Genomic DNA, 144179 nt, shown 5'->3' with positions numbered 1-144179 from the left:
ACCACATATGCACAAATAATCAAAGAACCTTTGATCAAGGGTCCTCCTGGTTCACCATGCGCACAAGAAACAAGCTTGGGATGGATATTATTCGGTTCCGTGTTAGACAATACGGAAATGAAATCTAATAATGAAATGCTAGTTATGCACCATCGTATAGATGTGGATGAAATGTTGCAAAGGTTGTGGGAGCTGGATCCTGAAACAAACAAAAAATTAAGCATAGAAGAAGAAACATGTGAACGAACATATAAAGATACATATACAAGGACAGCGGAAGGAAGATATGTTGTAAAATTACCTGTAAAACACGAACCCCCACGAGCAATACAAGGTGATACCCGTGATATTTCAATTTTCAGATTTAAGCAATTAGAATCCAAATTTGTCAAATCCCCGGATTTAAAGAGAGAGTATATAAATGTGATTAATGAATATTTAAAGTTAAACCACATGGAGGAAGTTCCCGAAAGCGAAATTAATAACCCATCTATTTACTTACCGCATCATGCAGTTATTAGAGAAGCAAGTGATACAACAAAAGTTAGAGTAGTTTTCAACGCGTCTGCAACAGGTAAAAATAATATATCGCTCAATGACGACTTACTTGTTGGTCCACTGCTACAAGAAGATATGAGATCCTTGATTATGAGATGGCGACTTCGGAAAATTGCCTTTGTCGCAGACATAGAAAAAATGTATAGGCAAATATTAATAAAAACAGAGGACGCTGACTATCAAAGAATTGTATGGAGGAATAGCATTGATGAGCCTATAAAGGATTATCGTTTATTGACAGTTACTTTCGGCACAGCATCGGCACCTTATCTTGCTGTAAAAACTCTTCACCAAATTGCTAACGATGAAGGAGAAGGCTATCCTGCGGCTGTTAATGTAATAAAAAATGATTTTTTTATGGACGATTTACTATCCGGTCAGGATTCGGTAGAAGATGCTACAAAAATAGCGAAACAAATTTCAAATATACTTAGTAGAGGAGGAATGAAATTACAGAAATGGTCATCAAATAATAAGGATTTTTTGAAAAACTTTTCTTCCGATGAACTAAGCTCTCGCCTGAGTATAGATTTTAAGTTTGAAGGAACAGTAAAGACGTTAGGGCTATCATGGAATGTGGTCGATGATACTTTACATTATTATGCTGACTTACCTGCGTCACCGGCAAACATAACCAAAAGAACCATACTCTCGGAGATTCAACGCTTGTTTGATCCTCTCGGTTGGTTAACTCCTGTACTCCTGCCTGCAAAAATAATAATTCAAAAATTGTGGTTGATGAGAATTTCTTGGGATGAAGAAGTAGTACCTGAAATAAAAGAAGATTGGTTAAAGATTAAAGAAAGTTTAAGAAATATAAAAGATATAAAAATAAATAGATGGTTATACAGTCATACTAAAAATATGTCTGATGTTACAGTGCATGGCTTTTGTGATGCATCTTCAAAGGCATATGGCGCAGTAGCTTACCTGAGAGTCAAAGTAGAAAATAATACATATGTTACAGGCATTATAGCTGCGAAGAGTCGCGTTGCACCTGTTAAACCTGTATCCCTGCCTCGTTTAGAATTATGTGGCGCAGTTTTACTTGCCAAATTATTAAACCAAATAAGTGACGCTACACACATACCAACCGATCGGATATATGGTTGGACAGATTCAACCGTAGTTTTGTCCTGGCTTCAAGGAGATCTTTCTCGATGGCAAACCTTTGTACGGAATCGGGTTGCAACTATATTAGAAACTATAGGAAATAAATGGTACCACGTACCTTCTGTAGAAAATCCTGCCGATGTTGCTTCACGTGGAATGTTATTACCTGAACTTAAAAATTGTAAATTATGGTGGGAAGGTCCAAAATGGCTACGAGATGAGCAGCTTTCTTTGAAAAATTCCGTTTATAACACTAACCTAGAAAAAAGGAAAAATATTATAGCAAATACAAAAATAGTAGATGAGGCACATTGGTCAAATAAATTTAAAAATTTTAATAACTTATATGAATTACTGAGAGCAATAGTCTATTGCACACGGTTTCTGAATGTAAGGAAAATTAAAGAAGTTAAGGCTATAACTACAAATGAGCTACATGACAGTTTAAACAAATGTGTAAGATTAGACCAAAGGGAATCTTTTTCAGTAGAAATAGAAGATTTAAAACAAAGGAAAGAAATAAAACACAACAGTTGTATTAAAAATCTTAATCCTTACCTGGACGCTGAAAATATTCTCAGGGTGGGCGGCAGACTCAGGCATGCCCATCTTGTAGAAATCGAGAAACATCCCATGATTTTAAGCAATAAGAGCTGTTTAACTACTTTAATAATAGCTGATGCACACAAAAAGACGCTACACGGTGGTACACAATTGACTATAAATTATATAAGAAGCCGTTTTTGGATTATTAAAATTAAATCACTTGTTTCATCATATATCAATAAGTGCTTTATATGTGCGAGACTTAAAGCAAAACCCAGATTACAAATTATGGGAGACTTACCTGAGATGAGGGTGACTCCGTCACGGCCATTTTTACACTCCGGCGTAGATTTTGCTGGTCCACTGCAAATTTTAACTTCAAGGGGTAGAGGGTCCAAAACCAATAAGGCATACATTTGCATATTTGTATGTATGTCTACCAAAGCAGTTCATTTGGAATTAGTTGGGGATTTAAGCACTGATTCTTTCTTAGGCGCGTTAAAACGTTTTGTAGCTCGAAGGGGAAGATGTAGCCACATTTGGAGCGATCAAGGCACTAATTTTGTAGGTGCCAACAAGGAATTGTTGGAGCTGTTCCAACAGGCTAATTTACAAATACCAGGCCATCTACCAGCTACTTTAGCAGAAGATGGCATACAATGGCACTTCAATCCACCTTACAGTCCAAATTTTGGAGGCTTATGGGAAGCGGGGGTGAAATCCATCAAATATCACTTGCGAAGAATTTTAGATAAGCATCTAACTTTCGAAGAGATGACAACATTACTGTGCCAGATAGAAGCATGCTTAAATTCCAGACCGTTGTGTCCAATCGACAATACAGATACCGATAATTTGAATATTCTTACACCTGGTCACTTTCTCATTGGTGAAGCCCCATTCAATATACCAGAACCAGACTTGAGAGACATAAACCTTAACAGACTTTCACGATGGCAGTATGCACAAAGGTTACTACAAGACTTTTGGAAGAGATGGCAAACAGAATATTTGTCACGTCTACAGCAACGACCCAAATGGCTAAAACGACAAGATGAATTCAAAGTGGGAGATGTGGTCCTGGTCGTGGAAGAACATTTACCTCCTGGTAAATGGGCTTTAGGTCGTATCCTAGAAAAACATTCGGGAGCAGACGGGATATGTCGTGTGTATTCTTTAAAATGCCGCGGAAAATTGATGAAGCGATCAATTTCCAAATTATGCCCATTACCTATAAATAATGACTTGGATTTTTGAATATTAGTTGCCTATTTAAATTATAAAAAAAAAATGTTATTACATAATTAATCTAAATGTAATGTTTAGATAATAACAGATACTGATTGTTGATTTATATAACTTAATTTAAAAATCATTTTGTTTTTGTTTATTTGAAGAATGCATGTTTAAGTTTAGATTCGATGGTATGTAATGCAAAACGTTAAGCAAAAATGTTAGCCAATTAAGATAAAACCTAGTTACCTATAGGTTTTGGTGGGCGGTATGTACGCGCCGCCGCTAGTATGTAGCTTTAGAAATTAGTAACCATATTACTTGTTCAGTGATCTGTGTTAGTAACGAAATAAACGTTATCAAGATTAGACGTGCGTTTTACTTAATCAAGTTTTACCAAGCAAAAGTGAACCTTATTGCCTCAACACCCACCAAAAACATAAATGTAAAATTTGGAGCCGAGTTCAATCGTTGACTTAATTTGCCAAAAAAAGAAATGAGATCTAAATGTGTGCCAAGTTCTGCAGACAGTCCAGAAATTTATTTACAAAGATGTATTAAGTTCTTAGGTTGACTGAAAACTCAATTGTTTTATTTTCCCTTAGAGAACAATGTTTATTCCAAAATATAACTTTTTAAATTTGAATAATATAATTATTTTCACAAAGCAAACAACTAATGACCTATTGAACCCCATAATTTGATGAGGCTAGTTTTACATACTGTTTATATTTTGTGAGGTTCTAAAAACTAGCCTCATTAAATTATGGGGTTCAATAGGTCATTAGTTGTTTGCTTTGTGAAAATAATTATATTATTCAAATTTAAAAAGTTATATTTTGGAATAAACATTGTTCTCTAAGGGAAAATAAAACAATTGAGTTTTCAGTCAACCTAAGAACTTAATACATCTTTGTAAATAAATTTCTGGACTGTCTGCAGAACTTGGCACACATTTAGATCTCATTTCTTTTTTTGGCAAATTAAGTCAACGATTGAACTCGGCTCCAAATTTTACATTTATGTTTTTGGTGGGATATCATTACTTTTTGTACAGAAAATTACTCTGCAAATTTGATTTACTTTATGAATATAATACTTTTTATATACGATTTTTTTTATTTTTTCTTGCGGTTTCTCTGTATGGTTTGTTTAGAATAAAGAATAAGAATAAAATAAATTTTATTAGGCACACCAAATTACCACCACCAACACAAACAAAGAAACAAAAAACAAAATCAAAATACACTCTTAAAATTAAACAAACATAAAAATTAAAACTAATATAATTTGTGTGGCGACTGGCGACCTAAAGGGTAAGGCCGCTCAGCATATGCTATGCCGATGTGGTCAGCATAGCGCTGGTTTTCAGGGCCCCACCAGACAACAAAACGCTTAAGTCTAAAGTGTCTCTCTCTGCTATCGGTTAATTAAACAATTAATTTAGAAAAAAAAATAATTATATATGTTTGCATGTATAGAATATAATATAATACGATTATATTACCCATATTGTGAACTACATATACTTATATAATACATTAAAAAATTCAACTAATACACTAATATACATATATATATATAAATAACCATAGTTTATAAATATAAGAAATTAAAAAATACAACTATATTGCATACTATATAATACGTGTATATACAATGTCTTTCGGCTTTGTTTGCGTTATATACAACGCAACTAAGGTTTTCCGACGAATTCGTTAATCAAATGTTTTTTATATTTATGTTTAAAAGAATTTTTAGACATTGATTCACGTATCGGCGGCGGTAGATTATTCCAACACTTAGTTGCGTTGTATACAAAGCTGCCTCTAAAGGCGGTTGTATGGTATCTGGGCATAACCATCATGTATGTTGATGCTCATGCTGTTGATGTTTAGTATTATTTTATATATTTTCTTATATTTTATGAATATCAGCGCACATTGCCCCGTCATTATCTGCAATTTTTTAAACTCGTTTTCTGTTTAAAAGATTACTTACATGATTTTCTAAACATCCAGCGTGAATTTGTACACACACTATAATACCAAGATGCAAAGATCGTTGTAGAAGAATCGTCGCCTTACTCCATGACGTTACGGTATTGCCATGACGCGATCTTAAAATTTTACTCTTAACGCGCCTAAAGATGTTTCACTCATATTAATATTACGCAAATTAAATCATTTCGACCTTCGACGAAGCCTTCTTCCATTACACCATTTATGGTAATTATTTTTGCATGCTTGTATTGGCTGAACATGTTTGTGCTTTATTAATATAATTGTATCACCATTCACCATTGAATACCATGTTTAAAGTAAAATAAAGATTTTATTTATTTATTGATTTATTTATTTACACTGAAATTAAAACTAAACTAAACAGTAAACACTCATAAATAAAGAATAAATAAATGTGAATATGTAAAATTATATATTATTTTTAACTGTATGAGCAATATTTTTATTACAATTTTATTTTATTTTACGTTTAATAACAGTTTTGAATAAAGAAATCATGCAATCGAAGTAATCCGCCCTAGCGATACTAGCGCGAGTGAGTGTGATGTCAGAGGCGCTTCGAATCTACAGATGTTTCGTCCTAAAATATGGAAACTTCAATAATCTATATCTCAGTCATTTATTGATGGATTTCAAAATTTTTTTCGGCCACTGATTAGTTTTGATCTATTTTTTAAGACTAGTAAGGTGAATATACTATTTTCTATTTTTTTAAACTTTTCCATTTTTCCATACAAACAAAATTAATGTCATTGAAAAAAAAATTAAATACAGATAAATTCAGTATTTTCTGATTTTTTCCTTTGTACACTCACTATTACCTAGCTGATTACAAAATTTGAACTTTCTAGGTCATCTGGAAGTGGGTTAGGTTTTGTATATGTCTATAAGTCAGTCAGTCTTAAAAATTGCGATTTTTGGATATTAATATCTACGTAACTGTTTAATCTGTATTTATGAAATTTAAGGTTCTTGTTTATCTTGAGGTCCTCTTGATATGTACCAAATTTGGTTTATTTAACTTAAATAGTTTTCGAGTTATAAGGGGGTGAAAAGTGGCTCGAAATGGTTCGTGTAAATATACACACGGCAGCTGCTCGCCAGTTCTCTTCGCTTGAACTCGGCTTGACACGCTGCCGCGTGTCTAGATATGAATAATATAACGATAGTCACCCGTCGCTTCTTATATTTTAGTGTAAAATTAAAAAGATGATTTCATTAGAAACTACGAACACTGTCTGTGGTCCAGATTCAACCTATTACTAATAAGATCCTCATGCACATCATGTATTTTTAGCCGACAAAAAAAAGGAGGAGGAGGATTTTTATGTATGTACACCGATTACTCCGAGGTTTCTGAACCGATTTACGTGATTCTTTTTTTTTCGACGCGGGATGGTGTCGAATTGGTCCCATAAAAATTTCATTCGGATAGGCCCAGTAGTTTTTATTTTATGAGCATTTTTGTCTATATTTGTAAATGTTGCAAGTGCAAGTTTGAAGTCGGTTGTTTTTAACGCAGTTATCACTTGTGTCAAGCATTTTATTTTCAATTGACCAGCATTGAAAAATCGTTGGAAAATAAATTATTATCTATCATGTACTCCTGAGCTAGCGCGCAAGAGCAACTTTTATCTCCGCAACTATTTTGTCTCTCCCATCAACTCTATGGGGAGTTGCGTCGCTATATGCGCGCACTTTCTTACTAGCCCATGGAGTTGATGGGAGAGACAAAATAGTTGCGGAGACAAAAGTTGCTCTTGCGCGCTAGCTTGAAAAACCCTATTGCAGTTAATTATAGATTATATAAATCGAAATAAAATCAAAATAATATATTTAATATTTATTGATATTATTATTGATGAAATATAAGTTTATCAAATTACGATACAGAACATAAGAGACTTCGTAAACCTAATACATACCCTTCCTTAATATAACCACGCTTAAGTTTATAAAGAAAACAGCAATCAGCAATCCTTGCATAATTGACGAAAAAAAACAAATGTATTGTAAAACGTGATGGAATATTTAGCAAACAAAGTTTATTATGCACGAGCAAATAGCCTCCGTGTGCGAACACAATGTCGCTAGTCCCGCGGCTAATGAATAAGGGCATTTACAGACCTGACGACTGTCAAATATGTAGAAATTATCTATCGAGAAACTCTATAAAAACTAATGATTGCGGGAGTTAAATAAGACCAATCAATAAAACAACAATATTTTTTTTATTTATAAAAAAAATAATAATTTTATTTAATTTTAGTAACTAATTATTAACATGTTGTATCAAAAATATATTTTATTGTAGATACTTACTGTTATTGCAGCGCGCTTCCAATATCTTAAAAAGATACCTCCAGAGTGACTTAATGTGTGAAAAGTGTATCGTTTAATTTTTAAGATGTGTTGTTCTTTATGAATCCGTATGTCAACTGAAACTCAAACTGAAACATAATAAACACAATCAAAACTTTTTTTACGTATAAAAATACAACATACTTATACGTTGCAACATGTTTTACCGAAAGTGTATCAGTTTTAATAATTATTTCAATAATACCTAAAGTTTCCAAACATTTTCTTCAAAACAAGATACTAAACCTTCTGAGCTTTAGAATAGCGATTGAATATAGAATTTCAATATCTACACTAATGACCGTCTCGTTAACGACCACCATAAAGGAATTCGAAGTACGGAAAAACTGCCGCTCCTAATACTCTTTTCGCAAATAAGGCTGGCTACAAACGTTGCAACATGTCAGCTTGAAGACTTTTTTTGAGTTAGCTTTGATGTGAAACGTTAGTGCAGGCAGGTTTTTGATTGGAGTCTTTATAGTGTATGAAACATTGGATAGGCGTCCAAAATTTTGGTCGAAATTGAAGTTTTGATGATTTGTGATTCGTGAGATTATGTGTATGAATTAATGTAGGCTAATAGAGTTCATTGGGTATTTAACCGACTTCAAAAAAAAGGAGGAGATTATCAATTCGGCCACTATGTTTTTTTTATGTATGTACACCGATTACTCCGAGGTTTCTGAACCGATTTACGTGATTCTTTTTTGTTCGATGCGAGATGGTGTCGAATTGGTCCTATAAAAATTTTATTCGGATAGGCCCAGTAGTTTTTATTTTATGAGCATTTTTGTCTGTATTTGTAAATGTTGCAAGTGCAAGTTTGAAGTTGGTTGTTTTTAACGCAGTTATCACTTGTTTATTTTGAACTTTTCGTTGTTAATTTTATGGAGTTGGATATGAATTTTTGTGATTTTATAACATTGTCTATTAATTAGTGGTTGATATTCAACTCAAGAGTAGCTACAGTATGATTGTATTTAAATAAGAATTAATATAATATTATCGTAGAACAAACACTATGAAAATTGTTATTCATATGAATACCATACAGACAATGTCTAACAATTTTTAAAAGTGTCTATCTCACTAGGTAACGCCTTTTAGTACGTTCATGATATTTTTTTATGAGCAGTGTGAATACTTAAACAAATTTTAACCTTCTTACAAACTATGACAAAGAGAAAAAAAAATATCTTTCATTTATGCTCACAAAGGTAGGTACTCTCTATTGTATAAAGGAACTGATAAAAAAGAGGGTATTGAAATGGCTTTCTATATTTCGTAGAAATAGTATGAACTAAAAGTTACATATTCTCTACAGCTTGGACTCTGTTACAAAACGATTCCCATACAACAGAGAGGCTTTCATACACTGGTTCCATAAACCACATTTTCCTATAAAACCGTGGTATGGTGACATAATTTTCTATGAACCCTACTGCAAAGACTTGCCAGTAAAGTATGAACAAGTATGTAATTATAAAACTAGCTTTATACTTAATTTTACTCAGAAATGTGAAATTAAATTGTTGTGCTTTACGTAATTGGCAACATAAAACCAGGGATACTTGATGTCAAGTGTATAACAAGCCTACTCCGTACTTTGAAAACTTGTACAATTTTTCGTGCCTCATAATAATTTATAAGTTTATGTGAATATTTACTATTTATTACGGTGTTGGTATGTTATGTTAATGAGTACATACTTACTGAAATAATAACTAGTACACAGTACAACAGTCGTATCCTGATTGAATAAGAAACGCATATTAAAATTTAAGTATTTATATTTCTTAAAAACTATTTTTTTACGTGGATAGTGACAAACTACCTGGGTGTCTAACCGAAACATAATATCAGTAAACTGTACTTTTTTCGCTTTAATTTGCTTTAGAAAATATTTAAAAAATACACTATACAAGTTGTAATTACTAAAATATTTATTCAATAATATAATATTATGACAATGCTGTATCATAGCATTTTATTATGTTCAGCTTATACGAAATAATTTTAAAACCATTGGCAAAAATTATATAATGAATAAACTGCGTTTTAAAGACGCCAATTTCTAAATACTAAATCATCCAAATACTCTCTAATCATACTAATATACTCACTTATAAGTCTATAGTACGTATATAAAAAAAACTTCACTCAAGTACGTAGGTTGTTGAAAAATGAAATTTTATGTAGCGTCGTTTCGAGATCAGTCTAACGATACTGTTTGAGTTTCAGTTTTATCAGCCCTCGTTAAAGGGAACTGATTACCTTTTGGGCCGTTCCAGGATTTCTTCTCAAATGGTTTTTACCTTTTGAATGTGCTTTGGTAATATTACACTGTATGGAGTGAGGGATAATGTTACCTTTTGTCCTTGTTTTTAAGTAGGTTAGATGGATGTGGAAATTGCTTTTTGTAAAATGGGTAATTTTAAATTGAAGTTGGTAGAAGTGGGCTATTGTTTGGGTTTTGTAATCAAATAAGAACATTTTTTCAGACTCTAATAGTCTTATTTTATAGTTAAAAATTAAATATAATAAACAGATAATATTGACTAGGTATAGAAACATAAATAGAAGTTTGTATATGATTGATTTTTATTTTATGTTCTTACTCTGCCGTGCTAGTTTTAATTTGAGACTCATAATTTTCAGTAATGCTCTTAATTTACTAGTGAAACTTTGAAAATTAACTGCAGATGCTTCAAGTAAGCGATGATGGTTTTAATCCATCAGAAAAAATACTATTTTTAGTAATTTCGTTAAGGCTATCGATAGATTTCAATATTAATAATGCTAAATTTTGTTGTAAAAGAGAATGAAAATGGAAAAGGGAAGTTTATTTCATAGATTCAATAAAAACAATAACTGTAGGATTTAAACCTCTTAAATAACGATAATATCGTTAATGTGACGATAAAACGCCTTTTCTTCGATTAAGTCGTAAAAACTTGTATTTCACTCTTGGGGTTAAATTGTATCACCGAGTTTAACAATAAATGAGTTTTGGAACTAATAAAATGAATCATTTTTGTCTTCGACGAGTTGGAAACAGTTGTTTTATGTTTTTTCCGGGTTTGGAAATATCCTTAAAAGCTATCGATATTAATTTGAATGGTTTTTATAGATAAATTAAATTGAAGTGTTTATTTTTAGAATGGAAATTAACTTACAAAATCATATTAGGTATTTCTAAAAAATAATTCACTTACACATTAGTGTTCCCATTACTTAGTTACTAGTAGGAAATAGTAATAAAATAAAAAGTAATAATATTAAACTATGTGCACCCTTAATTGGCTCCTTAATTGTAATGTGTATAATTTAAAGTCAGGGCAATTTAAAGTCGTCCACTCACCTACCTGCCGCAGGGGCAATATTGGAACAATCTCGGTTGCACGGTTGTTGGAGCAATTTCAGCTTTTCTCTAAATTGCCCCTGCTTAATAATTATTTACCAATAAAAATTGCTTGCCTATACAGTATATAATGAGTATAAACATCCCAATTAAGGGTGCAATCCCAATATTGCCCCTGCTGCAGGTACGTGAGTAGCCGGCTTAAAAATCAATTTGCAATAAAAATGAGAATTATTTTGCAACCCTAAATACTAAGTCATTGACAAAAGCCTGTGAATGTTGATAAAGCTAGATTTATAACGGATTTTCATCCGCAACCGATATTTTTCATTAAAACATTCGAACATATTGCAGATTTCAAGTTTTATTTGAATTGAGTTTATTTTCCCTGAATTATTACAGAGAAGTGACTCCAATTATCTTGATATGAAAATACGTTTACATAAATACAATCTCAATATTTTATATAGTGACGGAAAATAAAAATAACGAAATAAAAAATATCGGGGAAAACAAATTTAATTACCTACATAAATAGGTGTTTACAATCATATTATTAACAAATAAAAAAAATACATAGTTTAATAGCTTTTATCTAAAGAAGTCCCTAAATATCCTACCAATAGATTACATCGCCTAATCTAAAGGATAGTTCATTATTAGCCGACTTCAAAAAAGGAGGAGGTTATCATTAACCGACTTCAAAAAAAAAGGAGGAGGTTATCAATTCGGCTGGTATGTTTTTTTATGTATGTACACCGATTACTCCGAGGTTTCTGAACCGATTTACGAGATTCTATTTTTGTTCGATGCGGGATGGTGTCGAATTGGTCCCATACAAATTTTTTTCGGATAGGCCCAGTAGTTTTTATTTTATGAGCATTTTTGTCTGTATTTGTAAATGTTGCAAGTGCAAGTTTGAAGTTGGTTGTTTTTAACGCAGTTATCACTTGTTATTAATTAATATGAAACAATTTTAAAATACTTGTTCCTACTGTGTGTAAGTTCTAGACCTTACCTTACCTAAGTACGTACCTATTTATAAGCTTAAAAACCTTTGGAGGTGCTAAAACCTTCACGCCATCACAATTACTATAAGATTTATCAGCTTTATCCATTATCTATTAAAAATAACACCATAGCGTTTCCGAACAATACAATTACTTTAGCCAGAGGATAGCAATTTTGAGGAAATTGAATCGAAGCAAAACTGACTCAGCTGAAACCTAACTGCTTTCAGAGGAATGATGGTTCAATCGGAATAGATTAATTGATAGGTTTTAATTAGTGTACATTCATTTGTATTTTTAAAAAGATTGTCGTCTTTACTTAAAAACTTATAAGTTAATTAGACTTTAGTAGTATGTACTTATACACTTGGCATGCTGTGTTGTTTAGTAAAAGGCCGAAATATTACATTTATTTGGGCTTTGAAAAAATCATTATGATAGACCTGCCCCCCTAGACAAGTGGCTTTCTATTAGCGTAACGTTTGATAGAATAGATTATGAATGTATGAGATTGACGTAAGCTGTCGATACATTTATCTACAGCTTATGTCAATCTCATACATTCATAATCTATTCTATCAAACGTTACGCTAAACGAAAGCCACTTGTCTAACCCCTCTGTCAGAGGGGTTAGACAAGTCAAACTAAGACTGGTCAAACCTCAGAGGGCCTCTGAGGTTTGACCAGTCCAACCTACGAGTGCCTGAGTTTCGGGGTTTGACTATAACATATAGATTACTTTGTATAAAATACTTTCATACCAAATTAAGAGGCTTTACATTGTTACAAAACCTATTAGTATGAAAATACATGCTCCTAAAATAGATGATTTCTTTCAAACATCACTTCATCACTAAACATCACTAAAATACCATTAAAATAAACCATTTAAAAGCGAATGTTCCTTTAGTTTCCTCTCAAGTGCTTGAGTAAAGCGACACTGATCGTTAGAGTGGACGCACTCTGTAAGATTGTATTGCCAATTTTAATTCAATGGAGTTGCTATTGTTATCTTAGATGGCTTTTAGAAGTTAACGAGTTAATATTTTTGTATCAATTGGAGTGCAAAGGTTTATTTCTATTAATAAATTGATATTTTAATATTGGTGAAGTTTTATTTTTAATGTTATTGAGATCGATATTGTTAACACTTTTAAAACTTATGTTAGTGTCTTTTTAAAGAGAATTTACACGCAGATGAACTAGCTTTCCTATATATAATATGTACTATTACATGAGTAGTAAGTTCCTTGAGTATTATTATTGGTTAACGGGAACAATGTTTCGAGATCTCAAACATCTTTGAATAAAAGAAAATAAGATATTTAAGTAAATTAATTATTATGAAATTAATACCTTTAAACATCTACACACTCATTAATAGATAGGGAGGCGAGGTAGCTAAATGACGTAATTCAACGGCGTCGTCGAGACTTATCAAAATCGAAAGAGAAAATAATTTCAAAAAGAAAAGCTTCTATGGTAAAAACCATTTTAGCGGTGGGTTTGGCGTGTACGGATTTTCAAAAATGTAAAAAAAAACAGTTACTTGGGCATTCTCGAGCGCGTCAGATATTCATACTACGTATGCCCCAAGTCCCTCTGATAACAACGGTATACTAATCTGCCGGTTTGCGTGGTGGGGCTAGGCATATAAATTCGTCAAAAATGCACAAAAAAAAAATTACTCGAGCGCGTCAGATTTTCGGAAGGGGTGTTAAGTAGGCCCCAAGGAAGCTCCCCTTAAAAAAACTGACGATTACGACATGACGATAAGTTATGATGAATTTTTGAAAATGCAGAGTCCTTTTGAAATACTCGAGCGCGTCAGATTTTCATAGGGGAGGTTTATCTCGGTATCCTGAAAGCATATTTTCTTAATCTGACAAAAATGTTGGTGGGTTCTCTTAATCTGACCGAAAAAGGTTTGTGGGTTTCTTTTTTTTAATCATCGTTATTTCATATCAATTTTTCTTAACTCCCTCAGTTTTCGAGATATACACAAAAAACCGGGAGTTTGACTTTTTACGATGCTTCAAGTAAAAAAAGTTTTAACTTTGGACAAAAATGAAAAGAGACCTTTTTTTGTAAAATAAAATTACCTTTTTTGTTTATTTAAACTTTTTTTTTGGAAAAAGTAAAGTTCGCGACTTATATGCTGCAACGCGTTTTTCGGAAGATGAAATGGCTCCTCCAGACTTCCGGTCATGCGGAAACCGGCAGATTTTGTATTTTTAGTAAGTTTTAGATTATATTCTTCAAAATAAAAATAAAAACAATCGCGCTCGAGAATGCCGGATTAACGTTTTTTTTTTACAAGTTCGCGACCCTATAACTCGGCGGCGTCAAGGACTTATGGTCAGATTAGTTAAATTTAGTCTTAAAACACTAAAATGAACCCCCAATATCTTAATCTGACGCGCTCGAGTATTTCAGACTATCGATTTTTTTTTACTAATCTGATCGTCTATCCTAGGCGCGCGTCACTACATATAGAGCTAAATAGTTAACAAGGTTGTTCTATTAGGTCTAAGGTATCTCTCATATCTTAAACTGCCACGCTCGAGTATTACAGAAAATTCCCCTCTTCGCCTCCCTATCTATAATAAAACCGATGATTAATGAAAGAAAGCACTTCCTCATACATTGCCATATCTAATATAATCTCAAGTCAAAATGATTCGCGCGAAACCCAAGGATAAATCGCAAACTCAGCGGGAATCAAAGTAAATCCACTAGCAAGATGTAATTCGGTTATAGCAACGCTTGCATTTTGTACGCTTCGTAATTGATTTGCTTTAGCGTAAAACTCAAGTGAACTCCAATTTTCAGTGTATATTCTGTTTCCTAGATACAGTTTTGATAGTAGTTTTAAGTTTCATTCCTGGAAGATAAATATGTGATACAAAATATTCAAATTCAAATCATTATATTTTTACATACATATTAGCAACCTTATGCAAGTATTGCAATATAATAAGTCATATTATATTTAAATTTTAATATTATCATGTACACATTTTACAGTAATCAGATTAAAAAAAAATAATTACATATATCCAAATACAATATGTTTAGTATCATAAACATAGAGATATTAAAATCTATCACTATAAAGTATACAACAAAGTCGCTTTCTGCCGTCTGTATACATAGATCTATAAAATATCGCAACCGAGATTTAGTTGGCATTTTTTTAACAGATAGTGATTCAAAGGAAGAGAAACTACGAAAGCAATAGTTCGTAGTACTTACTACTGATTTATATAATAGAGATGCCAGTGAAATTTTCACACAAGATCGGTCAAAATATCTAAAAAGAGTTGAAAGAAAAACAGACAAAATTTATATACTTACCTTTCTCCACAAAAAATGAACACCAAAAGCAGACAATTCATTGGAAAATATTTGCATTAATATTATATAACTTCAGTGACCTTTAACCATATTTAACTATACTACTACATTTTCAATACAGTGTGAAGGCTAAAATCGATAACCTTTCTCACAATATGTTTGAGGAATTGCCTTGTTTCTCCACTAAGATGTATTTCCCAGTGGTTTTGATCTAAATAGATTATTCTCTTGACATAATTATTATATGTATAAATATTGTTATAGTAAACTTATTCAGATGTAGTAAAATATAAAAATGCTAAAGCATTTTGATAAATATTCCCATTTTATAGTATTTATAGTCGAGGCATATACATATAATGTATACGTAATCTTATCTAGTTTAAAATTGAGATTTTTACAATTTCATCTGATGTAACGTAAATGTACCTGAGTATTGTTGTAATTTTTTTTTTAAAGAGCTTTTTAAAGTAATATAAATAAACCATTTGTTTTTTTTACTGTGCCTACTCATAATTTCGTTACTAAAGTTAAATGAAGTTTATTTTATTTATTTCTACAAAAAAATTAACTATTTCTTGTCTAAGAGTTATCAGTTTATTACTAATACATTTCTTAACAGTTAAGATTAGTAAAAGGCGTTATAAGATTATAAACACAGATGTTCAATAGATTTTAAATCCTGTTACAAGGTTGTATATACTTTTCCACTATAACTTTAAGTTGTAAAAGTATCGCAAATAGAAAACTTTACTACTTATTTCTTTTAAAACTGTGAAGCTGCGTGGAATTCTGAGATATACTGAAGTAGGAAATATTTATTATTGAATTGCTTAAGTTAGCTAATTCGATAAAAAAATTAGAATATATAAAAAATAAATAAAAATATCTTTATTGAGTACAAAAATTAATACAGTACAATAACAGTGTGGCTCTGTCTTCTTAACTAGGAAAATCCTGTGTTAAGGAAGACAGTTCCGTCCCAGAGAACAATATAGGTATTACACATATACACATATACAATAGCATAAAGGTATTACACTAGCTGCGCTCCACGGTTTCATCCGCGTGGCTCAACTTCTGTTGGTCTAAGCGTGATGGCCTTCCTCGATAAATGGGCTATCCAACACCAAAAGAATTCAAATCGGACAATCGAAGTAGTTCTTGAGATTAGCGCGTTCAAACAAACAAACTCTTCAGCTTTATAATACTAGTATAGATGTAGTTATATTATAAGTAGTTCTAGAAAAGTGTAGATCATCTTGTTACAGTAATATTTAGTAAGTAATAAACTTGATCTGTCAAATACTGTATATAAAAAATGCCTTCATTGATGTACAAGACATTTTTCATTAATTACACTCAATAGCAAATCAACATCAGACACTATAATATAAATATGCTAACAATGACAAATTAGAAAGCTACAACAAAAACAGTGTAATAATGTAATAATATTGAGTAAATTTATTTGTTCTTAACATTTGTACACCAATCTGTAGAACATGTGTGCGTATGTGCATTAAGTCTATGTATCCACATCCCGTTGATCTGAAAATAATGATTGTTTAAATCACTCGATGAACCAGCGATTCATATTTTCAGGTTACACATCCATCGTCTGTCATCAGATATTCATAAATGGCATTAACTCAACGTTTTCCATTACACTCTGGTAACAGAATTATGTGCGATAATTAGCAATCTCGTTCAGTGATGGTAAAGGTTTATTCTAGGTTTCTTTTTGTCTGATGCAAACAATATGTATGACAACAAAATATATTATAAACCTATTATTATTTTGTACCTTGGATGTATATTTTTTATCATAGGTTCAAGACTATGTATGGCGACCCTGAATTTTTCTATTTATTTTCGACTAGCTGGATTGCTAGCTGGCCGCACGCGGCTTCGCCTGTTTTGTAATGCTTAACAAATTTTATAATAATACCTTCCTCGAGAACCACTACATCGATTCAAAAAACTGCATTCAAAATCCGTTGGGTAGTTGCAAAGATCTAAGCATACATAGAGACAGCGGGAAGTGACTTTGTTTTATACTAATTAGTTATTATTTTAAGTTAGTATTTGATAATCGCGTTTTGGGCATTAATTAGAATTCGGCACTTGAGCGTAACATAAACATACGAATTTACTTTTTTTGTACGCTTAAAAGGTCAACAAATATTATACATCAATATAAGTTTATCTAGGTTTCAATATATTTGATGTAAATCAATTTGTTTAGCCTAACATCTTGACTTACTTGTATTATAAACACAACACGATAATAATTTAGGTCGCAAGTCCCTGCTACATTTCAATTTAGCTTATAACGCACTACTGGAGAAATACAGTCTTAAATTGTTTGCTGAATTATATATCTCTTGGTCTATATAATTTTATTTTTATTGTTTGAAATGCCTTATTACTAGTAGTACATTCACAGGCCTCAACAAACTTAATGTTTTCGCTCCAACAAAAACACGAGATATATGACACGTTTTCTGGTGTTTTATTGTAGTGATAATTTAATAATTATAAGGATAACGTGAATATTCAAATAAATTCTACTAAGATAACCCCCACATACGTAACAATTATTATAAACTGGCCAGATGCCAGGCTCGGGAATCCATATTAAGGGTTTATTCTATCTTGAAAGCTTTCACCGCGTATAATCCAATTTAACCCGAATGGATTGTAACGTATCTCAGTTATGTCCTAACCCAATATATTATTAGTATAACTAAATAATATAGATGATATTTTCTGTAGTTGTTGATGCAATTAAGTACGAGCCTGAGAATTATTAAATTCCTTTATGACATTTGATTTGATGATATTGTTATCACAGTGCTATTTTTTTCTAAAAATGATTATTTTTTTCTCTATGTATAATCGATATTAAATCCAATATCCAGTTCAATGTAAATACTGTAGCCAATTTAGAATAAGATCTAATGTAAAAATTCAACTAACATGTAACAAAAAGAGCTACTATTGGTACGTATTTAAATAAATAAATGAGCCTATATATTTTTCCAATTCTTTCCGATAAGCCTTTCGTCTAAATTTTACACAATACTTACAGACGTGTTTAATAATTACCACAAACTATTTATGACTTTTAACAGATCAAACATTGCTTAATATACGGGATTTAGGAAACAATTAGGAGTACAGTAACATCAGCTTCATCTGTGTATGTAACTGACTCCTATAATCTCGATTTTGATCCACTTTCGTATCACACAAGGATCGGTGACAATATAATTTCATGAGTTTAAGACGTGAGTTTTTGTTTTTTGAACTACATTCTCACGCGTCCTACTATAAAATACAGATTTAGTTACGCGAGAATAACGTGCGTAGGTCGTGCGAAGGTTTGAGTATGAATTATTTCAATTTTACAAACTCATGAGATTTGCTTGTTCATCTTTTTAGCATTGAATACTTTTTTTCTTACTACACAGATGATTTCTAGTAAATCTTAGTCTGTATTTACTAATACAATACTTACTCGAGGTCTCGGTTCCAACCAACGTCGGGGCCGCGAATAGGTCAAGTGCTAGCATAAAAGAGCAAAGGTAAGAGTTAAACTATGGTTGTTTTTATATGGAACATTTTGCGGCTTTGTATGCAAGTCTTTGATGTTAATAAAAGTTTAAACAACATAGCAAAAAGTAAAATGTCATGAAAACAAAGTGGAAAAAAAAACATACACACAAAGACGGCGTATATTGAAAATAAAGTAAGCTTATTTTCATCAGAGATAGTTTTATATAAAACTGACGTCAATGTTAGCGAGAAATTGGCATGAGCATGCGGCATGAGCTCGAGCATGAGGTATGAGCATGCGGCATGAGCACGAGGCATGAGCAATGAGCATGCGGCATGATCATGAGGTTTCCAGCCTCCAGGTAACAAAAGTACCTACTATGTACATACATTCAAATTTGCGCGTTTTTATCCATTAACAATCTTTAAATTATATTCAACGCCTCCATGCATGTATAACGTTTATTACAAGAACAGTTTACAATTATTTTTTTTTAATTTTAATTTTTTATACTAATATTATAAAGCTGAAGAGTTTCTTTGTTTGTTGCTTTGAACGCGCTAATCTCGGAAACTACTGGTCCGATTAGAAAAATTCTTTCAGTGTTAGATAGTTCATTTATCGAGGAAGGCTATAGGCTATATATCATCACGCCAAGACCAACAGGAGAGACGCGGGTGAAACCGCGGGGCTCAGCTAGTACAACAATATGTGGAACGGGAATTCTTTGACAAATTCACAGCTATCTATTTGTACATCCAACTGCATACTTTGTACCTACTTTTTGTTATTACGCTATCACACTACCAAAGTTACGGCTTACTTGCTTTGTAATTAAATTCTGGAGAATTTACTTTTACAACGTAAACATGACAGTCATCCGGACGAAAGAGTCGCTCGCTTTGTGGATACCACTGTTTGTTTAGATTCAATTAGATGTAGAACATTTTTCCATTGTAAAATGTATTTTGGTATTAATGACGCTTGTATGTTATGTATCAGTACTTGATTTACAATAATACTGTTATGTGTGTGTGATTGTTAAAATAAATCTATACTTAATATTATAAAGCTGAAGAGTTATTTGTTTGTTTGAATGCACTAATCTCAGGAACGAGATCCGATTTGAAAAATTATTTCGGTGTTAGATAGCTCATTTACCGAGGAAGGGCTACATATTATCATCGCGCTACGAACAACATTTTTACTAGCTCTACCCCGCGGTTTTAACTGTATTTCTCCGCTCCTGTTGGTCTTAGCGTTATGATATAATATAACCTATAGCCTTTATATGTACATATATTTTCGAACACGTAGATCCTGAGATAAGCGCGTTCAAACAAACAAACTCATCAGCTCTATGATATTAGTAGGTTTAGATTATTATTATACTTCACATCAATATGCACGTTTTAATTTTATAGAGACATTTCAGTAAATTATGCCACATCAATGTATAACAATTTTTTCTCCTCAAGGAAAATGGAAGCAAAAAAAAGAATCAAAAGAAGAAAATACAGTCTACAGGAAAATTTTCGAATCACTTCCCCGAACAGTTAAATCTCACGAACACAATATAACAAGGGCGTCAAATTTTTACGTTTTACGTCAATGGATCGTGAAAGCAGTTAATTGTAACAAAAGATTTGAAAACAATGAAAAATTAAGGTCAGTGCTAAGCCTCTTTTGTGTGGAAGGCTGTGGTTTAATATTGGCGAATATTCGTACAAAGGCTAATACAACTGCGTTTGCAAATAATAAGTGTCTTTTTAAAGTCTATCTACCATTATAGGACTAAGTTATTAGATAATTAAATAGTCGAAAATAGGCACGAGTAAATAACTGTTTGAAAATATTATAAAGCGAAAAGTTTAGTCATATTTTGTTTGTTTATCACGATCAATCAATAACTAACTATATTAGAAACCTGCATATTAACAGAGTAACCTAATTTTTGTTTCCAGGGCAACCCGAGTGAAGCCGCAAGCAAGCAGCTAGTTGAATAATAGCAATATAAATATTTCGCTCAATACACATAAATAGTCGTACGTCTCTTGTCATAATAAATTCATAATCGACTACTTTATAAAGTGAAGTCCCGTGTCCCCTAATGGGGTAAGGGGCTATGATATATAAAAAAGCTAGATACGTTACTCGTTACTACTTTACTACGTTACCGCTCTCTATTTTGGCAAGAAAAAACTCAGATAAGTGCCCGAGTTTCACTTAGTCACGCACCATTCAGCGTCGTGGCTGGACGTTCTTTTTATATTTTAATCGGCAGTTGTTATTACGAAGTACATGAATGAGACATGTATTGTCTCGTGCGTGAGAGTGAAAGAGAGAACAACTGTATTGGTGATAATGCGTTAGTAAGTAGGTATGTATTAATTATGCTGTTAATTAGTGCAATTATGTTGGCGTATGCCGCGTCTACTAGTATTAGGTCATTGGGTAAGGGGTAGATACATTACGCATACATCAGTTTCACTAGTCGTTTTTCTATAGGGATAAGTAGGTGATCAGCCTGCTGTGTCCTGCCAGACCAAGACATCTTTGTTTTCGTCTCCACCGGGAATCGAACCTAGTACTCGGTTCTCAGCTCACGTCAGCCACTGTGCAAGGCAGACGTTCATAATTGACTACTTTATACTACATACTAATTTTATATTTGAGTACTTTTAAGCCATTACAAGTATAAACGATTCCAAAACCTCTTGAACTGGAAGTCACATGGCTACCTTTTATAAAATTCCGCAATTAGTTTCTTGGTGTAAATAAATAGCTCTATTACGTGACCCTCATATTTATATCTTAATATAGTAACTAACGAGTTTCTTACACATTTTCATTAGATGAGACGTGAGAAAGTCATATAAAGATAATAGTGATAAAGAAATTACAATTCATAACTACGTAGTTAGCAAGAATGAAATTTACGTTAGAATAGAGTTACGGTGCATTTAAATCAAACGAGTGCATTAACCGTGCATTTTACATTTAATCCCACTATGTCAAATTCGTTTAGTGTAATCAGGCGTAGAGCATTACTTCGTTGTTTTTAGTGCGTTCAAAAAGGTTATATGCAATGTTCTAATACTGAACAACACCAATACGAGCTTTCGTTTACACTAATAGATCACGAAAGAATGCTCTTGCTCTATGTTCGTTTGATGTAAATGCACCGTATACATATAATATATTACATTCCATAATACTCGGGTACCATCATAAGGAAGGTACCCGGTCCTTTGGAAGGCTTACGTGGGGACACGGATCCAACACGCAGAGGCCCTTTAGAGAACTTTACTGTGTTGTGGGACACCAGCCGCAGCCTGCCCATGACTGCACTATAGAGATACAGTCCTAGGCAGTCCGCGGCCGATGTAGGACTATTTCGAGATATGGAAAACAAAATAAATTGGGCTATGGAGTGGGATGTTAAATGGGCCGATATTTGGGGACTATTGGAAACTATGGCACCTGCCTTTCTACTAAAAGAAAGTATACAGTACAAAACAGTAAGTATAGTAAAGTATATTACATTATTATTAACGTTATAACGCAACATGATTTATTTGTATAATATTATGTACCCATTGTTGTTAATATCTATGTAATGGGCTATGTACTTATAAAATAGTCTCTACATGGTTCTAAAATAAGCTTGCGTTGTTTTATTTTCTCTAGGTTTTCATTAATAGTTTTGTTGTTAAGATTTTGTTTAAAGCTTACACTAAAGTCTCATAAAAGGCCTTTATATTTCAATTTATGAATAATACTTTTACATGGATATTGGTTTATTAAAGTATATTGTAGTAATGTCTATTTTAAATATTCCTTATAATAGAGTTTAGTTTCGAGGCTCATCAGGGATAGACGTGTTTTTTGTGTTCATTTTAAAATAATAAATAGTCTCACAGTATAATAGTCCTACATATCTTGTAATAAGTCTCAAAATAGTGTAAAAGTGCCGATCTGTGTTACGTCATTCTAAAATAACTTTAAAATTAAATTCAGTGAATTTTGCGGTGCGCAGCTCCACTTCACCTCACGAGGGAAAGAGACGGACTCTTATTTTTGAAAATATTCCGTCGCAGATTTGAAGCGACGCGACAAAAGTAAGGAATTTGCGTAACCGATATTCTATTTTTAGAATTGAAACAAATTTTAATTTTAATAATATGGCTTGCAACTGCGGAGCATGTAATAAAATAATAAAAATTAACCAACACAGTATTAAATGTTCTAAATGCTCTCATAACTTTCACACAGTATGTGCAAATATAGCAGATTTTAAAAAAATTAACGAAGAGTCGAAATTAAATTGGACCTGTTCTTTATGTCCTCCAATAAATTCGAATATCGACATAATTAATTCACAATCCAAGCCGAAAAACTCAAGCTACATACAAAGTTCAAACAATACTTGTACTGCATCTGCTTCGTCCAGCCCATCTGATAACACAAACGACGTGTCAATCAGTGCTATCGTTCACGAAATGAGGCTTATCAGAGAAACCGTTGGTGAAATTAAATCACAAATGCTGACCCTTACTGAACATATTGAAAAGTGCAACCTTCGACTCGACGAGTACGATACTAAGCTGGATCATCACGAAAAAAGAATAATTACATTAGACAATATCATAACTGAACTCAAAGATCGCTTGAACTCAAACGCACAGGCTCAACTTCGCAACGAAGTAGAAATAATAGGCATCCCAGAAGCTCCAAACGAAAACCCCGCTCACACATTCCGCGTCATCACTCAAAAATTAGGTTTTCCCATTGAAGAATCTGATTTGGACTTTACAACCCGCGTAGGCCCCGCGCGCAAGTACTCACAAAATAAAGGCCCTACTGAAAATAACTCTTCCCAATCGTCTCGGCCTTTAGTTGTCCGATTTTTGAGCCGCAATAAACGAGATGAATTTCTTAAAACTGGTAAAATGAAGCAGCGCTCCATCAACGCTCTAGACTTGGGACTCGCAACAGAACTCAAAAACATAGAACTATACTTCAACGAACGTCTAACCCAAGAAAACAGATATTTATTTCGTACCGCTCGGCAACAATCAAAAGTATGTGGTTATAAGTACTGTTGGACTAAAAACGGCGTGGTTTACATCCGCAAACAAGAAGGGAACTCTGCAATCCCTATCAAGAAACAGGAGGATCTCCACCAGATACTTAATTCACGTAAATCCTCGTCAAACTCCTAATCCCATTCTCATATTATTATTATGTTTTTTGCTAAGATATAATGTAAGATGTAATTTATTTCCTTTATGTCTAGAAACACACGTAAAATGTACCTTAGTGATAAATTTCCTATTAAGTACTAAGCTACAAGATAATTATATTTTTAATTTTTCATATCTTAAGTTTATCCTTAACTATAATTTAATTGATATTAAGATAAATCTTACTATAAGCAAGTCTTGCGACTCAACAATAAGTTTGTTTAAAAATCTGTTGAATAATACAACAACAATTATAACTTCTATTTGTTTAATGATTCTACTTATTTGTGTGAACAAAAAGACAAAACTTACAATGTTTAAAATATTTATAATTTTGTTTATAATTTCTGTTTATAAGAATTCTAATTTATGTTATCTTTATATCTTCTTTGTTAAAAGATTTATACTAATCTTTGTCTTAACTAGATTAATAATATTATGTAAACACACTTACCAATACAATACACTACAACACACAACTCACATAACTCACTCACACACTTACCTTCTATCATACACATCAATACTTTGCACTCATATTGTGTATACTTATAAAAGATTTTTCCAACATGTAAATTTACTCAAACTCATTAAGGGCATGACAAATTATTATTTAAAGAAAAAACAATCTGCTACAAGTTCATCTCTTCAGCATGTCGTTAATTAACATAAGTAATGAATTAGATGAAACTATATCTATTGAATGACATGCCTACAAGTCTATAGAAGAATTTAATGATTCCAACTTAAAATCAAATGCAAGCGGATTTTCGGTGCTATCATTAAACATTAGAAGTATTCAACGGAATTTCGATGATTTCGTTTTAAACCTGAGTAGATTCCATAATAAATTTGACGCTATAATCTTAACTGAATGTTGGCTTTCCGAAAATATTATAATTGATAGTTTACCCGGTTACAATTCATTTCGCTCTTTCAACCAGATAAATAAATCAGGTGGTGTAGTTATATTCGTTAAAGTTTGTCACAACTCAGTTACGGAAAATTCCTCACTTACAAACGCCGATAGCTTAAAATTAAATATTAACCATAACATTTCACTCCTGGGAATTTACCGCACTCCATCCATTCCGGTTAACGACTCATTTCTATCTTCGTTAGATAATTTGCTTCATACCTTAAGCGAAAAACCTATAGCGATAGTAGCTGGTGATCTTAATATTGATATATTCAACCCAACATGTCAGCAGTCCTTAGATTACCTATGTCTCATGTCTTCTTATTGTTTTCTTCCTACTATCACAAAACCCACACGAGGGGAAGCGTGTCTCGACCACATATTCATCAAGGCGTCCGGTAAACTATGTGGTTCCATCTGTCAATCGACTATAACCGATCATGATATTGTTATTGGCCAAGTTGTGAAGACAAAGATAACACAAAATCAACCTCGATGGCGAACAAAAATTGATACAGACGCTCTTATAAACTCTTTAAAAATGATTGATTGGAAGGAAACTCTCTCTTCTACTCACGTTGATGAGGCATCTTCCTCTTTTTATGCATTACTAACAAAAAACATAGTAAAGTACTCCGTTAAAGTTAAAATAAGTCGTAAATGCACAAATCTAAAGCCTTGGATCACTCCAGGCTTAATTCGCTGCATCAAACATCGTGACAAACTGCATAAAGATACTAAGACATTCCCCAACGATCAAATCCGCCAACTCATATTTAAAAGATATAGAAACTTCTGTAATAAAATTCTCCGTAATGTCAAAATACAATACAACAGCACTCTCATAGAACAAAACAAATCTAACACAAAATTGCTTTGGAAAACCATTAAAAACATAAGTTATCCCACTAATCAGACCAATTCTTCGTTAGAACTTCTCGAAATTAACAATGATGTAAACAGCTCTCTTCACAACTGTAATAAATATTTCACTTCGGTTGGAAAAACTTTATCTGAGAAGATTCTAAAAAACCTAAATATATCTCAAGAAGCTCTCATAAACTCTTACAAAACAGTTAACTCAGCATCCCAATCCTTCTTCCTCTCCCCCACCGACGAAACAGAAGTACACAAAATCATAACCAACATGAATAGTGATAGTTCTCCCGGCATAGATAATATCACAGTCCGAACAATAAAAGCCATTCTCCCTCATATCATCAAACCTCTAACACACATATATAATCTAAGTTTAGAATCAGGAGTGTTCCCAAACTGCTGGAAAACAGCAGTCGTGATACCGATTTATAAAAGTGGAATCAAAAATCACCCGGAAAACTACAGACCCATAGCCCTATTAAACATTCTTGGAAAAGTACTTGAAAAAATTGTAAACTACAGACTGACATCTTATTTAGACAAATTCCAACTTCTTTCAGATAATCAATTCGGATTTAGAAAAAACAAATCTACAGAACATGCTATCTCCCTACTTACCAATCTTATATCTTCACATGTAGAAAATAAAGAATGTTGCATAGCCGTATTCTTAGACCTGGCTAAAGCATTCGACACAATATCACTTGGACTTCTCACAAAGAAACTGGAGCAAATTGGAGTTAGAGACACATCGTTAAACTGGTTTAAGAGCTACTTAACTGATCGCAAACAATGCATAAAAATTAATAATAATCTTAGTTCTGAACTTAAAATAGAATTCGGTGTTCCACAGGGAAGTGTTCTCGGCCCCACACTCTTTATCATTTACATTAATGATATACTCAAAATTACTTTGGAAAATGCCCATATAATTGCTTACGCTGACGACACTGCTGTTCTTTTTCATGGTAAAGATTGGGAACATGCACAGAATATTACAGAACTTGGACTTTTAACCATAGTAGAAGCACTGAATAAAAATTTGCTCACCTTAAATTCCAAAAAAACTAAATTCTTGTCTTTTTCAAAATCCACCCGCCCCAATCCTTTACTAAACCAGACTATTAAACTACATTCTTGCACCAACCTAAACACAACTCACTCTACATGCAATTGTACTAACATCGAGTACATTCCGTTTATAAAGTACTTAGGCGTTACTTTAGACAGCAATTTAAACTATAGTCAACATATAACAGAGGTATCAGTAAAAATAAGAAAACTCATATTCATTATGAAGAAACTCCGCAACTGTACCCCCATTACCATTTTAAGACAAGTTTACATATCTCTCTGTCAATCCGTAATAAATTACAGCATTTCGATCTGGGGAAGCGCCGCCAAATCTCACCTTCTGCAGTTGGAGAGAGCTCAACGCGCACTAATTAAAGTAACTCTGAAAAAGCCTTTCCGCTTCCCAACGAACGAACTGTATCGGGAGTTCAAAGTTCATCGAGTTCGTCAACTATACGTACTATCAGCAGTTAACCTAACGCATAAATCTGTTTCTTCACGCCCCGATTACGAGGAACTACTAAGGAAAAGAAAATTTAGAATCCCACTTCCTGCATATAACTCAAAAATAGCTAGACGAAGTCCATCGTACTCACTTATCCATACCTACAATAATGTCTGTAAAACGAAATCACTGAAATATTGTAACATGCACAAATGCAACAAAATAATGAAATCTTGGCTTCATGAACTATCCTACAGCGATACCGAAGACCTGGTTTAAACATAATAACTTAAACTAATACAATAAGGATAAATTTTATTCTGGCTAGTTTTAAGAATATAAAAGGTACTCATTTACTGTAATATAAGATTAAAGTATTGATCACACTCACAAACATAAACACACTCACTACCACTCTCACACACTACCACACACACACACTTCCACACACACACACACTTCCACACACACACAATACTCACCCTCACACACAACCCTATTACTCCTAACTCCACATTTGTTAGATAAATACGTTTTTTTCCTATTCTAATGACGATGTGTTCCTATGTAATTCAACATAAATGTATACCGTTTCTGAGATCCAAGACACAGGCAACAGCCTAGTTTGGATCTCCAGTAACACTGTATGTTCTACACTTTTGGTTAATAAAGATTTTTATTATTTTTATTATTATTATTAATTTAGTCAAGGAAAACGAAAGTTTTAACCCACCTACGTACTTCTAAAAAACTAAGTCAAATATAAAACGGAAAATCAAAGTGTTCTTAACAAGCTACCCACGTCATTCTCAGCCTTTGAATCTTTATTCCAACCGTGTCGTTTCCTACAATATGGCCTTTTATCTTAAAATTCTAAACCCAAGATAATATTTTTTTTGGTGGAATTATTTTCTTGAAATCTTGCATTTTGTGTGTCTTTTGAAAAATTTGACATTAATCGAACTCGTCACTATGTATAAGATCATACAAATAACACTCGTAAACAAGTCTATAGTATACCTACTCATAAAACCTACTTACTTATATTATAGAAAAAAAAAACAACTTATACAATTATGAATACTTTCGAAAAATATGCGATACCAAAAGCAGACCTGCTAGCACTTAAATAAAAGTGAACGTGGATTTTGTTTGTCTATCTTTCACGTCGCAACGGAGCGATTTTATGATACAAATTTTGTGTCTGTAGCACTATAAAGACTCTATGTTACTAGCCAGACTACTTACCGAGGTCTAACGCTGGCGAAGCCTTAAGCTAGTAAACTCGATCAGAAACATGGTAATATTTTATTATATTAAAGATTAGCCGTTTTTATAACAATTGTGATAATAAATAACTTCAATACTATGGACATATCAAACGCATTGAAACAGAACACCCATCCTTCACATTCAATGAATCGGGAGTAATAAATTAAAAATTCTTTCCAATACCTTTGCTTGTGAACAATTGTGGAATCGATGATGATAGATAGGCCGCGGTTTTATTTTTAGTGAAAGCCTTTTTTAATAAATGTTTGCGTTTGTATAAATAGTTTGTTTTGTGTCCGTAAAAATGGCTATTACATCGGGTGAACCTAAGTGTGTAAATAGTAGTTTTTAAATCGTAATTTACTTCAAAATGATCGTCAATTATTCATAACAGTGATGAGTGATCGTTTTTCTTAAAAACAACTTATTTGCACAAATATTGACCGTACTTTGTAAGATATTGGCTCTATAACTTGTTAACACTTTTTAATGTATATCTGTCATTTTAACCTATAGATTAGCCATATCCAGAAACTCAAGAACCAGTCTTTCAAGCAACCAATCTTTATTAGTGACATTATTTCATTGAGAAAATCCACCGTTATAATCCTAAAACAGATTCTACAGAGCTCCATATAATAGAATTAGGCGGTAAACCCAGTACTTAAGGCGCTAAAGTTTCTAACCGCTACATTAACGAGGTGTTATAATATTAATATGATCATCAAGCTCGCATATTTCTTTATAATTAACATGTAGGGCTAAGTGCGGGTTTGATATATTTTCGTTTTATAGCATTTAATAAATTTATTAATGAAAAATTCTTTAAAAGTTAGAATAAAATACGTCACCAGGCAGGATTCGAACCCGCGTCTTTCTGCAATTCCGAGGCGACCCCTAGCCATCTATCGGCTAAGCGTTACCTAAAATTTTCATCAAAATTTCATTTATGTGTGCGGGTTGGTAAATTTTACCTACCTACACTTGAAATAATTACTGTACTATGTACTTATAGAATAAAGATGTTTGTCTATTTGAACTATTGATTACTGGAACGATATCAAAGACTTTTTCACCGATCTTTTTGTACATGATCCTTGAAAGCTTTTGAAGGCTACATAATATGTACTACGGAAGCGCTAGTAATTAATATAATATTATGTAATACTAAATAGTATTATAATAAATACTACAGCTGTGAAATATTTGTCGTATTTGCATGTGTTTCTCTCTGTCGGAAACACCTTTGAAACTATTTGCTGCAGAACGTAGTATGTAGATTATGGCCTAGAATTAAATCGGTTTTTGTGATGTACTTACCAGTATAATTTAAATAAAATATTATCGTAAAAATTTACGCATATTATTATAACTTGTATGAGAATATGCGAGTTAAAATTTACTCAGTTTTTTTTATTTATCTGTGTAAAAGTTGTACACAGATAAATAAAAAAAAACTGAGTAAATTTCAAGTCGTTCAATAAACAAGTCGACTGATAATAGCTTAGATAATAGAGTAGATTTATTTCACTACCTTATTTCTTAAAAAATAGATAAAGAAAACTATAAACTAAATTTGGTACATAATATCGTATGTACCTAAACAAATTTTTCAATATAAAATCATTTCATAAATTCAAAATCAGATGTTTTTTGTATTAATAACTTTACTAATATTATTTAAAATCTCCAATAATGTCTTCAATACTAAAATGCCTAACAACATTTTCATCTTAATGAATTACCAATCTTAAAATATATTACGCGGCTCGAAAATCGCCTCCTTTCACGTGTAAAGTACCCTTAATTAAATCAATGGTTTTCATGAAAACCAATTACGATCTTAATCGGCTAATCACAGGTTTCCATCGGCTTAAAGCGTTTTTGAGAAAACTCTTTGCTTGAAGTATTTTTAGATGTTATCTTTATAAAGTACTTTACGCGGCTTCACCCGCGTGGTTGTAGGAATTTACGTTCTTGGAAGGAGTTATCTCTATGGTTGCATATTTCTTAAATATAAATACCAAATAAATAATTGTGATGAGATTAAAAGACAAACAAAAAAATACACTTTTGCAACTCTATCATTCAGTAAGAGTTCCATCAACATCGGTTCCGCCATTTGCACAAAAATCTGAACTATGCTGTTATTTTTAATCATTTAAATAACCTTATCAGAAATCCATCATAAAATATTATTATATGTATTGAAAATGCCGCCTGTAAAGTCAAGAGCGACTTGACTTCAGACAATTTCATAAAAAATAGGATCTTATCGTCTTAAATATAAACTTCAAAATTCCTTAAATATTCGAGCTACACTTTTGCCTTTTGAGACTACATTTAATTTCAATATCTTGTCTTAAATTATTATATAAATAAACTACGAATAGGAATAATGAATTAGTTTTCATATACAATATGATAATTGAAAGGGGATTAAATAAAACAAATGAGAACTTGGCACTTTAAATTGAAAATTATTTATTCTTAAATATTTTGATAGATAATTTACATTTCTTATACATGACTTAAATATAATATTATTTACATTTAACATTATTGTACTCTTTCAGTATACGTTTGAAGATTGTTTGTGAGGCGTATTATACACGAGGTCTTAAATAAAAAAAGAAGGGTTTCACTCCGGGAGTGACGGCAGAAGTGAAAACGCGCATAGTAGAGAGGGGATAGCTGTCTACTCTCCATCCGTCTGACGCTTTTTCGATCAGGTCACGTGTCCTGACGCGTGTTTAAGATTTTATACCCATTACAGAAAAAGTGCTCAACGCCGCTAAAGAAGTTTTCACTTCAATAAATATTTTAGGACAATTTTCACAGACGCGTAGACGGTACGGTCTGATCCCATACTAAGCTTTCGCTTGTGTTATGGAAACCAGATGGCTGATAAAAATAAATATAGAATTTTAAATAAATACTTATATAGATAATTAACACGCAGACACAGAGCAAACATCTATGTTCATCACACAAATATTTGCCCCGGGTGGGAATCGAACCCACGAAGGCTTGGAAGGTAAAGTCACTACCAACTAAGCCAACCGGTCAAATAATATTATTTATTTAGTAAGACTTTTCAAGTGTTTGAAATTAAAATAATTCTGTTGTAGTCTATTCATAATGTCATAAATAATGTATGTGATAACAATAATTGTTAAATTGTCAAAGAAGTAGTTATGGGTATTAAAAATATTGGGTTTCAGGTAATCCTGTGATAACAAAATGTAACCTTATCTATTGTATCGTAGGGTAGAGTTTTGCGTAGAGCTTTTCCTAATTTTAATAATATAATATTAAATAATTATTTTTTACTATATTAAAATATGGAAAGGATCTAGAGACGCTAAACAACAACAAAATTGTTTCATTTTCAATTACACATACGTGATTATTTAATACAACAACCAATCAAAAGTGCAACAGCCGTTATGTATATATTACGCCTCACGTAAGTTAGCATAAATTTTGAACCAGATTATATAGAAAGCTAAAATACATATTTTATTGTCGTGTGATTATATACAAAATGACTGAGTGACATTTTTATATAGCTACCAATACTGTACAAGGAATTTTTGAATAGATTGAGAACAGAATTACTTTTTTTTAAAGTTGGTTAAATGTTATGTACAATAATTATTGTAGTAGTATTAGTATTATTTACATACAATATTATAAACATTTAATATATTATATTGAATTTCAGTACATACTCAAATATTAATACTACACACACCATTAGAATATAATAATTAATTTAAAAAAAAAACACATTTTCATATAAAAGTACGCAAAACCTAATTATTAAAAAAAATATTTACAAGAAATACAAATTCACAAAAAAGACGATTTATTCATATATCAAAAGCAATAAAAATAACCAGTTTTAAAACTTCTTGATAAAATCACTAATAGCCTATTTAACACTTTCTGACATTTTTAAGCATTACTGGTAATTTTATCTCACAGATAAGCTAAACAGAACATATCCAGATGTTATAAAGGATTAAAGGAAGTTATGAAACTTCAAACATATTATTCATAATTTCTTCAGCGGCTTATAGATAAAACATAAATTATTTTACTTTAATGTTCTATCAAATGTTATAAGTTAGAAATATTTATTTGTATGAACTAAAATATAAAAAATGCATTCGTGTATCCGTTACGATATGAATAACATTTCATAAAAATAATTGAAAAAAAAAATAGTTTGGAAAATCCAAAAGTGCACGCCTCATAATCTCATCCTTTACAATAAAATTGATTATTTATAAAGAGTACACTATAAATATAAAAATAAATAAAATAAAACAGTTGGAAAAGTAAAGAAAGCGGTACCGTAATAATTGAGCTATTTTTCTTGTGGCCCCACCTAGATGTGAAACTGCGCAGGTTTAAGGGACTGACTACCAACTTATTCTTTTAAACCTTGGCTTATAGTATAAAGAATCGAGTTTATAATGGTGAATTTTGAGTACACTATAAATATAAAAAAAATAAAGAATATATATAGATATACTAAAATTATGGAGAACAGTCGAGATTTTTTTTTTGTTTATTTAATAACAATTAAACCACATCGAATCAGACCCTGAAAAATGAAAGGGTTCTATTCCTGAGCATACTCAAGCGTAAGAAAAAAAAAGACTCGATTAGTAAAGTATTTCGGTCGCTATCGTGTTAACAAGAAAATCCTCCGCACATACAGACACACGGACGTCCAAGACAGAACTTTTTTAAACTGTTTTTTAACTAGTTTAAATAACAAAAATGACATCAAAAATATCATGAATGTTAAAAATAGTGTTTTTTCTTAATATGTGTGTGTATGTATTATCTTACAAGTGCAATGTATGATACATAAAGACATTTTAAGTTTGAAAAATCAGATGTTTTGCGCGAAGTGACAGTAGTACCCACCTCAACGCTTCGCTTATGAGGCGTGCAATACTCTACGCATTGAGAAGCTCCGTGGTTTCGGGAAATATTACTACACTAGCTTTCCGCTAGCGGCTGGGTCCGCGTAGTCAAAGAAAAACCCGTATAGTTCCCGTCCCCGTGGCATTGCCGAGATAAAACCTATCCTATGTCCATCCTCAGGTCTCAAGCTATCTCTGTACCAATTTTGAACCGGACAAAAAATTCTAAATTATTGGAATATTCTTGCAAACGATACTGAAATTTCAAATATTATAAAAAAAACGTGTTGTAAAAAGTGTTGTAAATATCTTGAATTATAAGAAATGTAAGCAAAATCTAAGGCGAAACCTAACAAAATATATTGAACACGGCTAGTTCTGTAAAAAAAAATGTAAATAAGGAACTTTACGTAGAACGATTTTAAACTGAATATTTCTGCGTATACTTACGATGAACTACCTACTTTGCTAAGTATATGTCACTTTGATATTATATAAATCGTAACGAATACACCAACACAATAATATTAAACCACCAAAAAACACAAATAAACAAACATTACATAATAATCATCTAAACAATTGTACACAGGTCGTTATCCAATATCCCTAGCCAGTTTACATAGTATACTTAAAGACAGTACTACAACTAAAAGTTCATACAACTGCGTATAGTTCTTCGTCGAGACGTTGTTACCATGCTGCATTGCCGCGGGGGTTTCACCTGCAACAAAATTGTATCTTGTAAAATATAAACGGTTAACGAGGTGCATTTTAAAATGTTCCAGAATTTTCGGTGCGGTAATAACGTTTCTGAGATAGATATTCCTTAACGAGTTGGGATGAAGTGGGAAATAATATTTTCGACGGAATGTTCATCATAAATATAATATTTAATACTAGCTGTGCCCCGCGATTTTACCCACATTGCTACGCTCCTGTGGGCCTTAGCGTGATGAATGATGATACATAGTATATAGAGGATTCGAGCGGTCCCCCCGCGCAGTACGGACGTTATAAGTCGGTCTCTTTAATAAATTATTAAAAGTGTTATAAAAGTTGTGTTTTATCTCTTCAAAATAGTAAATTCACTTTCAATCTATACTCCATTATAAAGTGTGCATAAACAATTACATATATATCCAGCAATAACGGTCTAAAACAAGAATATAATTCAAAAAGTTAACGTTCACAGTGATATTGTGTCAGTGATTCTCGATCAGTTGCCTGTGGCCGCGAGTACGACTCATCTACGCGCTGCAATCTATGATTGGCTGATCCGCACCAGTAGTTGCCATCTTTAATCATATACACCTTAAATTCGAACAGTTTCACAACTGCAGGTTTGGCTTGTTATGTTGGAGTCAAGACTGCCGTATTGACATCTCGTGACGAAACCGGGTTCGATACCAGCGGAGCTCGAAATACAGCGATTTTTATTTTTTTTTTTTATTTTTTATTTTTTTATTTTATTCTTCATAATAATGTCTAAACCTTTAGTATGGGGTTGCTGTGACCAAGAAGAATATGATAAAGATTTTATAAAATGTTCAAGTTGTAAAAAAGTTTTCCACTTTAAATGTATCTGCCCAAGTGATCCTATTGAGGACTATCGTAACCAAGGATCTTACTGGAAATGCCCGCTATGCAGGCCTAAAAAATCTAAAGATGATAGTACTCCCGTGCGTGACAAAACAGGGAAAGCACATATCACAGCAAATATAACTAAACGAAGTAATAAGCGTCCCGCACTCTATTCACCGCCACAGCAATCTATGACTTCCATTTCTCACGACGATCTTCGTGAAGTTGTTAGGGAGGTATTAAAGGCGGAAAACAGTGAAATGCTTCAACAGCTTAAGTCTTCGTTATCCTCTGCCTTTAACGCTGAAGTAAAGTCACTTAAGGCTGAAGTTCAAGATATAAAAGATTCAATAACCTTCATGAATGCCCAATACGAAGCATTTCAAAAAATAAAGGAAGCTGAAAAAGATTCAATGTCGAACTTAATTCTTGAAAACTCGAAATTACAAAAGACTGTCCTAAATTTAAACGAACGAATTGAACAACTGGAACATCAAACAAGGGCTTGTAATTTGGAACTTCAATGCGTTCCAGAGTCACGAAGTGAAAATGTATTTGATATTGTGTCAAGAATTGGAGACGCTATTGGTTGTAAGATACAGGATGACAAGATATCTCGATGTACCCGAACTGCAAAGCAAGACCGTTCTAATCCACGGCCACGGTCGATTATAGCCCAGTTTTCCACCGCCAAAGTGCGCGATAGTTTTCTAGCTGCAGCTATTAATTTTAATAGGAATAAAAACATTGAAGATAAGCTTAATACTAGTCACATTGGCCTAGGTAATGACCGTAAACCTATATACATTGCTGAACATCTATCTCCTCAAACTAAAATCATTCATGCAGCGTCTAGAATAAAGGCCAAAGAAATTGGATACAAATATGTTTGGGTTAGAAATGGCAAAGTTCTCATGAGAAAAAATGATGGTGCTGACTTAAAAATTATTAAAAACTTAGCCTATCTTGATAAACTATCTTAAATTAATTATCTTAATAGCATGATCAAATAGCCTAAATGCAAATATGCTTAACATCTATTACCAAAATACGCGTGGTCTTCGCACCAAGACACATGAAGTATACAGGAATATTTGCATTTACAATTACGACATAATCATCTTCACTGAGACATGGTTAAATGACACTGTGCTGAGTGGTGAGCTTTTTGGGAGTAATTATAATGTATACAGGAGGGATCGCTTCATATCTGGAGCGACAGCTAAGAAAGATGGTGGTGGTGTTCTTGTAGCAGTCAACAAAAATATTATCTCTACTCGCTTAGTTGAATGGGATAGTGATGGTGAAGACCTGTGGATATCTATTAATATAAGGATCGGAAATACAATCTCAAAACTAGTATTATGTGCTGCCTACCTCCCACCGCCTTTAAATAAAAATTGTTTAGCTAAATTTATAAACAATTGTAATAGAGTTTCAGAATTACATGAGTACCCGACTCTTATCGTTGGAGATTTTAATTTGAGTTCGTTTTGGTGTTCTAATTCGAATCAATTTAATGTAACATCTGTATCCCCTCTAGATTCCATGTTAAGAGATTTTTGCAACGTTAATAATTTAATACAGTATAATAATGTTCCTAATGTTCATAATAGACTTCTAGATCTTGTTTTAGCTGATTTTAATACTTGTAATGTAACTGAATGTTTTAATTGTTTAACTAAAATTGATCCATTACATCCACCACTTTTAATCACTACTAATTTTCACAGCTCTTCAAATTTGATGCCCAATAGTAACAGAAAAATATATAACTATCACAAAGGCAATTATGTTGAATTACGAGATTATCTGGCAAATATAAACTGGCAAGAAAAATTTGAGGACTGCGGTGATGTTACTGACATGGTTGATATTTTTAACGAAATTCTTGAAAGATCCATTCAACTTTTCATCCCACTTTTAAAAAGAAGATCTAAACAGCGTCATCCCTGGATAAGCCAGACGTTTCTGAAAAGACTTAATGAAAAACATAAAATCAAACATCGCTATAATAAATACAAAAACCCCATGGATAGAATTGAATTGCAGTTATTAAACAGTAGGTGTAATCGGCTTGCAAGAATTGACTACATGAATTACGTTGCTGGCGTTGAAAAGAATATCAAAACTAACTGTAAGGCTTTTTGGGGCTACATTAAAAATAAACGCAAAAATGCATTAACGTACCCAGCTGTCATGCACGATGAATTTCAAACAGCTGATAACGGTGCAGATATCTGTGACCTTTTTGCAAAATATTTTCATTCAGTTTATGAAACAGAGACCTCGATTTCTTTTACACAACAAGTCCCTACAAATGCCTGTGACAACCTTGGTTCTTTGTTTATTGAACGTAAAAGAATTAGGGAAGCTCTTAAATCGTTAGACAGGTCAAAAGGTGCTGGGCCTGATGGAATTCCTCCTATATTTTTAGTTGAATGTGCAGATCTCCTTTCATTGCCTCTGTGGTTAATTTTTAATGAATCCCTTACTTCCGGAGAATTTCCTATTCAATGGAAGTCCGCCAAGGTTGTTCCGATCTTTAAAAATGGGGATAGTGGCTCAGTTCGTAACTATAGACCAATTTCAATTATATCGACGTTTTCCAAGGTGTTTGAAATTTGCACATTACCTTTCATTCAAAACCACTTTAAAAAATATTTAACGGACAGTCAGCATGGATTCACTAAGGCTCGTTCCACAGTAACTAACCTAGTTCATTTTTCACAAAATATTATTTCTGCCATAGACCGCAAACAGCAAGTCGACGTCATATACACCGATTTTAAAAAGGCGTTTGACATGGTTCCTCACAATATTTTACTTCACAAACTAGCTACAATTGGTTTTTCTGGGTCGCTTTTGAAATGGTTGGGTAGTTATTTGCACTCACGTGCATTCTACGTGGTAGTAAATGGGTTCGATTCTCCGTATTATAGCATCAGATCTGGCGTACCACAAGGCTCGCACTTAGGCCCCGTGTTATTTAATATATTTATTAATGACATTGTTAGCTGTTTCCGTAACTCCACACCATACCTGTTTGCGGACGATCTGAAATTTATGCGTGTAATAACTCGTATTGAGGACACTTTTCTTCTTCAAGAGGACTTTAATAACCTTGTAAATTGGTGTAAATCAAATGGCATGAAGCTGAATATAGGAAAATGCTCATATATAACTTTTTCACGTAAACATGTTGCCATTAACTCAAAATATTATGCCAATAATCAAGAATTAGGGAGAGTGGATAGTATAAAAGATTTGGGCGTTACTTTTGATAAAAAATTTACTTTTCTAGAACACATTGAAAACGTTGTAAAGAGGGCCAACCAGATGCTCGGGTTCGTAATCAGAAACGCAAGATTATTCAAATGTCCTAAGACTAAGATTATCCTTTATAATACCTTTGTACGTAATGTATTAGAATACTGCTCTGTAGTGTGGCGCCCTCACTTTGCTACACATTCACTTCGATTAGAGCGCGTGCAAAAAAGGTTTATATGGCACCTTGCTTACAGTCAAAACATTAGTAAAAGTCTGATTTCGTACTCTAAGCGTTTGGAATATTTTGGAATGGTTTCTTTAGAGAAAAGGCGCGACAATTTTGATATTTTATTTTTATACAAACTAATTAGAAATCATATTGACTGCCCCCAATTGCTTTCTCTGATTGGATTCCGGACGCCTAGTAAATTTCCACGTAAACCGATCCCACTATTATCGGTGCCTATCATGAGGACCACTTTGGGTTCCTTCTCTCCCATACCAAGAATATGTAGAAATTACAATCGAATAGTAAATCATACACTAGATATACATTTTGATAATATTGGAAAATTTAAACAGACGATGTAAGCGATCAACCATGTCAGTGTTTTATTATACTAGGTACCTACCTCTCTTTTATACATGATGTTGTTGTTTATTTATGTTGGAAAATGAATTAATTCTACACTTTATATTAATTATTTACTTTGAATTTTATATAATATTATGTAGTCAATTTTAAGGTAACGTTTTAATTTTATTTGTTTAGATTTCAATTAATTTTATTTCATTTGATTGATATATTGTTATTTAAGTTTTATCAAGTGATTATTTTAAAATGTAATTTATAAGTTAAAATGTATTTAGTTAATCTGTTTATTTTTATTATTATTGTTTTTTTGTAATTTTTGTAGTGCATGCAGTGCTCATTTTTTATTAGTTGTCATCACGTCCCATATTTTTTGTGTATTTTTTATGTAAATATTGATGTACAGCTGCTAATGAGCCTTAATAAAATAAAAAAAAAAAAAAAAAAAAAAAAAAAATAAGCATTCCTCGATATTAATCGGACAAATTAGCACGTTAAAACAAACAAACAACCAAACAACAATTACTATGAACTTCAGCCGGGTTTTCTTGCGTAGCACATAAAGTTCAGTATTTGATAAGAAAGGTGTTATATAAATAATAAAAAACATACACAACTTTTGGCACAATACATTATAATGTAATATTATACATTTATATGTATTTTTGGTTTCGAAAACTTTTTTAGATTTACCTTCGTTTGACACATGTGTATAAAAAGCTTAACTATACGGATTATCCCTATAGTTGAGCTCGCCAAAATATCGTAAATATTATATTTTTATAAGAATACTCAGTAACTACATAGAAAATGATTTTTTTTTATAGTAATAAACTTGATATAATTTCATGTAGAAAATTAACTATATTCTACGAAGTTTTGAGTACTTGAAAGATTTATAAAGTAATTGTAGGTACTTGTTTATTATGTAGAGCAAACTAAATAACTAATTAAATATAAAAACATTACAATTAGTAATGTAGTAGTTAAGAAAATCACCTTTGAAATCGAAGCCAGTTGCAACATAAATCATAAATATTTGACACGGAAAGACTCTAAATACATTTTATAAATAGCTTTTTAAATCAATTTTATTTCAATAACAGTTTCCCCAATCACTTTTTTGGCAACGCTTCATCGCCGCAAGCATTCTAATAAAACTCGTTTATAAACCGAGAAAACAATGAAAAATTTTAAAATTCTGATTTAAATATTTATCCTAAGAAATATCATAAAGATAACTAATTTATGATTCAAGAAAACATTTAAAAATTAAAGACTAATTTATTTTAAACGCAATTTTATTCATTATATTATCATCCTGACGTTTCCAGAAAACATATTACAGACTAGCTTTCCGCCCGCGGCTTCACCCGCGTTTTCAAAGAAAAACCCGTTCCCGTAGGATTTCCGGGATAAATCCTATCCTATGTCCTTTCTCGGGTATCAAAATATCTCTATACCAAATTTCAAGCAAATTGGTTCAGTAGTTAAGGCGTTATTGAGTAACAGACAGACAGACAGAGTTACTTTCGCATTTATAATATTAGTATGGATTTGTAAAGCAAGACGATAATTAAATATGTTAGTTTGAAAATAAAATAAAAATAAAGAAACAAGCAATGACACGAACATGTACGTTATTAATGTTATATCTAAAGAGGTGTAATAATTTCACAATAATAAGATTTTATTTCTTCGTAGAAAAAGCTCTCTGAAAATCTCTTTCTTGGCCAACCTCTGAGTTCGTTAACCTCTTTTCTTGTTTCTTAAATCGGCAAATATCAAATTAATAATTACACTGCATGTCTGATTTTTTAAACTTGAATGTATAAAAGAACAAAGAAGAGAAAAATGGGAATGGAAATCTCTATAGATATTGTTTTACAAATCGGTGGTTAAAACTGTTATGACCATACAAAAGTGCTTCTAGAATAAGTGTCATTGACTAAATAAATGTTTGAGTTTGAAATTTTTTTTAGAGTAAGTATTGCACTAGCAAAGCACTAGCAAACAATCTCTTCGGCTTTATAACATTCGTATAGATTCATATTCTATCCTAGCAAGAACTTAAGTTACATCCTATAAGTACATCATAAGATATAACATTACATAGAAATACTCTGCAAATGTAAATAAAAATCAATATACTAAATCAGTAAGTACTGTCATATAAAGTGTATTCAAAGCAAGCTTACATTAAAAGCTTCATGCAAATATATCAACATATTCCCTTTAATATATTGTGAATGGGGAAACCTGTCCCGGATGTCAACAGCTGACATGTTAAATCTTCAAATTAAATTTGTTTTATTGTAAAAATAAAATGGTTTTAGAAATTTGTATATTTATATGGAGCTTAGAAATTGCATTGAAAAATAGCAACATGCAAAAATTATCCCTTTAAAAGGAATGAAATTTAAAATAAAAAAAATTGAAATCTATAACTTTCTGCACCTAGCTTTTATTTTATCCATTACAATTACAAACAGAGGTGAATGGTTTGTTTGCTTGTTTGAACACGCTAATCTAAGGAACAATTGGACCGATTTGGAAAATAATTTCACAGTTGGATATACACGTTATCCCTGATGACATCATGGTGTAGTTTCCATCTGACACCACCGGTTTATAAGAAAGAGGAGATTTTTTTTGTGTTTGTAACGGATAAATTCATAGCTATAGAACAGTTTGTTTCATCAGCAGAGAGCTATTATTCTTGATAGAGCCTTTTTTCATTATATTGTTGTTTCATTTTTAAGTTTATGAATCTTTAACAGTCTTCAATGATGGTCGATTAATTGAATAATTTTTCATATCTTACAGTTTATTACAAGCAAAGCCAAATACATTATATTCATACAGATTCATTATACATTAAATGGTGTACCAACATACAGTTTAATATTAAACTACTATGTACCATGTGTAATTATTATTTGAAACGATATTGCTTACACTAGAAATTATGAATATACCTGTGTACGATATACTTGCCTTAATTTATAACTATACTAGCTTACCGCCCGCGGCTTCGCCCGCTTTCTCTAAAACGATTTGAGATTTAAACTATCCTATCTCTCAAGTTGGATCGAACTGCACATGGTGTGCGAATTTTATTATAATCGGTTAAGTGGTTTAGGAGTCCATTGAGGACAAACATTGTGACACGAGATTTATATATATTAAGATGATGGGTATATTGTAATAAACAGTCATATTATATTATGTTGAAGATAATCAAAACAATATGTATTTGGCTCCAAAAAGTGGTAATGATTCAGTATATTTTTTTACAAGACACGAAAAAAAATTTGCAGACTAAGTAAGTGTTAATTCATAAATACATTCTTATACATAGTTATATATTTATTCGTTGGTCTAGACATTTAATAAAAAGGTATTCAATATAATAATCTTTACTCTCGTATCTGTATTCTGTACGTGTGTTTTATAAACTGTATAGTCAATAATTATTAACAACATAATATAAGAAAACATATGAAATCATAAAAAATAGAGCTCTATGTAACGTGGTTGTTTCCGTACACTAAAGCATCATCACATAATATACCTACTCGCCTATATGTCGATAGATAGCACTATATAGAGCAGGCTCCAAGAAGATGTTCGTTTGCAAAAATAGCGGACCTAAATCTGACTTCTGATATATATTGTATAGATCCCAGACATCCTATAGACAGATGTTGCCAACCAGTTTTGTGGTCCCCCTCCCCCCACCCCGGTAATTCAATATGGCATACAAAGAAAAAAATAAAAATTTCCAAAACATGTCGTGTGTGGTATCAAATGAAAGAGCTTATTGAGTAGATCACGAATATATATAACATACTATAACATTTCTTACACTTTCTCTAAGATTTTTTAGAAAATTTACGAAAATGCTCCATTTTTGAGTTAACTTTAAACCACTATAGATTGAAAACTCATAAATATATTTTTTAAATTCTTATTTTAAATAATTAACAATAGTCCATTGTTTACGAAAAATATTAGTATAAATAATTCCCTTACGAAATAGCATTTGGTATACTATAAAATAAAAACCTTCGCATACCTAAATGGAGTGGAAAAACATCACATTATTTTTACGAGAGCGTGAGGTATTTTTCTTTATTGTACATACATAAAAAATCTTTTAGCACTTCCCACGCAATACCTACTTATTTGACGAGAAATGGGTGAAATAAATGTGACATATCTAATGTTCATAAAATCTACACGTATCTTTGTACAAACTCGTACATTTATTTAGTCAGCTAGACTTATTGGAGAAGTGATTTATTCGTCATAATAAATCGTTACGGTTTGGAAAGCGGTTTCTACGAAATAATTATTAATATAATTAAAAAACAACGTGTGGCACTCGGGGACTGCCGCGGTAAAGTATTGCATAGCATGCCTTCAAGCCACACCTCCGCCTGTCGGAGTGGGGAGCGTGAGGATTTTTCGTTACGGAATTTCTCGATTCGGTCCCCGCGCTCAAGGCCCGCGATAGAAGCTTTGCAATAGCTTAAAAAATAAAAAATACGTAAACACGATAATTTCATACAATATCGTGTTGTCACCGATCCTTGATAAGTGTACAAAGTTTGAATTAAATCTGTACGTTGAAAGTAGGTCAAAATTGAGCGTAAAGGAGTCGGTTACAAACATACAGGTGAAGCTAATAAAAGCGTGTTAAAAAGCCGGGAAAATTATGCAGTATGTAACTCAGCATTTAACCTAGGCATCATCACTACATAGTATAAAACAAAGTCACTTTCTATGTCCCTTTGTATGCATAAATCTTTAAAACTACGCAACGGATTTTGATGCGGTTTTTTTTAATAGATAGATTAATTCAAGAAGAAGGTTATTTAGTATATAATTTATTAGGTTTTAGACACAGCGGGGGGAGCCGCGGGCGGTTAGCTAGTTAATATATTATAAACTTATATTATAAAGCTGAAGAGTTTGTTTGTTTGAACGCGCTAATCTCAGGTACTGGTCCGATTTGAAAAATTCTTTCGGTGTTAATTAGATAGCCCATTTATCGAGGAAGGCTAGGCTATAATATATCATTACGCTAAGACCAACAGGGACAACCACGCGGGTGAAACCGCGAAGCACAGCTAGTTAATTATAATTCTTCCGTGTAACTAAATTTGATTTCAAAAGCTGGACTTTTTATATACACGTGGATTCAGGAATAATTTAGGTTCATAATTCTATTCATTCATTTGTATGAATGTAAAATGTATGTAAGTTTATAATCCAGCTCATTAGTATGGGTCCCCATGCCCTACAAAGGATTTGGGACGAGATACCATTTTAAAAGGCTTACCCTATTTGCCTACATATACAGCAATCAACCATGTAATGTTTCAGAGAATTTGACACTTTGCTAGTGATGTAATTTTCTAGCGAACTTAGTAGTACCTACCTACTTTGTTATTGTTTAAAAATGCTTTAAAATAATTTGTAATTTTAATGAATTTAAAGTTTCTAAAAATAGAAAGTTATGCATTTTAGGAATACAAAGACGCAATAAATTAATTTACGTCAGATACTCAAATATTACAAAGTCTTTTTAAACAAATAACTTCGTATAACATGTTTTATACGAAAATTATCTAGAAACTTGCTTTTTAATATAAAGATTGTTTTCCAGTGCTTTACAGTTTATATGTACTTTATTTTGCCAGACCTTATATACAGTAAAGTAAGTTTAGATAGGTTATTATTACATGATTTACATGACAGCTGTCAAGTTAACAACGTTTACTAAGAAGAAAGACCTTTTTCTGCTCCTTTCATCCCACGCAAGCCAGGAACACTCAGCCTGTTCGCGACAACTATCCTTGTAGAGTTGAAATATTCAAAGTGGCTAGACAGGTGTATAATTTAAAATAAATAAAATATTAAAATAATATGTAACAGGTATATAATTTAAAACAAATAAAATATTAAATTAATATATGTACCTATTCTGTTTTCAGTTTTCAGTTTAATAAAAACGTTAGTATCAGTAGATATCCATACTAATATTATAAAGCTGAAGAGTTTGTTTGTTTGAACGCGCTTATCTCGGGAACTTACTGGTGCGATTTGAAAAATTCTTTCGGTGTTAGATAGCCCATTTATCGAGGAAGGCTATAGGCTATATATCCTCACGCTAAGACTAATAGGAGCGGAGCAGCGGGTAAAACCGCGGGAAACAGCTAGTAAAGTATAAAGTAGTCGTAGGAATGGGATTGAGTTTTAATCACATTTAAGCGAGTGACACAAAAAAAAATCAGAGATTATTTTATTTAGCACTAAACTCATTTTAACTATACCGAGAGGTATAACTATAGAGAACAATAAATCATAAAAAACATAGTTTACGATCATAAAAAATTGTCCCCACATCAGCATGAGTTTCTACAACTCTGAATTTTAAGCAACCACTTATAGCTTAGGTACATAACACAGTATAATTGACAGTCAGTAACATAATAAACAATATGAATTAGATGCTATTGTATTTAATTTTAAAGAGACATGATACTTACTCTGAACAACATGTACGGTGACGGAGGCAGCCCGCGCGTTCGCTGGCACGCAAGTGTAATTCCCCGCGTGACGAGGTTCAGCTTTGCCGATCACTAGCTCGCTTGTGTGCCTCCCGTTGTGAACGCTTACGCCATCTGTTGAAGAAAAATGCTGTTAATATAATAATACTGTAAATATAATAAACGATGACTCAAAGACAGTGTTGTACGTAAACAACTAGACTCACAATCACGCTCGAAAACTGTCGGAAAACTCTGCCTCTCTCTATTAAGCAGAGTTTGCTAATGAGCGTATACGATAGACTTTGAACATTACTGCTACGAAATAAGGTGCTACTTTGAATGAATTTTTATACTATCCCGTTTATATATGCTAGTGATATTGTTACTGCCTTTAAGACGCTTAATCTAAAAAATACTTGTGATCTTTGGGGAATGTCCGTAAATTTAGTTAATAATATAATAGAAAATATTGCAAAAAATTTAGCTTTCATATTTAATAAGTGTTGTGACTATGGTACATTTCCTAATTTACTAAAGCTTAGTAAAGTTATACCTCTATTTAAGAAGGGCGATCAAGAAGACTGTAACAATAATTATAGACCTATCTCTATTTTACCAACATTAAGTAAGGTATTCGAGAAGTAAATATTAAACCAATTGAGTAGTCATTTTGCATCTAATGATTTACTGCACACCAAACAGTTTGGTTTCACAAAGGGGCGCTCAACCACAGATGCTGGAGTTGCACTTCTAACACATATTTATAAAGCATGGGAAAACTCAAAAAATGCTCTGGGGATATTTTGTGACCTCTCCAAGGCATTTGACTGCGTTGAACATTGTACTTTGTTACGTAAAATTAATCACTATGGAATTACAGGAAAAGCCCAGAACCTCATAGCGTCATACCTGCATGATAGGATACAGACTGTAGTTGTTAATGGAGAACGTTCTAGCGGTGCGTCAATTAACATTGGTGTTCCACAGGGGTCCATTTTAGGTCCCTTCTTGTTCTTGGTATATATCAATGACCTTCCCTATTATTTGCAGGATAGGTCTGAAATAGTTCTGTTTGCAGATGATACCTCATTAATTTTTAATGTGGATAGGCATGACCCAAATGTTGACGAAGTGAACAGTGCTCTTTTACACATATCTGAATGGTTTACTGCCAATAATTCATTATTAAATGCCAAAAAAACCACATGTGTTGAATTTTTACTTCCTAATGTAAAAAAGTTGAACAGAGATATTACCTTGAACGGGGAGGTATTGCATCCTACTGAGTCTACTGTATTTATAGGGTTAACATTGGATGAGAAACTACAGTGGGGAGCCCATGTCAACACCGCTGCAGGTAAGCTCAGTTCAGCTGCATATGCAGTCCGAAAAATAAGGCATCTCACCGATAAAGATACGGCTAGATTGGTTTATTTCAGCTACTTTCATAGCATTATGTCCTATGGAATTCTACTGTGGGACAAGGCTGCAGATATAGAAACTATATTTATCTTACAGAAAAGAGCCATTCGCTCTATACAGGGTGTAATCGTTAAGTGTGCACAGGCGATTAATCCGTAACTATTACAGATATCAAAAAACTTTAAACTGATATCGAAAGTATTTAACCTAATGAGTAAAATGGCCATAATAAATTTTTAAAAATAAAACGAGAAATATCTAAAAAAATAACTTGAAACCCTCCCATACATTTAGTATGAGAAACGAATATCCTATGTACATGGGTTGATCCAAAAGTAATGATAATCAATTAAACAAGGTCATTACAGTTATAATAATTATGAAGTTCTCTAGACAGTCTTCTAACTAGAAAATATACTTCAATATTTTTTTTCCTAAACTTAAAAAAAACTTTGAGTTCATCCACAAAAACCCCTCCACGCGGCCATCACTTCGCTGTCGTCTTAAAATAATTTATTGCTAAGAAAGTGTTTCTTGTGCCGAGGAAATAGATAAAAGTAAATAGGAGCTAGATCTAAAAAATAGGGTAGGTGTTCAAGCATTTGGAATGCCGATTTTTGAATGGCAGCCATCGAAACTGACGCTTTGTGATCTGGTGCGTTGTCTTGGTGAAACAGCGTTCAGGTCCGCAGTTTGCCATGTCTCTTTTCCTTACTAACCTACCGCAATCTTTTAATTTGGTCTGTTTAGTAAGAGCCCAATATAGTGGCTACCTTTTTAAAATATTCTACCATAATTATTCCTTCAGCGTCCCAAAAAACTACCGCTTTAATCTAACCTACTGATTTTCACTTTGAATTTCTTCATCGTCACTTTGTAAGCTCGCATCCAGGACATTGATTGTTTTTTGGTTTCAAACATGGTGAACTCGGGTAACGTCCATGATCACAAAACGTGACAAAAAATTATCCTGATATCATTAAAAATTTAAAAATTTACCCTCTACATGTCGAATCGTTGTTTCTTCTTTTCGTCGGGAAATTAATGTAAATAATTGGAAACGTGGCCTGTTGATAAGATTTTTTTGTGATTACTTAGTGAATACATGAGCAAGCAAAAAACATTTATTTTATATTTTTATGTGCACAGGAAATACCCAATTATCATTACTTTTGGATCAACCTAGTACATTTAATATGAAAGATTTTAGCTTTTTCTTTCTTTTTTTGGTTTTCTGCTTTAATTACTTCGCAAATTTGAAGGGAAGTTCATTTAGAAACTGTAAATAGAGCTCCTCATTGTATTGCACAATGAGGACATCACTTCGAAAATCTGCTATGAATACAAAATGTACGGGAAATAAAATGTATGGGAGCGTTTAATGTAACATTTTTGGATATTTCTCGTTTTATTTTTAAAAATTTATTATGGCTATTTTACTCATTAGGTTAAGTACTTTCGATATCAGTTTAAAGTTTTTTGCTATCTGCAATAGTTACGGAATAATCGCTTGTGCACACTTAACGATTACACCCTGTATATAATTTACGTGCTCGGGACTCACTAAGAGATCATTTTAAGAATACTGGTATCCTTACTGTACCATCACAGTATATATTTAATAATATTTTACATGTTCACAAAAACGCCGACTTATACACAAAAGTAGGAGATACACACGATTATGGCACAAGGAACAGGAATAGAATTGAAATGCCATTTTTCCGATTAGCTAAAGTTAAAAATTCATTTATGGGTCAAGGTATACGCTTATACAATATAATTCCTCTCAATATTAAAGAGTTTAGTAGTTCTAAATTTAAAACTTATATAAAAAATGTACTAGTTCAGAGAGCGTACTACGGTATTCAGGAATATATGGACGATAAAGACCCATGGAGGGTTGTCGCGTAAAAACCACAGGACAGTTCTTTGGCATATTATGATATAATATTATGTATAAGTTAGATATAAGTTACATATTATGTAATATTGACATGATTTTAAAAGAGCAACTATGGAGTTTCTTGCCGATTCTTCTCCATAGATACTGCTTTCCGAATCGGTGGTAAATGTTAAAAATACTTATGTAATGACGATTCGAAAGTGCTACTAAATAGTAGTCTAATTGAATAAATGAATGTTTGAGTTTATTTATTTGAGTTTGAGTTTTTCGTGAGTTAACTTGTATATTATTTCCTTTGCCAATTTCATATAGACATTCTTTAAACCCACGTCATTTATTAAAAACATTATAATAGAACGGTTTTGATAAATAGTACCTATATCTACTTAATCACTACATAGTATAAAACAAAGTCGCTTTCTCTGTCCCTATGTCCCTTTGTATGCTTAAATCTTTAAAATTACGCAATGGATTTTGATGCGGTTTTTTTAATAGATTCAAGAGGAAGATTTTAGTATATAATTTATTAGGTTTAAGACAAAGTGGGCGAAGCCGCGGGCGGTAAGCTAGTTATACATAAAACATATATATCTCATAATATTGTATCAAATATATTTGTATTTTAGTATTAAAAGAATCGAAGACTAAAATATTTTCCTTCGTTGCAATTTATTTCATGAGAGTAAACTTCAATATGCATTCCAATTAAAAAAGTTAATTGCTCAAATATTTTTACTGTGTTTGTGGTGAATAAAGATATATTTTAATAAATTGCCTGAAACCAAGTCTAGATGATGATGAGTTGAGTTTTACATTTATAGTCTACTCGCGGTCCGCCCCGGCTTCGCCCGTGGTACATATTTCGCAATAAAAAGTAACCTTTGTCCTTTCTCGGGTATCAAAATATCTCCATACCAAATTTCATGCAAATTGGTTCAGTAGTTTAGGCGTGATTGAGTAACAGACAGCATTTATAATATTAGTATGGATTAAGTTGATCAATGTATTTTATGCTTTATAGTCTTTAAATTTACAAATATCATGATAATATCATGATTTTTAACATCATAAAATACCATAATAATGATTTTTAATTGAAATCTCACGTAACAAAACGTACCTAACAATGAGAATTTATCTAACATTGTAATTGTTAATTTTTCCTATAGTTTCTTGTAGTTTTTGTTTGAAAAGCAAAACATTTTGTGTAGCTCATTTATCGAATAGTCTTTAAACATCACTCTACAATAGGATCGAAGTGAATAAAATATGTTGCTGTTAATAATTACTACCTGTGCCCCGCGATTTTACCCGCATTGCTCCGCTCATGTTAGACTTAGCATGATGATATAGCCTTCCACGATAAATGGGCTATCTAACACCTAAAAAAATTTCAAATCGGAACAGCACTCCTGATTAGAACGTTCAAACAAACAATCTCTTCAACTTGATAAAATCGTTAAACTTAACTTTAATAAACACTTATAAATAAGGTATCTGTGTGGGTAAAGACAAATCCACTATCTATTTTGATAAGACTATACAATTCAACTAATCCTTAGAAATCAGGCGCAGGCCTTTATGTTATAGTTTGTATTGTTCCCAGCTAATGGTTTGCATTTATGAATCTAAAATAGCTTTACTATATAAACGAATCCTTATTTATCCTGGTAATAAACTATTGGAACCAATGAATTGTTTATAGTTTCTCATATTTTATGGAAAATACTTAAACGACAAAAAAAAAATGCCCATAAAATCTAAAAATAACTGAATTTTACTACATAATTTTACGTGTTAATTTATTCAAGAAGATAATTCAGCCAGTATTCAATAGAGAAAATAACAACCTCGTCATAATTACGACGATTATTGTATTCATAAACTAGATAGGGAGGCGAGGTAGCTAAATGACGTAATTCAACGGCGTCGTCGAGACTTATCAAAATCGAAAGAGAAAATAATTTCGAAAAGAAAAGCTTCTATGGTAAAAACCATTTTAGCGGTGGGTTTGGCGTGTACGGATTTTCAAAAATGTAAAAAAAAACAGTTACTTGGGCATTCTCGAGCGCGTCAGATATTCATACTACGTATGCCCCAAGTCCCTCTGATAACAACGGTATACTAATCTGCCGGTTTGCGTGGTGGGGCTAGGCACATAAATTCGTCAAAAATGCACAAAAAAAAAATTTACTCGAGCGCGTCAGATTTTCGGAAGGGGTGTTAAGTAGGCCCCAAGGAAGCTCCCCTTAAAAAAACTGACGATTACGACATGACGATAAGTTATGATGAATTTTTGAAAATGCAGAAAAAAAGAGTCCTTTTGAAATACTCGAGCGCGTCAGATTTTCATAGGGGAGGTTTATCTCGGTATCCTGAAAGCATATTTTCTTAATCTGACAAAAATGTTGGTGGGTTCTCTTAATCTGACCGAAAAAGGTTTGTGGGTTTCTTTTTTTTAATCATCGTTATTTCATATCAATTTTTCTTAACTCCCTCAGTTTTCGAGATATACACAAAAAACCGGGAGTTTGACTTTTTACGATGCTTCAAGTAAAAAAAGTTTTAACTTTGGACAAAAATGAAAAGAGACCTTTTTTTGTAAAATAAAATTACCTTTTTTGTTTATTTAAACTTTTTTTTTGGAAAAAGTAAAGTTCGCGACTTATATGCTGCAACGCGTTTTTCGGAAGATGAAATGGCTCCTCCAGACTTCCGGTCATGCGGAAACCGGCAGATTTTGTATTTTTAGTAAGTTTTAGATTATATTCTTCAAAATAAAAATAAAAACAATCGCGCTCGAGAATGCCGGATTAACGTTTTTTTTTTACAAGTTCGTGACCCTATAACTCGGCGGCGTCAAGGACTTATGGTCAGATTAGTTAAATTTAGTCTTAAAACACTAAAATCAACCCCCAATATCTTAATCTGACGCGCTCGAGTATTTCAGACTATCGATTTTTTTTTACTAATCTGATCGTCTATCCTAGGCGCGCGTCACTACATATAGAGCTAAATAGTTAACAAGGTTGTTCTATTAGGTCTAAGGTATCTCTCATATCTTAAACTGCCACGCTCGAGTATTACAGAAAATTCCCCTCTTCGCCTCCCTATCTAAACGGGGAAGAAAAATTACATAGCGTAATAGTTTAATTTAAAATTGCCTAAAATAATTAGGGTGTATAGTACCTAATACACCCTAATTATTTTAGAATGCGAGAGAAACCTAATTATTTTAGAATGCGAGTGAAATCGATGGTTAAACCTAGTCTCAATAAATAGTGACCTTTTGTATAGCACCCCGTTGCGCTGCTCAAGCAACAACATGCTATAGCGTTTTCGTCGATTGCTTTGAGGATGAGTTTCGCAAATACTTGGGAAATTGATTTATCATAATAATGCCTTGGTTATTTATACACTATTACCTTAATGGTTGGTATAGTATGGTTTATTTATAAAGATTGGATCGATTTTCGACAGTTATTTTTGCGTTTTCTTAAATAGTAACGTTTGAGAAAATATTAAAAAGATATAACATCTATACATAATATAATAAATCTGTAGAAGGGTCAATTCTGTACATTGAAAATATTGAAAAAATAAATAGCAGGGGGTGTTATTGGATCGATACTAAACCCAAATATGTGATTAAAAAAATTTTTGTCTGTCTGTCTGTCTGTCTGTCTGTCTGTCTGTCTGTCTGTCTGTATGTGAAGACATCACGTGAAAACTAACGGTTCGATTTCGATGAAACTTGGTATAATTATACCTTATTATCCTGGGCGTAAAATAGGATACTTTTTATCCTGGAAAAATACGCAGAAAAAAAAACTTAATTTTTGTGTTTTATCCATAGACGTTGTTTTGTAGAACCGCGAACACACGTTGCGTATTATTATAGGCCTAGCCGTATTTGGGTCCAATAGATATTTATAAGATGTCATTGTCAGAGTTAGGTACTCAAAATGGAGAAATAAACCATCCACGCGAAGACCAGCATCCGCGCGGACGGAGTCGCGGGCGGAAGCTAGTAAATAATATAAATAAACATTAATGAATTCAATTTAAATATTTTAGGAGTTCTAGATAACATACATTTGATTGCATATTTCAATTATTTGAATAAAAAAATATATACGAATAAATTCGTTCACTTATTTAGTGAAGAGTGCGCGTGTAGAGCAAACAATATTATGTCTTTGTATTTGTGAACTTATTGAACTTTCCTTCACAATTTAATAAAATAAATTTCACATTCTATTTACGGATAAATTTCACACAACACCACGTGGACGAGACTACAACAATTTAAAACTATAATGAACTACGATAGAATAAACTACGCAAAAAACATCATCACAATATTATAAGTGTGAAAATTGTGAGGATGGATGGATGTTTGTTACACTTTCACGCAAATACCGCTAAACCGATTACAATGAAATTTGCTAAGTAGGTAGCTAAAGACCCAGCATAAGACATAGGCTTCTTTTTTCCCGGAAATCCCACAGGAACGGGAACTATGACAGTTTTTCTTTGAAAACGCGGGCGAAGCCGCGGAAGTCTATAGTTTGTTATTAAATGCTAATTGGCACTTAGTTGTGCACGAACAAACATTCAATTAAATTGATTTGAGTGAAATTGCGGTAAAATGTCACTGTTTGATACTCAATAAGCTCGATGGTTCTCTGTTTCTAATTGTGTTGTGGGTTCCGTATATACGTAAACAATAATTGATCGTAATTATTTGTACACGCTTCGTATTGTCTAATTTGTTAGACTGGTTATGGATGAATTATAATAGGTTATTGTGGATGTCATATAAATTTTCCATGGTTATAGTTTGGGTAATAAATCTTGAATAGTGTTTGTTGAAACATTTATAATTATTTCTAGTTGCTTCTACAATGGCTAATTAATAAACAAAGCTATACAAATTCTATTTATTTTGTGTAAACAAAAAATTTCGTAAAAAAATGTTAAAACGAAGCTTAAATTAACATGTGTGCACATTAAATAGGTAGGTATGTGTAGTTCTTGAAGTGATAATATTCACTTAAAGAACTGAAGTATAAACATGTTGGTTGTCTTCCTTTATAATACTTTATATATAGTATTATAATACGAAGATTTGTTTTTGAGTAAAAGAATAAAAGAGTGTATTATTTCTGTTTCTGTGTCTAATAGTGTTAAGGAAGAGCGGAACCTCCTGACACAAGCATTTATTTGCTTACTAGGAGTGTTCCAATCACAAATAAGTTAAGGACCTATTGTAAAAGGAAGAAATAAATAATTTGAATTTGAATTATATACTTACCATACTTAAAAATTACACATAAAAGCTTTTCATTTCCGTCACACGTCTATTAAAGTAGAGCGAAAACTAATTTAAATACACGGTCATAGTGAAAACTTTGTGTGACGTCATTTGAAAAGTTTTTAGCCTACCCTTGTGTGATATTTGCAGGAGTTTTCATTAAAATCAGACACCACTTTAATAATAATTGATGTTAAAATTTGAAATAATTTTTATTAAATAGACGAATTTACTAGTTCTTATAAAATATGTTATCATACTATTTTGTCAATTATTTATAATTTTGTTTAACGCCTAATCGTTAATTTTTAAAAATAGTTTAAAAAAATCCAAGATAAGATTGCGATATTTAAGTGTGAATATTTTAAAAAAGAGTGTATTCGTTTCCTACGGATATTTAATGAATAACTGATGATATAAAAATATAATAATTACAAACAAACAGTGTTTTAATTAAGCCAAACATTAAAAGCGCATGTAAGGTGTTATATTTTTAAAAGAATAAATATTTTTATAAGAATTGGATAATTCAATCTTGAACTTATATGTTCCATAACATTTCTATAAATTCTTTCTAAGCTACAATTTTAAGAACAGATATTTGCATTCAATCCTTACACTAGTAGTAACAATTCTTTGAATTCTCGAAGTTTCCAGACTTTTATAGAAAATAAAAGAAATATTATTGTTACGGTGCATTTACATCAAACAAGCGAATGCTCATTTTAACCCCACTACGTCAAATTCTTTAAGGCTAAACACCCTATAGAGCATTCTTTCATTGTTAGTGCGTTCGGAAAGATTCTATGCAATATTTTAATACTGAACAACACTGAATACGAGTTTTCGATTACACTAAAAGAACACGAAAGAATGCTCTTGCTCTAGCTCTAAGTTCGTTTGATGTAAATACATCGTTACACTAGTTGTAACTTCGAATTCTCGAAGGTTCCAGAGTTTTATAGAAAATAAACAAAATATTTCACTGTAACGTGAACAAGAGCATAACACTAGATACACAATACGTAACTTTGCCTTAAGTTTTACATAAACAAACTTCCTGGAATCTCGTTCATTGTTAGTTTTCGGAATAAAGTTTTCTGTGTAGTGGGTATAGAAGTGGGTCATGGTGGGATATCTGTAATCTTTGTTTTATATATAACAATAATATTCAGTTTTTTTTTAAATAACCAGAAAGAAATACTACTTTTAACTGACAAACTGTACGCTTATCAAGGATCGCTTACGATATAATAATTTTATCATTTTTTTAACTATAAGTACCTATTTATGTTTATTCCATACAAATACTTACTCAAGTCATAGTTGATCATCCTGTTCTCAAAATACCAGAACACATAGGATGGTGGTTCTGTGGACCTCTTGACGACGCACACCAGCTTCAGCATGGAACCCTCGTGGATTATTTTCTCGGACTCGCCGACAATTTCTGCGTAGGCCGCTGTTGAAAAAGTTAAGAGTTAGTTGAATATTGAAATATGTTATGCTATGTTTTACTGTATATAATATGTTAGTTTAGTTGGAAATTGAAATATGTTTTACTAGGTTTAACTTTATATTATAACTAGATTTCCACCTGCGGCTTCGCCCGCGTTTTCAAAGGAAAACACGCATAGTTCCCGTTCCCGTGGGATTTCCGGGATGAAACCTATCCTATGTGTTAATACAAGTTACCCTCCATATGTGTGCTAAATTTCATTGTAATCGGTTCAGTAGTCTGTAGTATTTGCGTGAAAGAGTAACAAACACACACACATCCAAACAAACTTTCGCATTTATAATATTAGTAAGATAGAATAGGATAAGATAAGATAGGTTTTATCTTGTGTGTAGGTATATTTTAGGTATATAGTTAAATGGAAAATTGAATATCTATTTATTTATATGTTTAATTGTATCTATACAATTGCTCTAGCAATCATTCTATAGACACTCGCCCCGGTAAGTTTTTTTTCTTTGTAGAGTTACCTAACAGTTATTATTATTATATTGGTAAGCTGTGCATAAGAAAAAAATACAATTTAATTAATCTAATAAAATGTAATATAGATATAAATCATTTAAAATATCGTTAATTGAACGAAAACATAATTTATTAAATGAGTATCAACGCTAAATGCTCATGAATTAATTCTTCGAATCTTCGTTCTTGGAATAATAATCTCATAATTATTATTATACTAATAATTTACGTTTTTATTACATATTAATTGAGCTTGATCAATTGATAATTATGTAATAGAGTGAGATTTATCATTTATTAAACTTCTCAATCGAAAATATCATAAAATTAAGCATGCCCCGAAAAATCTTAGATATTTATTTTAATCTATTAAAGTAAGCAATTTATATAATCATATAAGTAAACCTCTATAATCGCCTAGTCTAGAAATCTCTCTGTTTATTTATAATTTAACATTCTACAGAACAAAACTGAGCCCAGACAGATTGTCTCAAATCTTTGTTTAATTTAAGACAATATTTACATGTACTTATGAGAGCAATACACTTAATATTCTTAACTAGCGGACCGCCCCGGCTTCGGCCGTGGTACCTGTTTACGTTTTTTCTCAATAAGAACCATCCTCGTACTTCAAGGGTCAAATCTGTTCAGCCGTTCTCAAGTTCTCAAGTACCTACAAATTTTGAGATTCATTTTTATATTATAGATATCAAAGATATCAATTTATTTTAATACCATCGCGTTTATATAAATATTGCGTAACTGAAAACTTTCCAAGCGACGGCATCCATTTTAAATCAGTCTTTAGAAAGTATACAAGAATATTTTTAGCTTGGAACAACAAAACTTTTACGAAGGAAAATTTTCATTAAAATAGGCAGTAGGCACTTATAGATACACTTCTGTATTATTTATACGTAATTAACCATGAAAATTCTCTTTTATGTTTCGTATTACTGAATATCAAATAGAAACTTTTGATATAAGGGGAATATAGTATACGAAATAGGGACAAATGATAATATTATGCGAAAGTATGTTTAAAACATACGACACGATATCAGATGCCTCGACACGTAATCTATTAACACATGTCCGACTACGTAAGATTTAATTTTGTTTTATAAACTAAAATATAAATAAATCTCTTCTAATTTGAAAAGTGAACTTTAATAAAAACAGTCTGTTACTTCAATTAAATATTAATTTTCAATATAGATTTATCTCATATGCAATTCTAAGCTTTAGTAGCCCTGTTCTCTGCATTAAGTTTATAAGTAGTAAAATCTTATAATAGCATTTACTTATGGATAAGATGCATTTCAATCTAATTAGAGATCGGAACACGTTATTTTCTTCGCTCTATGGAGCGGCAACGGAATCATACGATAAAGTTACATATTAGACATTATTTTTGTATCGGATTGTATAAAAACTAAAAAGCTCTTAAGAATGTTATTTCATAAGGAAACGAGGACTTGGTATTATTTATTCAAATGGCTCTCATATATTGTAATAGTGACACGCAACTTGACGAATTTCATACAATATGTACTCCAAAATATTACATAATAGAAGTAATATAATAATATAATATCTCAAAAAATAATACTGTAGAAAAAACGTATATATACTTAAGGTATATAATATACTAAATCGTATTCAGCTTCTAATGTATAATGTTTCGCATACATAATTTAAATTTTAAGATGTTTATTTAAAACTAATGTGTAATTAATTACTTATTTAAAAGACATATCAATACAATTCTCGATACTTATAAAACATATTCACTACTCACTATTTTTAAAACTAATTTATTAACCAGTAAATCAACGCAAAAATATAATTTATTTTCCAAACAATACAAAGCATTATTCCGTCTATAAAATGTATTTTTCACTATATCACTTAAAGCAGTCACACATTGTCATGTTACAGACAAACCACAAATTCAATAAAATTGCTGACTTACCAACTAAAACGAGCTTGAAGAAAATGCTCGTCGGCGGATGTGTTGGTACCTGGCACTCGTAGTAACCCGCGTCAGCTGATGTCGCGAAGCGTATGTGCAACGCCCAGTCCTGGTTACAGAAATGTTATGTTAACAGGTACATTTAAGGGTGCTTTTCTACCAATAATGTGCGAGGATAGCGAGGAATTACCATTAAGACGTAAGTATAGCATCTCACTTTATAGTGTCGAGCATGAGAATAATTAATAAAATAAATTCACGAAGAAAAAAAGTATCTTCTATCAAATAATTAGGTACTAATCGAAATATTGTGAAGTTAATAACCGTCTCGAAAAATAGAAACAACTTATTGATTCAAGCCTGTTTCAGTAATCACTTTAGCGGACGATAGGTTATCAACCTTTTTACGCATGCTAAACGATTGATTTTATACCGTCCTGTAGAGAGATTAATCATGAATTTTAAGTACAACATTTTTCATGTGAGCCTTGGTACATAGATTATTTATGTTCCCACGTAGACATTTGTTAAACTTCAATATTATTATATAGAAGTTAACATTGGAAAAGATGAAAAATAAACATAACTTGCATAATGTAAATTTGTGTGGATCAAGGTCATATTTTTATAAAGATCAATTGTGTATTTGTCGCTGGCAAATTGTATAATCTCGCCGTTTACAAAAGCTCGGCATTTTGTAATATGTCGAGAATTCGTAATCAGAAATTTTTCGTTTGGATAAGGGGGTGGGTTAGGTTAGGTTCGTGTTTTTAAAACTACACAGAAATAGGAGCCCCGCGAGGTAGGGCCCCGTCGGCTCGCGACCGTCCTTTTGTAGAATTTTGGAAAAAGTAAATCCTCAGCATTTGTAAACTTCGAAATTATACAATTTGCCTGCGACATATTGATTGTTTTAAGTAAATATGTCTTGTAAAGCTTATTTTCCTCGATATACCTAGAATCTTTCTAATCGCGTATTTATTTGTCCATAAGAGTAAATCGTTAGAGACGATCAATCCAATCCTTTTTAATAGATATTATTGTACAAGATATTATTATGTTGTAGTTACTGATGTTGAAACTAACATTTTAACAAACAACAAGCGGTGTTTTGTCTGGGTTATAATAGTGAAGTGTTTAGGTTCCCACTGGAAAAATATTGTCTGATGAACACTGTTATTCTAGCGTCTGGGTGTTCATAAATACTGTATGAATAGTGAATACTGACAAGCCCAGCGGTTTATCACGCGTACAAAACAAGGACAAAAACATATGCTATTTCAATTATTAGTTTAAATGTTGATTTTTGAAAAAATAAACCTATATTTTGCTTTGAGATTGGAGATTTAAAGAAAAAAAAATTCAAAATAAAAGGCTTGGTAACAATGTAGGTAGCTATTTTAATATAGAAACAATGTTTTTTTTTTAATTCATAGATATGTAATTATGTAGTAGTTTTGGTCAAAGTATAATATTGTGCCTACTACGTGTAGAAAAATAAATTTAGATCATGTTCCTACTTTTTAAAAACAAATAAAGCTTTACTCATAATATTTACTATTTATAAAGAAAAAACATTCTCAATTACATAAAATTACATTATCTCTACCATTTAATCCCGAGATGCTGTCGATAAGTAAAACGAAAACTTATATTGAACTTCACAAAGTAATTACAGTGAATTGAACGAATTTAACGTTAATTGTTTTTACAATTGCCTTCCGTTCAATGCTTGGTATTGGGAATAATCTACAGATTGCCTGAACTACTTTGGAGTTTTAAATGTTCTCATAGGTGTATTGTAATTTTAAAACAGTAACGGTAAAAATTGCAGATACACTTTTTGTAATATTAAGGTTTGTTGGAGTTAAATATAAACTACTAAACGAATATAACTGAGATAAAAAAGCATACGTTAGTTGTTAAAGATGTACATCTTCAAACGTAGAAGAATTGTTAAAAATCGACACAGTAGTTATCTAGTTTATTCGTTACTTACTAAAATACATAATATATTTCCTCTTTATGATATTAGAATAGATAGTTCACCTTCAAATTCATTAGCATAAAGCATTGCGTTACATGATAGAAAGAAACGAAAGCATATCGATCAAACAATAAGAAGCGTATTTAATAAGTTAATAAACGATCCAAAAAATAGTTACAATCTATTGATTCAAGTCTGTTTGTATTATTTTTAGCGGACAATAGGTTATCGACCTTTTACCCTGCGAAGTGGTTTTAGATTTCGCTATCGATTAAGCGATCTGTAACCCAAATAAATTAAGCAATACACTAACTGAAAATACGCGAGTAAACAAATTACTAATAACTATGACTTAGTTTTGTGAATTTAGTGATGAAGTTTAAGTTCAGGTATAGACTCCAAGAACAATACTTAACTACATATAGTTTTTATCTTCTAAGAGTACCTACATTTTTCTAAGAGTTCCATTATCCATACTAATATTATAAATTCGAAAGTAACTCTGTCTGTCTGTCTGTCTGTTACTCAATCACGCCTAAACTACTGAACCAATTTTCATGAAATTTGGTATGGATATATTTTGATACCCAAGAAAGGACATATGCTACTTTTTATCCCGGGAAAATAACGCAATCTCGGAAATCCCACGGGAACGGGAACTAAGCGGGTTTTTCTTTGACTGCGCGGGCGAAGCCGCGGGCGGAAACCTAGTAACCTATAATAAAACTTTATAATTCAATAACATCAAAAGAAAAAAAAAAGCAAAGTACAACAATTATATTTTTCATAAAACGAAACATCACTGGTCGTTATCTTAAAAAAAAATATAATATCTACAATTATCGTCTTCTCAAAGAATAACAAACAACAAAAACATTACTATAATATTTATCTGAAAGTCGCTCATACTTGTACAATAATGTATTTTATATTATGTTTAATGTAACTTTACCGTATTTCTTTGTATTTCATAGTTATAGATAATGTATCTCGAATCTTTTAGCAGATTTTATATTCTAGGTTCTGTCATTTTATTTTATTCTAGCTTTCCGCCCGCGGCTTCGCCCGCGCAGTCAAAGAAAAACCCGCATAGTTCCCCGTGGGATTTCTGTGATAAAACCTATCCTATGCCCTTTCTCGGTTATCAAAATATCTCTATATCAAATTTCATGCAAATTGGTTCAGTAGTTAAGGCGTGATTGAGTAACAGACAGACAGACAGAGTTACTTACGCATTTATTATATTAGTATGGATTTTATCAAAATGTTGTTTATGTATGTACATTATATCAAAGGATTCAATTCAATTAGGCAAGCAGTTCAAATTCTAAGAATTTAATTTCGTTTTCCCCTAAGACATTCCTATCAAGTAGGAATTATCTTACATACAAATAATTTTCTTACCATCGATCGAAACAACAGGAAGGACCTACAGTTAGTGACTATAATCACTTAACAACCAAGAACCAAGAACTTATTTCTAAAATTATTCAATATATATATATATATATTTAATTCGAATCTTCTGAAAATGCCTTAAAACAAATCGAAACGCCAATTCAACATTACAATACTGCAGCCTATATCAAGATGGATTACAGTTCAAAATACCTTAACATGTCTTCCATGAGCTGAGAAGAATCTGCTATCCGCACTATACGTCACTAACCCGACAGACAATAATGAGTAGTCTTTCCTCCTGATCCACGTTACCTGAAAGAATGTTCTCGATTAACTGTGTTTTAAGATAGAGGTTAAATCCTTTGATATATACGAGAAGATTGTAACGACTTCGTTTTTGATAAGGATTTTGTACGGTATTTTCAAAAATAACAGTACCTAACCTTACTACGTCTCTTTACAATATCAGGCGGAGCTACCATAAAGTCTTGAACAGTTTTAATTCCATTATGGAAAAATGACAGAGACAAACTATATAAGTCGTCTAGCGCCATCACTTTCCCACACTTTCAGGAGCCTATACATATTCAAGCTGTATTTATAATATTAAATTGGAAATAACATTGCTAAAGATATCATAGTATTGTCTAGTTATGCCCAATCGTTTTGCATATGAACAGGTATGGCAAGACAGACACAAAATAATCTTCATCATTATAATTTTGCTATAATATCAATTTATGGATATCCATACAAACAGGAACTTAAATTTCATCGTAAATCGTTTGAATTTCAGAACAAATATTTATGTTCAATTTTCCGTAGATAACTGGACTTTACCAAATTGTTTGTTCAAGAAGATCAATGTTATTTTACCCTGTATGAACGTATTAACACAGTGCAAACAAGAAAATCATATAATAACCTTGTATTCCCGGCATTGAGATATACATATGGAGACGACACCGCCTACATCACTTATGTTCCGCTGAACATACGCCATATGGCGTAACTGCACGCTCATTTTTTATTTGTTTAAAAGTGAAACGCATCAAATATGCCTTCGTGCGATATTGCACAAATAATACGGAAACATGCAAAGGAATAACTTTCATCGGTAAGTACCTAACTAGGTAATAATTTTTAAAACTTAGTTAGAGCAAAAAAATGGCGCACAGATTTTGTTCGTGGTGTCTCCTCCATACGTAGAAATATTATCTCAATGATTCCCGGTAACATTGAAAGTTCTATTAAACATCTACATCTACAGTCTACAGATAGTAAATAAAACTCACTCTTATTCTTATGTACACAAAATAAGAAATTCGCTTAAAAGCAAATAAAGAACGGGCAATATATTTCTGTTACAAGACAGATATGACCTTTTGGGAGACTTTAAAGGTTTTCTCTTGAAGCTTATCCAATTTAATGTGTGCTCAGAAAAAGATGTACAAAATGTTTACTTTTGAAATAAATGCTATAATATTTGTTGTTGACTTTGCTATTTTAAATTTATAGAAGAGTCTCTCAATACAAACAAGAGGGCAATGTCTTTTTTAAAACTATATACATACATTAGTGACAATCTTTTAAATAATTTATAGGAATAAGTCTAAACTAAAATATCTAAGTGTGTATGGCGACCAATTTTGAATCACGTAATTTATGCATCAATGTGAAAGCACATAAAATTTTTATAAATTTATGAAGAGTAGAAAATTCTGCAGATACTTCTGGTCTTTCATCGTACGTTTGTTAATAATAGACATCTCTAAATTTAAACACTAAAAATATTTAAAAAAGTTTCAACTACTTACCGTGTTTTCAGTAATATCGCTAACTTCACAATGCAATATAGCTGTAGTTCCTATTTGAGCTATAACTGTTGTACAATTTTCAGTCAAAAATATACCATTTTTACTACTTTTACCACTTAATTTATTCACTGCTGATGCAGTTGAATCTCTATACATTTTCTTTACTTTATTCAATGATTTCGACATTTCTGTTTCATCCATTTCTAACGCTACTTCTTTATCTGATAGTCTGTCGTGTTTGTGATGTTTATCACGTTTAATTTCTCTATTTTCTTCAATTATATTATCTATGTTATCTATATTATCTGTATAATCATTATCTAATAGAGTGGCGGATAGTCGAAGGGGTTTGGGTAGTTTTGGATGTGTAGTGGTATATGCACTTATTGTGTAGGCATTGGTATGACCATCTGTTGTTGAATACATTGCTGGTTCTGTGGTTGTACTCGTTGATGTTGTCCTTCTTCTGTGACCTGTAATGACAAAGTTATTAAAGGTTTTCTATTTAATATGATGAGCGCTATAAAAGAGAGGATTGGGAGCCATCGATCAATTACTGATAGTGACTTGCTTTCTTGCTTTTATGATTATTAAACGCGCCAATCTGTTAAAGTAGTACCACAGTATAAAGAGACTTTGGACGTACAATAGTTTGGCCAGAATGTGTTTAATATATTATTACTAGCTTTCCACCCGTGGCATCGCCCGCGCAGTCAAAGAAAAGCCCGCATAGTTCCCGTTCCCGTGGGATTTCCGGGATAAAACCTATCCTATGTCCTTTCTCGGGTATAAAAATATCTCTATACCCAATTTCATACAAATTGGTTCAGTAGTTAAGGCGTGATTGAGTAACAGACAGACAGACAGAGTTACTTTCGCATTTATAATATTAGTATGGAATTATTATCGTTAAGGTACCAGCAAAGTAATTGGGTCACATTGTAATTTAATTTTAATAAAAATACACTGAATTATATCGCTGGTCGCTCATATTTTCATTTAATATTATTAATTAATATAATAATAATAATACTGCATTTTTTATTCTGTATTTTAATTTTTAGTGTATTTTGTGGTATTTTTTATATCAATTTTGGATATTACTACACATTATAGTTTATTATCATCATGTTGCAAAATTAAACGACGGTGGCTCTTTTTTATGTATATTTTTGCATAAGCAAATTAAATGTCCGAATCATTTAATGTTAGATAGTATTCCAAACAATATTTTTGTCGTTAACATTATTAATACATTTTATTTTCTGTACGATCGTATATTTGTGACTTATTCGAATGGATAAAATTGGTATCCACTGCATTTAAGATTGCATCTACTCACATATTATTATGTGTGTTAAATATTAATTGAAATACCATCAAAATAGTATCCTTTTGTATGTTTTCTTAGTAATGTATCGATAAAAGACTTTAACCCCTATCCTTATTGTTAATTTTGAACTTAAACTTCCATTTTTCATGCCCCGTCAATATCAACTCCAATTAAATGAATGTTTTATCATTAAGTGTATTAAATTTGTATTTTAATTATACGCTTCACGATTCCTTGAGTTGATTGAGTGGTATTCAGTTTTATTCATTAATTTCTACGGGTTCATTATTAACGAAATATAATATTTTTTTATTAATGAGGGTTGAACATTGAAGTGTTTATTCCCAAGGTTTTGCTTGTTGGAAACTATAATTATGATAGCTTAGGAGTATTAGATTTGTGATTTATTTGGGTCATAAAAATTAAGTGTTTTCAGGCCAGGCGGTTATTGTAAGTTAAATTTTTGTGTACTAGCTCTCAGCTTGCGGCTTTGCCTGATTTATCCAACTATATGAAATCTTACTCGAGAATCACTCGAAAAAAAAAACCGCAAAGTTTGTTGCGCAGTTTTAAAGATTTAAGCATACATAGAGAGGGACAAGACAGTGATAAGAATCAATGAACAGGTGGACAAAAATATGGCATGAAAAGGAAAACATGTTCTTTTAACGTTGCTAATTTAAACAAAATAGGCCATAATAAAGACTTGAATAAACTTTTACTTACTACTTATATACTTTCAGAATACAATTATTTTCTTGTTTCCAAAACACTGTTAAAAATAATACTTTATTTTTTCCTTTCGGCAATTATTCATTAATTGCCTCAAATTGGTTTTAATCGACCAATTATAATTGTTTTGTTGAACTCATAATTATTCATATAGTGTTTGATCAATAGTTTTTTGTTCATTCCTTGTTTTTCCATACCTACCTACTACAAATGTTCATGTGTTTTATAGGTACAAAAAATAACACTACACTTAATATTAAAGGTTTAAGTTGTTAATGTGTGTACATATTATTATGAATATACAAAACCAAATATAAGGAGAAAAAAAATTACCCTTTTTATGATGTCTTGTAAAATTACCAAACACACTGCCCAATCTCTGCTGATTTCTAGCCGCGCACAGTTCCAACGAGGTCAAATCGTTCGGATTTTGCGTCACGTAAATGGAAGACTTAGACTCCATAGCACCTGTGTTCACTAACATTTCCGCTTCTAGCAACAGAACGACAGTGGCATAGAGTAGCTTTAGTTCTTTACAGCAATACATTGTTTTGGCACTAGCGACACGTTTGCTGTTCACATAACGCACTTAAGTTTATAGTCATTATTGTTTTTTGAATTGGCTGGGTGTTATCTTGATTTTCGGTGCTTCTGCATTCTGTAACAAATGAGATTTATTTTAGTTTCGTCATACAGATACCTTATTGTTATAATTATCGGTTATATTACAGAGGGAAATTAATTAAAAATATATACACAACATAATATTATGGTGAGTCAACTTGTTTTTTTTTTTTAAGTTTGGAATTAACTTTAACAAAGTAATCCTCACCATCCTTATCCGTATGTATAGACTATAGTGTATACGTATAAGTATAAACGTTTGTATGCCATTCTTTCACGTCGTAACGGAGTGACTTTATCGTATGATTTTGTGTCTGGAGATAGTTAGAAAGCTAGAAAATGACAAGTGTACTTTTAAGCGGAGTGAAAAATATCATTCCCAAGGGAAATTTCCTTTCACCACGCGAGCGAAGCCGCGGGTAGAAAGCTAGTAGTGGTAATGGTTATTATTATTATAAGTAGGTACTATTGGTACATATTAAAATCGCTCGTATGATTATAATATAATTCGCTTTTAAGCCCGCTGTAACTCCCAACTAACCTAACCAACCTAACCTAACCCTACCTAACCCTAAACAAACATACCAAATATTGTTTCACAATTCAACCTCTATTCAAAGACCATAATAAATTCAGCTTGGCCTTATCAAACTATTGACAAGCAAATGATAGTGTTCTGAAGCAATTTACCAGCTATTGTGGTTATGTATTTGAGTATTGTGTGTATTGTATTGAATGTTGACTTTGTGTAATTAGGGTTGGTAATGGTTATTACTTTTATATACATATAATATGTAGACATGTACATATATTTAGGTAATTCACATACCAATCCAAGTTTTGTAATTTACAAAAATATTATATGAAATTTCTTTTTGGAGGATAAACAATCCTATATAGCTGAAACAGAGTTTATAAATATATATATATATATATATATATAATGCAGTCATTTAGGGCCAAATTAGATGCAAATTTTGGAAGATCGAAAAGACTGGTTATCTCCTTACCACGTTAAAACTTGTATTCTAGCAACTTAAAACTTTTTGCAAAATTCACATTAATTGGATGGTCGCAAGTATGAAAATCAGGGGGTATAAGGTCACAAAAATCGATTTAAATTTTTTATGGGTTTTACGCTATTTGTATTTATTATCAATATTGTAGAGAATTCAATGCTCTACAACTTTTCTTATAAACATTTTTTTATAACTTGAACTAGTTTCGTTTTACGTTCTTTTCTAAGTAGTTTAAATACAATGATAATTAAATTACAATTATAATACCTTAATTATTACAACGATAATTATAACCGAACCTCTAATAATTATTCTAAATCAATAACGTATTACGAAACATAATATCGTTCACTTAAAGCCTCGATATAATAACAATTGAGAACAGCTCATGTGCACCGATTATCGACAATTATCGTCATAGCAGTTAGGTAACGGTTTAAATAACGATATATTATCTGTGGTATATGGATACTTTGTGGTGTAGACAAGCCTTTAGTGAAGGTAGTAAATTGACTTAAATATTATATGCTAGTTGTCCCGGCAAACGTTGTTCTGCCTTAACTCTTATCACTGAACGGTATGAAAAATAGATGTTGGCCGATTCTCAGATCTACTCAATAGGCACGCACAATATCATTAGGGCAGTGCCGTTTCTAAGGAGTATGGTAACTCACATTGGGACTTAATAATTTTATCTACACCAATATTATAAAGAGTAAAACTTTGTTGATTGTTTGTTTGTTTGTTTGATTGTAATGAATAGGCCCATAAACTACTGAACCGATTTAAAAAATTCTTTCACCATTCGAAAGCTACATTATCCACGAGTACCTAATATAGGCTATGTTTTATCACGATAAGACCAACAGGAGCGGAGCCTCGCGGGTGAAACCGCGCGGCACAGCTAGTAAGATATAAAGCTGAAGAATTAATTTATTATTTACTATTTAATCGCAGATATTATTGGTTCAAATTGATTTGTTATTGTGTTAGAAAATTCATATATCGGATTTGGCTAAAATCACGCTACAATAAGAGAATTAAGACAAATCTAGAAAAAACGAATTTGTAGAAGATAAGATGTATATTCTATAGAATAAAAAATAAACTAAAGGATTGGTTGAAAAACCAAGGCGAAAAGGAAAATTCGCTACGAATAAATGCTACGCAGCTCTACGCAGCTTATAAACCGGTAACCATAACAGCCTTTTTTATTAGATTGTCGAAAAGTATTAAACTCCTTGAGTGCTAAGGATTCATATATTATATATTTATGATATTTATTTTGACATGAATATTATACCTACATACAATATGTATATACAGGGTGTAATCGTTAAGTGTGCACAGGCGATTTTTCCGTAACTATTACAGATAACAAAAAACTTTAAACTGATATCGAAAGTACTTAACTTAATGAGTAAAATGGCCGTAATAAATTTTTAAAAATAAAACTAAAATAATAATAATATAACTAAAATAATAATATAACTAAAAGAATAATAAATTCTGTATAAAAAATTGTAGCTAAAGCTTATCTAATATATAAAAATCAATGCCACTTTTCGTTGTAATTCCATAACTCGAGAACGGCTGAACCGATTTCGATAATTCTTTTTTTATTATATTCCTTGAAGTACGAGGATGGTTCTTATGTAGAGAAAACGTTAATATGTACCACGGGCGAAGCCGGGGCGGACCGCTAGTAGCTGTATAAAAAATAATTTGAATTGATTTACAATAACTATATACCCCTTTATACCATTTCAGGCCCTAAGTTTAATTTATTCCGTGTCCTTAGCTCTAGATTGTTATTTTTCTTTACCCAATTTAGTGTAGAATCTTTAAGTTAACCCATATAAATCTATCTATATATAAGACCTAGATTTATAGGTTTCTAAAAAACGAAGAAAAACATAATCACTAGTCGGTTGCCACCCGTAGTCCAGAGAAGAAACGGCCGACAAAGCAATTAGCGAATCCAAGCTTGCAAGAAAGGAAATTTATTTTTAAATTGTCTCTGAATTGAACGGTTCATTACTTTCAATGAATTTTAATGTTAACGGAATCTATGAGGCACAGACTACCTGAGTTTTTTGAACGTAGAAACAATAGGGGTCAATCGTGCGTTTGGATTCATTTTATTGTTGCCTAATCGAAGAATTATGATACGAATGAAATTAATGTTTAATTTGAATGGATAAATTGAAAAGGATTCCATTTCTTACAATTAGGAATAACTGGTTTAGACGGGAAATTTGTCTTGAGAAGAATAATAATAATCAGTGCTTTATATTACAGAAGAAAAATGATTACAAAATGCAATAGTAGCTCTAACTGTCTGCCTTTTCTGTAAACCACCGAACCGATTTGGATTAAATTTGGTACACAGATATTGTAGTTTAAGATCTGTGAAAGGATATGAGATAGATTTTATTCTGACAATCCTATGGGTATGGGAACGGGATGCGGATTTTTCTTTGTCATTACGGGCAAAGCTAGTATTTACTATATATTATAAAGGATTGTTGGATTTCACGCATAAACTAATGGACCGATTTTGATGAAATTTGGCACAGACAATCTTTAGACCCTGAGAAAGAACATGCTACCTTTTATTGTGAAATATGTACCACGGGCGAAGCCGGGGCGGACCGCTAGTATTTCATTAAATTATTGACAGTTAGTCAGGTTAGTATTTTATTCTTGCAACTACAATTCAACTATGAAGTATGATATAGCAGTTATAAAACTAACCGCGCTTAGTTCAGCAACAGAAATAAATATAACAAAATGTGTACATCCATTCCCTTTCTTCAGTAATAACGTACCTACCATTTATTTATGAAAGAAATATTTATATATATATATTTACGAAACATGCATTTACAAAGTTAAATAATAATTTAATGCATTAGGTAATTAGTAATTACATTCCCCTAGTGAAAATAACATTTTAAATATAATATGTAGATATTGATTAATATACAAAATTGATACATTTATAAAAACAAAAATAAACGTAACGTTCAGTTGATGGATAGTATTTTGATAGTCATGATAGATTCATCTTAATTAAGTGTTAGTGGAAATATTTTTATCAAAATAACCACGATAACGCTTTCGCAATTTATACGTAGACGTAATTTCAATAACTACGAGCTGTGCCCCGCGGTTTAACCCGCATTGCTCAGCTTCTGTTGGTCTTACCGTGATGATAATTATTATATAGCCTATAGCCTTCGTCAATAAATCATTGAGATATACATAATATGGAGACGACACCGCCTACATCACTTATGTTCCGCTCAACATACGCCATATGGCGTAACTGCACGCTCATTTTTTATTTGTTTTAAAGTGAAACGCATCAAATATGCCTTCGTGTGTGTTACGATATTGCACAAATAATACGGAAAAGTTCAAAGGAATTACTTTCATCGGTAAGTTCCTAACTAGATAATAATTTTTAAAACTTAGAGCAAAAAAATGGCGCACAGATTTTGTTCGTGGTGTCTCCTCCATACGAAGTAATATTATCTCAATGCAATAAATGTCTGCAATGCAATAAAATCTAACAGTTAAATAATTTTTCAAATCGGTACCGTTGTTCTTGAGGTTAGCGCCTTCAAGTAAACAAACTCTTCAGCTTTATTCTTTCAGTACAAATTTGTAATTTCAACATAATATAAGTAAACTAAATTTAATGTTAGTTAAATTTAAACTAGTTAGTCTGTAGATTTAGGCCAACATCTCATTTAGATTTAGACGTAATACATTGCAACACTTTCGGCGCCTTACAAAATAAAGTTATAAAATATTTTCACAAATTTCGCAACGAGGCAAATAGTTGTAATATTTATACACACGCAAGAACCGCCGCAGTACTTAAGTATTCGTTTTTACGACTCATAAAGCGGCTTATGGAACAAATTGATTTAGACCGTTTGAGCATTTTTTGTCGAGCGTTTAATATTTTAAATCTTTGAAGTGGTAATCCGTTAATGAAATTAAAACAGGTGTTGTTTTTGAATTATTTAATTTTGGGTGTTATATTTTATGATTAGATGGGAAACGTCGGTTTCCTTTGAGCTTGATCTTTTCTATTAGGCATATTAATTATTATTTGAGTTTATCTGTTTTGCGTATTTTTGAATAACAAACACATATACAATCTTAGCTTTTTCAGGTTATATTATGTCTAATAGTAATATATTTTGTTGTTTATATTAATTGATGCGTAGTTATTTTGTAAACATAGAATCGGCTCAAATTTTGTATATAGGTGGTTAAATTTTATCCGAGAACTGGCATATAAACTATTTTTATCTACCGGCCAGGCTTATATTTCGAAAAAGCTAAGCTAAAAAGAACTGCATTATTCTTGTTTTATTGATGTAAGATAACGATAATATCTCTTCCGCATAAACTACCTACTTCATTACGCTCACCTTACCTGAAAGAGATTGCTTTGAGCGATAAGGCTGCCTGGTTTTGCATTAGTGCATAGCTTTACCTTAAATATAAGTACGTAGTGTATTACTAATTATAGCGTAGCTAAGGAGAGGACGGATTGTAAATCACAAAATAAATAAATATTATAAAAATAATAACAAATATGCCATTCGTAACAAATAAAAAATGAAGATACCTTTATTTAATTAAAAAAAGACAAGTAAGTTTATCATGGAACCTAAATAAAATAATATTTTACAATATTCATGTTATGAAGTAGTAAATAATTATGTATAGTCAGAATTTGAATGAAATGAAAAAAATAATCAGCAATATTTCTCGTAGGTAACGATTGTACTAAAAAAAAAATTTAATCATTTTGTTCGTTTCTACACGCGTATCTCTAGAACTATCTGTTCGATTTTAACAGTGTTTTTTTGCATTGATAGCTCACTCTAGGAGGATTACTATCTACGTAGCCATGTGCTACGCGAATGAATACAAAGACTGGGTAGGTAAATAATGCCATGGAATTGGGAAGAAAGTGATATTGTTAATAAAGTAGGTATTTTAATATTTCAATTATTATTATATAGATTTTGAGTAAAATCAATGCATATTTTTATGTGCAATGCAAATATAAATAAATAAATATTCAGGACAATTTTCACACACGGCACGATCTGATCCCATACTAAGCTTTCGCTTGTGTTATGGAAACCAGATGGCTGATAAACATACGTATATAATTTTAAATAAATACTTATATAATACTTATATACTTAGATAATTAACAATTTATTAGACACGGAGCAAACATTTATGTTCATCTCACAAATATTTACCCGGGTGGTAATCGAACCCACGACCTCTAGCTTGGAAGGCAGGCCCACTACCAACCAAGCCAACCGGTCAGTCAAATATAGTGCCATGATTTAAGCATACACCTTTTCATTTGATAAAATAGCTCTTCAATTATTATACTCATTTAGAAAATTATTTCACTAATGGAAAGCTACTTATTCCAAAGAAGTAAACAATAATACACCAAAAACAATATAAAAATAAGGTGTTTATCCAAAGAAAGCTCCTGTGCGCAGCTTTAAAATTATTTCGGTGTTAGATTCATCGACGAAGGCTATATTATATCATCACGCTAACACCAACAGGAGCAGAGCCACGCGGATGAAACCGCGGAGCGCAGCTAGTCGTATACATAGCGCCTATTATGATATGAATCAAACCTACGAAATAATACCTTTTGACACATATATACGGGTATCAAAATATTATTCAACATTAATTAAATAAACATTGGAAAAGTTCCAAACGGTATATGGATGTACCTAATTCCCTTGAATAAGCTTTAGGCAAAAACATCCTATTGTCGGTCTCATGTATTATTCAAATACCATAACGTAGTTGGTACTTATTTTTTAGAGATATGACCCATTTCTAGCTGTTATGTTTTGCCACCTTTTATTATTATACTTAATGAAATCTGTTTTTACGACACCTATAAAGTATTTCTATAATATAAACTGGGTATTTTATTTGACCTTTTTCGTGTTTTATACGTCTATTATATTCGGTAGAGTTCGTTAAATCAAGTATTTCTTTTATTTCAAACATTGAAAATCTAGTTTAATATAATGACTATTATTTTAAATCTGTCGCGTATACGGACTTTTCACTTATCCGTCTTAGGGCCGATTTTTCAATGCCCAGATAAACAGCTAGATAGACTTTATTCTTCAGTTAACAAAATATTCAATTTTTCAATAGACGAATAGGACTTATCTATCGAATAACTACGTTATTTGAGGAATAAATCTATCTGCTGCTCCAACGGCCAGATAGCGTGCTATTCGACGATTAGACGTTTGAGTTGACAACTGACGCGTCAAATTTGGGATATTTTCGTATGTAATAACATAGAGCGTAGAATTTTTACAATAAAGCCTCTTTAAATAAAATAATTATCAATTAAAATCATATTGAAATTGATGTTTTTGATAGTACCTACTGATGATCATGCCATTGAAAATTTGCCGGACGCTGCCTTTATGTCGTTTCCATCGTAAAATATATAAATTTTAACACAAATTTAATCAAAACTCTTTACTCGAATCAAAACAATAATCAACAATCATAGAACACGAGATAAACTTAAAATGCACTCCTGACGTGAGTCATAATGACGGTTGTTGACATATTGCAAGTTGACTCTATCCCGCTCTAACCTGACTAATTTAATATGTTTGTTTCGCCACTCCAAGAGCAGAGCTGCCAATATGGAAATATTTGGTCAGATAGTTATTCATCAAATAAATCACGATTGAAAAATAGGCGAGCCGTTATGAGTTAGTTAAGCAATTGAATAAATCTATTCGAGGGGTAGTTATTAGACTGTTTATCTGGGCATTGAAAAATCGGCCCTTAATTAAAGCTATACCATGAATACTAAGAAAGCTAGGAGGGAGCGTATATGATTTCAAATAAGAACTGAATAGTTCGTAGAAACTCGACATACGAAAACAAAAACTGTGGGATCTGTTGACCTCTAAATGACTGACTCGGAATAGCATCATTACTGTCAAGTACGACTGTGGCGCACTTATCACTGTTTTCAAGTGTTTTTTATTAATAGTTGTGCAACCTTGTTCTTGTTTAAATGTGTCAAATAGTTGAAGAAATGTGCGAAGTTTAGGTGTTAAGGAGGGTGATATTCCTACATCGAAAAAGGGAGGATACTCTAGCTGATTACGCGACGTAAGGCTTCGAAAGATATTTTCGTGAACACTGTTAACTTATCAAAAGGATAGATGTGTTATATTATACCAATAGTATTTTATTTAAAATGATAACAGTCGTTAGTAAATCTTCTTCTTTAGGCATAAAACGGATTACAATTAGCTCGCTCTTATAATTACATATAAGAATCGGGCAATTACCCGACTCTCTTGTTGTCATTGAAGCGTGTGCGTATTTATAACTTATTAAAACATATTATAACGAAAACATTTCACTTACGCGATTCAGATAAACGCCTCCCTACAGGTTTATGTTAACTCGTGCAGATTTTAATGCAGGGCTCGTTTCAACATAAATTGGGTCACGCACCTTGACAGAGGCAAGCATTGTGCGGTCGAAAGATTTGTATTTTTAGATTGGTAAGGAATAAACTCTAAGTAGGTACATATGTAAAGGAATGACTTTTAAATGTATTCAGTACTAGCTGCGCCTCGCGGTTTCACCCGCATGTCTCCAATCCTGTTGGTCATAGTGTGATGATAAATAGCCTTCTTTGGCATATTATAATATTATGTAGTTAGATGTAAGTAACATGTAATGTAAAATTATATTGTATATGGACATGACTTTAAAAGAGCAACTATGGAGTTTCTTGCCGGTTCTTCTCCATAGATACTGCTTTTCGAATCGGTGGTAAATTTAAAGAATGTAATGACGATTCAAAAGTGCTTCTGGAAGAAGTCTAATTGAATAAATAAATGTTTGAGTTTGAGTTTTATAGCCTTCCTCAATAAATAAGGCTATCTAACACTGAAAGAATTTTTCAAATTGGACCAGTACTTAGTTATATAACACGTACCTACGTACAAAAATATTTGTAATATTTTAGTTCAGAAGTTTTCACGCCTACGCTTTCTACTGTTCTGACTATAATATTTTAGTTAATCAAAATTTATAATTAATAGAAATACATTCATTTTACGAGCAATATTAAAAATAAAGACGTTTCATCCACAACAATATACAGAAGTATAATTTAAAAATACACGATTTAATAATACAAACTCATGAAATTATTATATTGTCACCGATCCTTGATAAGCAAAATCTAAGCCAAATCTATACTATTATTATTCAGCTGAAGATTTTGTTTGTTTGAATGCGCTAATCTCAGGAACTACTTGTCCTATGTGAAAAATTTTTTCGATGTTAAATAGCCCATTTATCGAGGAAGGCTACTATATATCATCACGCTAAGACTAACAAGAGCGGAACAACGCGGGTAAAACCGCGGTGCACAGCTAGTCCTTGATAAAGTATGAATTGAATCTGTCCGTTTAAACCACCATCGAGTTTAAAGTCAGTTACATGCAAACACACAGTTAAAGCTAATAAAAGTGTGTTAAAAATTAGCACTGCACTTTGCCCTCAATAAATAGACCACGAGTTTAAAATAACCGGTCGATATACTGCAGGGCTGAAGTGCGGTACGAAATGTCCAATTAAAATTGATCTAGTTTTTACGACCTTATGAAGTTTGATGTGACGCCAATCAAAGTGAAGGGTGACACACAAACTGCCTATATGATCATGTGGCCCTGGTACTTTAATAATTTCAAATTGACAAATTTATTTATTAAAAAACTAATGGTGTTTAACTTTAATCAAAATTTAAAACATAAAATACACCAAATAAGCTAGTAAAGAATTGTAAATTTAATTTGGTTTAAGAATATTATGTAATTTACTATGAAAATGCACAGGTACCTAATATAACGAGACGCAACAATACAAGGTTCAAATTGAATTATTGTTTCAGTTAATTATTATATTGTCACAATTAAATCATGTGTATTTTGTCATATACTTCAGGAAATGGAAGGCTAACAAGGGATTTTAAATATAGATAATCCCTTCAGTTTCACTTGGTTTGGTGCGGGGTAAAGACAAAAAATAGCCCATGTCACTCAGGAATAATGAACCTGTCTACTGGTGAAAGATTTTTACCTCCTACCTTAAGCAAATAAGCAGTTCCTGTGAAAAGCACGTTCAAACAAACAAATCTTTTAAGCTTTATGTAAATTGATTATAGCAGGTTCACTTTTCGTTAAGAATATGAAAAGCATGTGAAATTACACTAAAGAGAACGCTTAAACAATAAAGAAGTAATAAAATGCAGAAGAAAAATGCTTACAGCCTTTGATTTATAGGGCATGCGAATAAATGCTTCCCGTAATAGTCCAATACAAGGATTATTATAGACGCTTCATTATAATTAATTGATTAATTATTCGGTCTTTAATCCATTCAAAATCCATATACATATCAATACATACTTACACAGGTGCCGAAATTAATTGTTTTCACAGCCAAATAGCGCATTTTATTCATCATAATTAGGTCAATTTCTAATTTCTGTTTTTTAATAAAATAGTTTTTTTAAGTACATATAGATTAGGAACAAAAAACATGGTCATAATGTAAACGGTTTTTCTTTTTTGGTTCAAAGCTGTGTACGGTATTAATTGGGTTCTAGAATTTACATGTATTATTAGGTAAGAGCTAGATATAAGGTATTGTTCTGCAATCTGTTACTGTACCTATTTATAAAAAAATAAAAAATAAAATAAAATAAAATTAATGATTAATTATAAGTTAGTAGGTAGCAGGAGTGTTAAAATTTTGTATTTAATAAATGAATGCGTAACTTTATTGGTATAAGTAGGTATATTGCGCCCATAGTCAAAAATAATTATTATTCACACTACATAATAATATTATGAACGAGAAAGTCTTTCTTTCTGCTATGCTTACAACTAAACTATTGTATCGATTTGGACACAGCCTAATTTTTTTTAATCCCTCAGGATGTAAATGGGAGATGAAAAATTTTGACTGTCATTTTAGCTTCAGGCGAAACCGCGGAGCGTATCTAGTAACATAAATTGTTGTTGGTATGTGCTACGCATATCGTAATGAGATTTAAGTTGCAGTATAGACTTACACTGTAGAAGAATGTACTTACTAAGGTTACAAAGTATACTACTTATGGTAAATTCAATTAGCTTTTAACATACTTAGAATTCAATTCAATGATACCATTGCACTTTTTTTCTAAACTAGGTGTGCGTCGTGGCTTTACCCACATTGTTCCGCTCCTGTTGGTCTTAGCGTGATGATATAGAGCCTATAGCCTTCCTCAATAAATGGGCTAACTAACTCCGAAATAATTTCTCAAATGGGATTAGTAGTTCCTGAGATTAGCGCGATCAAACAAACTAACAAACAAAGAGAAGATCTGGCTCGTGATCGATTTTTTTCTATACTTTAAAAAAATATATTCATATAAAGCATTTGAATGTCATTAAATACTACATATCGAATTCAAAGATAAAGGAAAGGAAGAAAATTAGTAGACATTAAATATCACTACATATTATAAAACAAAGTCGCTTTTTCTGTCCCTATTACCCTATGTCCCTTTGGATGCTTAAATCTTTAAAACAACGCAATGGATTTTGATGCGGTTTTTTTTTATATATAGAATGATTCATGAGGAAGGTTTTAGTATATAATTTATTAGGTTTAAGATAAAGCGATCGAAGCCGCGGGCTGTAATCTAGCCGACTATATATTTCGAAGCTCGAGATTACAAATAACTTTAAACAACAATTCACAATTATAAAACATTTCAAACAATAGGTACATAGTCCAAACTTATATTTTATTTTTTATTGTTCTGAAAAAATAAAAACCTTTTCAGAGCGGTTCCATTTAGGGCTTATGCACGAGTTGGTACTTTAACGGTGTCTGAGTGAATTTACTTAAAAGGTCAATTGTGAAATTCGTCATGATAATAAAATATTCCTTGTGATTTTTTGTATTATGTTTTTTAGGTATATTAAAGGTTAAGTGGGCTATTCAAGACAGATAGAATGTACTTAAGAAACATTATTATATTTACATGGAAACAAATTTATAAATTACGTGTTATTTAGGATAGTTATTGTACACTATTTTACGCAACAAGGAAACCTCGCAGAGCGGTTTAAACATCTTGATATTACGAAATTGGGATGCATTTATCTTAACACGTTCGCGGACAGTAACGAACACAGGCGTCTATACAGCTAAAAGTGTTACGACAGTACGTCTGTCGACGTATCAGTTTTTACTTGCATAAAATCAGTACGCCACACGCCGTGCGATTTTTCATACTATCATAAAGAACGGCATGTTGTACTGTCTTGACAGGTATAATTACGACTTTTGTACTGTCACTGTATTATTTACAAAAATTCGTCAAAGGAAGGTACTTCCACGCACACATTCATATTTTTATACCCCTCTCCCGCGCACACTACGCCCGTGGGCGCCATGTTTGCATACGGTTAGTCGAGTACTGCGCCGCTGCGGAGATCCCGCGTGTCGCTGCATGTTTTCGCGCGCAATTGTTATTTAGAAAGTGAGTATTTAGTTTCCAACGTAATTTAATTATTTTACTCATACTGGATATACTAATTCAAGTCTAGTTGCTTTTGTAAACAACATATTTATGTTGTGAACACGATTTTGTTTAACTAAATTTGTAACGAATATTTCTGCAGATGGCGTCTCGAGACTCGTTCGAAAAAGAACAAAAACGTCTTCAAGACCTGTTTGAAGCAGCGTCTACCCCTGAATCGAGTCAAGACCCATTTGGGTGACTATGAATCTGATGCTGAGTGCTTACGACGTTTACGCCTATATCCGTTCTGTCATATCATATGATTTTTTAACCATGTGTTGTTACACTACGCCCCTGGGCAATGTATGAAAAAAAGTAGTGTCTCATTAGCTTCAACCTGTAAGATTGTACTGTCCGCGAACGTGTTAAACTAGCTTTCCAACCGCGGCTTCGCCCGCTTTGTCTAAAACCTAATACATTATAACTATAATAAAACCTTCTTCAAGAACCACTCTACCCATTAAAAAAATCCACATCAAAATCCGTTGCGTAGTTTTAAAGATTAAGCATAAACACTACACAGGGACAGAGAAAGCGACCTTGTTTTAAACTATAGCTATGTAGTGATGTTTGAATTATTAAATATTCCAATAAGAATGACACAATTATATTGAATTCCACAATCTAACGATATGCCTTAATATTTAGAGTGTTTTGGCATTATTTTAAAAATAGGGCGCGTTACATAAGATTTGGTAAGTAGTGTCAGAATGGTCTCTGTTACGTAAGCCCTGTTATATAACTCAAGGGTATTTTTATACTGGTGACATTTGAAATGTGTTTTCTTGAACAAAACTATGAATGTAGTATTTAACTTTCTTGTATTTATATGTGAAAAGTGAAAAGAAAAGTAATGGCTTCTTGCAATAGATACAGTAAATATAAAGATTATTATTCTATTAAGAATTATCTTAGTTTATTAAAACTGAACAAAATTCAGATTGATAATTTCAGTGATAAACACAAATTAAAATATCTATTAAAAACAGTATAAATAATTATAACATTATTATTATTTATTTACCAGCATTTGCTCCTTTTCGTGTTCTCATTATTAAGAAGCTTTCTAATTGTGCTGTAACAAAAACTTTTAAAAATTAGCCGAATTTGCTGAGCCGTTATCGAGTTTTTTATTTATACAAGTTTAAAAAACAACACATTTGGCGTTGCATTTTTGTAATAAAATAAAGCATGTATTTAAAAATTAAAATATATTTTTCAAGGATTCATAAAGAATATACAACACGATAAGTAATTTAACCCTAATTGTTCCTTACTTAGACCCAAATATACCCATTGAAATATGTTAAGGCCCTTACAGATTCAGTGTTAATAAGTAAATGGGTATGTGGGTCACTAAATACTAAATGATTGCCCTCCGCAAAACCACAGGGCATTTCGATATTAGAAGGAATTTAACAGAGGCTAAAATGTCTGTAAATACTGGTACATGTAACAGATACGAATATGTACAGGTAAGAATATGTATATAGAAAAATGAATGGAGATGGTTTTTCGTGTTTTAGTAATTAATAAAATTATATTCAATTATTAAGCTCAAAGATTGATATCGCACATAAAACGAAAAATTAACTCAAGACGAAATATTTTGTAAAAATTTGCCTCGCCAACAGGTGATAAAAAGTATATGAAACAATGAGCAATATTACTCTTCATTTTCTTACTTACCTCTAATAAATTTTTGAATTCCTCCAAAATTCGTAAATCTTTGAAGTGAAACTTCTTTAGGCGCGTTGAGAGTAAAATTTTAAGGTCGCGTCATGGCATACCGTCACGTTTTGGAGTAAGGCGACGATTTTAGTATCTTTGAACCTTGCTAAAGTTTAACTTCTGACACGTGTGCTCAGTACACACGCTCTTCTTTTATTGTAAAAATAACAAAAGCAAAGTAAGTCCGCCACTAACATGTAAGCCGTAAAAATATTGAAGCCGATATAAATAATCTGTGGGATATAAAAGCAGTTAGAAATAATCCTTGAGCCATTATAGGATTCACGAACTATCTATAAAGTAAGTATGGTAACTGTATTAATAAAAACAATATAAGTATACCACTATTCGCTGTATAATATACTAGGTGTGCCCCACGAGTTTGCTGCGTACAATACTACAAGCTTATAAAAGTAACCTATATATTTTGAACTTCGATTTTCAACTATTTCCATTAGAATTTTCATCGAAATCGGTGCTGTATTTTAGACAGCCAGACTTTCGCATTTTCCTATGGATTTTAAACATCACAGTAGCTAACGATTTATTTGAACAATGCAATACACAGAATCAAACATAACTCTAACACTAACTATACTCAAAGCATAAAATTACACTACGCAACAAATATCAAGGCCTAAATTACAATCAAAATGCATTAACGCTCAGTAAAATTGTATGTGAAATGGTGGCAAATTGTGGTATTTTATTTACTAAAAGCACTCTATTCCAGGAATTGTAAATTAACTCTAATGGATTTCTAATAAAGATTCGAACGTTCGATAACACGATGCAAGTAGATCTGAATTATTTCTAAGCTGAACTGTAAGTATGAACTTTGTCTAAAGTATCTACTAGTTTATTATTTACATTATACATTATTCATTATATTATCAGTTTTGACGCAGACAATAATTCGGACTACATTAGAAGTTTTCGTTAGAGACAACTGTGTTGTCTATCAGTAGCTGAAAAATTATACTAGCTTATACTAGCTGTGCTCCGCGGTTTTACCCGCATTGCAACGTTCCTGTTTAGCGAGATGATATTATTATATAGCCTATATAATATTGCCTTCCTCGATAAATGGGCTATCTAATACCGAAAGACTTTTTCAAATTGGACCAGCAGTTTCCTGAGATTAGCACGTACAAACAAACAAACTATTCAGTTTTATAATATTAGTATAGATCAGATTGGTAATCGGTACAATTTCTGAAAAAAATTCATAATAATACCTATATTACAGTTTGTTTCCTGCTTTTGATTGGGAACGAATTTTTGACTTGGATGTATGAAAATTTTATGGTAAACGGTTATAGCAACGAGTATTTTACTGTGTAATAAGTATCTAATTTGCTCACTCACATCCTATTAGGTACTATTTTTAACAAGAATCCCTATACTGAAACCAGAGACAACATTGCAAAGCAATAGTATTATACGCTAGAGAGGGAAACACGATTTAATTGCATGCGAGTGAAGAGGACAGACTCTCGAATTTGATTGAACCACAGATTAGCCTGTCAATAGCAGATATATTGTTGTTACATTGCAAATTTCGATGCACTATGATTCTAGATCGTATTGTGAATACGAACCTAATTTACTTGATACTATGTACATCAATTTGGAAATGGTACATTGTTTTGACGTCTTATAATGTTCATAGGCAGAAGTGGCGTTACGTAATTTGATGAGTATGAAAAAAATTTTTTTTTTTTTTCAATTTATTTGCACACGATCTATTTATTCACTGCTCGAATCAGTAAAGGAAAACATGGCGAAGGACACGACGTAATCCATACTAATATTATAAATGCGAAAGTAACTCTGTCTATCTGTCTGTTACTCAATCACGCCTAAACTACTGAACCAATTTTCATGAAATTTGGTATGGAGATATTTTAATACCCGAGAAAGGACATAATATGCTTCATTTTATCCCGGGAAAATGACGCAAACCCGGAAATCCCACGAGAACGGGAACTATGAGGATTTTTCTTTAACTGAGCGGGCGAAGCCGCGGAAAACTAGTATAACATAATATTATGATCGACGTTCGATGTATGATGTTACCGGATTGTACGTGATATCTAGTAGATCCATATGTCATATTTACATTTTCTGTAGCCGTCTGATGTACAACTCTCTAATCACTAACTTAGAAGCGCCCTAACACGGTGTTTGGTTTTCAAAGGAAAATCGTTGTGACTGCGATACCTATAGTGAAATTTATTCTGTGGTACAAGTCAAAGAAAATCGGTATACGTGAAATTTTGAGAAGATTATGCCTGTAACTAATCCAACGTATTTTCTATGGTGGGAACTGAGCGTTTATTTGTATTTATTAATTTTGCATGGATATTGCACAAGTTTGTGAGTGATGTTTGTTACTCTTTCACGCAAATACTTAGGTACTACTGAACCGATTACAATGAAATTTGCTATGTAGGTATCTGAAGACCCACGGTAACAAAGGTTACTTTTTTATATTCAGGAACGGGAACTATGCTGGTTTTTCGTGGGCGAAACTGCGGGCGGAAAGCTAGCATCTTAATAAAAATCAATATATTTTGTACCACCCGCAAATTCCCATAACACAGTCCACCAAACAAACCCCTGATATGTGTTTTAGTAAGATTGGAACTTGCTTTTATCCCACTAATAGCTAACCCCGTTTTATTATTGTCAACACTTTGATACGAAGAACTTGTATTTATTATGAAGTGGTTCATTTTCTGGGTAATTAGATTAGTTAATTAATGCTTATTTTAATATTATTAAGTTTGTTTAACTCAAACATTTCAAATTAAAACATCTATTAAACTACTCAATAAGACTTATTATAGAAGTACTTTTGAATCGTCATAATTACCATTTGCCACCAATTCGGAAAGCAGTCTCTACAGAGAATGTAGATGTAACATAGAGAAAATAAATCAAATATAAGGATCTCTACGTTGTCTTATTGTTTAAGTGTTGTTAGGTACCTAAACAGCGTATTAAAAACAACAAGTTCCACTGAACATAGTAGATACCTACGCGAGATGCGACTTACATGTTAATATTACACGTCTATTTTTCTAACATAAATGGACTATCATCGCATTAGATCTCAACGTAAAAAAAATAATTTAGATGTAAGATACTATCACTGTTTTCTTTTTTTATTTTATTTTTTTCCAATTAATCCTTGTATTGTCATAACATGTAACCGTTTTATTTCGCATGTGGTGTTAGCCTATAAGTAGTTATTACATTTATGTAAGTTATTTTGTAATCTTTTTTTCTGTATTTTTGCATTGATGTAAATAACTGTTGGCTGACCTTAAAAAAAAAATCATATTATAAAATATTTTTTAATTCCAACCAGCTGTTCCTCGGACAATTTCTTATTTTTTATAATATCAGTACGGACACTAAAGAAAGTAACCTGCAAACGTTATAACGTAATAAAATATCGTTTCAGAAACCTACAATAGAAAAGCAGAGAAAGAAAATTGCACCATTTCCCCGAAGAGTGTACCATTCCTTGTGCTTGTAAAGCTGTTATAAATTATTATCCGAGAAATGTTTAACACGGTTTGAAAGTATCGCGGACAGCGGTAAATGGCACGGCTTTACAAAGATAGTTCGCGCTAAATATATTATTGTGTTGAATATTTTTTTACATAAAAAGTAAAGTGTTTAAAGTACGGTTTATCTGTACTAATAGAAACCTATAGCTAATTGTTTCGAGAAACTATCTGTGATAAATAAGCGGGTGTGTACATAATATATGTGTATGACGTGTGTGTATTTTATGTGTGCATTTTATTTTCTTATATCATGCAACAAGTATAACAAATAACAATCTATGATGGTTTCGTAGCACATCTAAAATTAAAATATATAAAAATCTACAGAAATGTTTAATCACGCAATAAGTTTGAAACTAATAAATAAATTGATGTAAAAAAAATGCTTTCAAATTTATTCGAATTTTTGCAATTTATTATATGCATTAACTATAATGAATTACAAAGAGTCATTCATTATAGTTTTCAAATAGGTACTATTGAACCAAAAGCAAGGACCCTAGTTATTCCGGTGTAAACCTTAAAACGTCGAACGTCTATTTTAACTGCACGGTGCTCATTCATTTTTAATTCGCTTTGTTTCAGAAGAGAAACGACTCGAAGTATCTTTCGACTGTGAAAACGGAACTTTTTATGCTGTTCAGTTAGTTACTGTACGATAGTTTTAGCTTTTACCGACTGTGAAAGAAGAAGAGTTAAGTTTCTGGTGTGTATTTTTGTACGTGTTTTGACTTGTGAAGTGTTATTGTAATCATCAATATTGTTTCTTATATTCCTAGTTGTAAAAGTTAAGTTTCGAAGCGTGTAAATTGAAGAAATTATTTATTATTAACTTTATTAATAAAACAAATAATTTAAAGGTACAATATACAGGGAAATCAAGAAACATAATATAATGACAAATCAAGTTTATTAGGCAATAATTTTAGTAAAACCTGATTGGACGTATGTTCATGTTCTTATTTTGAAATATTTTAATATACCTACGCATAATATGTCATTGTTATATAATTGTTATGACTTACATAGATAAAATAAATGAAATTAAACTAAGGAAAAAATTCCCTTTTGATAAGATACTGGTAAGTCAACAAGAAAAACGAGCTTATTGGTACAAAAATTTTGTTTACTTTTGGCATATATTTCTTACTGGCAAGAAATTTCCAGCAAATGTTTTTATGAAATAAATCACAGACATCTTTTGAAATAGGATTTTCTCTTAGAGGTCTTAAGGGCTTGAATAAAAACCAATTTATAATTGGACGGATCTTTCGTTTACTAATTAGCTAAAGAAAAATAGTCAGTCTATTATATCGTGTACTCCTACAGAATAAACAGGCAGACTGACAAAATATCATCAACATATAACTTCAGTTAATACACACAGAAGTATTTGTATGAAAAATTTATTATATATATTTCAACTATATATTATGCATAAATCAACCATATTTAACTGTTGACCATATTTTTACTTAGATGACGTCATGGCTATAATTAAACGTGTCTGTTAAAACAGAAAATTAAACCGATAAATAAATCTTACAGCAATACACAAAGGAAGTACCTATATTATGGAGAATTATAGAGATACATACATTTAAAATTTATACCAACAATAATTATAAGTTAAACTTACATCTATCAAATCTAACAAAAATATAAATCAAGTACTAGTTATTTAGTCATACATACCACATAACAGCAGTTACGATATAATATAACCCTAAAAACCCTAAAAAAAACACTCGCATCCCGTATAACTCACATAAAACTATTGCTCAAAACAATAACGTCGAAAAAATGGAATCTCAATTTTTACACATGTTACGGCAATGTTATTGAAGTTTGAAAATTTTCCAATTTACGACTTTTGAGGCTTATTATTGCTGTCACGTTCACAAACGTGACCCGTGATCACGTTGTAGGGCTTTTTACGATATTTTTTTTTCAGTTTTGGCGGGTAGTTTGCGAAATAGAAAAATTTAGTTGTTTAGTAGTGAAAGTGTGGGATTCGTGTTAAGTGTCTTGTAAAAGCGTGATTGTAGTTATATTATATCAAAATTACTACCTATTATAATAAACTTCACGTTTTGTTGGGCTTTTTCAATTTTTGACTGATAGTATGTGAATTAGAAAATTTGTTGTTTAGTGAAAAGTGTGAAATCATGTCATGATCACTACATAGCATAAAGCAAAGTCGCTTTCTCTGTCACTATGTCCCTATGTATGCTTAAATCTTTAAAACTACGCAACGGATTTCGATGCGGTTTTTTTAATAGATAAATATATTCAAAAGAAAGGTTTTTGCATATACTTTATTAGGTTTTAGACGAAGCCGCGTGCGGAAAGCTAGTAAATAATATTTTTATCACAATGCATCAAAATCAAAATCCGTTGCGCATTTTTAAAGTTCTAAGCATACAGACACACAGTTGGAATTATCTTTGTTTTATACTAGTAATGGTTACTTAATTATAATAATTATTTTGTAATTCACAAATTGTAATTTGGTTAATTCAAATTAGGACATCTAGTTAGCAGTAATGAGTTTACCAATGCATTGCAGCAGTGGTTTATAATTAGTTGGCTTAACTAACGTTACAAAAGAGCGACGTTATTTAGAAAATTATACGAACTAGCTGTGCCGCGTGGTTTCACCCGTGTGGCTCCGCTCCTGTTGGTCTTAGCGACTTAGCGTGATAAGTAGCCTAGCCTTCCTCGTCTAAATGGACTATCTAACACCGAAACAATTTTCCAGTAGTTCCTGAGTTTAGCGCGTTTTAACAAACAAACAAACTCTTCAGCTTTATAATATTAAGTATATAGATAGTATAGATATAACTATACTAATATTATAAACCTGAAGAGTTTGTTTGTTTGTATGTTTGTTTGTATGAACGCGCTAATCTCTGGAACTACTGGTTCGATTTGAAAAAAAAATTCTGTGTTAGATAGCTCATTTATCGAGGAAGGCTTAGTCTATATATCATCACGCTAAGACCAACAGGAGCAGAGCAATGCGGGTGAAACCGTGGAGCACAGCTATTACATAATATTATATAAAGGTGATGTAGTTTTTCTAACACCATTATAAAAACAAAATACAATACCTACTCTTAAAATTAATACGAATTTATCCAGTGTTTAAAGGAGGATACAACTTCAAAGGAATGCCACACTGAAAACCAATTAAAAACCTTATACGCTAAGAAAATCTGGGTTAGCATTCCAACGCTGGAAGGGCTCTCAGATTAAATTAAGTTGCCAGCTTAAGAATTCGTGAATGTGACTACAACTACTTCCAAAATAATATTTTTCACTATAGTGATACAGGGACAAAAGCCTCCGAAGATGGTGCAATTTCATATTTTAAATAATATTATTTAATACTAGCGGTCCGCCCCGGCTTCGCCCGTGGTACATATTCACGTTTTCTCTACATAAGAACCATCCTCAAACTTCAAGGAATATTATAAAAAAAAGAATTAACGAAATCGGTTAAGCCGTTCTCAAGTTATGCGCTTACCAACACATTTTGTGATTCATTTTTATATTATAAGATTTACGCTTGACTATAATTCCATTTTTTTTTAATTTCATTTGTTAAGGGCCTAACCTTAATTAAGGCCTTATATTATAGTTAGCTCACAAGCTACTAGTTTACCACTAATTCCTAACAAAAGGACACAATAAATGAACAGAATAAACCAAACAATACGTAATTTAGAGCCTAAATAAACTGATCGTATTTCAAACAGTTGAGAACAAACAACGAAATTACAAACAAACAGCAAGTTAGAAGGTTCCCACAAACAGTTTTACATACCTAACTTCGTAACAGGAAAGCATTTTAATAATCTACGAACGTATTAAAGCTATATGATATCGTCAAAATATGTATGTATTGTGAATGTAGTTTGAAAGCTGATTCTTAAATAAGCTTATTCTTAAATAGCTATTCGCTATATAGGTACAGATTTTAAACGTGTTATTCTAGAGTACTCTTAACTCTCTTCTTTTTAATTTATTTCTTTTTTAACGTTTATATGCAACCGCGGTACGTCCAGTATAAGGTAAATACATTTTTGTATGTTTATGTACCATAAAGGGTACATTATTTAAAAAAAAAATCGATTTAGAATAATATGTATGTATCACTTTATGTATTTAGAGAGTAAAATTTTTAGTCAGTAAGTATCTAATTCTCATATAAACTTGTGACAAATAACGTCATGTTGTGTATAAATATGTAATGTAAATGAACAAGTTGAAATAATAAAAATAAAAACCTTTATGCCGACTTTATGTAAGTTTTTGGTTAGTCCATTTTAACCGAGTGACCCAATTTTGTTGTTCCCTTCGTTGAAGTAAATTTCGGACAATACAAAAAAGGTTCGGTTGCAATTACATAAACAGATGAAAGTAATACTTTAACACATTTTTCACTTTTAAATGTGTAATGAGTATGATTTTGGTAGCTTTTGGAATAATTCTGTAATAGATTATACGAGGTAAATATACGGTATACCTACACTATAGCCATATAATATGAGATTTTAATTGATAAGTTTATTCATATTTTTTTTAATAAGATAAACAATATACAGGGTTACTTGTAAAACACCGGCAACCTCGCAGGCCAAGATAGCTAACATCATAAGCAACAACATTTGTTCTAGGACTTTTGATAATTTGTTAGATTTTATTTTCATACAAAAATAAATATTCATTTAATTTTCCGTTTGAATATTATAAACTCTACGTCTCCCAAAAATTCTGTAAACAAGAAGCGAACGAGAGGGGGAAGGGGGTGTCGCGTCGGCCATCCGATAATGAATAGAACATAGACTTACAAATGTTAGGAGAGTACAATAAAAGTTTAAAAAATCATTTAAAAATAATTTATTGCGTTATGCCAAATTAGTCGTAGAACAAATGTTGTTACTTATGATATTAGCTATCTTGTCCTGTGAGGTTGCTGGTGTTTTACAAGTAACCCTGTATATTTATATTTTGTTACATTGATTGGTTTTAATTTATAAGTAAGTAGCTTTCCGCCCGCGGCTTCGCCCGCGCAGTCAAAGAAAAACACGCATAGTTCCCGTTCCCGTGGGATTTCCGGGATAACCTTTCCTATGTCCCGGGAAAAAAGTAGCCTATGTCCTTTCTCGGGTGTCAAAATATCTCTATACCAAATTTCATGCAAATTGGTTCAGTAGTTAAGGCGTGATTGAGTAACAGACAGACAGACAGAGTTACTTTCGCCTTTATAATATTAGTATGGATAAGAGGCAGAATATCTACAAAGTGTACTCACTAGCCGCCACGCGCCGCCGCGATTGACGCACACGGCACAGATTTTGTTCGTGGTGTCCTCTCTATACGTAGTAATAATACCTCAATGCTCAAAAATCTAAAACGAAAAGCCTAATCAATAAATCTAACAAAGTCAATTAACAATTAAAGGTACAATAAATCGCATTGGATTTTATCTTCCAAACCCCGCTGCAATGTAAATCTATTCAAATAAAAAGACCAATGAATAATTGCTTCAAAAAACCTCGCTCAGCGAAAAACAGACAAACCGATTTTTACCTGCATTACGCTATTTTGTCGCGGGTCAGCGATTTTTCCCGCTTGTTTTTGATTGAATAATCAAAGCTCACATGAATGTTGGCTGATGCTGATTCATATGTTTCCTTTGCTATTGTACGTCTATTAAGATAATATTGTGGTGAAAGGCTTTGACCTTCTTTATGACCTTTCAAAAACCTTTCAAGAAAGAATTGGGGGAATCAGGCCTGTTTCGTGTTTCCATGACATCTTTGGAATTGGTAAAATCAATCCATTTTCGTCACATTTAAAAAAAAATAATAAGGTTTACGATATATTGTATTGTAAAATAATTCTTAACGTTAATTATTGGTAGTTAAAAGTTATTGAAACTATGCAAATACAATCCTCATCCACACTATGTAGAATTAATGTATGAACGTTTAATGTTTCGTGAAAACGTAAAATAAAATACACATTCCAAAATAAACGAGCTATCAATTTATTATAACTTTAATTTTATAGGTAGGTACATCTGTTTTTAAACTATTAAGGATTAAAATCAATTAATAAAGGTATTGAAATGATTCGGATTATAACCTACATAATATTTCATGAATGGAATAAATTTACTAAACTTAATACGTGAAATTGAAATTTAGTTAATAATCCTAATTACTAATATTATAAATTTGAAAGTTTTTGAGGATAAATGGATGGGTGTTTGTTATTCCTTCACGTAAGAACTTCTGAACCGATTTCAATGAAATTTGGTATGTTTTATGCACTTAGGCTACTTTTTATCCCGGAAATCCCACAGGAACGGGAACTATGCGCGTTTTTCTTTGAAAACGCGGGTGAAGCCGCGGGCAGAGATCTAGTTGAGTTATTTTGATACAAAATTCTCGTAAATTAGGTACATTAGTTTAGGAATAGGTCGTAAACAATTAGGTTTTAATGCATTATATTAATAGGTTGAAATGGCATGTAGGTCATAATTCCTGCACTTTATAATATATGATTGTATATCGTGATAACACATAATTAAGGCTGCAGTTTAAATTATTAAGCAATTATAGAATGGTCTGTATTATGCGAAGTGTTGTTAACCGACTTCAAAAAAAAGGAGGAGGTTATCAATTCGGCCGGTATGTTTTTTTTTATGTATGTACACCGATTACTCCGAGGTTTCTGAACCGATTTACGTGATTCTTTTTTGTTTGATGCGGAATGGTGTCGAATTGGTCCCATAAAAATTTTATTCGGATAGGCCCAGTAGTTTTTATTTTATGAGCAATTTTGTCTATATTTGTAAATGTTGCAAGTGCAAGTTTGAAGTCGGTTGTTTTTAACGCAGTTATGACTTGTTTGATATTCATAATAAATGAGTTAATGAAAATATAAATAAAAAGAAATGAAAAGGCGTAGTCAAATACCACTCGTTACATTATTATTTTATTAAAAAGAGGATGTAATAACTTTTTGTCAATTCCTGTGTTTATCAAAAAGGCAATTAATTTAGAAGAGTCAATAATTATTATAATGCTAGAGTGATATGTGCTATTTATTTATATTTTCATGCCAAGTCAAACCATGCTTCTATTGCTTATAATCGTTATTAATATAAATAATAGGTATATAATAGCTCTCCTTTATGTTCGAATATAGTCTTCGATAGCCCACAACAGATTGCATGATGAATTTTGTATTTTACAGGATGTTTTACATAAGAAAAAGCAAACGGAATATTTAAGCAAGGAAAAACAGCTGGTACAATAATGTAATTTCCTTCAAATAGAATATATTATAGAGGGTTCTTTATCGTAACATATTATATAATAATATGTAGGTATATCATTTAATTTATTCCTCAATGAAGCCGCATGGGCGGGTCAGTAATTACTGATACGAATATATAATTATTATAGACCTTAACAGTCAAACAGGAAAATAAATTTTCGTATATTTTTTAAAGAATATTAACAGAAGCTCTCCTCGGTATCTATTTCTTCTATATTATTTTGATGTACAATGTATATAACACATAATGGTATACATCAGTATACATATTATTATGTTACAGACGTTTTTGCCATTTAATAAATAAAAAAGAGTATTGTACTATGTGGGTAATGATTATTTACATAAGAAAGTACAGTTAGGTAATGCATAATTTGCTATTTTCCTCTAATAACTCAAAGTACCTAAATAAAAAGGGAATTTGTTTAAAACTTTATGGCCTTATTCATCAGAAAGTTGGATAAAACAATTTAACCTCCTATTTATATGAACTATGAAGCAATTGTAACCCGGGTAAATTATTTATTATTTAGGTTCAATAAATCGATTGAAACACTTAGGTAATATTTACTCAGACGGAAAGGCAATAAAACTGTTTTATGTACAAATAACATTATCATAAAATTGTTTGGAAGTACATTATGTATGTAGTTATTCTGTCCTTTGAATGTTATTATTATGTTTTTGTAAATGTTATCCAAACAATCATTATTAGTCGACCAATCTTTCTTTTGATTCGTACAATATGAGATGATTTTATATATTTTACGAATGATTCTTATGACATCAAAATATCTCTTTATCTTTCCCATTAATTCTGTAAAGCTTTCCCATACTTATAAAGAGAGTTAATTTCATGTTCACAAGGTCTTATTTCTAAACATTATATCGTAGTTATTTATTTATTAATAAATATAGCTAGGTACTTTAGATAAAACAAATTCATTTTTCGTTATTTGTCCCTTTGTTAGATTAGATCTTTAATACAACCAAATATATTTTGATGCGTTGTTTTAGCAGATAGAGTGCTGAGTGACACACTTGAATATAATAATTTCATATGAAAGTTTATACTATTTGTAAGTATTTGGCGGTCTTATCACTTAGTAGTGATCTCTTCCAGGCAACCAGGGTAGAAGGTAATCAGCTCAATCAAGTTTAACAGGTAAGTTGACTAAAAATAATCATAAATTTATTTACCAAACGTAATAAAACACAGTTTAAACATAGTAATATTATCATAGTCATAAAGCACCTAGTTTCAGCATTGACTTATTTATTCAGTGTCTCTTTTGTGTCAAATTATTTGATGTTACAACTTACAACGGAAGAAACAAGCGCTTTTAACATTGATTAAAAAAGTTTTTCAACTAAAGGGCCAACTGTGTTTAAACCAAATTCTAGTTTCCAGCATCTTGCATCTTGCAGGTAAAGGCTTGGTATAAGATTATAAATTTTATCGAATTGAAATATTTTTATAACGATTTTTTAGCATATTATTAACATATTTACAAATTCAATGTAGTAATACAATCTGTGCCCGCGGGTTTCATCCTCAGACAAAACAGATAATTACAATTTACAAACCCTTCTATTTTTTTCCAACTAGGTATTTACATTTGATTTTGAAAAGTGGCACATTGGGTCGAGAATCTCCCATTTTTAATACAAATTTCAACCAAATTGGTGCTTTTTCTTTGTCCTGAAAGCGTTACGAATGAAAACACATACTTTGTATTTACAATATTGTAGGTACAGATTAGAATTATAAAAATACTAAAATACATTTACAATTCATTGTTTATAGAACGTGTCATTAAACAATTACGCATTCAGTACAAATAACAGCTCGTTTAAATGGTTTAGAAACTAAATATGGTTGAAATAATATATCGTTAGAGGAAACGTTTTATCTATACTGCATGTACAGACTGAATATACAGGTTGGAATAATACATTTTGCCGCAATAATATATATTAGAACTATTATTCTACTTGCTTATTTTGCGATATCTATAGATTTCTAATTTTTCCTAGTTTGTAATTAAATTTTTCGTTTTATCTGCCTTAGATATATATCTATACTAATATTATAAAGCTGAAGAGTTTGTTTGTTTGAACGCGCTAATCTCAGAAACTACTGGTCCGATTTGAAAAATTCTTTTGGTGTTGGATAGCCCATTTATCAAGGAAGGCTAGGTATATATCATCACGCTAAGACCAACAAGAGCGGAGCACTGCGAGTAAAACCGCGGGGCACAGCTAGTTTTAAATAAATGGCTAAATATGTTGTTAAAACTCGAGAACGGCTCGCCAATTTGGCAAGTCTTATTTATTGTGTGTGTTAAAGCAACAAGGAAGGTTCTTATCTAGAGTAAACGCGAAAAAGGGACAAAATATCAGAACAATGTCTGCCGTAATCTATACTTTAATACTTCTATACTAATATTATAAAGCTGAAGAGTTTGTTTGTTTCTTTCTTTAAGAAAGAAGCACTCAAGAACTACTGGTCCGATTTGAAAAATTATTTTGGTGTTGGATAGCCCATTTATCGAGGAAGGCTATTAATAGGCTATATAACGTCACGCTAACACCAACAGAAGCGGAGCCACCCGGGTGCACCCGCAGCTAGTGTCTTATAAAATACTAGGTTTCCGCCCGCGGCTTCGCCCGCCCGAAGAAAAACCCGCATAGTTCCCGTTCCCGTGGGATTTCCGGGATTGCGTTATTTTCCCGGGATAAAAAGTAGCCTATGTCCTTTCTCGGGTATCAAAATATCTTCATACCAAATTTCATGAAAAATGGTTCAGTAGTTTAGGCGTGATTGAGTAACAGACAGACAGACATAGTTACTTTCGCATTTACAATATTAGTATGGATTGCCAATTTCTTAATCTAGACTTATTTTTATAATCAACAAACAATAAACTATCTGCTATTAAAACGAAGTCTAAAAATAAAATTCGCAACGTTCAATCTATTATATTACTTTACTTATATAAAAGATCTCCTATTTACAATTTGAATAGTATAGCCAAATCAAATACCTTTCAAGACTGGGCAAAAGCAAAGAAACCTCATTCTCAGTTTATCTGCATATTATCCGCATGACTGCTCTAACTGAGAAGGAAAATATCTATAGATAAAATGTACCTTCGTATGTGATTATTTATCTATATTATTGTGTGAATTACCCAGTTCTTTTACAACTATTACTTTGTCGTTCCTCATTTATTTCATGTTTATTTATCAACTATATTTCCTCAAAAATACTTACCTAAAGATTCTATAACTCGTAACTAAACGGGGACCAAATAGCCAAAAGCAATTTTGAAATAAACGCTAACTTTAACTTCGGTGGTAGCACATATTAAGGTCTTATTAATTATTATATAAATAAATATACTTAATATTAATTATTTAATTGACCTAAATGTTCACTTTCACAATAGAAATTAATGAATAACCACATAATACTTAATAGTTGCTACTGCTAACACTAAACAACTATAAGATGAATGCGGGTACTTTAAGATAAAACAACTAAACTACCGTCATATAATTTTTTTTTTATTAAAAAACATCACTGAATCTTTAACCATTTTGCACTTAAATATAAACACTATTTTCGCCAATCCAACTATTTTGTTTATAAAATTGCCTTCAATATGGATAAACAAAACAGAATTAGTAAACAAAAGAGCATTCAATAATAAATGTTTACAAGATGGAGAAAATATATAGTTGTCAAGGCAAATTTAAAGAAGCCAATAACAAATATAAGTTCAAAGAAAATAGGTCGTGAGTAGAAATGTTTTGGCAATGAAACATGAGAAACGAAGTTTTCATATCGATATAAGATTTGTTTTGAATATTTATAATGATATTATCTTTTATTCTTTTAGTATAAAGTTATACATATACACATTACACAGTTTACAGTACGTCTAAATAATTTTAAATACAATAAGTTACATTGTGAGTTTTCTCTCTAAAAGTCTCATAAATAACAAAAACTAGCATTCCGCTTTTGGCTACACCCGCGTTTTCAAAGAAAAACCCCCATAGTTCCCGATTCCGTGGGATTTCCGGAATGAAATCTATGTATTTATCCAAGTTACCCTCTACATATGTGCTAAATTTCATTGTAATCGGTTCAGTAGTATTTGCGTGAAAGAGTAAAAAACACACACACATCCTCACAAACTTTCGCATTTATAATATTATAGTAGGATAGGTAGGCAATACAGTAACAAAAAGGAAAAATGTGTGCGTGTACTAACTAGTGTACACACGTAAGAAGTGTAACTTCTGTGTGACCTTATTTTTCAAAAAATAATTTATTAAGTGTATACAGTATACACTTTACAATTATACCGGCCGAATTGATAACCTCCTCGTTTTTTTTGAAGTCGGTTAAAAATACGTCGAATCACGCGTGGTAGGGATAAGAAAAAGATGGCGCGTAACAGAAAAATGTCACGCGTAACGAAAAAATTTTACACTTAATTTTTTTCCAACCCCGATAGAGAAGTTTCACTTCAATTATTTTCACAGTCATACAAACGATATGCCCTTAAATCATAACTTCAGAGCTACATAAACTGCAGTGGGTACCAGCCACAACAAGGTTTGAGGTTTCTCTTTAATCAATAACGTTGATTCAAATTTCAAATACGGAACCGTTTGAATGTTACGTTTTGATTTGATTTCTTCTTTTGTTTGAGCATGGAAACATGAAGCTACTTTTGTTGGAAATATATTCGTTGTATCACTACATAGTATAAAACTAAGTCGCTTTCTCTGTCCCTATGTCCCTTTGTATGCTTGAATCTTTGAAACTACGCAACGGATTTTGATGCGGTTTTTAATAGATAGAGTGATTGAAGAGGAAGGTTTTAGTATATAATTTATTAGGTTTTAGGCAAAGCGGGCGAAGCCGCGGGCGGAAAGCTAGTTGATTAATAAATTAGTAGGTAGAATTAGGTTTGTAATTTTATATTGTGACGTATTAAGAGTAATAGAACTATATTAAACCAAATCAGATAATGCTCTTTATACGTCTAAAATTTTTCAAACTATCTAGATTCTAGTATCTGCACGCATTTTCGCAGATTTCAAACTAAACAAGGACAATCATAATTCAGGCGGAGATAAATCTAATAAAAAAATCTTTAAATTATAATCGGTTCTGTATGAAATTTGGTGCAGAGATACGCAATAATCTATTGTGTATCCACTAGCTTTCCGCCTGCGGTTTCGCCCGCGTTATTAACCAAAAATTCGCATGGTTCCCGTTCCCGTGGGATTTCTTGGATAAAAAGAAGCCTACGTCTTATTCTGGCTCTTCAGTATGTACCTGATGACATACCAAATTTCATTTATTTATTTATTTATTTATTTAATTATTTATTGCACACACAAAAGAAATAGAGACACATAAAGTACAGATAAGATTAAAATAATGTGTACAAACGGTGGCCTTATCGCTAGATAGCGATCTCTTCCAGGCCACCGTAAGTAATAATATGTAACGAGAGACATCAAAAGGAGGTGGGTGAGCAAAAAATAAGGCGTTAGGGAAAAAGAAAGAATAATTATAAATATTCAATGTATATAATATATATCACATACAACAAATATATAGTAGAAGTATATAGGTAACCAGAGAAAATATAATTATAAATATTTAATAAATATAACATATAGAACAAATACATATATAGTAGTAGGTATATGACAAAAAAGAAAATAAGATAACAGTAAGGAAAAAGAGGAAGAAGCTAAGCAAGAGAAAGATAGTGTGACTTAAGAAGGTGTTTAAAACTCCTTAAGGATTGCGCTTGACGTACTTCTAGTGGAAGTTCATTCCAGAGTTTGGCAGCACGAACAGCAAAGGAATGACCATAAAATTTGGTGTTCGTGACAGGGACACGCAAAAGTAAAGTTTTGGAAGGACGAGGGAAAGGAGAGGTAAAGAAATCAAATTTATCTTTGAGATAGTGAGGAGCTTTAGGATCAAACAGGACGGAGAAAAGAAGATGAAGAATGTGGGAGTTACGTCGGAGGCGGATGGGAAGCCAGTTGAGTTTTTTGCGATAGTCTGACACGTGGTCAAACTTACGCAAGCCAAAGATAAAGCGAATGCAAAAATTCTGAAGGCGTTCAAGTCGACTCAACTGGACTTCGGAAAGATCAAGGTAGGAGGAATCAGCATAATCAAGGTGGGAAAGGAGAAGGGAATGAGCTAGCATTATTTTTGTTGGGATAGGCAGAAAGTTGCGCAGGCGCCGAAGTGAGCCAGCGGAAGCAAACATCCTCCTACTAACCTCCTTCAGATGAACATCCCACGACAGGGTCTGATCCATTAAAATACCCAAGTTTTTAACGTGGGTACTGTAACCGATCTGTATGCCGTCCAACAAAACATCCGGAAGAGTTGCCCAATCAATCCTAGACACGTATGACGCACTCCCAATGATAATTGTCTGTGTTTTAGATGGATTTAGTAAAAGTCCAAAATTCCTGCTCCAGTTTACGATGGTAGACAAATCATTGTTGACCTTACTGATTGCATCGGGCAAGTCTTCCAGAGTCGCTTGGGTGTAGATCTGGACATCGTCGGCATACATGTGGTAGAGAGAAGTTAAAGAGTGAGTTAAAGTATTAATAAAAATTGCAAAGAGAAGTGGGGACAAGACGCAACCTTGAGGCACGCCGGCATTGATATTGCGCCAAGACGATGAAATGTCATCGAGTGCAATTCGCTGCCGGCGCCCGTATAAATAACTACGAAACCAATTACACGCTGATGGCGATAGGTTAAGTGAACGTAGCAAACCCAGCAGTAACTCGAAGTCAACAGAGCCAAAAGCATTGCTGAAGTCAAGTAGCGTAAGTACAGTGAGTTGTTTGTTGTCCATGCCAAGTCTAATGTCATCGGTGATTTTGGTGAGAGCAGTAGTCGTCCCATGACCAGGACGGAAACCGGATTGGAAAGGATTGAATAAATTATGTCTGTTAAGGAAAATACTGAATTGTTGATGCACTAATTTTTCAAGAACTTTTGACAGGAACGGTAAAATAGAAATTGGTCGGAAATCACTGTGGGATGAGGGTTTGGACTTTTTAGGGAGAGGAATAACCTGAGCACTTTTCCAAGCAGAGGGAAAAGTACCCGAGGAGATGGAAGAGTTTAAAATATGAGTTACGATAGGAATGATGAGGTCAAGGATAGGGATGATCATGTTACGACTAATGCCGTCACTACCGACTGCATTAGACGATACTGACATTATGCTCTTCTTAACATCACCATCAGCGAATTGGCTCAGATGGAACGGGGGGAAATCAGGAATTGGTAAAGAAGAAATATATTGGAGAGAGTTTGATTTTGTATTATTATCTAAAATAGGAGAAGAAACGGTGAAATGCTGATTTAGAAGATCTATATTTATGTTATCAGGAAGAGGGTTACTAGGTTTATTACCAATTCCTATGGATTTTAAGAATTTCCAGATTTTACTGGAGTCGCCGTTCTCGACAGATGAGTGAATATGGCGTCGTTGTGCATCTCTACAACATGTATTGCAACGATTCCGAATCTTGACATACTTTTCCTTGTTCAAGTCACTGTTATTCGACTTAAGTTTAGCTTTAGCCTTAGCTTTTAAATTTAACAGTGACTTGAGGTCATCCGTGAGCCAGGGAGCAGGTAAATGTTTAAGTTTGACTGGTCTGAGGGGTGCGTGTTGGTCGTATAGCTGAGTCAGAAGTGAAGTAAACAAATCAACTTTCGAGTCAATTGTATCGGCAGAGAATATAACAGACCAGTCAATCTTACCGGCATCACGGTGAAGACTTTCGATGTCTATCCCAGCAAAATTGCGTCGCATCACGAGTTTGGGTTTAGGTTTGGGAGATCGCAGATTGTAACAGAGGAAAATAAGGTCGTGATGAGAGAATGCACTAGCATCATACTGACCATATTTTAGGACGAGGTTAGGAGAGGAGACAAAGATTAAGTCGAGGAGAGAAGGAGAACAGTTTGGAATGGAGTGAGTAGGTTTTAAGGAAAGAGGATGTAGGTTGTTAGATTCAGTAATAGAAAGGAGAGTCTTGGCTCGGGAATCGTTTTTAAGGAGGCAGGTGTTAAAATCCCCCATAAGGATGGAATGCTCATAGATAGGAATAAATTTTTCGAGGATGGTTTCGAAGGAGTGGAAGTAATTAATGGAGAGGGAAGGACTATAAAACACACCCAAGAGGAGTTTTTTATGGGATAAGGAAACTTCAACAATGAGATGTTCAGCAGCGTCAGGGGGAGGGGGTTGCGGCGATACGCTTACAATATTAAATGGAAGGTGGGACCGTAGATAAATTGCGACGCCTCCCCCACCCCTCCCCGTGCGGTCATTCCGTATCAATTGAAAACCAGGAAGTGAGTAGGCGGAAGAAGGAAGGCAGGGTTTGAGCCAAGACTCGGAAATAAGGATAGCGTGGGCATTAATAGAGTCGAAGGAGGAGAGGAAATCAGGATAGTGTGCAGGCAAACTTTGGGCATTTATATGGATAACATTGAAACTTTTTAAGCTGGGAGGGAGACAAGAGGATAGGAAATTATTTAACGGGATAAAGGAAGAACTGCGAAAACTATCGTCACTACTATCATCTTCGGAAGATAGAGACATATAGTTAAGATCACTAGATGAGTCGTCGTTAACCATTAATTACAAAAGTATACAGTTTATACACCTTACTTACAAACACTGAAAAGATTTAAGAGTAAAATATAATATTATTAGAATGTATTAAATAGATACGTGCTATATATGAATAATAGACAATAAAATAAATATTAAATAATATATGTATATTATAATATATATGTATATACACAACACAAATTAAAGAATATAAGCAAACAAACGCTTATTTTTTCTACACCCCCAGCAAATACAATATAAAACAGGTTATTGCAAAATTACATGAAACGAAACGAAAACATACTATCATAATATCATAAATGACATTTGACATTTGCTGTTGACATATCAGACAATAATTGACATTTGACACTGACAGAATGTCATCGAATGTACAAAAACAATATTTGAAAAACGACACAAAAATTAACAATGATTTAAAATACACAAAAGAGGGTAAAAAAGAGTAATCGGACATACGGTAGGAGATTGTAAAGAAAAAGGATACATAAGACACAACAATAAAGGTGAAATTCGTTTGAGAAGGACATACAATGTAATATTGTAATGTGCATATTAATAAGTTTATTTAATCTTATTACCCATTCTTTTAGGTCTAGAAGCGGCTTTAGTACAGTTATTTGAATCGCTTAACATAGGATCACTTGAGGTCAATTGCACATTATCCACTCGCGCGCACGGAATAGTGCTTAAATCGTTTAGGCAGGTTGCTTGGTACTTATCGCCATCAGAACCAATAATGAACACATTGCCATCCTTGGTCCAACATTTGGGGAGCCCGAACTTCTTCCTAGCGGCCATGAAAGTTTCGTGTCGAGATTTAGTGAGAAATTCAGAGAGAGTGACACCACTGTTTTTGAACTTAGTTTTTGAAAACCAGACAGTATTCTTTGTTGCTACATCTCTGAACTTAACTAATAAAGGACGAGGCTTGACAGCACTAGTACTCACATGACCCATTCTGTGACATCGACTGAAGGAGTCCGCATCAAGGTTCAACGACTGAAGCTTGCTAGATAAAGTCGCTAACACTACTGCTTTTGTGTCTTCATTGTGGTCTTCCTTAACACCGTGCAGAAGAAGAATCTTGCGACGAGACCGCATTTCCTGTATGTCATGTAGCTTGTACAACATCTCCACTTCACTCTGCAGGATTTTCAGCGAAGACAATATAAAGTTTTGGAAGAGTGAAAATTCCGTAGTGATATTAGAGGAGGCAGGTGTGTTGTTAGTTTGCAATTGCTTTTGGAACTCTGCCATCCTGGTGTTAAAATTCTCAGTCATCTGTGCAATGTTTTCTTTCAAGTTCTCCATCTTAATACCAGTAATAAACCAGTGTTTGTGTTTTTTTGCAAATAAAGGGAAATCAAAGTAAGGATGATATGCTGGTAGGTGTAATACTTTACAGACTCATAGATTTATAATGAAAAATTGCTATAAATTATTTTTAAAACTTTTATAAACTTAGAGCTCGAAAAAAAACGTTACTAACTTTTTGAGCGCCTACCCTCTAATTCATTGTAATCGCTTCAGTAGTGTTTGCGCGAAAGACTCAAACATCCATCCATCCATCCTCACTTGATCCTCACATACCTACTGTCATTTATAGTAAGAGTACGTGAGTACCCAGATAGTACAAAATAATGGTGTTTATTATCACTCATAGTAACGGAATAACCCCCAACTGAGTACAGTTAGCGATTCCACCCTGTAGATAACTTTTATTACGTCTGCCTTTCACATATTGGTTTCAAGGATAAAAAACATAATCATGTTAATGTTTCCAGACATTTTCAATTACTTTACGCGACACAACGAGATTACAAGTCTGCGATGGAACATATTTGGATCTATATGTGAAATTGAATTTATACGTTCTACGATTTCGAACGTTCGAGTAAATTTAGGTCTTTCGGCCATGTTGGATAGTAAGTATAGAATTTAACTTGAAACTATTGAATTAGACCTGCTAGAATTTTTATAGGAAAGTAACCTAGCGATCATTTCTCTATGCCCAGTCATACCTATTTTTTTTACTTTACTTTATCGGGAACCAAGGATACCTAGATTCTTCAGCAACAAATACATTAATTACATCACTGCATTAGAATATCGCTTATCACCTATCCGTTTCTATGTGTGCTTTATATCTTAAAACTACATAACAGATTTTCATTCTAATTTCACCAATGGATAGCGTGATTCTCGAGAAAAGTTTCAGTATATTTTTTATTAAGTTTTAGACTACCCGAAGCCGCAGGTGAAAAGTTAGTTTATTATAATATGCGAAGAGGTAAAATATGACATTACATAGGTGTATTAAATGTGATTCATACACAATCTTCAAAGGGAGACATTTACTTGCAAATGAATTATTTTATCGAAGTGCCGCAGTGGATAATAAACTGGTCGTGTACAAAATGTAGGTTTTATTCACTTGAGCTGTAATGTGATAATAGTTTGGTCTTTTTTTATTAATTAAATAAAAATGTAAACTATTTTTTACGTAATGACAATTAATAAGACATCATAGATATTATAAACGCGGAAATTTTCGAGTATACTATGTATGGATAGATGCATGTTTGATACCACAGAACTATCGCGATATTGTTCTGTGTTTGATACCCTTTCACGTAAATACTACTGTTCGGAATAGGAGGAAACTTTACAGGAATATTGGTTTCATTATACATCAGAATAACACATGTTTTTGCACGCAGGTTTGTCCCCAGGTGCTAGCTTCATTATTTCTTTCCTTTATTTATAAAATTATGATAGAGAAAAAGATTTATTATATTGAATTATAAAATAACGGTATATGGCGTATGTAAATTTATTTATTACGACACAAATTCGCAATTTATAAAGATATGTCTGATTCTGATATAATATGTAGGTCAGCCCCTCGGCGAAAACTCACTGATTTTCAATAGATACCTCAAGGGAATTTTAGTATCTATCCATGTATATAAGTCTCATTATAATATTACTAACACTAGAACATAAATTATGAAGAATTTTAACAAATGTCTATTGCTAATCTCTCTACTTATGTACACAGGTATTGTACGTTATTTATAATCTTGACATCTGTGATTTTGTCACACTTTTCAATGAAAACTATACTTATGTATATTTTATATGATATGATGTATCAGATGTTACTTTATAATATTACTTCGGCTTCGCCCGTGATACATATTCACGTTTTCTCTACATAAGAACCATCCTCGAACTTCAAGGAATATTATAAAAAAAGAATTAACGAAATCGGTTAAGCCGTTCTCAAGTTATGCGCTTACCAACACATTTTGGGATTCATTTTTATAAGATACTAGCGGTCCGCCCCGGCTTCGCCCGTGGTACATGTTTACGTTTTCTCTACATAAGAACCATCCTCGTACTTCAAGGAATATAATAAAAAAAGAATTATCGAAATCGGTTCAGCCGTTCTCGAGTTATGGAATTACAACGAAAAGTGGCATTGATTTTTATATATTAGAAGAATAGATAGGTATGTACATTATAACTTATACAGGCTTATTGTATATGTATGTAATTCGTCGAAGAAAATAATATCCGGAAATAAGATAAACACAACAACTTTTTCACTACCTAGCTATTTATTAAATGAAATATAGGTACTCTGTTAAACTATAATTATTATCTATACATATAATAAATCTGTAGAAGGGTCAATTCTGTACATTGAAAATATTGAAAAAATAAATAGCAGGGGGTGCTACTGGATCGATACCAAGCCCAAATATGTGATTAAAAAATTTTTTGTCTGTCTGTCTGTCTGTCTGTCTGTCTGTATGTTCAGGCATCTCGTGAAAACTAACGGTTCGATTTCGATGAAACTTGGTATAATTATACCTTATTATCCTGGGCATCAAAAAGGATACTTTTTATCCCGGAAAAATACGTAGAAAAAAAAATCTTAATTTTTCTTCATTTTTCCGCGCGGACGGAGTCGCGGGCGGAAGCTAGTAGTTAATATTGTTAAAAGATAAAACTAGCATTAAATTTATCTATATATATGTAATTGAGGATATTGTTTACATCTATAGGTACATAATACAGACACATACACAAACATAACACCTATTTAAGCAACCATGAAAATTATGCAACCATTTCAAATAGCACTCGAGTGATAAAATAGGTACTTCCTACATTTCGCACTACATTTTCATTAAACAGGTTTATATGTGATGCTCTATTTTAAAAACATTAATGAATTCCGTTTTAATCAAGAATACGTTTGTGCTTTGTGGATGAAAATTGCAGGAAATGGTTGTTTTAAAATTGACAATCGGAATGGACAATTTTCATAATGTAGTTTTTTAAATTGTGATGTTTTAAATACATAGGACGTTCTGTTATTAAATTGTTTAAATAACTTGAACTTGTGTTACTAAAAATATTATAAACTAATTCTGCTTTGAGGCTTTACCCGCTCTGCTTATAATTGATCATAATACTTTGCCAATAATTGAGCTATCTAACACTATTGAAGCATTTTACAAATGAAATTCCTGAGATTAACGCATTCAAACAAACAAACTCATCTTTTTTTAATAATATAGATGTGGAAAAATATAATGAATTGTTTATAAAAAAATTTGGTAAAATTTAACATTTCAACTAAAAATGTCGGTCAAAGGTAATTGCGAAATACATTCCCTAATCTCAAACACACGTGGACAAAGCTGAAAAAGTAATTTTAAATTTTAATGAAACCCCTCACTTCAAATCTATTATTACTGAACCCGAATAACCTAGAAACTGGGTTCGTTTGGCATATTATGTATTTATAAGCTGTTACTATCCCGTAAGGTTAAGTAATGCTATACCGACCTTTTAGTTTTTTGTTTTAAATTAAAGTTGAAGGATCCTTTTTAATGTATATGTATTTCAAAAATGGTTACGAATAATCAATAATTAAGAACAAAGATTGGGATTTAATATTATTTTGAAAATTTATAGTTCTTGCACAAAATTAACATAGAAGAAAACACCTACCTAAGTTATATACAAATTGTTTAGCCGTTATTAATACCTACCTATTAGAAGGTTAAAAGGTTATAAACATGTCTTACTGAACGTTCTACTGATTGAAAAGTTAGCGTTAAATATTACATAAGTACCTACCCATTATCTAAATATAAGTACCTATAATATAAATAATACCTACCCTACATAATAAACGCTGAAAAGTGACCGTATTTTCTATCTTCAATACTTACCAACAATTTTTGTCAGTCTTTTAGATTTTAGACTGGTATTTGGATAACAACCTACGACTATTGGAAATCTATTTTCAACTGTATAAAAACAGGACCTTTCTATATCTATTTTTATTATGTACTAGTTGTGCCCTGCGGTTTTACCCGCAGTGCTCGGCTCCTGTTGGTCTTAGCGTGATGATATACACACCTATAAGCCTTCCTCGATAAATGGGCTTTCTAACACCAAAATAATTTTTCAAATCGGATCAGTAGTTCCTGAGATTGGCGCGTTCAAACAAACAAACTCTTCAGCTTTATAATATTACTAGCTTACCGCCCGCAGCTTCACCCGCTTTGTCTAAGGTAGTAGGTACCTAGTAGGTAAAACCTTCCTCTTGAATCACTCTATCTATTAAAAAACCGCATCAAAATCCGTTACGTATTTTTAAAGATACAAAGGGACATAGGGACAGAGAAAGCGACTTTGGTTTATAATAATTATACTATGTAGTGAAGTATAGATATCTACTACACCTACCTTTAAGCACGTAAATCTTTTATCTGTAGAAATATTTCTAAATGCAATTACTTCCACGTAATGCCCTCAATACCCAAGATTCCAGTCTATAAGACTAATTAAAATAACATCATTAACCCAATTAAACGACGAAACCATATGGCAATTATAAAATAAAGAAACGAGTACAAGTAAATCTTTAATCAGAAAATATGTCTAAGTTTGAAGTGAATAACTAATAACGCTACATACGTAGATACCTATGCTGTTTCTTCCAACTTGAATAACTTATTTATTGTACTGTATAAAATAACATATACCTAATATATTACACTAGCTGCGCTCCGCGGTTTCACCCGCGTGGCTCGGTTCTGTTGGTCATAACGTGATGATAATTATATATAGCCTATAGCCTTCCTCGATGAATTGGTTGTCTAACACCGAAATAATTTTTCAAATCGAAGCGGTAGTTCCTGAGATTAGCGTGTTCAAACAAACAAACTCTTCAGATTTATAACATTAGTATGGATTGAAGGAAATCTTGTTTTTTCGGCTTTATTGCTTCGTAAGTTGAAGCATGCCTGGATGAACCGATTGATGATTATTTTAATTCCATCAAATTTTTGTCTAGTTCTGACAAGTTTATTTTCTGACATTCGTTTTTATTTGTTAAGGGCTGATTTTTCTATCCTTGGTTAAATATTATTCGTCGAATAACGTATTAAACAACCACTTCAAAAATATATTTTGATGCCCGTATTTGACAGTTTTCAAGTGACATTTTAATATTATCGTGTAATACTTTATTAGACGGGTAAGTTTTAACCAAGCATTGAAAAATCGGCCCTTAATTAAATATCGATTACACTATACATATTATAATTACTTGAATACTGTATAATTGTTGTAACTAGGTATTTTGGTTACAAAATATTAAGTTTTAGTTACAAATAATTTGTTTCAGACTTTCAGCATACCTAGTTAGGTACCTAATTAGCGAAAATATTTAATAACTGTTAGGAGCATGATACACCTAATTTTATGTTATGCAACATGTTTAACTTCACGGAAATTCCTAAATGTTCATCCAGTTATATTTTAGTACCTAACAAAGACTGAATAATGTATTACGATTTAATAACTCGGTTTTTCTAAGTATTCTCGAAATTTATTTCACGAAAACAGGGATAATGGAGTTTTCCTGCAACAATGCTACAGTTGAGAACATCACATTTCTTAACAATCCAAGTTCCAACAATGTATAATATAATTTAAATACTATTTTAAATGGTCCTTTACGTAAGTAGGTACTTACCTATGTGGTTAATTTTAAAGTTTTTCTTCCCTTATAATTAAAATACTTACCTAGTTAGGTATACTGTAAAGGTTCTTAAATCGTAATTTGAAAGTATCAAAAACGGTCTCGATTTTCCGGGTTAAAATATCGATTTAAACAAACATATTTTATGAAAAGGTAGGTAAGTAATACAAGAACTGTAGTCTATTTCAATGAATTGTTTCTTCAATATTTGTTGAAGGTTCAACCTAAAAACAGCATTTGTTTTTGACAGAACAACGTTCGTCGTGACAACTAAAACCGAATAGGTAAATAGGGTTTCTTTTTATAAGAACACTAGCCGCTCGTCCCGGCTCTACTACGAATTACGATTGATCCGGGATACAAACAAAATAAAATATACCTAGCATATAACTTTGTCTGGTTAGAGATGGCTCTTAAGTCTTAACCATAGATAGGGTCAATGCAATTTTTCAGCCAACTTAACTTCTCTACATTAATAACTACTAGTTATAATTTAGGTACCTACCTACTTTTTAATTAAATATTATGTCTAAACAATACAAAAATAATAACGTACCTAGGTACACGTAGATTTCTGCTGGTGATTTTTTATTAGTTCTAAATCAGGTATAAGTAGGTAGTTACTATAGACTACTAGGTATATAAAACATAATTCGGATCCTAGGTATTAATATTAGGTAGGTAGTTAATTCTTCCCCTCTCGTTAACAAAATAAAGTTACTCTAGGTATATTATTCTATGAAAATCTTCTCCAGTTTCACTTTCGGTACTATTAAATAGTAGTAGTAATATACGGTAGTTCTATATTATTATGAAATTTTCATAATAATATTATACCTTTCATAATAATAACCTATACCTTGTTCGACTAAAGAAAATTAAATAATGCGTGCGTTCGCGTTGATCAGAATGATTTCTATTAGGTACCTACCTACTAATAATTATTATAGGTACTTACTCGATTTTGAAATAATTCACTGCATTATTTTTGCCAATTTTGATGTGCTGTTTAAGTTCAATTTCCTATTTAAATATCACAGCATTAGCATAATATTTTAATTTTTAAGGTAAATAGCGTAATAATTTATGGAACCATTTAAATAAATAAAGTCTGTATTCATCCGTGCTAAAATTCTCATCAATACAATGCACACATCAAATATTTACCTAACGTAAAGGAAATTATGCGACTTAAAAAAAATTACCTCATTCGCAACACTCAACGTTTGCATAAACAGCCACTAATCACAGTACTACACTAATATATTCCAATCTCATTTCACCCACAACACAGAGCACAGACTATAAAAAAATTATTTATCTGTATTTTTCACATCGCGCGCGAATTCAAAATTCGTGACGAGAATCCGAGCAGCAGTATGTACTAACAACGCGAGGAATCAAAACGCACTGGCAAAATGCTCATTCAAACGTGCGAGCGAGAGGGAAGATAACGCAAGGGTGGAATCTATTTTATAGCTAAGCCCTCAGCGATAGGAAAGCTATGGACATAAGTTTTCTTGGTGCTCAACCTATTTCTAAACGATTCGTATGGTATTGTGTCGTGCAAAATCTTGACTGCTACATATTGTAGTCACGTGATACATTGATATGGAATTTGGGGTTAGCTGTGATGACGTCATCAGAATAAAATGGACTTTATAAGTTCACATGATTATCATTAAAAATAAGTTATTTACCGTCGTTTTAAAACTTGAATAAGTGAGTTTTAATACTTTGGGATGCTGAAGAGAGAGATTCGTAGAGCGGCCATATTGTAATTGGTATCTTACATAAAATGAAATATTTCATGAGTTATATATCGAGTTTCTTATCATTCTTTACCTCAAGGTATACATTAGTCGTTTAAAAATATGAATGATTACGCTCTTTTAATTAATATTATCAAAATTTGTTTATCTACATCACTGAAACTTCGTTTCTTGTTAGTTCATTAGTATAAAACTTTATAGCAAACAGAAGATAACTATTTTTACCCCTGACTCGAAACCAAGGGGTGTTATAAGATTTACGTGTGTATTTTTGTCTGTCTGTGCTCTGTGGAATCGTAGCTCCCAAATAGATAACCCAATTTGGTTACGTCTAAATTAATCGAAAGTTTAGATTATTGACATAGTTTCCACAATATTAAACGTATTAAAAATTATAATAGAATTGTAATAAATAATTTAACTTTTTAATATATTATATATATATCAATATATTTTTTTATGAATAAAAAAATATATTTCAACGTCATCTTGCAAGTATCATACGACCTATATAATACATCTATACTAATATTATAGAGCTGAAGAGTTTGTTCGTTTGTTTGAACGCGCTAATCTCAGGAACTACTGGTCCGATTTGAAAAATTCTTTCGGTGTTAGATAGCCCATTTGTCGAGGAAGGCTAAGACCAGGCTCAGATCAACAAGAACGGAGCAACGCGGGTAAAACCGTGGGGCACAGTTGGTATAATATAATTAAACGTATAGTACTAACCTTAATCTAAAATGATGCCAATTTTCATACGTCAATTATAAACTTGAATCTCCGTACACCTGCATTTTAACACCTTTTCAAAATAGACGATACAAGTACCGTAAAAACGACACCAATTTAAAAAATCTCTTTTAAACTTGAAACAGTGCCAGTGGTTACACAATACATTTTTACATTAGCCGTGTTACATTATGTATATTACTAGAAGTCCCAAAAGCCTTTGTAATAAGAGAACATGTCAACCTCAGTATATTCAATATGGCCACATCAAAGGGAATTTATATCAAGGGCACTTGCTATGTTTGCTATTCAATGTATCTACTCTGATTTCATGTAAAAATGTAAATAATATGTTCAAATACTAATATTATAAATGCAAAAGTAACTCTGTCTGTCTGTCTGTTCCTCAATCACGCCTATTTTGATACCCGAGAAAGGAATAGGCTACTTTTTATCCCGGGAAAATGACGCAATCCCGGAAATCCCACGGGTACGGGAAATATGCGGGTTTTTCTTTGACTGCGCGGGCGAAGCCGCGGGCGGAAACCTAGTTTCTTATAAGCTTCCGAGTTCGAAAGGTATCCAAGTATTGTTTCATTTCTGATATTATAAGGTAGCAACTGAATTCAATACAGGTGTGTATTGCGTATAATTAATTATGTTGCTAACATGTTTAACGTTATTTAAATTAAGTATCTACATGTGATTGGGCAATTCTATTTATTTAATACACTACATTTGTAATTTACTAAATACTATTGTAGGACAATAGATGACTGACCGCCAACCCGCAATCCGCCAACCCGCAATCCGCCAACCCGCACTTGGCCAGCGTGGTGGATTATGGCCTGTACCCTCATAGGAGGCCCGTGTCCCAGCAGTGGGAACGTATATGGGCTGATGATGATGATGATGATGATGATGAGATGACTGACCGATATTTTACTAGCATTTGGTGTAATAAAAAAAGTTCTAGTATAGTTCAGTAAAGATTTACAATGTAGTCAAAGAAGCATAATGAAATTTTCTTCCAAACTTTTAAGTGTTTAACCATATATTTTAGCAATTTTGACGTGACAACGTCTTAAATTAGGTTGCGGCTGGGAGTCACTTATGAAAAAGTGTAACGCTCGGTAACGTTACGATGAGTCACCGAACGAGAGAGAGACGTTGTCACGTAAAATCTTCGCCCGTAAAACCGACTTTACAGGCAACCATTTTTTTTTAATTTATCTAGTTAGAAGTGAATTGATAATAATTAACGAACTCTCTTTACTTTAAATGACATAATAAGATTATATTAATAAAGCCTAATAAAATACGTCCAAAATTTAACTCTAAAAAATGTAACCTCTCACCAAGACAACAACAAAACGCAGTAATTAACTTAAACTTAATTTAAAGTGAAACAGGAAAATTTCCTTAAACATTAATTATATTAGACTCTCAAGTGGATGTAGATGAAGTGGTCTCCTGAAAAATAAGTCCTGTCCCTTTATTGTCGTAATTGTTGATAATAAATTACATTTTACAGGGCCATGAACTCTAGTTCTAACAAATAAATGATTTGATTTGATTAGTGCTGTTTAAAACTTGATCGTTGTTTGAATCTTTGTGACGTAGTCATTTTACGTTTGGGTATTGAACGATGGACTATTCTTCTGAGAATAAGTTTTTTTATGTTAGGATACATAAAAAAAAAAAAAATTAATTAATAAAATCATTTATTGAACAAGGTTCCTTATATCAAAACTTATACTTTAGACTATAATATACTATAGCTTTCGCTGTGTTTCAGGAGTCTCTGCTATTCCGATGCAAAACATAAGAATTGATTCTCAATAATTTACAAAAAAAATGCACACCGCATCGGTTTTTCAAAAAATTCGTTCATTTAAATACTCGGTGGAATTATTATTAATTATATACCTAAGAATTAAGCAATAGGTTTTACGAAATAGTAACATGATTCTATACACATAACAATCTAGTGAAAAAGTGAAGTTCCATGTCCCCTAGTGGGTAAGGGGCAGATGCATTATATATCTGTTTCACTGATCGATTTTCTTTAGGGACAAGTAAGTGATCAGCCTTCTGTGTCCTGCCAGACCGAGAAATTTTTTTTTCTTCGAATCGAACCCAGGACCACTCGGTGTTACGCTCACGCGTGAACCACTGTACCAAGGATGCGGTCATAACAATCTAGTAAGCACTGATTATTCAACGCCATGAGTGATTAGTTTCGTATTTGTCATGTAGATTACTATCTGCTACTGTTTATCATTATCGACTTCGGTGACAAATTAGGCACTAATTGCTTTGATAATATATCAGCATTTCAGTATACCAACTAGACAATTATTAGCCTTGAACTTTATAGCTATCGTTAAAAATAAATTTGGGACTGTTTGGAATTTTTTTTAAATTAAAGTAAAATTTCAAGGTCGCATCACAGCAATACCGTCACGTCAGGGAGTAATGCGACGATTTTTGTTTTTTTTTTTAATAATATTTGTGATTTTTTTTTCTTTACACTTCATAATAATTCAGTGAAAGCGTTGTATAAAAGGTTTTTATTAATACTATTACTTAACGTTTTATATTATATTCTGTGATTATAACCATACTACACAACCACACAACGCTACGCACTAACTAACAGTTCCTAGCCCATATTTTTAACTCCCACTCAAATATTTACTCTTATCGACGTTTGAAACTTTACTAAGCATACACACGAATTTTACGAGCCGAGTTTTACGTGGGTCTAGTAACCTTTATGACCCTAAAAACTGAAGAATAATAGACGAGGTCATGTTATAACGTATTAAAGTTATATAAATATCCAGACAGCTTTTTTGTAGGATTAAAAAGAGATTTTTTTTTATTATCGGATAGAAATAGAAATAGGTAATAGATTCTGTTTAATCTATTTATATAATAGCATATAACCTAAAGAATATCTCAGATGCTCAGCATTATGTAGGTACAAGTTTCATTAATTCTGTGTTAGAGAGACAAAAATCACAATGTCTCAGGCGGTTCTAAAAAGAGTTATAAGAACTGAGTTAAACTGAGATTTCCTTCATCTGGGTTACATAAAAAAACACAACATTTTTAAAGTTTTGCATATGGGTATAATATAACCTGTATCCGTATTTTATATTTCTTATCTCTTGAAACACTAATAAATGACTAAACCACTCATTACAGAAACAAACACAGATAATCACGGCTATTAAGCCGACAAATTAAATATCCCCTCATTTATGGCTGTATTTAGAATGTAATCATACTATATCTACCATCTAAATCCAGCCGGGTAATCCTCCACTACTGTCTCTCCCCTGGAGATATTTGCGTGAAGATTACGGTTATTTATTGCTATGGTGACTGTCTGCGTAAAAACGAATCGAATTAGCGTCGTCTATTTATATTTTTACTTACCTTGACAATCTTATAGGGTGTCATCGTGTTCCGGGTATTTGTCATAAACAATGTCATTATTATGTAGGTGTAACTCTTTGAGTGGACTCCTACTATATTAGGTAATATCGCCGTCCCCGGAGAATAAAATGATAATCGCTATTATCATAGTTTTATTGTTATGCGATATTTAAAGCCTACGTAAGTACGTAGCCTAATACATCTATACAATTTTTTTTGTAATTTTTCTCCTGTAATCCACAAAGTTATAAGATATTACAATAATATTCACTGCTTTTACCCAGAACATATTCGTAATAGAAAATAAAGATAGTATTATGATAGTGAAAAAGTTTCTTTACTCTTAATGTGACACGAACATCAAACACGAACATCAAACACGAACACGAACATCAAACACGAACATCAAACACGAACACGAACATCGAACACGAACACGAACACCAACACGAACATCAAACACGAACATCGAACACGAACACGAACATCGAACACAAACATCGAATACGAACACTTACATGGAACACGAATACGAACACGAACATCGAACATCAAACACGAACACGAACATCGAACACGAACATCAAACACGAACATCAAACACGAACATCGAACACGAACATCAAACACGAACATCAAACACGAACATCAAACACGAACATCAAACACGAACATCAAACACGAACATCAAACACGAACATTAAACACGAACATCAAACATGAACATCAAACACGAACATCAAACACGAACAAGAACATCGAACACGAACACGAACACGAACACGAACACGAACACGAACACGAACACGAACACGAACACGAACACGAACACGAACACGAACACGAACACGAACACGAACACGAACACGAACACGAACACGAACACGAACACGAACACGAACACGAACACGAACACGAACACGAACACGAACACGAACACGAACACGAACACGAACACGAACACGAACACGAACACGAACACGAACACGAACACGAACACGAACACGAACACGAACACGAACACGAACACGAACACGAACACGAACACGAACACGAACACGAACACGAACACGAACACGAACACGAACACGAACACGAACACGAACACGAACACGAACACGAACACGAACACGAACACGAACACGAACACGAACACGAACACGAACACGAACACGAACACGAACACGAACACGAACACGAACACGAACACGAACACGAAAACGAACACGAACACGAACACGAACACGAACACGAACACGAACACGAACACGAACACGAACACGAACACGAACAAGAGCATCGAACACGAACACGAACACGAACATCGAACACGAACACGAACACGAACACGAACACGAACACGAACACGAACACGAACACGAACACGAACACGAACATCGAACACGAACACGAACACGAACACGAACACGAACACGAACATCGAACACTTACACGAACATCGAACACGAACACGAACACGAACACGAACACGAACACGAACACGAACACGAACACGAACACGAACACGAACACGAACACGAACACGAACACGAACACGAACACGAACACGAACACGAACACGAACACGAACACGAACACGAACACGAACACGAACACGAACACGAACACGAACACGAACACGAACAAGAGCATCGAACACGAACACGAACACGAACATCGAACACGAACACGAACACGAACACGAACATCGAACACGAACACGAACACGAACATCGAACACGAACACGAACACGAACACGAACACGAACACGAACACGAACAAGAGCATCGAACACGAACATCGAACACGAACATCGAACACGAACACAAACACGAACACGAACATCGAACACGAACAAGAGCATCGAACACGAACACGAACACGAACATCGAACACGAACACGAACACGAACACGAACACTAACATCGAACACGAACACGAACACGAACATCGAACACGAACACGAACACGAACACGAACACGAACACGAACACGAACACGAACACGAACACGAACACGAACACGAACACGAACACGAACACGAACACGAACACGAACAAGAGCATCGAACACGAACACGAACACGAACATCGAACACGAACACGAACACGAACACGAACACGAACACGAACACGAACACGAACACGAACACGAACACGAACACGAACACGAACACGAACACGAACACGAACACGAACACGAACACGAACAAGAGCATCGAACACGAACACGAACACGAACACGAACACGAACACGAACACGAACACGAACACGAACACGAACACGAACACGAACACGAACACGAACACGAACACGAACACGAACACGAACAAGAGCATCGAACACGAACACGAACACGAACACGAACACGAACATCGAACACGAACACGAACACGAACATCAAACACGAACATCGAACACTAACACGAACATCGAACACGAACATCGAACACGAACACGAACATCGAACACGAACACGAACACAAACACGAACACGAACATCGAACACGAACACGAACACGAACAAGAACACGAACATCGAACACTTACACGAACATCGAACACGAACACGAACATCAAACACGAACATCGAACACGAACATCGAACACGAACACGAACATCGAACACGAACACGAACACGAAAACGAACACGAACACGAACACGAACACGAACACGAACACGAACACGAACACGAACACGAACACGAACACGAACACGAACACGAACAAGAGCATCGAACACGAACACGAACACGAACATTGAACACGAACACGAACACGAACACGAACACGAACACGAACATCGAACACGAACACGAACATCAAACACGAACATCGAACACTAACACGAACATCGAACACGAACATCGAACACGAACACGAACACGAACATCGAACACGAACACGAACACAAACACGAACACGAACATCGAACACGAACACGAACACGAACAAAAGCATCGAACACGAACACGAACACGAACACGAACATCGAACACGAACATCGAACACGAACACGAACACGAACACGAACACGAACACGAACACGAACACGAACACGAACACGAACACGAACACGAACACGAACATCGAACACGAACACGAACACGAACACGAACACGAACACGAACACGAACACGAACACGAACATCGAACACGAACATCGAACACGAACACGAACATCAAACACGAACATCGAACACTAACACGAACATCGAACACGAACATCGAACACGAACACGAACACGAACATCGAACACGAACACGAACACAAACACGAACACGAACATCGAACACGAACACGAACACGAACACGAACACGAACATCGAACACTTACACGAACATCGAACACGAACACGAACATCAAACACGAACATCGAACACTTACACGAACATCGAACACGAACACGAACATCAAACACGAACATCGAACACGAACATCGAACACGAACACGAACATCAAACACGAACATCGAACACGAACATCGAACACGAACACGAACATCGAACACGAACACGAACACGAACACGAACACGAACACGAAAACGAACACGAACATCGAACACGAACATCGAACACTTACACGAACATCGAACACGAACACGAACATCAAACACGAACATCGAACACTAACACGAACATCGAACACGAACACGAACATCAAACACGAACATCGAACACTAACACGAACATCGAACACGAACATCGAACACGAACACGAACATCGAACACGAACACGAACACAAACACGAACACGAACATCGAACACGAACACGAACACGAACACGAACACGAACATCGAACACTTACACGAACATCGAACACGAACACGAACATCAAACACGAACATCGAACACGAACATCGAACACGAACACGAACATCGAACACGAACACGAACACGAACACGAACACGAACACGAACACGAACACGAACACGAACACGAACACGAACACGAACACGAACACGAACACGAACACGAACACGAACACGAACACGAACACGAACACGAACACGAACACGAACATCGAACACGAACACGAACACGAACACGAACACGAACACGAACACGAACACGAACACGATCACGAACACGAACACGAACACGAACACGATCACGAACACGAACACGAACACGAACACGAACACGAACACGAACACGAACACGAACACGAACACGAACACGAACACGAACACGAACACGAACACGAACACGAACACGAACACGAACATCGAACACGAACACGAACACGAACACGAACACGAACACGAACACGAACACGAACACGAACACGAACACGAACACGAACATCGAACACGAACACGAACACGAACACGAACACGAACACGAACACGAACACGAACACGAACACGAACACGAACACGAACACGAACACGAACAAGAGCATCGAACACGAACATCGAACACGAACACGAACACGAACACGAACACGAACACGAACACGAACACGAACACGAACACGAACACGAACATCGAACACGAACACGAACATCGAACACGAACACGAACACGAACACGAACATCTGAAGTATGGATAGAGGCTTGGAGTCAAATGAAACAACCGTTCGGTTATATGGTGTATTCAAGACTGACTTACAAATAGGTGCACACAATATAACATAATAAAACATTAAGCTACATATACTTCATATAATTCATATAGGTACTTCACCTTCGGGGGTGAAAGAGAAAAAAAAAGAGAAAAAAAATGTTTTTTCTACGTAAGAACCACTTTGTTCTATCCTTATGTACTATATTTATCTTATTCTAAGTAACATACTTTTTTGTTCTATCCATATGTACTATATCTAATTTTCCTTTCTTTTCAATCTTAACATTTACTCCCATATCTTCTACAACTTTATAAGGTCCATCATAAACACAGTCAAGTTTACGAGAGTTTTCTTTTTTAACTAAAATTAAGTCATTTTCATTATAAGATACAGGATTACATTTTAAATCATAATGATCTTTTCTTTTTTCCTTACATTCTATTAAATTCTTTCTTGCATCTCGTAATGCAATTTGCAATTTATATCTTAAATCTAAACAATAATCATCAGCATTATAAAGAGGATCTACATTTTTATCTAAATTATTTGGTAAACGACATTGTCTACCGAAAACAAGTTCAAAAGGTGTGTATTTAGTTTGCGTGTTAACACAAGTATTATAACTAAAACACCAAAATGGTAGCCAATGTGACCAAGAATAACTACTATTCGTACAATAAGTTCTTAAAAATACACCTAAATGCTTATGAGCTATTTCGAGAGAACCAATTGATTGATGGTGGTACGCTGTCGATGTCAGTTTTTCTATCTTTAATAAACTACACACTTGTTCCATAACCTGGGAAACAAATTCCGTACCCCTATCTGTAGCTATAGATTTGGGAACACCGAATCTAAGTATAAAATTACTTACTAAAGCATGAGCTACAGTCACTGTTTCTTTGTTAGGTAGAGGATATGCCTCTATATACTTGGTTAACTCACATTGGAGAGTTAAAATATAACAATTACCTAACTCATCTCTATCTAAGGGACCAACTAGGTCAAGAAAAATTTTCTCGAACGCTGTCGTTGCTGTTGTAGTAATACTTAACGGCTGTTTAGTATACTTACTTTGCTTCATTTTTTGACACATTGCGCACTTACTTACATATTTACGAATATCTAAATCAATTCCTGGCCAGTAATATTTTCTTTTTATGTTATTCGCCATTCTAGTCATTCCAGCGTGTCCACTTGTGGGCAACAAATGATAGTCATTTAGTATGAATTGCTTTACCTTATCATCAAAAATTCTTTCAACTCCTTTTAAAATACATATACGGGGCCCGTTCCATTTTTTTAAAGATTTTATCTCACTACATATTCCTTTTATAAATTCTTCATTTTTATCATCTTTTACTATGCATAGTTCTTTTACTTTTATCCTTTCGCAAAAATCTTTAAGCTTAGTTGCAAATTCGGCTCGCGAGAATTGCAATCTAAAGCTTAAATTAACAAATAATACCATTTTATTCTCGACATACACAAAACAATCTTTCTCTTCTATCTTTATGTTTTCTTTCTTAATTTTTTTTATAATCTCTCCTTCCACTAGCTTCATCTCTATAGAATCACTCGGCTGTCTTAATAATTCCACAACTCGTGGTTGATCAGGCCACGCGTCAGTGTCTTTATTAAGCGCACTTTGTTCTTTCACACTATTCTCTTCCATCCTTCTCTTTTGTGCTCTAGTTGTTACTGCTAAAACCTGTTCAGTCACACTCTTTAATTCATCTGATGTTATAACCACTCTTGACAATGCATCTGCGATAACATTGTCTTTGCCTCTTACATACACTATTTTAAAGTCATACTCTTCAAGTATTAACCGATATTTTATTAGTCTACTAGATGGGTCTCTGACACCAAATAAATAAATTAATGGTTTGTGGTCTGTCATAATTGTGAATTTTCTACCAAAGAGATAGGGCCTAAAATACTTTACTGCCCAAACTAAAGCGGTTAATTCTTTCTGAATAACGGGATAATTTTTTTCGGCTTTATTTAACGGTCTACTCGCATATGCTACTGGTTTCATATTCCCATTGCATAATACGGCTCCCACAGCCATATCAGACGCATCGGTTTGTAAAATGAATTCGTTTGAATCAGAAAAATCAGGGTATTGCAATATCGGTGGAGTCATTAGTGAAGTTTTCAAATAATCAAACGCATTTTGACACTCAGAATTCCAAACAAAAGTTTCATCTTTTCTTAATAAGCGATTTAAAGGTATGACAATAGTCGCAAAATTTGGTACAAATTTCCTATAATAATTACAGAAAGCAACAAACCGTCTAACTTCATCTGCATTTTGTGGGACTGGATATTTTTCTAAAATTTTTGTCTTTTCAGGGTCAGGAGACACTCCTTCTGCTGAGACTAAATGACCTAAATATAATATTTCTTTTTTGAGGAATTGACACTTAGCTGGGTTTAATTTTAAATTTACCTTTCTTAGTCTTTCAAATACATCTATCAAATTTTGATTATGCATTGTCAGCGATCGTCCAAATATAATCAGATCATCTAAATAAATAAAACACTTCTCAAAAGCTAAACCTGACATCGCTATCGACATAACTCTACTAAACGCACTACATGAAGTTTTAAGTCCCATCGGTAATCGTTTTAATTGGTAATGTCCTGTATTCGTTGAAAATGCCGTGTACTTCCTGCTCTCAGAATTTAATTTCACCTGATAATAGCCTTGCTGTAAATCTAAATGAGTAAAATATATTGAACCTGACAAAGAATCCAGTATATCAGTAATGTTAGGCAATGGAAATTTATCATCGACAATATTTTCATTAAGTTTCCTAAAATCAATTACCAAACGCCACTTTTTAGTGCCGTCAGATTTTTTTGGAACTAGCAAAATAGGGCTAGACCATTCACTAGTGGATTCTTCGATTATATCATTCTGAAGCATTTTGTTTATTTGATTTTTTACTTCAGGTTTTAAAGATTGAGGCAGTCTATACGGTTTAGTATAAATAGGATTAATGTTGTTTTTTAATTTTATCGAGTGTTCACAGACATTGGTAGTTTCTAATTTGTCTCCTGGTAAGAAGAAAATGTCAGAATATTTGGTACATATTTTTTCAATTGACTCCCTCTCTTCTTTATTCAAATTTTGTAAATTAATTAAAGACAACAAAGTACTGGCTCTATTATGATTACTTTCACACGAACTAAATTTTAAAATGTTATAGTCATTTAGCGATTCAACATCTAATTCTAAATTGTCTAATCTAACCTCTTCTTCTCCCGTATTTAAAATCTTAATAGGGATTCTTTTATTTTTAGGTCGAGCAATAGCTCCAGCTAAAAACACATCTTTCTTAATCTCTTTCGCACTAACAAAACAATCACCTTCCATATCATTGTTTAAATAAACATAATGAATAGTTTCACTTCGAGGAGGTATTACTAAAGAGTTACTGTATTCGACTTTGTTGTGAATTGGTAATGTACAAAATTTATCTTCTACTTGCAACGTCAACAAATTTTTCCCTAAATCTATGTTTGCATTATATTTAGTCATAAAATCAATTCCCAGTATACCATCAACTGCAATAGGTAAGTTTTTAAAAACGTAAAAATTATTTTGAAATCTATTTCTTTTAATGTCATGTATCTCTAAATGTACATAGCCAGGTGATTTAATTTTTCCACCAATTCCATTCACTTCTAACTGATTATAAAAGATTTGAGACCCCTTTGGTAACACCTCTTCTCTAATAACAGATATGGACGCTCCAGTATCCAATAATAAAACATATTTTTGTTCATTTCTATAAAAATTTACGAATTTGGCTGAGCTTTTACATTCAAAAATAAAATTATTCATCACGAAAAAACTGGTTCATGCTTTCTTTAGATTTACTTTGTTCCGAATTGCAAGAAGCCTGAGCATTGGCATTTTGGGGGATGGTAAACAAATTCCCACGATTATTTACTCCCCGCCTGGCATATCCACGGCGGTTATAATGACCTCTACCGCGCGGAGTATATTGAAAAGGCCTCGAATACCCTTGATATCTGGGCGTGTTGCTTCGATAATTATTATTATAATTATTTTGATATTTACCCCAGTTGCTATTATAAGTGTAATGCCCTTGACCACGGGGTTGGCCTCTGCCCTGTCCCCGAAAATACGAACGATTATTATAGTACGTACCTCTTGTAGAAGTCATCTTCATTACCTCGGCTGGCCTGGATGTAGACGATCTAGACTCGTCCTTCGCAGCCTGGATTGCATCCTTCAGCGATGAGTAGTTTCGCGCTGTAATGATAGTACTGACCTTCTCGTTTTTCAAGCCATCTGCAAATTTTTTTACAACCATTTTTTCATTAATCGGTTTCAACACGTTCATTTTAGTTACGTCACCATCAGCCTGTGAAATATTTAAATCAGTTAAAAGTTTTTCAAATTGTGTACCGTATTCGTCAATAGACTTAAAACCCTGGTTCAAGGATCGTATCTGATCCTGTATAGCAGTAAAAGATTTTGTAGTCAGTAATTTCCTACGAAAATCCTGTAACATATCCGTAACAGTCATATAATCACTGTTCACCCGTAGCTTAGCATTTTCAGATAATCTACCTTTTAAAATAAATTTAATTAATAAGGACTGACCCACACTATTTAACATGTCAGCATACATTTCCACAGCATCAATCAATTGTTTCGTTGTATTTTCCTTATCGTCTAAAACTGGTATTAAACCACATGCAGTTTTTAAATCAAAATCCATTTTGAACAATTTTTATCAAAAATATTTATATCTACTTATACCCTTTATAAGATATCGCCTAATTTCTTTTAATTTATCATAATTTTGAAGTATTAAATCGGCCATAACAAACTAACATCTTACCTTAAAGTTAAAGATACAAACTAAATAGACTCAATACAAACCAAGTAGTATCATATTTCATTCACTTAAAATTAATTCTATCTAATTCGAAGCACAGTTACATACGCTACGATAGCATTCTGCTGACGCTTCATAGCGTATCGCATGTCGACTGGACTTCCACGAACTGTTTATTACATTTTTAAACACGATTAATTTAAAATATATTTTATAGGTCCAATGTTCTTTTGTTTTAAAATTTATTTATTATAGATTAATTATATTTTTACTTTTAACTGCACTATTTTTCACACTTAAACCTCATAGATCACAATTTCACACCACGACGCAAACCGCACCATATTTTAGATTACACAGGTATATTTAATTTATTTGGGGGAAAGGGGGCACCCACTTTAAACTGCTGCTTCTCACGTTCAGGATCGCGCCTGCCTGCTGCTGACACCCGTAGACGCATTCTTCTCACCTTTTATGGCCAATTTTGATTTCCTTATGTTCTCTTTTATCTCTCGTTTTCATTTTGGTTTTTCGATGCTAATTTATTTGCGAAATACTATTTCGCGTTTTGGACGTTGTCGTCATAATAATCATTTTGATTAAAACTAATGCCACAAGGCACACTGGTATGCGGCTACTCTGCACTTTTCGCCCGGTGTCCGGCGACGCGCTATCATTTTTCTAGGAACTGGCTAGGGTCGCCATGACGTATGTATAGAGGCTTGGAGTTCAAATGAAACAACCGTTCGGTTATAAGGTGTATTCAAGACTGACTTACAAATAGGTGCACACAATATAACATAATAAAACATTAAGCTACATATACTTCATATAATTCATATAGGTACTTCAAATTGTTTCGTTGTATTTTCCTTATCGTCTAAAACTGGTATTAAACCACATGCAGTTTTTAAATCAAATTCCATTTTGAACAATTTTTATCAAAAATATTTATATCTACTTATATATACCCTTTATAAGATATCGCCTAATTTCTTTTAATTTATCATAATTTTGAAGTATTAAATCGGCCATAACAAACTAACATCTTACCTTAAAGTTAAAGATACAAACTAAATAGACTCAATACAAACCAAGTAGTATCATATTTCAACAAGAGCATCGAACACGAACACGAACACGAACATCGAACACGAACACGAACACGAACACGAACATCGAACACGAACACGAACACGAACATCGAACACGAACACGAACACGAACACGAACACGAACAAGAGCATCGAACACGAACATCGAACACGAACATCGAACACGAACACAAACACGAACACGAACATCGAACACGAACAAGAGCATCGAACACGAACACGAACACGAACATCGAACACGAACACGAACACGAACACGAACACGAACACGAACATCGAACACGAACACGAACACGAACACGAACACGAACACGAACACGAACACGAACACGAACACGAACACGAACACGAACACGAACACGAACAAGAGCATCGAACACGAACATCGAACACGAACATCGAACACGAACACAAACACGAACACGAACATCGAACACGAACAAGAGCATCGAACACGAACACGAACACGAACATCGAACACGAACACGAACACGAACACGAACATCGAACACGAACACGAACACGAACACGAACATCGAACACGAACACGAACACGAACACGAACACGAACACGAACACGAACACGAACACGAACACGAACACGAACACGAACACGAACACGAACACGAACACGAACACGAACACGAACAAGAGCATCGAACACGAACACGAACACGAACATCGAACACGAACACGAACACGAACACGAACACGAACACGAACACGAACACGAACTCGAACACGAACACGAACAAGAGCATCGAACACGAACATCGAACACGAACATCGAACACGAACACAAACACGAACACGAACATCGAACACGAACAAGAGCATCGAACACGAACACGAACACGAACATCGAACACGAACACGAACACGAACACGAACACGAACACGAACATCGAACACGAACACGAACACGAACACGAACACGAACACGAACACGAACACGAACACGAACACGAACACGAACACGAACACGAACAAGAGCATCGAACACGAACATCGAACACGAACATCGAACACGAACACAAACACGAACACGAACATCGAACACGAACAAGAGCATCGAACACGAACACGAACACGAACATCGAACACGAACACGAACACGAACACGAACATCGAACACGAACACGAACACGAACATCGAACACGAACACGAACACGAACACGAACACGAACACGAACACGAACACGAACACGAACACGAACACGAACATGAACAAGAGCATCGAACACGAACACGAACACGAACACGAACATCGAACACGAACACGAACACGAACACGAACACGAACACGAACACGAACACGAACACGAACACGAACACGAACACGAACATGAACACGAACACGAACACGAACACGAACACGAACACGAACACGAACAAGAGCATCGAACACGAACACGAACACGAACATTGAACACGAACACGAACACGAACACGAACACGAACACGAACACGAACACGAACACGAACACGAACACGAACACGAACACGAACACGAACATCGAACACGAACACGAACACGAACACGAACACGAACACGAACACGAACACGAACACGAACACGAACACGAACATCGAACACGAACACGAACACGAACACGAACACGAACACGAACACGAACACGAACACGAACACGAACACGAACACGAACACGAACACGAACACGAACACGAACACGAACACGAACACGAACACGAACACGAACACGAACACGAACACGAACACGAACACGAACACGAACACGAACACGAACACGAACACGAACACGAACACGAACACGAACACGAACACGAACACGAACACGAACACGAACACGAACACGAACACGAACACGAACACGAACACGAACACGAACACGAACACGAACACGAACACGAACACGAACACGAACACGAACACGAACACGAACACGAACACGAACACGAACACGAACACGAACACGAACACGAACACGAACACGAACACGAACACGAACACGAACACGAACACGAACACGAACACGAACACGAACACGAACACGAACACGAACACGAACACGAACACGAACACGAACACGAACACGAACACGAACACGAACACGAACACGAACACGAACACGAACACGAACACGAACACGAACACGAACACGAACACGAACACGAACACGAACACGAACACGAACACGAACACGAACACGAACACGAACACGAACACGAACACGAACACGAACAAGTGCATCGAACACGAACATCGACCACGAACAACGAACACGAACACAAACACGAACACGAACACGAACACGAACAAGAGCATCGAACACGAACACGAACACGAACACGAACACGAACACGAACACGAACACGAACACGAACACGAACACGAACACGAACACGAACACGAACAAGTGCATCGAACACGAACATCGAACACGAACAACGAACACGAACACAAACACGAACACGAACACGAACACGAACAAGTGCATCGAACACGAACATCGAATACGAACAACGAACACGAACACAAACACGAACACGAACACGAACACGAACACGAACAAGAGCATCGAACACGAACACGAACACGAACACGAACACGAACACGAACACGAACACGAACACGAACACGAACACGAACACGAACACGAACACGAACACGAACACGAACAAGTGCATCGAACACGAACATCGAACACGAACATCGAACACGAACATCGAACACTAACACGAACACGAACACGAACACGAACACGAACACGAACACGAACACGAACACGAACACGAACACGAACACGAACACGAACACGAACACGAACACGAACACGAACACGAACACGAACACGAACACGAACACGAACACGAACACGAACACGAACACGAACACGAACACGAACACGAACACGAACACGAACACGAACACGAACACGAACACGAACACGAACACGAACACGAACACGAACACGAACACGAACACGAACACGAACACGAACACGAACACGAACACGAACACGAACACGAACACGAACACGAACACGAACACGAACACGAACACGAACACGAACACGAACATCGAACACGAACACGAACACGAACACGAACACAAACATCGAACACGAACATCGAACACTTACACGAACATCGAACACGAACACGAACATCAAACACGAACATCGAACACGAACATCGAACACGAACACGAACACGAACACGAACACGAACACGAACACGAACACGAACACGAACACGAACACGAACACGAACACGAACACGAACACGAACACGAACACGAACACGAACACGAACACGAACACGAACACGAACACGAACACGAACACGAACACGAACACGAACACTTACACGAACATCGAACACGAACACGAACACGAGCATCGAACACGAACACGAACACTTACACGAACATCGAACACGAACACGAACATCAAACACGAACATCGAACACTAACACGAACATCGAACACAAACACGAACACGAACATCAAACACGAACACGAACATCGAACACGAACATCGAACACTTACACGAACATCGAACACGAACACGAACACGAACACGAACACGAACACGAACACGAACATCGAACACGAACACGAACACGAACACGAACACGAACACGAACATGAACACGAACACGAACATCGAACACGAACATCGAACACTTACACGAACATCGAACACGAACACGAACATCAAACACGAACATCGAACACGAACACGAACATCGAACACGAACACGAACACGAACACGAACACGAACACGAACACGAACACGAACACGAACACGAACACGAACACGAACACGAACACGAACACGAACACGAACACGAACACGAACATCGAACACGAACATCGAACACTTACACGAACATCGAACACGAACACGAACACGAGCATCGAACACGAACACGAACACGAACACTTACACGAACATCGAACACGAACACGAACATCAAACACGAACATCGAACACTAACACGAACATCGAACACAAACACGAACACGAACATCAAACATGAACACGAACATCGAACACGAACATCGAACACTTACACGAACATCGAACACGAACACGAACACGAACACGAACACGAACACGAACACGAACACGAACACGAACACGAACATTGAACACTAACACGAACATCGAACACGAACATCGAACACGAACACGAACATCGAACACGAACACGAACACAAACACGAACACGAACATCGAACAAGAACACGAACATCGAATACGAACATCAAACACGAACACGAATATCGAACACGAACATCAAACACGAACATCGAACACGAACATCAAACACGAACATCAAACACGAACATCAAACACGAACATCAAACTCAAACTCAAATTCAAATTCAAAAACGAACACGAACACGAACAATTACTCTAATATTGTCTTTTTGTCTTTTAAACCCCCAGAATAGAAGCTCATAAGTCCTTTCTCGGGTATCAAAATATCTCCATACCAAATTTCATGAAATTTGGTTCAGTAGTTTAGGCGTTATTGAGTAACAGACAGACAGACAGACAGAGTTCCTTTCGCATTTATAATATTAGTATGGATTGTCGGTTTTTTATTTCTCCTGTACAGTTGTGTTTTTGCAGTTATCATTTTATTATCCGGGGACGGCGATATTATAAATGCGAAAGTTTGTGACGATGGATGTATGTGTATGTATGTATGTATGTTTGGTACTCTATCACGCAAATACTACTGAACCGATTGCAATGAAATTTAGCACACATATAGAGGGTAACTTGGATTAACACATAGGATAGGTTTTATCCCAGAAATCCCACGGAAACGGGAACTATGCAGCTTTTTCTTCGAAAATGCTGGTGAAAACGAGGGCGGAAAGCTAGTTTATTAGGTAGGTAACTCTTTGAGTGAAAAGATTTATAAAGGTCGTCTTCAACTCGTTATGTTATTGATTCTTGTAATATAATATATTCTTAAGTATACAATACTAACAAAATAATATTTGTCTTATACATTATTTGAAGAATAAAAGACACGTCATTATTACGTTAATTTCATTATTCTTTATTCTTCGTAAATGTTTTATCTATGTTTACCAAAATAAATAACGGTGCGTTGCGCATCTTTTTTGTCAGAATAATAGCTTTAAACATATTATAATATTTATGTTCAGAAAATATTTATTTTCGAATGAATAAACACAATATGCACAAATATTTATTTTCGAATGAATAAACACAATATGCACACATATTATATTTGTGAATTTAGAGAGGAAGAACAAAATCTGAATATTCCCCGGCAAGGCGAAAGACGTGGGTTCGAATCCTGCTTCGTGAAGAAATTTTGTATTATTTTGTATTCTGTAAAATTTAAATATTTCTAATATGAAGTTAGTACTTAGTAATTATAGAACTTGAAAAGCTATAGAAATAAATCATTCTAACCTCACCAATAACAACTTCATTAATTTATTGAAGAAACTTTAAGCACTCATAAATAACGGCTGTTTACGAAAAACTGGATTATTTCAACGCCCATAACATCTATTTTTATTTGACCGCAAAAAGCGCGGGATTTTGTCAGCCCCCGTATTTATTTGAGTCGACTCTTAAGGACCAGTAGGGGGATACGAAGAAATGGAATTATCTTGAAATTTTTATTTTTTACGCTCCGTAGAATTGTACGGTTTATTTTTATAACTAATGAAGCTATTTGGTAATGTTTTTACTACATAATGGGGATTGTTTGATTGTCCTGTTATTGCATGTAATAAGATTTCAATAGCATGGCTATAGAGTTTTTATTAAACACCCTATTATATATTTTCCTGTATGAGTTGTTTATGCATAAACATTGACGATCATTTGATTGGCCAACGCTGCACATTGTGAAGGGATAAGCATACATAGAGCGGCAGGTGAAATTGTTTAATACTATGTAAAAATACATTGTTAGATTATTTTTTCTGACACATTAAATTTTGCTCACCCACCTTCTGTTTTTCTGTATTTACATGTATGGTAGTCTGGAAGGGATCGCTACCGAGCGATAAGGCCGCCATTTGTACATACCTACTTGTCTCTGTTTGCCTATTTATCTATGTTTTATGTAAATCTTGTGTGTGTGCAATAAATAATTATCTATCTATCTATCTATTTAAAAATAGAAAGCTTAGTAGACTGTGTAAGTAATAAAATACCCTTGCTCAGATAACCGCACTCCTTACAAAACATTTTATAAGTCGTAAGAGGCAGACTTTGACAAGGGTACCTCTATCTGGCCGTTTCGCTAAACTCAACATTTTGGAGTTTTTAGTGATGTCAGCTTCAATCCACCTGTGTTGTATATGTGAATAACATGTAGATGTGTTTTGTGTTAGGAATAAGTTTAAGATTTAATTTTATTTGGTCTTGGTCTATTACTATGCAAAAGTTTTACTTCAGTGCTCTAAAATTCGAATAAATGACGCTCAATCATACTGTTTGTATGAAAAAACAATATGGATGGTTTATTATTAACTTAAAGCTAACAAAAAAAAAACTAAAAAAACATACATTCGAATACGAATAATAAAAATACATTACGAATTCGTATGTCGATTAAATTCTGTCAACACGCGAAAAACATTTTCAAATTATTTCTGACGCAATCGGTTAAAAATCTGATACGTTTACTGGCAAACCATTTCTGCACAATTCAATAGTTCTTCCACATGAATTCATAGCAAGTGATCATTGAACACGATAAAAGATTTTAAAATTAATTTCATAATTTTTCGCTTAAATTCATAGCATGTGAGAATGTTATAATTATTATAAATATTGTTAAAAATAATATAATTTAAAATATTGTATTGTCCAATATGTATCCTAGAAGTGCACAAAGTTTGTATGTACTTGTAATAGATAAGATAAGATTAAGAGCTGGATTCGGTTTAGGTGATACATGAAAAGGGTGGTTCTACTTACTAAGTAGGTAGGTAGTATTCGCAGTAATTAAGAAGATCGATTAGTTGATTGATACATTTGTGTCTTTTAATTTAAATAAATGCTTAGCTAAACTTCTCGATGCACGAAAAAGAGATAGGAGACTTTTGAAATGAATAATTGAGATATAAAAAATTATGTAAGTACATATACAAATATTATCTTTAATATCTATTTCTCATTATAGAAAAATTTTATGTGTATAATTCATATTTATCAAATCAAAGATCTTTTGAAATAGGTGTCGCTGAATAAACATTTGCGTACCGAATATCAACACAAAAATTCCATTTTGCATTTTCGTTCCGACTTGAAAAAGGCTAAATCTAAAAATGTCAGAATTTTCGTTACAAATTGTTTCGTAAAAATAGAAAGCGTGGAAAAATTGTGAGATCCGATTATTCTGATTCCCATATGGGAGATATTCCTATAACTTTCTCAAATTTATTCCAATACGTACGGCACAGTACGCGTCTTTGCTATTTGTGATTTTTGCGCTCCTAGTTTCTCCTTTCGAGTCAAAGGAAACTTATATCTTCATAAAGAACATTATTTATATGAACTTATATTGCGCTGTTTATAAAGGTAATAGTTTTGAAATACCGTTCTAATACCACTCTAAAACTGAGAAATACAGAAATACAAGTAGGTACTTAATATGATTTCTTTAAACACTTCCGAAACTACATACTTACAAAAAAATTCAATGATTTTTTTGGAAAACACGGAAATTTAGACATTATAATATAGCAGGTGATATTCCATCGAAATTAAATAACATTAATATCTCAATAGTACACGAAAAACAGTCACAATACGGAAATAAAACACATTTCAAATGATTGATACGCACTTTCCAATAACTATAAGTACCTACATAATATACAGGATGATTTTTTTCCCAACGCATTAATTTTTATAGGTGCAATAGTTTTAAAAGGATAGCTCATTTGGAGAAAAAAAACATTACCTAGCCGAATCTTATTAAGTAGTATCAGAAATATTTTTCACTTAAACTTTTTTTGAAAATTTACCAAATTCTTAGATTAGAGACGATAAAATAAATAAATACGTTGATACTTGATACTAATAATTAGTGTCGCCTAGGTAATGTTTACTCCTTTTACTCCAAATGAGCTATATTTTCACTCCTTTAAAACTATTACACCTTTCACAAGACACCCTGTATATATATGCTAGCAATAAACCAATATAATATTATAATATGTATGTAAGTAAGTAAATTCATATTATGGCTAGTACTATGACACGACAGGGAAATCTTTGAACTACTTTGCGGCTTTTTATTAGCGGTTTTTTACGACTGCGATGGGATATTTTTATGACACATAAAATCATCGATCCTGTTTTATAACCCAGATGCCATTTATTGATACTACCATTATATTTAAACTTAACTTCATCATCATTTCATACTGACAAATATTAAGAATGAAATAGTCACTTTTGTATTATCGATATATTTTGAAAACATCAAATACAGAGAAAAAAAAGAGCGTGTGTACCGAGCACACGTATCCGAATTGAAACTTCTTTGGCAAGATTTAAAGATACCAAAATCGTCGCCTTATTCCATGACGTGACGTTATTTCCATGACGAGTCCTTGAAATTTTACTCTCACCGCGCCTAAAGAAGTATAAATATTGAATCTACGGCGACTATTTTTTTTTACTGTAGGTAGTATCAGTTATTTTAATTAACATCTAAGGCATTTAAACCACATACTATCCTATCCTATCCTACTACTAGTATATTATAAATGCGAAAGTTTGTGAGGATGGATGTGATGGATGCAAGTACTACAGAACAGATTACAATGAAATTTATCACACATATAGAGGGTAACTTGGATTAACACATACGATCTTTATTACACATTTTATATACACATTTTATCCCGAAAATCCCACGCGAACGGGAACTATGCGGGTTTTTCTTTGAAAACGCAGGCAAAGCCGCGGGCGGAAAGCTAGTTATCAATAAATTAAGAAATAACAAATTTTAAATGTATAAAATTTGTCTAAATAGGTAATCCAAAAATATACAAACAGTAAATAAAGGATAAAATAAACGTCAAACGTAATTTGTTGAAGAGCCGCAAAATCTAAAAGAGCAAGCAAATCTAATTTATTGCGAAATAGGTTAAGATGTCGCCAATTAAAAATAAAATTTCAACAATTTTCGTTCAAACGAAACAAATTGTTTCTATAAATGAATAATAACATTTATTTATTTGTATTTCTATTAAATTGCATTTGAGAAACAAAAAATCAAATGTCGTAATACAAAATAGGATAATTATGATCTATCTATCAACCTAATAGAAAGTAATAAATAATAGCATAATTCTTGCTTAGATTTTAAATGAGTATATATTTTAAATGAAAAAGATTCAAATATCCCATTCATTCATCTAGTTCAAGAATTCTATTCATAAAGAATATTCAGTGAAACTTTTGTTTACAACTGGCTGTACCGTGCGGTTTTATTCGCATTGCTCCGCTCCTATTGGTCTGACCTTATACATAGTATAGCTGATGATAGCATTCCTAGTTCCTTATATGGACCTGTTTAACAATGAAGTAGTTTTTGAAGTGGAACTTCTTTAGGCGCGTTGAGAGTAAAATTTCAAGGTCGCATCAGGATAATACCGCCACGTCATGGAGTAAGGCGAAGGTTTTGGTATCTATGAATCTTGCCAAAGAAGTTTCACTTCTGACACGTGGACTCAGCACACACGTAAACAAACTCTTCAGTTACCTATATAATATTAGTATAGATACGTCAAAATTATTTATTTAATTAACAATTATCAAAGAATAAAGCGAAGATCACATTAAATGAATACTTACTGAATTTCACTGAATTACTGAGTTTTACGGCCGCCATATTGTAATAAAAATAAACGTTCCGAGATTTCATAGCCCACATAACTTTATTTGGGAGTCGGTGATATAAAATGCAGCTATCTCGTAAATTAACGACATTTCAACTGGGAAAATAAAAGTCGTTAATGGTTTATATCGCGTAAGTATTTTAACCCCTAATTGTGAGTTTAAAAAGTTTTATTGTTTTTGCGTAGTATATTATATTCTTTTAGTAATGATGATTCTGGGACGACCTCCCACAAGATGGACAGACGACCTGGTCCGAGTGGCAGGGAGCCGCAGGATGCAGGCCGCCGCGCCGCCCGGTGACCGTTTGTACTGGAAATCCTTGAGGGAGGCCTATGTCCTTGAGGGAGGCCTATGTCCAGTGGACGTCCCACGGCTGCAACGAAAGAACGAATGATGATGGACTTACAACTGACTGATTTATTTGTTCTGATGAAATAGTGGTAAGTGTTAAATTTAAGAACGAAAAACTAACTTTCCTGAGCTGAACTAACTGACTTCAAACCATGAAAATATTAATATGTATTCTAAAAAAATTAAAAAAAAAAATCGAAATCGTCTTTTTGGAACATTATAACATAGGTACCTAATTTTCAAAAAATATCAACAATGACCTAATTATACCTTAAATTATCTGAGACACAGGTCCCAAAAATTATAAATAATATCTCTATCTAGAGTTACACCGATTCTATTAAAATAAATAACCTTTTTGTTGACCTCTAATAAATTTAAATTAAGATACAAGCAATTAAAAGCATACTCAGCTATCTGTCAGATATTATAACAGTAAGACTTCATCGAAAGCATTGAATAAGCCCCGGATAGCCCCACTGGTAGACCCGTCAACCGCACTTATAAGATTGTGGAAGATTGACAAATTGGCATTAAGATAGTGTTTCTAATATTATTAAGATGGACCTTTATTACGGTATTATTTGAGTAAAATATATAGTATTATTTGAGAGTTTTAGAAAACTGTTTTTTTCTAATAGTGCGTAGTTAGTTGGAACGTTTATTTGAGTATTATTTAGAGGAATGTAAATTATTGTTTAGTGATAAATCAGTGAGAGACTAGACCGACAGTAATATTATACAAGTAGGTAATAATAATATGAACGTAAATTTTTGTGAGTACGAATGCATGTTTATGGACCTTTGTTACACTTTCAATGCATTGCATGAGTTTTGGTGCAGAATTATCAAACATGTGAAGTTTATTTGGCCGTTAGCTGTTAGCATTTTTATTAATTTTTGGCGCAAAGTTCTTAAGGTTTTTAAGGGAGTTCAATATTGAAAACTTTTATATAGAAACCATCACAGCAATTGGATGTGTTAAAATAATTTTTCTCTATTATTCTCTAACAGTGTCCGATTTTACTCGCCAAAAGACACTATCTTGATATCAACACTAACAACAAAATGTATACTCGTATAAAGATTAAATAGAACTTTTCATTAAATGTGTTAAAATATCAGAACTATCCATAATTTATTTTAATAATTGAAAAGTCGCAGATTGACTGCAAAAATAACGAGGGCTTCGGCTTTCGCAAATTCTCATTTCCATATTACTCCATTTTAATTTCGGGACACTCGCACCTACAAAAAGCGAAAAATTACAAAGGCATTACACCCTGCCCAATATGATAACATTTTGATAAATGTTCACGCGATATTGGCAGCTATTCTAAACCTGTAAGAGACAGATTCGGATATGATAAATTGCTATAAAAATACATTGATCACGTTCTGACGTTAGCAGTCGGAAATTCTATTATTTCCCGAACATCTTAATTTCAGGACTTACAATGGACGGAGGGAACAATGCGCTGTCCCTTCACGTAAAATGTGAAGGTGCAGGGATGTACGATTCGGAGTTTAATTAAAATATATCAATTTTAGGAATTCCTTAATGGAAGAGGAATGTGTTATTAAAAAATTCACATATTTTAACAGGGTTCTCCGTAATACATAATTCCTTCGAGATTTTATTCTATATTTTGTATTTCAGATTTTGCGTTGAATATTTTGGCACATATTTAGTTGGTTTTTTTTTCGTTATGGTTGATAATATTTATCGATTTATCTTCAAAATAAACTGAATTTTATATAAACTTATCGCCCCTTTCAATCTTAACTGTTGAATTTAAAGAAATCCTTTAAATTACAAACCTGCCCTAGTAAAAGAAAGAAGCATGGTGTTAAATGTTTATAATCCTAATAATTTAGTTTATGTCTTGATAAATAATTGAGTCAGCTTTTCCTATTTAGAAATAGTGATAAAACTGAATACATATTTTATTCCAACAGTATTCCTATAATAATGCTCCTTATAATATATTCCTATTTTTATCTCCCTGTTTCATCCAGTTAAATAATTCCATTTATGATAGGGATGTAATGGTTTTGAATGCATAATTTATTCGGATGACGTGACTATCACACATCTACTCGACTGTTGCTAAAAACCTCGATTCTTGGTATACATTTAGTTCCTAGTTAATCTTTTATAATTCAAAAGTTTGGTTAAACTACAAATCAAAAATAAGTTAATCAATAGGCAATACCAAAGTTAAGTGAATTTATGTGAAATAAAATGACTTTGTATTGTCCAATAAATATATTGTAATTTAAATAAATAAAACATTTATTTGCACAAAATAATTCATCAATCAAATTCATCTATTCAATTATCTATTCATAATTTATCTCAACACTTATATACTTATATTATATACTACTAATAAATACTTATATACTAATAATATAGAATTAAAGTTACATTCGTAATATCCAATACTCACTTACATGTAAGTACGATTTCATAATCTCAAAAATTCATATCTCCAATTTTCTAAGCCAAGAATTTAAACTTCAAATCGTTAGCTGTCAGCCCTAGACAGGGTATTGTCCACTTGATATATAGACTTCGATCAGTATAGGGCACTGGTTTCCATACAATGAATTATGGGTTCACACCGCCGATTTGAACTTTTAGTACTTTTTCAAACTTTGCGGACGTATATCGTTTGCAAATTTGTTTTTTTTTCTTCCCTGTGTTGATGAGTGTTAGTATTAGTTTCATGCCTGTTTGGCTTTTGATTCGAATTTCTAATAACAAGTTTTTAGGATTTCTTAAGTATTATGGACATAAACGGAATTGCAAATAAAAATAAATTGTAGACGTTCTTGCATCTTAGGACTAAAATGAGTTTGATTTTCAACTCAAATTATTTTAAATTTGTTTACAGGATGAAACTAATAAAACACCAGTCTTTTAAATAGATTATGATAATTAATTATAAGAAAGCCACATCCATATCGAGTACAACTTTACTTGTTTATCTACAGTTTTTGCGGATGTCCGCTTAAGTCAATATGAGTTATAGCGCCTGGCAAACTTCTTGGACAAAAAGTGGTGCAATGAGGGAAGTTTTTGTAGATATAATAAGCGCAAGCTTCCCCCAACACACTAAAAAGTGGTCAAGTTTCGTGGTGACAACTATGATAGTTTGGTCATAGATATATCACAGACTAGCTGCTGCGCTCCGCGGTTTCACCGGCGTGGCTATGTTCCTGTTGGTCTTAGCGTGATGATATATAGCCTTTACCTATAGCCTTCCTCGATCGGCTATCTAACACCGAAGTAATTTTTTAAATCGGACCAGTACCTACTTCCTGAGATTAGCGCGTTCAAACAAACAAACTCTTCAGCTTTATAATATTAAAGTATAGATAATATAGCAGTGGTGGCTCAGTGGTGAGACCTCGGACTTCGAATCGATAAGTCCGTGGTTCGAGACCAGGCGAGCGCGCAGGAAATAAATTGATTTTTCAATTTATCTGCGCATGTTGTAACATCACCACTGCTCGAACGGTGAAGGAAAACATCGTGAGGAAACCGACATGTCGAAGAATTAAAAAAAGTTCGACGACATGTGTCATCCGCCAACCCGCACTTGGCCAGCGTGGTGGATTATGGCCTGTACCCTCATAGGAGGCCCGTGTCCCAGCAGTGGGAACGTATATGGGCTGATGATGATGATGATGATGATGATGATAGATAATATAATACTTTACCAGGCTATAGGCACATCATCCACTATCACTTAAAATACAATGCAATAGTTTTACTCTGAACTATAATGACTTTAATCAATATTAAGACATCATTTGTTCTTCGAAGCATTCATCCCTAGAGATTCCACCATTTTGTTTCGTCGAAAACAAATCGCGCAACTCTTTAATTTACTAAAAGGCTTCGTAAATATAAAACAATATTGCCAAAATATTTCAGCAGTTTTAACTTGAACAACGGTGTCTGCATTTGTATACTTTATTTACCAAAAAGGTTCTTTTTGTTTACGCCGACATTGTAAACAATATTTTAACTTGCATTTATTCAGTTTGTTTTAATAATGGTAATACTATAATCTAGAAGGGATTCAACTTGACATGTAATACCTACTCGTGTATTTAAACTAAAGAGCGTGTGTGCCGAGCATACGTGTCAGAAGTGAAACTTCTTTGGCAAGATTTAAATATACCAAAATCGTCGCCTTACTCCATGACGCGACGGTATTTCCATGACGCGTTTCACTTCAAAACAGTTAATCATTTTGGGAGCAGTGAAGTTATTTAGATTGGTAGTTTGTAAAAGAAAAAGCTTATTTTAACTTCAATTATAGGTACTAATAGTGTGAAAATAATTGACTTAGACTTATTGTGTTAAATCTAACCAGATATTCAGTTTCAATTACAATCAACTGAAGAATTGAGAAAATTAGAACATCAATTCACTATGGTTGATATTTTAGAAAACAACTTATAAAAAGTATCTCATAAAAACAAAACATAAAATACATTCTAATACAGTTATACACGAGAGTGTAACCCAAGTATAAAATATTATATCAAAGCCAATATCTAGATGGTACATTAAGATTATCTCAGTATTGTATTACCCGTCACTAGCACTCATTCACAAAGAGCCATAAATCGTAATTATTGCACATCACTATTTATCAGGAAGTCGTCATCGAGTACGACAGACGCGCGACTTTGCGATTTTTAGTCGCAGCGCATGATTTTTCGATTTTAATGAATATGCTTTCAATAATAATATAATGCTTATTTGAAGATACTTTTGCTGTACTAGTTTCTACTTGTTCTAGTAAAAAAAAAAACTATAGTAAATTTAAGTAATATCATCATTAATAAATTCATCAATCCTCTTTTGTTTTATTAAAATATAAGTTCTAGGAATCTACACTAATATTATAAAGAGGAAAACTTTGTTTGTTTATTTGTTTGATTGTAACGAATAGGCTCAAAAACTACTGGACCGATTTTAAAAATTCTTTCACCATTCGAAAGCTACAATATCCACGAGTAACATAGGCTAGGTTTTATTCCGGAAATCCCACGGTAACGGGAACTATGCGGGTTTTTCTTTGAAAACGCGGACGAAGCCGCAGGCGGAAAACTAGTAGTTAATATATCAACAAGCGTAGAAGCTTTTATTAGGACCGATATTTAATAACGGCCGAATGTGAAAAAATGCACATTAATCATTGGTGCAGAAACTAAAACAATATCGTATTCGAGACAAAACAACGCTGATTACAATAAATATCTTCAAGGAAATGAGCTAAAAAGAGTACATTCTTTGTTATCCAATACCATTGTATCTGTATTGCAATCACGTTCGTCGCTCGTTTACACCAATCTCGTATAATCCGAAACGAATCTGCAGAAGCCCGTCTCAAATGACGCGAATATAAATAACAACCGTATTGCATGCACATAAGGTTCAAATTAAATACGTTGCCGATACTTGGGGTTGTAGAGTGCGTTACCACTAAGGGTATTTACCGTGAAATATCGTTGCAAAGATCGAATGCACTCGCTAATAAATGACTGAACTGTAACTGCTGTAAGTGAAACCAATCTTTATGTGCAGGCAATAGGGGATATATTTGTGTGATGGGATATTTATTTACGTTTGTATTGTGGTCGGGTGTACCCACAACAAATCGTTTCATCGACCATTACTGGTAGAATTGAAATCACAGACCCCTATGTCGAATTTCTAACAAGCCGTAGACCATGGGATATTGAATTTTACTGTACTTGATTTATTGTCTTCTAATCGCAATATTTAACGAGATTGTGAACCGTGTCGCTTTGCAGAATATGCACACGTCATGGTAACTTATCGGTTTTTTCATAAAGATTGTATATGCTCTCAGTTCCATTTACCTTTATAAAAGGTGGAATCTATAATATAGGTTGTTCATGTTTTTGATCGTTATTTGAACTATAGGGTAGCACATAATTCTCATCCACTTTTTTATAAAAAAAAAATTGAGTCGAAAAGGTTTATCTAAAGTACCTATAAAATGCGTCAATTGAAAAATACTTATATAATATAATTGAAAACTATTATTGTTAACCTAATATAAAACGTACATGATATGTGGAATTAACAGATCTTTACCAAGCTTTCACATAATTTTTATTTCGACAATAAATATAGATGCATTTTGGCAGAGAGCAGAGAGAGTAGCAATCCTTTTAAAACGTCTAACTTCAACATATCCAGGCTTCTGCCAACAAGCTTTAGACTCCTTATTTGAATGGCTTTACAAATATACAGTAATTCTGTTTGTTGTCCCATGAGCGTTAATATATTTCGAAAAAAAATACGCAATATCTCTCAAATTATGTATATATATATGTATTTATTATCCAACATAATCTTAAAAAAATACACACTTACTACTTTATACGGGCTATACTAACTGTCAAAAATTCCTTGAAATGTATGAATCGCAATTACAACAAAGGCACAGAGCTATTATTTTTGGAGATTTTAATATCGACTTGTTAACAAAAGATAAAAATACCAAACTATACAAATATACTCTTAAGTGTAATGGACATATATTACTCAATAAACTAACTAAAAAATACAGCACAAGAGACTCTTCAAAAAAATCTATCATTGACCATGTAAGTACGAACCTTCAAAATGATAATTTTCATTTCGCAATAATAAACTCTTGTATTTCCGACCATAAGCACATATACGTAGAATTAAAAAAATATTTACCCCCAAAAAGTGTTAAAACTCAATATAAAGCAATTAATTACGAAAGATTATCATCCCTGTCTGACTCCATAGTTGATACTGAAATAAACAAAGATTATACAATATTAGAAAATAAAATTAAATCTATTATAGATAAAAGTAAGATTACTAAAACTAAATTTCTAAATCTGCCCCGAAAAGACTGGATAAACAAAGCAATTTTAACAGAAATTAACGAAAGAAATTTATTATGGTCTCAACTAAAAAACAACCCTAAAAATAAAAACCTTCAAATAAAATTTAACACTCAAAAAATAAAGGTAAAAAAATTTATTCAAGACACAAAAGATTCTTACTATTACCAAGAATTTACAAGGAATATAAATAAACCCAAGAAATTATGGACTTTAGTAAATAAATTAGCTAATAACAAAACTGTAAAATGTACTTTACCTACTAAATTACTTATAAATTCTGAATATATTACCGAGCCAAATGAAATATGCCAGATATTTAATCAATATTTTTCTACAATAGGATCTCGTCTAGCAAATTTAATACCCCTACAATATCAAACCAACTCTTCCTCAATCTTACCTAAATCACCATCAAAAAAGTACGAATTATCCACTTTTGATCCGTGTACACCTAATGAAATTTTAAAAATTATAAATAACCTTAATTCAAACTGTAGTACAGGTCTTGATGGTATTACCACAAAAGCAATTAAATGCATTAAAGAAAAATTGAATCATACCTTAAGCGATTGTTTCAACCAAGCTATAAGTCAAGGACGTTTTCCGGATTCGTTAAAAATAGCGAAGGTAACTCCTATCTATAAGAGTGGTTCAAAATTTGAACCTGGTAACTATAGGCCAATTTCGGTGTTGCCAGTGTTGTCAAAAATATTAGAGAAAATTTTACACACGAGATTAGAAAAATATTTAGACTCATTTAATTTTATTTCAGTGCGTCAATACGGTTTTAAGCCAAAAAGTAACACTCTGTCAGCGACTATAGACCTGACTACTAAAATAAAACAGAACATTGACGCAAAAAATTTAGTTTTGGGAGTATTTATTGACCTACAAAAGGCCTTCGATACCGTTTCTCACGAACTTTTAATAAAGAAATTAGCATCCATTAACATTACTGGTAAAGCACTAGACATGCTGAAATCATATTTAAAAAATCGATCACAAATCGTTAAAATAGATAACTACAATAGCATTCCCTTACCAATTACGTGTGGCATACCACAAGGTTCGATTTTAGGCCCATTGCTTTTTTTAATTTATATTAATAATTTACAAGATTTAAAACTAAATGGTCATCTAACACTTTATGCGGATGACACCTGTCTGTTTTATTTTGGTCCCTCTATACATGACATGATAAAGCAAGCACAAAACGATTTAAATAAATTAAATAAATGGTTTCAATACAATCTACTAACAATAAATATATCTAAAACGTGTTATATTAAATTCAAAGCTCAGAACAAAATTATTCCACCACACGCTCCACTTAAAATTAACGGTGTTGTATTAGAACATAAAACCCACGAGAAATACCTAGGTTTGCGAATCGACAGCTCTCTAAAATGGAATTATCACATCGACCACCTAAAAAATAAATTATCAGCACTTCTTAGATCTCTGCGTAATATCACTTCTTGCATTCCTCATAAATTACGCCACACCATCTACAACACGTTAGTCAAACCTCACCTAATGTATTTAATAGAAGTATGGGGTAGCGCTTACAAAAATAAATTAGCGCCACTACAAATTTTACAAAATAAAATTATTAAAACCATTTTTAAATATCCTTTTTTAACTTCTACAAATAAAATCTACGACGATACTAAAATAATGAATTTAAAACAATTATACTTTTATAATACGTGTATGTTCATCCACAAAGCGCTACATAAAAACATAAATACAAATATAATATTCTCAACATCAAATCGCCACTATCCTAATAGACGAGCTAGCTATCTTGCCCTCCCGAAGATCCGAACGAATTATGGAAGGCGAACGGCAACATACGAGGGAGCACGTTTCTATAACGGATTGCCAAGCAAATTAAAAAGTGTAAACTCATTCATTGTATTCAAAAAACAATTAGCGAAACACATCCTGGAAGACCACACGCTCAAACTTTGAATGCAATGAATGAGTACCTAACCTAAACTTATGTTTATAGTATGTAACTTACTCTAAATTTTTAACTAACGAATGATATTTTTTATAAATACCTATGTTTAAAATTTAAGTTTCTCATGTAAGTGACTTAATGTCTTAATGGGAATAAATGTCTTTAAACCTTAACCTTTATACACACCTTAAAAAAAACATACTTGCTACATATTATTTAGATTTTCTATTTACTAAATAGTTTTGATGTCGGTGCACGGGCTTAATACTAAGTGGCACCGACCATCCAAAATTACATAATACGTTCTATCCTATTTTTAAGCCAGAAAATAAATGAACTTCAACCACATGACCAAAATTCTAGCCTATGCACAAACATATCGTTCTTATCAAAAACATAAAGGCTTATATCCTTCCATCGTGAAATAAGAAAAGTTGACACATGGGAGAAAAGCGTGTATTACTATTTATCTACGCCAGCATAAGCTGACCTCTATTCCCATATAAATCCCTAAAAATAAGAGCTCAACAATATTGGATATTCACCCCTCTACGATAGAACATATTGCGAAGGCAAATTCTTATTATACTCACAAATTATATAGATTTATGGTGATAAAGTTTAGATAATTCCATGGAATTTGAATAATATTTCTTTCTATTCGCATATTTACATATATTTGAACATATTTTTTAATAACATAGACTTACTAGGCGTAAGTTTTGGGTCTTATTAATTCACAGACTTTCAGAAGATTTCGTCTTTCTAACAACAATTAATCTTAGCAACAAATATTATAAACTTCGAACTTCTTCTACAAACTATCATACCTACAACTACGTAAACTGGCCATAAATACGGCTACATTTAAAA

General features: G+C 33.0%; 3 protein-coding genes across 3 annotated transcripts in view; 2 read left to right on the top strand and 1 right to left on the bottom strand.

Annotated features, from left to right (window-relative positions):
- The window catches only part of LOC123703037, a 7056-nt gene extending 1708 nt beyond the window's left edge, over positions 1 to 5348 (top strand). Inside the window, exons 3-5 of the mRNA XM_045650907.1 lie at positions 1 to 1240; positions 1439 to 3325; positions 5212 to 5348. The exon at positions 1 to 1240 is cut by the window's left edge and continues 930 nt beyond it. Of these exons, the coding sequence (XP_045506863.1) occupies positions 1 to 1240; positions 1439 to 3325; positions 5212 to 5348 (3264 nt within the window). The remainder of the gene's footprint in view (positions 1241 to 1438; positions 3326 to 5211) is intronic.
- Positions 5349 to 23627: 18279 nt separating this feature from the next.
- Positions 23628 to 24350, top strand: LOC123703036. The gene has a single exon (XM_045650906.1). It carries the CDS (start codon positions 23628 to 23630, stop codon positions 24348 to 24350), a length of 723 nt encoding a protein of 240 aa, XP_045506862.1.
- A 9495-nt stretch (positions 24351 to 33845) lies between these two features.
- Positions 33846 to 109003, bottom strand: LOC123703218. The gene is made up of 8 exons (XM_045651147.1): positions 108817 to 109003; positions 66117 to 66441; positions 63719 to 64191; positions 62112 to 62213; positions 58514 to 58622; positions 55870 to 56016; positions 45907 to 46041; positions 33846 to 34627 (listed from the first exon to the last, which is right to left on the bottom strand). Exons 2-8 carry the CDS (start codon positions 66328 to 66330, stop codon positions 34500 to 34502), a joined length of 1308 nt encoding a protein of 435 aa, XP_045507103.1. The 5' UTR covers positions 66331 to 66441; positions 108817 to 109003; the 3' UTR covers positions 33846 to 34499.
- Positions 109004 to 144179: the final 35176 nt, after the last annotated feature.

The sequence above is a fragment of the Colias croceus genome, chromosome 25, assembly GCF_905220415.1.
Source record: "Colias croceus chromosome 25, ilColCroc2.1".
Lineage (NCBI taxonomy): Eukaryota > Metazoa > Arthropoda > Insecta > Lepidoptera > Pieridae > Colias > Colias croceus.
This window is presented reverse-complemented; position numbering and strand designations above follow the sequence as displayed.

Excerpts from the sequence above, each read along its gene's own strand:
- LOC123703036 (XM_045650906.1), top strand. The coding sequence starts at position 23,628 with ATGAGGCTTATCAGAGAAACCGTTGGTGAAATTAAATCACAAATGCTG.
- LOC123703218 (XM_045651147.1), bottom strand. The coding sequence starts at position 66,330 with ATGTATTGCTGTAAAGAACTAAAGCTACTCTATGCCACTGTCGTTCTG. Across the intron at positions 64,192-66,116 it reads TACAAGACATCATAAAAAGG|GTCACAGAAGAAGGACAACA; the intron begins GTAATTTTTTTT and ends TTGTCATTACAG. Across the intron at positions 58,623-62,111 it reads CTCATGGAAGACATGTTAAG|GACTGGGCGTTGCACATACG; the intron begins GTATTTTGAACT and ends TTCTGTAACCAG.